Source organism: Centropristis striata, chromosome 1, assembly GCF_030273125.1.
Source record: "Centropristis striata isolate RG_2023a ecotype Rhode Island chromosome 1, C.striata_1.0, whole genome shotgun sequence".
Taxonomy (NCBI): domain Eukaryota; kingdom Metazoa; phylum Chordata; class Actinopteri; order Perciformes; family Serranidae; genus Centropristis; species Centropristis striata.
In genome coordinates, this window is record NC_081517.1 from 5776889 (window position 1) to 5921067 (window position 144179).

Sequence of the window (144179 nt, forward strand, 5' to 3'; positions counted from 1 at the left end):
CCTTTAAATTGGAACCTCAGAGCATGAAATTGGTGAGTGTGACATAATTCTGTTGTATTGATGGAATTAGTGATGTGTAAAAGTACATCCTCAAAAAAAGTAAGCCATACTGGGCCTTTATTAGAGACTTATTGTCCATGTTGGACATGCTGCCAGCAATTATCTATAATAAAAGACTTTATTATAGATGTGTACCTGGAATTACTCTCCGTCTAAAAACAGAGTAAGAGAAAGAAAAGAAGAAAAAGAAAAAAAGGCCCTGAAAACGGTCCAATTTGCTCCAATTGGTCAGTCTTACTGGGTCTTCTGCACCTGCGCTCTGCACCATCATTGCAGCTGGGGAATGACTTTAACAGCACTGTAGTAGCATTTTCTCCTTATAAATAGCTGTAACATCACAAGGACTTATACATATGATACTATGCAAAAAAAACCAGAAGGTAAAGCTACATGCCCAAGGCAAAAAAAAAAAATCAACTTTTGTGATTCTGTGAAGAAATATCAACATATTCTGTGTCTCGTACGAAAAGTTTCTAAGCACCATTTGTATGATATCTCACAAAATATGACACATGACAATTGCTAGTTTAATTCGCTTTGGAAAAAAATAACCATTTCAGGCTTCAAGAACACTACTTCCAGACATAACTTCCAGCACGGTCCATGGAGGACCTATGTGTCTTTTACCATTATTATATGTTGCTTTGCCAGTGGACAAAAAAAGTAAGCCATACTGGGCCTTTATTAGAGACTTATTTGTCCATGTTGAAAATGATAGAACTGGATGTAACCCGCTTATATGTTATATTTGCAACCTTTGTTCACATTTGCAACATTTAAAATTCTTTATTGAGCATGATAGTGTTTTGAAAGTAAAAAAAAAATAAGATTCAAAATCACATTTTATGTTGGACTAAAGGACTAAAAAAGACACAAAATGACCAAAAAAGACACAAAAAGACACAAAATGACAAAAAAAGACACAAAAGGACCAAAAAAAAAACCCACAGAAGAAGACAGAAAATTACTTAAAAAAGACACAGAATGACCAAAAAACCCACAGAAGAAGACACAAAATGACTAAAAAAGAAACAAAATTACCAAAAAAAAAGACACAAAATAACAAAAAAAGACACATCAAAAGACACTTGTTGAGGTTGTGCTGAAAAAAAAAATGGCATTTAAACATTTTTATTTTTTAAGTGGTGTATACAGGCAGGATGAAAATGATTTAAAAATGGACAAAACAGCCCAAGACTCCATAGAGTTAATGACAATGTGTTTAATGGCAGTCTTTCTGATCTTGTCTTTTCTCTCTAAGGTAAATACTTGATGTTCACCATGGTGCTGGTCACATTCTCCATTGTGACCACCGTTTGTGTTCTCAATGTGCACCACCGCTCCCCGTCCACCCACCACATGCCCGACTGGGTCAAACGCCTCTTCTTAATCCGCCTGCCTAACTTCCTCCTGATGAGGCGTCCAGGCTCCTCCCATGTCCGCGATAAACTCCGCAGGAAGTACCCCAACAGGAGTACTGTCGGGAAGAACACTTCCCAGTGCGGCACAGACAAGAGGCAGTACTCCAACATCAGACTCGGCGGGATCCGAACAGATGCCGACTCCTTCTACGTGAATGAGGACTTGGCACACAAGTTTTGCTGGAAGGTGGACGACGTCCCAGATGGAGGTGGAGGGTTTTCAGACTTCCGCAGGCCTTTGGCTGTTCAGTGGGATGCAGATGTGGAGGAGGCGGTGGATGGAGTGAGATATATCGCTGAACACATGAAGACAGAAGACGATGATGAAGGGGTGAGGAGATAAAGCCATGGCTGAAAGAATAAATGATGAACAGAAAGAGATAGGATCAAAGGCTGAAAGAAAGGGAAGACAGAATATGTTATTGGCAAGAATACAAAGAAAGAGAAAGATCAGATTATAGAGATGTGTGGTGACAAAGATGCAATATGGAGAAATAAGGAGATTTGTACAAGAAATGAAGAGGTTACCAGGGCCAGATAATACACGGAGCATTCTGTGTCTTAAATCCTTCAGTATCTGCTTTTGTCCTTCTGTCACATTATTACAACCATCAATTTTTTTCTGCAAATATCAGATAACCTCAAAAAACCTTGCACACACTCTCTTGCAAACACAAACTGACTGACTAACCCTAACCCCAAATTTGTGGCTTTGGGCTTCCAAACTTATACCAAACTCCCACACTTAATAAATATTACAAACAAGTTTTGCAGCTTTAAGTGCTCATGGCAATTTTTTCATCAAGCTGCCTCGCTTCCTCTCAGCTGCAGTGAAGTTAAAATTATACCCTGATATGCATTTAGTGTCCTTTGGTGCTTCATAGACACAGCAGCAGTTTATAAAACACTGCTTCTCATCATTATCGCAAAGTAAAAGCAATTACATTTTACTTGTTTTTTGGGTATTTGTACTTGAACATGTTGACATGCTTTAATGTTCAAAAACATGCTATTTTTTGCATATTAACTCAATGTACCTGGAATTACTCTCCGTCTAAAACAGTCAGTTTTATTGCCTGTCTCTTTAAGAAAAAGAAAGAAAAAAGGCCCTGAAAAACTTTTTTCACTTTTTTTCTTGTAAATCTGCGACTTTTTTCGTGCAGATTTTCCACTTCTGCGACTTTTTTTCTTGTAGATTTTCCACTTTAATCTAGTAAATTTGCAACTTTTTACTCGAAATTGAACTGTTTCTTGCAGAATTTTTTCCAAAATTTTTCTTTTTTACCTTGGAGGTCCAGGTCAGTAAAGTTAATATTATTATATTATTATCATACTGATTGGTCAGATGTCATGGTGTCACTGTCTGTGACGTAGCCTGATCTTTGCTGATTAGCTGGAAGAAAAATCCATGTGGTTCTACGACCAAACAGAGACATGGGGGACCCAGTTTTGATATCCACTGAAATTACCAAATATAGTTATTCGCCCAATAAAGGGTTAAGTACAGTACTTGAGTAAATGTACTTAGTTACATCCCACCACTGGTTAGAACATGGTGTTTCCCTGAAGGTCTGTTTCCACACACACGCTTTATAGCCATGGTTTGATCTGTACTAACTGGTTCTAGTCTAAACTTGTTGGTTTGGTTCCAGATCATAGAAGACTGGAAGTACGTTGCCATGGTGATAGACCGTCTGTTCCTGTGGATCTTCATCCTGGTGTGTGTGGTCGGGACTCTGGGGCTCTTCATGCAGCCGCTGTTCCAAAGCTACAACACACCCATCGCTGACGACACAGAGTGAGTCACACACACACACACACACACACACACATTACGATACATCGCAACACACCTGTTAACCCGGCCAAGACTGTCTTTTATACATCAATGTTAAATATGTAAGAATAGTTTTCTGTTTACTGCCCTACAAAGCCTAACTGCAGTAACTATATTTTTTTGGCCTAACTTGAGTTGTAACTAAAAATGAACTCCTTGGTGTCTGTTTTATGTTGTGACAAAGTTTTAGATTTCAATTTTGCTTTATTTCAGAGATATAATAATATAAAAACCACAAAATCCAATTAAAAACCAAGCAGTAATTGCACTTACCAGGGTCAGCTTTGGATATATATACTAATTTAAACATAAAAATAATAGAAATTATAAGTTTATTTGATAGGGAAATTATTATCTACATAGTGATTTACTTCATCACTATGTAGATAATAATAAGGGAGGTAAGTGACATGGCACTTATTTCTACATGTATTGATGATGTCATTTTGTTGCTAAAAAATCACGACTATTTATTTGACCTTTGACCCCAAAAACATAGTTAATGCATTGCTGTAAAAGGTTCTAATAGTGATGCACAGAGTGCAGTAACTACAGTGTTCAATCTTTCAGCTTTTATATTTGGTTTTCAGTGAATACAATTTTTTCAAATTGATTTTGTTATGAATGAAATGTCACATTTGGCTTTTTATTTGCTCTCACTTTGTGATAAAAATATTGGGATACATATCGTATTTAGATATTCAGCCTAAATATATCAGGATATGACTTTTGGTCCATATCGCCCTGCCCTACTGGTATATCAGGAACATAAAACATCATTCATGCACCAGCACTGCAAATTATTTGGTTCTTACCAAGATACAAAAAAAAAAACATAGATTTAGAAGTGTTAGATAATTTATCTTGTTTTAAGAGTTTATTTCTTATTTTAAGTGTTCCGCATGCTTATTTCTAGATTTAATCATCTTAATTCAAGAAATCTTGTAAAGTGAAATTATTTGTCCATGCAGCGAGATAATTTCCCTCAGATTTAGTGTTTTTATCTTGTTTTTAGACACACCTTTTTTGCAGTGAGGTGACTTTATGTCTTCATTTCTATTAACTATTTTTTTTTTTTTTTTTTTTTCATTGTATAGGTATGGAGATTTCTAGGATATATGGAGATGAACTATCACATCTATAACTGAGAAGCTGCACCAGGTCTGACTCTGATCTGTGTTTGCTGGTTGGATCTGATCCATAACCAGCATAATAAGTGAAACCACAACAGTGGTTGTCTTTGCAAGAGTGACCCTGGAACAAACACAATCATTCTGGGACACTTTTTTTATTATTAGTTTTTTTTTTTTTTTACTGCATGGCTTCTATTTCTGATGGACTATGCCACCCTCCAAGCAAAACAGTCATCGCAGGCAATCTTGATATACTTTTTATATCTCAAAAATTGTACAACTTCTAACAAGATGGTATTGTCACGGAGCCAAGAAGGTACTAACGCAGTTTTTGGTTGTTCTTAGTCTCCACAATGTAAAGAACAGCCACAAACCACAAATTTGGTGAAACATTCGGGTAAATTGTTGTCTTTGTTTCTGTGCTGCTGATGGAACAGTTGGAGCTCCTTACAGACACAATGTAAAATAGAGTTCAATTACACATAACAACCCCTATAAGACTATGAGGTCTGTTTTTCTCTGCAGCACTACTGATGTAAAAAAAAAAAAGACTTAATACCAATTGTTCATGTTGGCACAGTACAATGGACCGTAATATTCTCCTTTCTCAGAGCTTTATTGTAACAATGCAAGGACAATTCGTCCTATCCACCTTTTCCCTTCATAAAAGTATTAATGCATCAACTCTCTGGCGCTCTGTCCTCTCCATGTTCTGCTTCAGAGCGTTGTGCGTCATCTCCACCATCCACCTCCCGAGCGGTGTTGTAATCGTTAATGCATTGTCTTATTTTGAAGAATGTGCATCTCCCCTTCTTTTCTCTTCCTGTCTTTCACTAACTTGTTTGGTTGTTCTCTTATTTTCTCTCCCTTTGTGTTCCATGTCACATCTCACTTGTAGCAGCGCCAGGTTACAACGCTTATTCCAAAAAGTTGGGATGCTGTGTAAAAAAACAGAATGCATTGATGTGCAAATCCTTTTGGACTTACATTCCATTTAACCCTTTGATGCACAACATGGGTCTAAAGTGACCCGATATATATGAGTTTTTATGTTCTATATCTTTGCAATTAATTATTTATATCATTCAGTATTCCAGGTTTTCCCCTTTTTGATCATCATACATCCTAATTTTATGTTTTTTCTTGATTAATATTTTAATAAAATCCCTTTTTGTGTGACAACTCTTCTAATGCTTTAGCTAAGTAGCTTGCTATGCTAACTACTTAGCTAACTTCTTGGATAAGTATTTAGCTAAGTAACTTGCTAAGCTAACTACTTGGCTAAGTAGCTTGGCTAAGTAGTTAGCTAAGTAGGTTGCTAAGCTAACTACTTAGCTTGGCTTAGTAGTTAGCTTAGCACACTACTTAGCCAAGTAGTTAGCTATGTAATAATACAAAAAAAATGTTTCTTCATAAAGTATGCGAGGCAAAATGGAAATAATGATCTGTTGTTATCAGAAACAAGATATTTAAGAAAAGATAGAGCACAGAAACACACAGCAAGCATTACATAACATGGGAAAGGAATGCGGGGCATTTTTGACCCATGTTGTGCATTAGAGGGGTGTCAATAATAAATACAACTAGCCTATATTTTAATATTTTACATATAACTGCCCAAAATATACTAGAATTGCACTTGCAGTACACAGACAAGATATTTAATGTTTAAGATGATAAAATTTATTTTTTGTGAACATACACTGCATTCTGTTTTCATTCATGTTCTACACAGCGTCCCAACTTTTTTGGACTCAGTGTTGGGTTAACAATAAATATGACACTGACTGTATTCTATTACATGTTTAATAAAAAGCTCTGTATTTAATGAGTTTACCCAGTGCTATTACCTCACAAGTTCCCCAGTTTCTTCCTCACAGCTCTTAACTTAAAGGACCGTATCAGTGGTTTCGGACAGTAAGCCCAGTAAGTCCTTTACATTATTGACACCAATTCCCAACTGATGCAAGTGTAATTTTTAATGCAATTCAGAGAGACCTGCTTAACATACAGCTAATGTATCACAATGCAACCCGCATGGTTTTCAAGTAACTTAATTTAAGTTTTATTTGTGTTAAAGTTGCAGAATATCAAACAGAGAGCTTTGCCACAAGCATTGCATTCATGACCAATAATGTTCATAAACTTAACAGGGAACACAAATAATCAGACATGAAAATTGTAGAAGTAGTTGTATTGAAAGACCTACATAAACTGTTTAGATGTCTTCAGACTTTTTAGCGCCACAGTAGCACATAAACACACCACTTCTATGATGTGCATCACTGGATGACAGGTCAGAAGGGGTGTGACGAGATCTCGCGAGATTAAACTCAACGATATTTCTCGTCGCGCTAAAAATCAGTCTCGCGAGATTTGTGAGTAAGAAAAGGAGAGGAAGCAGCAAGCAGCCAGAATGACGTTGCAGGGGCCGGCGGCTCGTTAAGAAGAGTAAGAACCTTAGACTGTATAAAGGTAAGAACGAATTGTAGCGGCACAGTCCTGCTAATAGGCTAACAGTTAGCTCTGTGATCTCTGTTTGTTTACAACAAGCACTGGACACTCTGTACACAGTTAGCGATGCCGGTTAATTCAAGATCTCTATGTTTATGATAATTAGCCATGCTGCTTTGTTTATGATCAGCTGCTGATGTTGTGCAGTTAGGGACGGCAGCCACAGTTCCTGTGTGTAATCCCTAGTGTATGTGATCACGGTCGAAACTGTCGCTAAGCGATTAAGCAACGAAAATAAATTTTAGATTTTATTTTAGTTTTATTTTAAATTTGTGGTTTATTAAAAGCTCATGCCCCTTCCACCCACCCATGATGCGTTTGTGGTCTCAGTCCTGTTTAAAACATAAACAAACACTTGTATGGTCCTTTAAGTTGGTCTGAGTTAAGGTTTTAGTCCTTACTATAATAATAGCTGCACTATATTCAGGGTTTGTACGGGTGCTTGAAATCCTTGAAAATGCTTAAATTTTAATGTTGTATTTTCAAGGTTTGAAAAGTGCTTGGATTTTGGATAAAGTGCTTGAAAATGCTTGAAATTCTTACTGTATTTCTCGTGCAATCTGACTATAGATAATCACATGTTCAATGAAAAAAATAATAAATTGAATATTGAGATTAGCAAACTGTACTTTTGGTTGTTAAAAGTGTAAAACCATCGCTGTCGGTATGGTTGAGTGAAATTACCCCTTTTAGCATGTAAGTACTCATCCTAAACATGCAACTTATAACTGTTGTAAGGTCCTGGAAAAGCTTGAAAATGGATCTTTAAAGTGCTTGAATTTGACCACTGAAAAAGTATATGAACCTTGATATTACAGGAATGTTGATAAACCACTGTTAATGTTCTACTGACTGATTAAAGTTCCACACATGTTCCTTTATTACCATGAACAGGGAAACTGTAGTTTATTATGACTAACACCCACATACATTGTCCTGCTGCAATTAATATTTACTGGTGCAAGAAATTAATGGACATTTCATGCACCAGTGTTTCACAGCTGAAAATAGTCCCCAACAAATCCACTATGATTACTTTATGGGTAAATGGCTAAAACCTACAGTGGCTACCTGGTTCAGAATATTACTTGGCAGTTTAACCCTCTGGAGTCCATGAAAACACCTGCATATTACTTCTTCATGACGTGAAGACATAAAAATGAAGCAACATTGAGTCTTGCCATCAGTTTCCCTCTAAAGTTATGGCTTGAAACTCCGTTCCAGATTTTTTTTTAAATGATATTCAGCCAAGTAAAACTGGAGATAATGTCAAATATATTTAGTATAAAATATATAACTAGATATTATCCTCATTTTACCTGTTATATGCTATATTTGAAACCTGTGTTCATATTTGCAATATTTAAAATTCTGTGTTTTGAAACATAATTTTCAAGATCAGATTTTATGTTTTACTTTGTTTCTTTTGGGTTCAACATTTTGATCAAGTAAGTCAAAGTTAAAAATTTAATGATCAGGACATATAGGTGAGGTAACGCTGAAAAAACTGATACCAACATGGCATGGTGAAGATTTTTAACAGATTTTTTAACAGACATAATAGCCGAAGATTTCAGAGGGTTAACAAACCGGTCTACATGTGTTTTGTGGACTTAAAGAAGACATACAACCGTGTCCCTCTGGGAGTCCTGTGTTGGATACTGCATGACTATAGGTTACAAGCCACCCGGCTCTTGTGTAATCAAAGTGAGAGTTGTGTCTGTATATTTAGCGCAGTGTCAAACATGTTTTCAGTGGGTTTTGGCCTCTGCCAGGGCTGTCCTCTGTCACATTGTGTTTGTGGTTTTAATGGCAGGATCTCAAGGCACAGCCGGAGGGAAGAATGTTGTTTGGTTTGGTGACCTCAGAATTGCGACTTTGCTATTTTCAGATTATGTGGTTCTGTTGGCATCGGTGCATTGGAGCGGTTTTCAGCCGACTGTGAAGCGGTCAGGGAGGTCAGGATAAGAGTCAGCTGCTACAAGCATGAGGCCATGGTTCTCTGCTGGGAAAACAGTGGATCGCTCCCTCTGGGTTTGAAGTTGCTGCTGTAAGCGAAGGAGTTCAAGTGTCTTGTTCATAAGTTAGAGTAGAGTAGAGTAGAGCATGAGATGGACAGGTGGTTTGGTCTGTCGTCAGCAGTGTAGTGGCAAACGTAGATCTTAATTCTAAAACCACTTAATTTATTAGCAGTGGGCTGGTACAGCTGGCTCGACTCGTATCTTACTGTTTTGTGTTCCTTAATTACTCACAAACCACCGGAGTCAGGTCGTAGTTTCGTTGGTTTATTTCCTGTTGCTGAATCCAGGTATTTCCATTAATACACACAGCATTCCAAGCTTCTCTTGGTTTTCACAACGGTCCACAAACATCAGGAAGTAACTGTAACATCTGAAAAGAACGGTAACATCTCAAAGTGACGGTCAAAAAACCTTTTTTTCCCTTTGTACCTCTTAGCACTCTGCTAATCCACCTTTTTACCTTTTAGCAAGTCCTTCAGAATAATAATGCGCATGAGCAGCGCCTACTTCAGGTGCTGTGGTAAATTTCAACTATACAATAAAAGGCAATAATGTCATAACAACCAAAACCAATATAAAACGCGCTGTAATCTACAGTAAAAATCTCAACTGTCTTTAACATAATATTGGCTCCTACAAGCAGTGGTGCAGGCGTTGCACCGGACCGTCATGGTGATGAAGAAGCTGAGCCGGAAAGATCTGGAATATCTTCCTTATGCTACCTAAACATCAGAAGACTTTGAAAGGATTTGGAAAAGACCCAAAACTCTAGTCTCACACCTGATCACATCTAAAGACAAGCGTTTAGAGTTTTTAGTCTCAGACTGAGATTTTAGACAGACTGAATCTTGCAGGGTAACTATTTACAAGACTACAACTAGATTTTTTTAGCATTTTTTTCCTGCCATGCAATTTTTTTTATGTTTTTATTTGTATTATGTTATCTAGTTACTGTTTGTGCAGCACTTTGGAAACCTTGTGTTTGCTAAAATTGTGCTATATAAATAAAGTGGATTGGATTGGATTGGATTAGTATGCTGCCCATGCGACCCGGCCCTGGCTAAGATAAAGAAAATGGATGGATGGAAAAATAGAGAATAGAAAAAATAGAGAATATCATTAAGAATGGCTCCAAATAGACAGACTTTAAGGTCTGAGCATCATTTTACAAGCCTCAGAATCTTTTAGACCCTGTCCTTGTGATATACCCGAAAGCTGTCTGGCCAGACGTACTCTGAGCTCAACACTGACAGCAGGAGTTCTGCACTTGAGGGTAAATATAGTTAAACCGCTCTCTCAGTAAGAGATAGGAGGGGAGAAACTGTTAGTGGAGGAGAAATCAATTTATCGCTTTTGTGGATTGGATAACTGACATTGTTAAAAGACTCAGCTGAGTCCTGACAGTACAGGATAAAAGGAGGTGTTCAGCTCTCAGAAGGGGGCAGACAAGGTTGGAAGAAAGTCGTACAAGTATTTTTATACTTTTCAAAAGTTGGTATGATGACACTTATGTGTCATTTGGGACATGTGTTTTATCTGGATAACCTAAAATACATTGTGAACTTTTCTCAAAATTGTATTCATCGTGTGTTGATCAAACAGCCTCAGAAGACAAGCAGTTGTGTGTGTGTGTGTGTGTGTGTGTGAGGTCTTGTCAATGTATGAGTTTAGCTCTGAAATTCATATTCAGACTGCATGCATTTGTCCTGTTTAAAATTTTATGAATGTTAGTCTGTGTTACTGGTAAGATAAAATGAACCACAGTGACAATTTATGGAGATTTTTTTTTGTTATTGCGAGGGTGCACTCGCACACACACACTTGAAATAAAACCCCTTTTAAGCCTTCGTTGTGGTTAGTGGATCTATCCGAAAGTGGAAAAAGGTTGAATCCACATGCAGGGTCACATCCTCTTAATGGACATTCTGGTTATTGTGTGTCTTTGTGTGTACAAGGAAGCCTCCTTCCTCAGTCTGTCTGAGGAGGAAATGTGCTCAGCAGCACTTATGCGCTTGTTCCATTTGAGGCATGTGTGTTTCGGTGTGTGTGTGTGTGTGTGTGTGTGTGTGTGTGTGTGTGTTTAAGAGTGCCTGTGCCCAAATTTGCGCACTCCATCTGTCAACGAAAAAGGTAATATCAGGTGAAAAAAACCCCATCACCTTCCAACTGTCTGCAGCCTCTGAAGACAGAGCACACTGTTAGTTTTTATGTACTACTACTGAATGAACACGCACACACATAATAGACTATGATAAGATTTAACTGGTCCAAATCCTTTATCTCAGCAAAAGTGAAGCACTGATTCCTGAAGTCAGCACATCAGCAAAAACACTATGAGCCTCTGCTGCGGTGGACAGCTATCGACAAAACGCATATTTACTGTGCCCCTTCTGGTTTGTGTGTGTGTGTGCGTGCATGTGTGTATGTGATATTTACCAGGTGTCCCACCCTATCAATATGAGGTTGACTAGAGCATAAAGGTGACAGATGTGACAGTGGTGTGTCTGGGGGAAAGGCAGGAGGCAGGACACAGAGCAGGCCAGCTGTCATACTGTACTATTAGATTATGAAATATAATGTTGTGTGCAACTTAGCCAATCAGAGAAACATCACCAGGGGACTGTAAAAGGGCGGCCCTTTAATTTGCATGCTCATTTATCCATGAATAGTACATACAAAGGTAACAGAATATGTTTTATATTAAACTTTCAATATGCAATTAAATCTGTAAGTACGTGTTCCACAAACATGTTTAAACTAAAGTCATGGAAAAATTCATTAGACCATTGTTTTCTTCAGTTTCTTGTTCATTTTAATGATAACAAAAATAACTCAGAGTTTAATTTAAGAGCTGATATCTAGACATTTTCCATGGTTTTCTTGATGATGATTTTAGTTATTATCAAGAAAACCATGAAAAATGTCTAGATATCAGCTCTTAAATTAAACTCTTATGAGCTATTTTTGTTGTTTTCATTATATTTGTCCAAACAAATGTACCTTTAGTTGTACCATGCTTTAAAATGAACAAGAAATTGAAGAAAACAATGGTCTAATATTTTTTTTATGACTGTATATGTGTAATTCATATAAAAAGATTACTGTTGTCTGTAGCTGCTTGAAAGAAAGTCTGAATAAAAACCGAAAGACTTCCCTTTAAAACTTGCTCATAAAGAAACCAGGTGTGAAAAAAAATATTATTAGCTTATTATTATTTTTATTTATTTTTTATTTTTCTGTGGTTTGTCATGCGAGTGCTTTATGTGAATGAAAAAAAACAAAACAAAAAAACAGGTGTGCAAATGCAGCCCTTATACAGAACATAATTATTATTAACATTTATTAAATATGGTGTCACAGTGCAGTTGTTGAACACTGTCATTCCCCACCAGGTGAACTCCAGTTTACCTCTGCAGCTTCCATGGGTAAGTGGCATCAACTATTGAAATAGTTAAATCAGGTAAAAGTAAAGGATAAAGTGTTAAAATAGTTGGCTAGAAGTCATGAAACAACCAGCTAAAACTAATGAACAAACAGCAAATCAGATAAATAAAGTTGTATTGCCGAGTTAACAAGTAGGAACATGAGTCACTGCTGTAATTTCTCTTTCCACTATGACTGATTTCTGAATGGTGTCACCGTTTTTCACAGAGCAGCACTTTTCCAGGACACTGCTTTTTAACTGATCTCTTTCCATCTCCCCTTTTCGTGCAACGCTCTGCAGCTCGCCCATCGGAGCTCTGCTGCAAGTGAACGCAGCTTTAGATCAGCAGTTTTTATCAAACACGCACATGTGCACACTGAGCCTTTTGTCCATTTGTTAAGGTACAGTAGCTGTGGTGACCGAAGTGTGTCCGCCACTTTTTATTGAGTCTCCCCTTTACACACATTTTTGGTAATTTTGTGTCTTTTTTTAAATAATTTTGTGTCTTTTTTTTAAGTAATTTTTTGTGTTTTCAGTCATTTTGTGTCTTTTTTTTTTTTTTAGTAATTTTTGTCTTTTTGTGGTCATTTTGTGTCTTTTTGGGTAATTCTGTGTCCTTTTTTGGGGGTAATTTTTTTTTTTTTCAGTCATTTTGTGTCTTTTTTTGTTGTTGTAATTTTTGTCTTTTTTTGGTAATTCTGTGTCCTTTTTTGGGGGTAATTTAGTGTTTTTTCAGTCATTTTGTGTATTTTTTTTGGTCTTTTTGTGTCTTTTTTTTGTTGTAATTTTGTGTCTTTTTTGGTCATTTTGATACTGCCTCCCAGGTAATTTGAGTTTGAGACCCCTGACTTAAATCATAATGTTTCTGACTGCAGTAGCTGTGGTGACTGAAGTGTATCTGCCACTTTTTATTGACTGTCCCCTTTACAGACTTGCCCACTTTATGCTCATGTAAAGCAGTTTTGGCATAAACCATGCCTTTTCTCACGCATGTGTACATTTCTTCTAGTCTAAAAATCGTGTTTTTGAATATTTCTGTATGTTGGGGTCCTCAAAAAGTCTTGGAATTGCATGAATAAGGTATGAATGGAAAGCTGGAATGTGGAGTCCAATTGTATTCATGTGTTTGTAGGTAGAATATTGGGTATAAATAACACTTTACAATAACCAACTAAGTGATGTTTATAGATGGTTTATAAACCAATCATTAACAATTTACAAAGTGCTATACATATTTAATCTCTAAATGTTTTCAACCAATTTCTTAAAGGTGAATATGAATCATTTTAAAATCAATATGGTGTTAAAAATGTTATAATGAGTGCAACAAAAACTATTAATAAACTATACATTGTAGTTTGTTAATGATAAATTAACTATAAACTTACATTAATATATCATCTATTAGACATTTATAAATGATTTAGTTAGTTAAACATTAATAAATTGTGTATTTACCATTCTAAATGGCCTATATACGGTTTATAAATGATGATTAAACATTAATAAACTATCTGTTTACCATTTATAAATGATGGTTATTGTAAAGTGTTACCAAATTGTTTTTAATATGACAACATTGTATGCAAATAACCTGCTGTAACCTCTACAATAATGACTCATGAAATGGCAATATATATATATATATATATATATATAATAAAAGTAATTACAATAAATCATAACCAACTAGAGACCTATGGCATTTATAGGATTTATGGATTTCCTTTGCCTTTTCCAGAACAGAAGTGCAAGTCATCCTATTGCTGAAAAATGCAATTGTTGCAGAAATCTCCAAGATGTCAAACAAATTTGATACTAAATCAAAGCATGGAATTTAAATGGTTTTCCTCAATGTCTTGGTGTCTTAATGTAGTATTCTGCAGGGATTTTTACTTTTATTTTTTTTAATTTGACCATTTTCATTCATTTTTGAGTGATCGAAATGGTTACATTTTGCACCCATTCTGTGTCACAATGTTCTCAAAAATGATCGAGCATGGGAATGGTCATCATATACTTAAATCATGGGTCTCAAACTCGCGGCCCGTGGGCCAATTGCGGCCCTCGTGACGATATTTTGTGGCCCCCACCTTGATATGAGGTTTAATGTGAGTTTAATATGAATGGCACTTTACCGTGAAGGTCCCTTTAATTACTTTTTTGGTAATTTTGTGTCTTTTTTGGTAATTTTGTGTCCTTTTTTTTGATAATTGGTGTCTTTTTAAGTCATTTTGTGTCTTTTTTGGTAATTCTTTGTCTTTCTTTTGGGTAATTTAGTGTTTTTTCAGTCATTTTGTGTCATCATGTGTCTTTTTGTTTCTTTTTTGGTCATTTTGTGTCTTTTTTTGTAATTTTGTGTCTTTTTAAAAGTAATTTTGTGTCCTATTTTGGTAATTCTGTGTCTTTTTGGGTAATTTAGTGTTTTTTCAGTCAGTTTGTGTCTTTTTTTGGTCTTTTTGTGTCTTTTTTTGGTCATTTTGTGTGTTTTTTTTGAGTAATTTAGGTTTTTTGCTGCCATTTTGTGTCTTTTTTGGTCATTTTGTGTCTTTTTTTAGTAATTTTGTGTCTTTTTTTTTGGTTATTTTGATCCTGCCTCCAGCGGCCCCCAGGTAATTTGAGTTTGATGTTTCTGACTATAGAAAAACCTGACACAGTGCTGAGCTGCATCTCTAATGAATTTGAATTGATTTGTCAAATATTGTCAAATAATACTTCTGTTTTCCTTTTATCAGCCAGACCATCACTTAATGCAATCTCTGCCCAATCCCAAGCACTCTCTTTTCACTCATCAATATGATGTGATGCCTCAAACAATCAGATGTAGGTTTTCTGACGCCGTCTGATGTGTTAACAGAGTTCTGCCTCTCTGGATGCTCCAGCTCCCTGCGTTGCTAGAGTTTGCTAAGGATGCTTTCCTAAATAAGCAGAGTTTGTCAGACAGCCCTGCAGTCATCCAGAGGGCTCGTTCTGCTCCGTCTCCCCGCACTGGAGCCTCAGGGCCGAAACACTACTGCTCCTTCAAACACACTCCACCAAACCTGGACACGTGCCAGGCTCCATCCTTCTTTCTCTTCCCTTTATTAACTCTACGGAGTCTGGGACTATTTTGTCCATTTTTTAATCCTTTTCATGTCTTCTTTGTGTCTATTTTTGTGTTGTTTTTTTTTGTCATTTTGTGTCTGTTGTTGTGTCTTTTTTAAGTTATTTTCTGTCTTTTTTTGTCATTTTGTGTCTGTTGTGTCTTTTTTTGGTCATTTTGTGTCTGTTGTTTCTTCTTTTAGTTATTTTCTGTCTTTTTTTGTCATTTTGTGTCTATTTTTGTGTCTTTTTTTAGTTATTTTTGTGTCTTTTTTGTCATTTTGTGTCTGTTGTGGGTTTTTTTTGGTAATTTTGTCTCTTTTTGGTCATTTTGTCTCTTTTCTAGTCATTTTGTGTCTTTTTTTTTGTTATTTTCTGTCTTTTTTTGTCATTTTGTGTCTGTTGTCTTTTTTTGGTAATTTTTTTTTTTTTTTTTGTCATTTTGTGTCTTCTGTGTCTTTTTGGTCATTTTGTGTCTTTTTTCTAGTCATTTTGTGTCTTTTTGTGTCTTTTTTTCACGTCATGAAGAAGTCGTGCTCCGGCGCTTTCGTGGACTCCAGAGGGTTAACCCTCCATTCCTCTTCTTCTTCGTCTTCTTATCCTCCTCCTCTCTCTATTTCTGCTCTTCTACTCCCTTATTCCCCCCGCCCCTTTTCAGTCTGTTGTAAATTGCGTGTGGAGAAATGAGAACTAAAAATACGCCAGTGATAAACCCAATTATCTGTCCTTTTTCACGCTACACGCCCAAATAGCTTAGAACATGGGACAGGCTGTGCGCCAGATACCAGCCTTCAGTGTGGATCCCTGTGTGTTTGTGTGCTTCCACCTGAGTGTTGTGCTTTATTCGGTTAAGTCGGTTCAACTGTGTGTAACTACAAATCAGCTGACTGCAGAAATTTAAGTACAAGTACATCTAAAAAAAAAAAAGAATATCAGGAAAAAGTTCAATATTTTTTCTCAATCATTTCAGATAGTGAAACTCATACATTATATAGATTCATTACATGTAGAGTGAAATATTTCAACCCTGTTTTTCTTATTTTAAACGATTCTGGCTTAGAGATAATGAAAACACAAAACCCAGTGTCTCAGAAAATTAGAATATTACATAAGATCAGTTTAAAAAAAGGATATTTTAAACACAAATGTCAGGCTTCTGAAAAGTCTGTTCATTTCTATACATCAATACTTGGTTGGGCTCCTTTTGAATCATGAATTACTGCATTAATACTTGGTGGCATGGAGGAGATCAGCCTACAGCACCATGTTGCTTTTATAGCAGCCTTCAGCTCATCTGGTGTCTCTCACCTTCCTCTTGACAACAGCCCATAGACTCCTATGGGGTTCAGTCCAGCCCAGTAACACCATGGTCATTGAAGCAGCTTTTGGTACCTTTGCCAGTGTGGGCAGGTGCCAAGTCCTGCTGGAAAATGAAAGCAGCATCTCCAAAGAGCTTGTGGAAGCATGAAGACTCTAAAATGTCCTGCTAGATGGCTGCTATGTTGACTGTGGACTTCAGAAAACACAGTGGACCAACAGCAGCAGAGGACATGGCCCCAAACCACCACTGACCCAGGACCAGCAGATTGAACTTTTTTTTAATATAATATTCTAATTTTCTGGACATTGAATTTTGGGTTTTCATTATCTCTACGCCAGAATAGAAAAACAGGGTTTAAATATTTCACTCTATGTGTAATTAATCTATATAATGTATGAGTTTCACTTTCTGAAATGATTGACAAAAAATATTGAACTTTTTTCATGATATTCTAATTTTTTGAGATGCACCTATAGATTTTTAACCCTCTGGAGTCCGTGAAAGCGCTGGAGCACGACTTCTTCATGACGTCAATAAAAGACACAAAAATGACCAAAAAAGACACAAAAAGACACAGAAGACACAAAATGACAAAAAAAAAAAGACACAACAGACACAAAATTACAAAAAAAAGAAACAAAATGACCAAGAAAAGACACAACAACAGACACAAAATGACAAAAAAAGACACAAAATAACTAGAAAAACGCACAAAATTACTAGAAAAAAGACACAAAATGACCACAAAAGACACAACAGACACAAAATAACTAAAAAAAGATACAACAACATACGCAAAATGACAAAATAAGACACAAAATAACAAAAAAAAAAGACACAAAGACACCAAAAGGCACAAAATGACTAGAAAAAAGACACAAAATGACAAAAAAAGACACAGAAGACACAAAATGACAAAAGAGACAAAATGACAAAAAAAGAATAAAAAAATGACCAAAAAACACAAAGAAGACACGAAAATACATGAAAAGGATTAAAAAATGGACAAAATAGTCCAAGACTCCATAGAGTTAATACATTAATTGGGGCTAGACTTCAGTTGGTAGTAGAGGGAGAGAAGAGCCAACATAAAGTTGTACCATGGCCCCCCTGATGACCCTGCACTATTCTACTTCCTGAGTGTTCACTGTGTCTTTGTGGCTCCTCTAGATATCGCCTGCTAAGCATGATGGCTTAAGTCAGCTTGTCCCACAGGATAACCCACTTTCAGCTGCACACAATATTTGATCGCTGTGTGCGTCAGCTGGTGTGTGTGTGTGTGTGTGTGTGTGTATGTGTGTGTTCTGTCTGAGGATGACCAGAAAGGACACCAGCGCCGAAACACTGCACCGAGAAATAAATTCAAAAACGAATGCCTGACTTTTTTTTTTTTTTTGTCCTATGAACAACTTTAAATATTTAAAAGACTTATCGTCTCGGATATTTCACAGTCTGCGCAGCGCTGATGCACTGTGCTTGGCAGCTGAGTTTTTAAATGTGGCTTTCCGGTTCATTTTGGATATCCAAACCTTGTAAAAACATCCCCAGTGTTGACAGTACATTTGGTCTCTAATTATACTCCCCTTCCCCTTCTGCCACCACAGCGATGAATAAAAGATACGCAGCTCTACAGACAGTAATGAGTGCGATGCTCTTAGACAGCACTTATGATGTACTAACAGGGGTTTTGAGCTTGTTTAAGTATTCCTCTTGCCTTTGGCTCGACTACGTACCAGTGTCAGATACTCCTTCCCTCACTATCACAAGCTGTAACAGTCAAAGTATTGCCAGACTGGTGAGCTGCCGCTTTTATTTCACATTTATACCCATCAGTTTACAATCCCTGACTCTCAATCTCCTCACTCTGAGACCTGTGGAGCTCAGTGATTTGCATGTTGCATGGTTTGTGCATGTGAAGACTATCATAAGCCACATATGGGGGCTTTAAACGTGCAACCTGGGGGGTTTTATACATCATTTGGGACACTACTTGGTGTCCCCAATTTGAATCATTGCAGCTATAGTCAGCAAAAGCTAACCCATTTTTGGACTACATGCCCCGGACCATATGACATTTGCTGTCCCAGAGGAAATTAGTTTTGCAAGAGAAGCATGTGTGTGTTTTTCTGTGTGTGTGTGTTCACTTTTGGCTCCAGTGTAAATATGGTACCTGCTGCTGACGTAAATCATCCCTATGTAGGTTCACTGCACACCCTGCTGTGTTTAACTCTATGGAGTCTTGGACCATTTGGTTCATTTTTGAATCCTTTTCATGTATTTTTGTGTCTATTTTTGTGTCTTTTTTTGGTCATTTTGTGTCTGTTGTTGTGTCTTTTTTTTATTTTGTGTCTTTTTTTGTCATTTTGTGTCTTTTTTTGGTCATTTTGTTTCTTTTTTTGGTCATTTTGTTTCTTTTTTTGTTATTTTTTGTCTTTTTTCTTGTCATTTTGTGTCTTTTGTGTCTTTTTGGTCATTTTGTGTCTTTTTTTCTAGTCATTTTGTGTCTTTTTATGTCTTTTTTGGTCATTTTAGTGTCTTTTTTTGGTCTTTTTTTGTCATTTTGTGTCTTTTTTTGGTCATTTTGTTTCTTTTTTTGTTAATTTGTGTCTTTTTTCTATTCATTTTGTGTCTTCTGTGTCTTTCTTTTTTGTCATTTTGTGTCTTCTGTGTCTTTTTGGTCATTTTGTGTCTTTTTATGTCTTTTTTGGTCATTTTTGTATCTTCATCATGAAGAAGTTGTGCTCCGGCGCTTTCGTGGACTCCAGAGGGTTAACAGCACACTCATACTGTGGGGCTATAGATCCACGTGGGCAGAGTCAGTGGAATTATTGCTTTCTATAATCAGACAGTTGAACAGATGTGTTTGTGTAGGTGTGTGTATGTGCTCTTCTACCTGCATTTATCTGTATATGTGTGCATTAAGCTGATAATCCTTCACTCAATAACAACATTGCTTCTGTTGGCAGACCTCAGATTGTTTGATGTAAACACAACCAGATGTGTTGTTATTTACATAAAGTCTTTACTGAGGTCACCTTCTCTGAGCTAACTTGCTAACTTAACTTTACCATTATATGAGTTGACTACCCATACAGTTTGTGTAGCTATGTTATATGGGGACTCTATCTATAAAGCAAGAAGAGCGTGTGTGTGTGTGTGTGTGTGTGTGTGTGTCTAGTTCATATCTCTCCGTTAGTCAGACCGACCTCAGATTTCGTATCTGTGGCTTGCTCATGGCCCGAAGATGTGCATCCCCAATTTTGAAGATTTTTGGATTCATTTTTCAAAATATCATTATTTACGTAGGACGTTTTGCAGCATTGCACTGTTTCCGATCGGACTCCTTTTAGGGGAGCTCCGCCCCCTTTTAGTGGAGCCCCGCCCCATTGTGTGATAGGCCTACACCTGGTCAGTAACACAATTCACTCTGGATTTCCACCCTGACTCATCTCATCTGTAAGTCTATTCAGCCTACCTATCTTTAGGAGTTTTAAAGTACGCGACAAGGTGCGATTTTCCAATAATATTCTGATAGTTTCCAGCGAATATCAATGATCAATGTGTATGTGTGGATGGTGTGGTACCTTATGAAAAGTAAGTGTTTTATGGAGTTGCAGACGTTGTTGCAGCACGATTAGCATGCTAAGCGGAGATTTAAGCCCTTTATTCCGCATCAGTTTGATCCATTGAAAACAGTAAAAACAAGCATAATACGGACGGAAAGATATCGTTTCTGTGTTATTTAAGGTTACACTAGCAAGAGGCATTAGCATTACCTACAAAACACAATCTCGCACTATATGAATACATACTTCCTACAGGCACTGCATTGGTTCATTATAAAGGAAAGCTTATCGCTGTTATCTGTGGTAAAAACAATCTATATACATGCTAAAAATAACTTAATGAGCATGTTGAACATTGTTGTAACATAATAATTCATTAGCTTGGTGGCTGGCACGAGCACATTGTATTGAGTCATTGAAATATCATGAAACAGGTCTACTGTGTTGCAAAATAAAGTGTGTGGCAGAATTTTTTTTTTTTGCATTACTGTAACCCAATATAAGTCTGTGACATTGTTTTTTTTTAAGGAATAAGAAAAAAAACCCTCTTGTATTAAATAAACATCTTAATGTAAAAATGATATTTAAATCAATTTAAATATTTAATCACCCTCAGCAACCATATTCAGGAGATGGCCAATTACACATAGAGTTTTATCTCTTGTCATTGATTCTGGTGGAGCATTTTTCATCTACAACAATTTTAACACTTTAAACAAACTTCTTCAACACTCAACAGTGCGAGTGCAACAGTGCAACCTGAGGGGTTAAAGTTTCTATGATGCATTTGACAGGCGACCAAATCAAACACAAGTCTACATTGATTGAAATTAAATTTCTCTGAGTTTGAACATGATTGGAAACATTGATTTTTTAAAGACATTTTAATACAGAAATGTTGCATAACATACCGTTAAGTATTGATTGCTTCTATTGTTTTCTTAATTGCTTGAGAAAAAGCAGGTAGAGCTGAGGTAAAGACTTTAGACTCAATATCTGCAATTAAGCCTACATTGAAGCAATAATAACAATTTGTAACATTAATATAATGTTGAGTCTCCATACACAAGCATTGGAGGCATTTTGGGGTTCATTGTCTGGCTCAAAGACAGTTCAGCATGTAGACAGGTGGAGCGAGGGGTCTGTTTAACATTTGAGCCACAGCCACACCAGTCCACTGTGACTGATCGAAACACTCAATTTGCACATCTTTTGTTATTTACACTTAATCTGTGAGAAAGATCAAGGGAAAATGTTTAACCTCTGCAGCTCCACCCTTCCTTATTCATGTCTTTTTGGGGAAGGATACACAGCAAAATCGGGAGTGTTAATTCAACTCACAGAGTGTTAAATGTAACACTTTTTCTGAGTTTATATAGTTCTCACGGAGATAAAAATTACACTTTGAAAAGTGTTAATATTTTACCTCTTTAACCCATTGACGCCTAAAACGCCTGTAAAACCTCTGGGCGATTTTAAAATAAGCCCCTAAAACCTGAAGTTTTTCTGGAAATTCAACAGAATTCTACTGAATAATAGATTTTTCAGCCTCTGTAGCAGATAGAAATGAAATTCAAAAAGTATTTGAGAGCTTATACAAATACTACAAAACGACGTATCCGCATTCCAGGCTTCAATGGGTTAATAGAGTTAAATATTTCACACCCTTGGTGTTGTTTTATGACACCACATAAGTGCACATTTAACTCAAAATTGTGTTATTCCCTTTCACTTTGAGTGTTACATTTTTAACATACATTGTGTTACTTTGACACATTAAAGTGTATTTTTAACCCTAAAATCATGTTATTCCCTTTCACTCATGTGATAATTAACATTCATTGCTTTGTTTTACGATACATTAAAAGTGCATTCTGTCTTTAGCCGAACATACAAGTCACTAAATCTGAAAATCAACTCCAACTGAAGTGAATCTAACTCAGGTGTTAACATGTAACAACGCTGGCAGAGCTTTTTGATCACTACAAGTGTTAAAACAACTCCAAAATCAACACTCACCAACTCAAAATGATCAACACTGAAAAAACAACACTACAGATTTTGCTGTGTAGCAGGTCAACAGTAGGTGGATGTGCATCATCTAAAAGCTGGGAACCTCACGATTCTTTTGAGATGCAGCTCAGCACTGTTTGTCAAAATTTCTGTCATTAATCTGTAATAAATATTGTGTTTTGGTAAGGTGCCTATGTAAATGTTAAAATACTTTTTTGGTCATTTTGTGTATGTGGATGTGTCTTTTGTAGTTGTTTTGTGTCTTTTTTGGTCTTTTTTTGGTCATTTTATGTCTGTTGTTGTGTCTTTTTTAGCTATTTTGTTTCTTTTTTTTCTTTTTTTGGTCATTTTGTGTCTTTTTTGGTCATTTTGTGTCTTTTTTGGTAATTTGTGTCTTTTTGTGTCTGTTGTTGTGTCTTTTGTAGTTGTTTTGTTTCTTTTTTTGGTCATTTTGTGTCATATTTGTGACTTTTTTTGATCTGCTTTGTTTTTAATGTTCATTCCCATGCTCAATAATGTCTCATGAGTTAATGCAGCAACGTGTGGATACCAGATTAAGTGCAAAATAGAACCATCTTTAAACCCTGGAGAACTGATATAAATGGTCAAAAATCCCTCCAAAATACTTACCATGCTGTAATTTGGTATCAAAATCTTTTGACATTTCGGTTCTGCAAGACTTACACTTTTCTACTATTGGCTGGTGAGCACTTCTGTTCTACAAACTGCTGAGAAACCTTTTATTGGCAATATCCATTGGACAGCCATACATCCTCTGAATGCTGTAGGTGTCTAGTTTGTAGTTTATGGTTATAGAGTTTCATGAGGCTGGGATTATCCTAGAGGTCACAGCAGCTCATTTTATACACTGAGGTCCAGTTTGGAAAAAAAAATTGCTGTCACTAGAAGTAAATGCTACTAAGGGACTTACATAATCACACATGAATTCAATTGGGCTCCTTCAATCCACAATAAGCTCAGTTTTCCAGTCATACCCAATTTATGCAATTTCAAGATTGTTTAGGGACCCCAGTATTCAGAAAAATACACAAATAAATCATTTTTTGTGAGAAAATGATATATCTTTTGCCCTAAACTGCATGGGGTCAGTACAAAGTGGACATATCATGTGGGAGACCCTTAAAACCCATTTTCAATCAGTTATCCTGAGGTCAGAGGTCAAGGGACCCCTTTGAAAATGGCCATGTGATTTTTTTTCTCTTGCCAAATTTAACCGTATTTTAGACCTTTGGAGTTGAGGAAGTTAAAATAGTTTTTTTTTAAGGAATAAGAAAAAAACCCTCTTGCATTAAATAAACATCTTAATGATCTTTGGCATTTATTTGCCATAACCTTTATCTAACACCCTCAGCAATCATATTCAGGAGATGGCCAATTACACAGAGTTTTATCTCTTGTCATTGATTCTGGTGGAGCATTTTTCATCTACAACAATTTGAACACTTTAAACAAACTTCTTCAACTCTCACCAGTGCGAGTTCAGCAGAGTGCAGAAAAAATACTTCAAATGAACTGCAGGCCCAGCAATAAGAGCAACTATTTATTGTAAGGATGGAATCATATTTTAACCTCTTCAACTCCTTATGGGTGCCGGCAGCCTTGGATGACTTTCCGTCCAACAGAAGCTGTAGCAGGCTAATGTTTAACGCCATTTTTGGAGGAATACATTGGTACTAACCTTGTCAAGAAGTGGGGAAAATGTTCAAATTTTACCTAAAGTGCTTGCCATCCAATTGTTTCTGTATTGTTTTGTTTTTTAAACAAATCACAGCATGGATTTTTCTGTGGTGTTCCTCAAGTTCTTGATGTCTTAATAATAATAATAATAATAATAATAATAAAATATATTCATTTAATTTATATAGCGCTTTTCTAGACACTCAAAGATGCTTAATAGGCAATAGGGGTGGACAGGAGAGGAGAGCCTGGTCTCACAGGAATCCGTGAAATAGCCACGGATTTGCTTAACTCAAAATCCGTGAAATAGCCACGGAATCACTCAAATTTCCGTGAAACTGACACGGATTTCGTTACAATGCAAGTTAATATTTTTTCCTATTGGTTTGTTCCAAGTCACGTGACTTTTAAGGTTCCGACGGTCAGAACAAAAAACATGGCGGACAGTTGACTTAGTTTCTGCATAAAAATGGATTTTGATCACATTTCTAGCAAGAAATATATGTTTTATTTTCTAAATATTCACTCAGTGAATGTACATAATCACTTTGTATGTTGGAATAGCCACGGGATATGACTGTCATTAACTTGCATTGTAGCGAAATCCGTGTCAGTTTCACGGAAATTTGAGTGATTCCGTGGCTATTCCACGGATTTTGAATTAAGCAAATCCGTGGCTATTTCACGGATTCCTGTGAGACCATGTTGGGACAGGAAGACAGGGATGGAAGAATTAGCCTTCAACCCGTCCGTACATATAAATAAACATACACCCAATAAACTTCGGATGGAGAAGCGGCAGAACAAACAGCTCCAGCATCCTCTCACATCTGAGAAAGAGATACAGCATAACATGAGGAGAGGGGAGGAGCAACATAAGCACATACTCAATACACTTTACAACAGGAAAACTCATGACTTGCAACAGGGGAGTGGGGTGGGGGAGTCACTGGGGGTACAAAGCGGCGATGCGGTAATGTGGTATTTCGACAAGGTTATCAGTTCTTGAGTGCTCAAAAATTGTCAAATTTAGCACCAAATCTTGACAAACAGTGCTGAGCTGCATCTCAAAATAATCGGTAACGCTTTATGTTAAGGTCCTTGTAATAACCATTAATTAACAAGTAATAAGGCCCTTGTAAGTCCTTACAAGATGCTTATTAACATTATTGTGTGTTTATAAGCTTATATAAGTGTTAATAATGGCATAACAAACACCCATGACCCACCCATTATGTCTTTGCCATGCCTTTATTAATCTCATTTTGTTTGCTTATTGATATTAAAATATACTTTATTGCTCATCTATTATAAGTTAACTATAAGTTAACTATGCTTTTTGCAACTACCGGATCTAAAGCGAGAACAATGCCTTATTACTTGTTAATTAATGGTTATTAAGGACCTTATTATAAAGCGTTACCAAATAATCCACGTTCCCAGCTTTCACCATGTCTATGTGGTAATTACAATTGACCTGCTATCTCCCCCTGAAGTCAGCCTGTTACCCCAATAAAAAGACAGTAAAAAGGGAGATGTGTTCACAGAGGTTAAAGCTCTAAGTTTTATGGCATCACAATGACGTGATGCATGCAACACCCCTGACCTACTTTCTGAAAAAGTTTTGTGGTTGCAGCTTTTAGCACTAAAAGTAGAAAATTAAATCAGTTGGTTGAATATGGTTATAAACAAAAAATGCAACACCTTTTTGACTAAGTGCATGTATTGTATTTCCATGGTATATGCATTGCATCGGGGTGCAGCCATTTGTGCAGCAGACTATTGTTTGGTGAGTCTGACTGGTTTCCTGGATGCAGCAGCTCTATAAACCTCTTCTGCTCCGTCCATACTGTATTGCCACCCTGACCTCTTTACCACCACTCTTATTTCTTTTCTCACCATATAAGGAAGACATGATATCCACCTCCCTGCCTCCTGGAAGCTTCCAGAAGCCTCTGATCACCTCCGCTCCATTAAACCCCACCTCGGTGAGACGATCATGCCAGGGAGAATAAAAAAGGCCATCCAGATTTCATTACTGGGGGTTGAAAATAAAAGCACTTCTCTCGGGGTCAGGAGATGTGGTGCAGATATGTGCGTGTGAATAATTCAGGATGGTCTAAAAGTTCTAGCGAGAGAGATAGATATTTTTATATGTTGTGTTTCACTTGAGGCAGAAAGATGGCACCAGTGTACGTTGTATGAATGGAAGCAGGTGCAGGGGGAAAAGCATGTTGGAGGTATGTGAGGTGAGAGCAGAAGGCAGGGAAAGAAGGAGATTTATTGCTGAAAAAAGGAGGACAGAGATTGACAAAGAAAGTTGGTGTATTGTTGGGATGAAGATGAAGGAGAGAAAGTGCAAATGGATGACGCCGAGGAGAGAAAAGAGGATGACACTAATGGCTTTTGGGCTCGGTGCATTCAGCTTTTACGAAAAACATGAATTAAACATTGCCCAAGGCAGAGCAGCAGCACAGGCCACGGTGCGTCACACTAAACAACCCTGGCAGAAACATTGATTCTCACCTAGTTCCTCCTCTAAACTGCTTCTCTAATAAGGCTGGCGAAGACAAGCGTGTCATGACGCCACACTGTGAGCTCAGCACTTGTCAGATGGCGACACCAGCAACAGCAAAAACACATTATCCCCACCGTGCTTATTCTGTTTTTTCTTCATCTGTCCTTTTTATGCAGCGCTTGTCTGTCGGGATTAGGCTCGGTAAACTCCTTCCAATGGCTAAATAAGGAAGAGAAGGAGGAATGCACAGTGTTTTGATGCTTTTTCTCGTGTTGAAACGAGTGGATTCTGACTGTTGTGACAACACTCAGACATTGTTGTGAAGGTTGATTGTGTTTGTCCTGGTGATATGGCCCGGGGGGCAAAGGGGAGGTCCTGACGTAAAGTGTGTGTGTGCACATATGTGTATATATACACACACCTATACTGCATTGGATATTTATATCTCACGTCACATCTGGTAGAGTTTCACCTGAGGCGAAACACCCCCCTGCTCCACCGAAATATCAGCTGGTTATTGTTTGATCCAGTTTCATATTGCAGTATTTTCATTGTCTTGGTAACTCATTTAAAAGATAATATTAATTTGGACTAATTTAATATAATTTTAACGGGCTCATTTGGTGAATGATACTGTGACTCAGTGGTTTGTTGATGGATATTTAATATACAACAACAACAAAAAACACTTTTTTAATGATAACAAGCTGTTTTTTTTTCAAAATCTATAAACTAGTAAGCGCAGATGAATACTTAAAGGGACAGTTCACCCCAAATCAAAAATACACATTTTCCTTCTTATCTCTAATGCTGATTGTCAGTCTATATATAGGCCATGATGATCCATAAATTAGCAGTTTTATGTATGAATTATTCTAAAAAGAAAATAGTTCCTACATGAAACTGCTCACACCAAGGTCTATGGGTTATTCGAAGGGTCCGGGCTGTCATTTCTGGAAAGAGACATTACTGTTGAGTTTATTAAATGTATTTTTTTGAAACCATAAGAAAAGTACCATTATATTCAAGGGAAGGCAAACATCTCTACAGCAGAAATATCCAACACTCAGCAACACACACCAAACCACAATAAAATTGCGGGAAAACTGTGCATTTCTGATTTGTGAGGTGAACTGTCCCTTTAAGTATTACACAGAGCAGTTCAACATACTGAAACATCCACAGTGCATTTTCAATATCTAATAATAAAAATAAACATGAAGTCAATGGGTCAGATATTAAAATGCTCTTGTTCTCTTTGGAATGTCGCAGTCAGAAAATCTTGTATCTGTAGCTGTGTGTGCGTGTGTGTGTGTGTGTATGTGTGTGTGTGTCTGATCATCTGCCCCTGCTGGTAAGAGCAATTAAAAGAAAATTGAGCAATGAAATAATCCATTAAGTTAAGCAGAACTTGTTCAACAGGGGGCTGTGATGCCGAGCGATCACCCCATGAAGCCAAACTACGATTCCAATTCATCAAAGGAAGCTGATTTATATGTGTGTGTGTGTGTGTGTGTGTGTGTGTGTGTGTGTGTGTGTGTGACGGATAGATAGATAGATAGATAGATAGATAGATAACAGCCACTTACAGACACATAACCACTGAGAGGTAAATCCACTCTGTCTCTCTCTATCAATCACTCAAAACTTTATTGCAGACTCCAACGTCCAAATAGACATACAGTCACATACAGTACATAAAACAAACATACAGTGTAAAAGGCGTTATATCACTTAATATTTAAAAAAAAAGTGCTTATTCAATTTTTTTTAAAAAGCATCTCAGAATAATAGCACTAAAAAGTGGCAAGTGCTTATAAACTTCCTATAAAAGACACAAATACCAGTGTTTCCACATACAGGACTGGTATCTATCAGAAGTACACCTTGGATTGGTCAACTGTATAAAAAGGATTCCAGGACACAACCTCCAGTTTGTGTCCCGTTCACTCTCTACTCTGAAGCTTGACTGTGTGGGCTCGGTTCAGCTCAGCTTAGCTAAGCATTACTGCCTTAATTACTCCGTTTGATGACGTCAAACCAAGCGTGGAAAATTGCGGGCTAAAATTAAACATAATCAGCGCGATCCTCCGGAGCTACCTAGGGAGCATATAATACGAGCAGCGCCTCTCAATGAGACAGAAACGATGTTTTGGAGCTGCTAAACTTTTTTTTTTTTTCTTTCCTCAGCGCAGCGCAGTGCTGCTGTTTAGTGGCTGGGAACAGACACAGCATGCAGAACGCCCTATGTCTACTATTGGGTTCAGCGTAAACAGTCTGAAGTGATGCACAGACCGTGTGTTGACTCATCAGGATGCACTGATTCAACAGCTAAGTCTCTCATGCGACAAAACACGGTGCAAAATGTTAGAAAAATATGAAATATCCTTCTAAATAGGCTAAAGTAAGTGCGCAAGTAAGCAGCTGACTTCAGCACCCTGGACAGCGCCTCTGAGTTTCAGTTGGAGCTGAAATCACCTTCATCTTGCATTTACCATCATATAAAAACTTTCTGCACGTCTATATAAGCTGAAGATGTGGACAAAAAGTGGAGGAACTGCCGATTAATGACAAAATCTCAATTTTTTATTTTTTTATTATGATTTCTGACCTCTCTGGCTCTGCCACAAACACATTAAATGGGATAAAAATGTTCCCAGTGTGAGTTTTTCTGGTATGTTACACTCTGTTTAAGCTTAACTACGGTGAGTGCAACACTTGCGTTTAGTTGCAAGACACCAGCGGCAAACATTCCTCCTGAATTCAAGCTCAACTTTACACTGATGTGCTCATTTTCTCTTCCTGCCATCCACGGAATCAAATGACGCCTATTCTCCTTCAGAGCAAGAAGTGTTGGGGCGGCTCTTTCCCTCCCTGTGTGGAGTCCGTATGGATGCGCCAGAGGGGAGCTTTGCGCTCATAGGGGAGGGACGAACCAAGTCAAGTTCGGATCGTATCAGGAAGGAGCGCACCGGCAGAGCGAGACAGGCGGCACCAGGGGAGAGACGCATGTTTTCACGCCATTTCACATTATTTCTTCCGCTCATTTATTGATCCGACAGAGTTCCTTCAGGAGAAAAAAAAGTGAAGAGGATCCTTAAACGACACGGGGGAGAGATGCAGCCGGCGGAGAGATGGACTTTGCTGCTTCTTCTTGTTGGTTTCATGGCGCAAGGTGAGTAGGATTTATCCCAGGTAGGCTTATAGAGCCTATAATGTGGAGTTCATGCCTCCAGATAAGCATTTTTATTTGGTTTGAGTTAAAAAGCTTGGCGATGATACGGTGTGTGAGATTTGCGCGTCAGTGACTGGACAGTTAACTTGGAGATTGTGTGATGGTTTTATACGCTTTTCAGTAAGTTTGTCTTAATCTTTCAGCTGCAGGAACGGAGCGGAGTTTCTGTCCGGTGCGTAAAAGCCAAAATAAGTTCCCGAGCCACTGCGTTAATCGATAATCACTCTCATAACTTTTTCAGCTATTAAATAAATGTATATATACATTTGAAAACGGAGAAGTAATGCGTAAAATGTCGAAAAATGTTCATGCCAAAGGTCTCTCTCTCTCTCTCTCTCTCTCTCTCTCTCTCTCTCTCTCTCTCTCTCGACATGATCGCGTCATAAAGCTCATCCATGACTTGGTTAACTAGGCCAACAAAATGAAATGCAGAAGAATCCGGAAAATGAATTTTGATGAATGCAAATTTTGTTTTGAGGCGTGAGGCGTGATTTTTTAGGAAAGCAAAACAGATTAGAGTTTGTTTACAGGATCTGTTTCCCTGTTTACGGCTGGTGAGAGAGTGTGCAGAGTTCCACAGGGCCTGTGCCAACATTGTATTCCTCAGACAGAGGGCAGATAGGCGGGTTTCAGGCAGGCAGATCGGCCGTCTGCAGGCTTTTGATAAAACCCTTTCTCACTGCCACGTGCGTCTTTGGATACGTCTGATAACCTTGTTTTGTTTGACCCCAATTATGGTGTGATTAAAAAGTTGTATTGCCTTTTTATTTTGCTTCTGTGCTCTTCTGTGTGAAAAGATATAAACACATTTTTAGAGCTTCAAAGTGAGGATATTTTTGAAGTAGGGCCGTTTGAAGGTTAGTTTGATGCATTCTCACCTTTAAAAAGGGCATATTTTAGGGTTACAAGTTATCTTTGGCTAGGCTAAGTTTAGTACAGAGAATCAGTTTAGGTCAGGTGGGAGTTAGCATCATGCATGTATTGATGGCTGAGATCAGGAGGGAATATATATACTTTTCAAGCAGAGCAGCTTTGTAGACACTGAGCTGAAACTGATTGATAAGGATAAAGGAAGGAAAGGAGGAAGGGAGAGACAGAAGGAGAAAGGAGTGATGGGAGGAAGGGAGAGCGAAAAGATTAATGGAAGGAAGGTGGAAAGGCAGGGGGAGGGAGGAAGTAAGGAAAGGAAAGGAAAGGGAATAGAGGAAAGCAGGGATTTGGTATTACTGAAATGTACCCAGACTTAATCACTGACCGCAGCTGAGGCACAGAGCCTGGATGTGACCTGCAGCCACTCTGTGGAATAGATGCAGAGACGGTAATTATGCTGTGGCATTTCAAAGCAGGAACGTAAACATTCGCTCCAAGGGCATAAATAACAGCTATCTGATTTATGCAAGGTGGCAGATAGGCTCTTTTATGGTTTATCAGGCTCCACACACATACTTGATTCCATGCATGACCCTCTTGGCTGGAAGGTGTGGGTGTGTTTATGTGTGTGTGTGTGTGTGTGTGTGTGTGTGTGTGTGTGTGTGTGTGTGTGTGTGTGTTTCCCTTACTCTCTTGTTGTTTGTATTTTAAGCCATTTCTTTGTACCCAAACATTTGTAAATGTTTGTGGAAAGTCATGAACCCAAACCTGTGGCCTAGATGTAAATCTTTTCTCAGACACACAGCTAAAGACAAAGGGACTTCTGGGAGGTTTTTGCACATCAGACAAGCCTCCTCACTGTCCATTTTTAAAACTCATCTTAAAACCTATTTTTATTCCTTGGCTTTTAACCACGCATGAGACTCTGCTCTTGTTTTTAGTGTTTTATGGTTTGCTTTTATTTATTGTTTTTTAAATTGTTTTTTTTTAAAAAGCAATGAATATTTATTTTAGTGTTTATTCCTGTTTTATTTATTTTATTGTCTCTTGTTCTGTTTGTTTATGTACAGCACTTTGTTGCGGCTGTGGTTGTTTTAAAGTGGTTTACAAATAAAGTTGAGTTGGGTTGAGGTTTGTTGCGCCATCTTCAGTACTCCTGAACTACTATTTAGTAGCTAGCTCCGGTAGCTAATCTTAGCCAGCTAGCAGGCTGATATATAAAAGTTTATTTATGTCAGTAATTCAATTCAAAAAGTGGAAATAACACATTATACAGATCCATTACACACAGAATGAAACATTTCATGTCTTAATCTATTAAATTTCTCCTAATTATAATGATTATGGCTTACATTTAATGAAGACCTAGAAGTCCATTTATATGCACTCAATGGGGCTGTTTGACTTTAACTACTGGAAATGGACTTTTCCATCATATTCTAATTTATTGAGAAGCACCTGTTTACTCTAATGCTGAGGACTTTTTTTCTGTGATGAAGTTTAGAGTGGTATATTTAATTTAGATTTAAAAATCTGGGGACATTTTTACAAATTTGAATGAAATGTATTGTTTACTTCATTATAAATTACTATCACAAATTTGATTATTGTACAGATTCACAAGTCTGAGAACACTTACAAGTTTGACTACACATACAGTGTATATAATGCAAATACAAAAAATGGTTAGACCACCCTTTTTCTTCAATTTCTTGTTCATTTTAATGCCTGGTACAACTACAGGTACATTTGTTTTGACAAATATAATGATAACAACAAAAAAACCTTAGAGTTTAATTATAGCTGCTTCACAATAAAAGCCTGGCTGGCGACTGGAAAGCTTTCATTGTGAAGCAGTAAGTGAACATCTTATCTTTCTAAACACATTAGAGTTGAATCATATTATATCTATTATGATAGATAATTAAGACTTGTCTTGGCAGAATATTGCTTTGACCAACTACAACTGTACAGGCATGGAAAAATTATTAAACCACCCCTTTTCTTCAAATTGGTAGCCATTTTCCATGGTTTTATTGATAATAACCAACATCATTATCCAGAAAACCATGGAAAATGTCTAGATATCAGCTCTTAAATTAAGCTCTTATGAGCTAGATTCGTTGTTATCATTATATTTGTCCAAACAAATGTAACTTTAGTTGTACCAGGCATTGAAATGAATAAGAAATTAAAGAAAACAAGGGTGGTCTAATTATTTTTCCCAGACTGTATACAGATGTTTTACATAATCACAAATCAGATGGCACATTTACATATAATTTCACATGTTCAGAAATTTAAGACAATGTACACAATTTAGAAAACTTACTTTTAAAGAAGTTTTTAAACAATCACAAAACAAGCCAACCCAAATGTGCATGAATACATGTTTTTTGTAACAAATTAATTGCTTATTCAGCATAACATCAACATAATAAGGAAGCATTTGCAGATCACTGAATGCTGCCAACTGTCTTAACTCATTGTATTGTCTATCTACATGTGGCAAGTAAAATAGGATTCACATTTTTTTTGTTCAGGCAACCCAGTAAAGGGGTCAAAGGTTAAAGACTCATCAAAGTCTTCTTTCAATGTTGAAAAAAATCAACGCTGATTAAAGTTTTTAGTGACTTAATCCTAAAATACTGCACATTAACATTAGTCTGTGATGTAAAAATCCTGTTTTTTGCACACAGCCACGGATTCGCTTAACTCAAAATCCGTGGAATAGCCACGGAATAACTCAAATTTCCGTGAAACTGACACGGATTTCTCTACAATGCAGGTTAATGACAGTCATATCCCGTGGCTATTCCATGGATATTTTTTCCTATTGGTTTGTTCCAAGTCACGTGACTTGTAAGGTCCCGGCGGTCAGAACAAAAAACATGGCGGACAGTTCCCTCATTTTTAGTGAAAAAAATCAATATTTTGACTTAGTTTCTGCATAAAAATGGATTTTGATCACATTTCTAGTGAGAAATATATGTTTTATTTTCTAAATATTCACTCAGTGAATGTACATAATCACTTTGTATGTTGGAATAGCCACGGGATATGACTGTCATTAACTTGTGTTGTAGCATAATCCGTGTCAGTTTCACGGAAATTTGAGTGATTCTGTGGCTATTCCACGGATTTAGAGTTAAGCAAATCCGTGGCTATTTCACAGATTCCTTTGAGACCATGTTGATTGAGTGCATCATTATATACCAGACTGGAGCATTGCTCTTTATCTATCTTTATTTATCTATTACCCACAGCCTCATACAAATGTATACGAACTAATATGCACACAGAGGTCCCCAGTGCTTCAAAATACATGAACACACAAAAAGTAAATAGCATGGACACATATATACAGTGTGTGTGTTGCTTCTGGCGGTTTGTAATGTGCTACTACTAATGTGTTACCTCAGCCTGTAGGTATGTTCATGATGCTGTCCTTTGTTTTCAAATAGAAGCTGCTCTCTTAATGTATTTCAATGCATGACTGATGATCCGGTCACTGAACTGTGCTGATGAGGTGTGTGTGTGTGTGTGTGTGTGTGTGTGTGTGTGTGTGTGTGTGTGTGTGTGTGTGTGTGTGTGGTAACAAGGCTTATATCACAGTAACATTTATAGCGCAGCACACAGAGCAGAGGGGGCGTGGCTAAAGACAAACTGAGTCACAGATAGATGTGTTGAGAACACATCACACTGCAGAGCTCGCTTCACTAATCATCTGCCTGCTCTTATGAACATGCAACCTATCAATCAATATCTCTGTTTATCAGAACACACAAAGTTTGGAGCTTTTTATTCATTTCCACCAATCACATATCCAGTGTCAGAGCAAATCTTTTTTAGAATCATTTTATTCAAGCACGTTTTACTTCTTCACTTTTCCTAACAGCATATTTAGTATCAAAGAATACACACTGTTAACCCCTAATTTTCTCACTCTGGCTTCTCTCAAGGTTGAAATGACATTTCCTGAACCCCAGAGACAAGAATATGACCACTTCAGGGTCCAATTTACACCTAATCACCTACAAAATGTACATTTTAAAATGAGAAACCCACCGTTGAGAGATTGAACTACAAAGGTCGGATGACTTTTTTTTTTTACATGAAACATATTCAAATTCATGTAACCCACTTTTTTGGGAACGCGCCTTGAGGGAAAGATGTGCAATTCTTATTTGATCTGCTCGTTTTAAACGTGGAAAAAAAAGTTCATTTTCTTTCTGCATGGTAATGTGAGAGCGCACAGATACGTGTGCGGTCTTCTGTGAATGTCATACGGTTTTTAATAGCATCCTATTAGACGTATATTAGTGCTTGTGTCGGCTGAAAATGGACAGAAAGAAAAGAGTGAAAGAAAAGAAGATTTAAAGTGAGTTGTTTGCAGGGTTTTGACACAGTGTAGCTGCGATGTGAAAGAGCATTCTGCTGTCACAGGCATCACATCTTTTCCTTTTCCATTTGCTGGACACACACACACACACACACACACGCACACACACAGTCCAATCCCTGCTCCACTACTCTATCTTCCCTGGCTCTTTGCACCTGTCTCCACACTTTCTCACTCACAAATCTCTCAGGTTCTGTTGCTGTCATCAGCTTTCTACTTCATCTTACTCACTTGTATCTCTGTCTTTTCCTCTGTCTCTTTCCCTCCTTCTCTACTTTTCTCCCCCCGTTTAATCTCTGTCAGTTGACTTCAGCTCATTTCAAGTCAGCTTTAAAAGCACAAAAGGAAAACAAACAGTACGAGTGGAGCATTTTAGCTCGTCGCCAAGCAATTACTCCTTCCTACAGTGTTTACCATACAAGCATTGTGCATGATGAAGATGTAAAAAGTAAAAACACACTTTCCCTTTCAACCCAGTCTCTCTCTCTCTCTCTCTCTCTCTCTGTCTCTCTTTCCTGTCTGCCTTTCTCGCTCGATCTCCTTTAAAAGCATTTGCATGCTCAGGGGAGATTGAAGGCTAAATGGCTCTCTAACAGTATCCTCTCAAACAGCCCATAAAATGGTCTCTTCTTCTCCATCACTCATTATCCGTCCTTCACCGTCCCCCTCTTTCCCCCCTCGTCCATCTCCTCACTCTCACTCTTCATCATCGTCTTCAGTGACATCTCCTGACTATTTATTTTACAGTATGCAAGTTGACCTCTGACTTTCATGTCTTGGGTGTATTAAATATCTCAGGCTCTATATCTTAACTCACTTTCTTTTTCAGTGTGTTTTGGACAGATTCTGCCAAACTAGTTGAATTATTGCAACCTGGTCTCACAGGAATCTGTGAAATAGCCACGGATTTGCTTAACTGAAAAATCCGTTGAATAGCCACGGAATCACTCAAATTTCTGTGAAACTGACACGGATTTCACTACAATGCAAGTTAATGACAGTCATATCCCGTGGCTGTTCCATGGATATTTTTTCCTATTGGTTTGTTCCAAGTCACGTGACTTTCAAGGTCCCGGCGGTCAGAACAAAAAATATGGCGGACTGTTCTCTCATTTTTAGTAAAAAAAAAAAATCAATATTTTGACTTAGTTTCTGCATAAAAATGGATTTTGATCACATTTCTAGCGAGAAATATATTTTATTTTCAAAATATTCACTCAGTGAATGTACATAATCACTTTGTATGTTGGAATAGCCACGGGATATGACTGTCATTAACTTGCATTGTAGCGAAATCCGTGTCAGTTTCACAGAAATTTGAGTGATTCCGTGGCTATTCCACGGACTTTGAGTTAAGAAGAGGAGTACAGTAAACTCAGCAACACGTACACTTAATGTACTGAAATGTACAGTATCAATAATTCAACTAGTTTGGCAGAATCTGTCAAAAACACACTGAAAAAGAAAGTTAGTTAAGATATAGAGCCTGTGCAACATGGTCTCACAGGATCTATATCTTAACTAACTTTCTTTTTCTTTCTTTCTTTCTTTTCTTCTTTTTCAGTGTGTTTTTGACAGATTCTGACAAACTAGTTGAATTATTGATACTGTACATTTCAGTACATTAAGTGTACGTGTTGCTGAGTTTACTGTACTCCTCTTCTACCCCTCTTCTCTTCTTTTCTCTTTCAAAAGCTGCAGCTTATTTTTCTCAATTTTGTTTGAAAAGAAGAGTCTGATTAAAAAGATAAGCTAAGCCTATAAGCTACAGAGCGACAGAGCTCTGGACTTCATATGACTCATTTTGTTTACTCCGCCATTTTGGCAGGAAAAGTGTGAGCAGAAAGAATGATGCCAGCCTTAACCGTAAGCCATCAGAGTTCACTGCGCACTTTAGGAAATTGAACAGGAAACACTATAATGCAATATGTGTTGGTGTACACATTTCAGACTGATGGCAAAACAAAACTACTGAATATGTGTATGTGTACAACACTACCTCACCCCACTGTTCCTGTGCAATATTCAACTATTATTATCTCTCCCCCCCACCCAACTCCAGAACCAGTGTATTTATTAATATATATTTATTACTCTGAGTCGGCACATACTGAACTTTCTGTACAGTGCATCCATATTTTAGATATTTATATTGTTCTTATTATTAGACCATAATATTGTATATGTAATAATGTCCATATTTTGAGCTGGCAAAAATTACTTCACCACAGGTACATGTGTTTTTCCGTGAACACTAGCTAGTTAAGGACAAGCAGCGTAGCTTACTACTCCTGTATCTAAGCTAGTTTGCTGGACATGCTAATGACAGATTACATTAGAGCAAAAAAAAAACAAAAAACAGTTTAATCAGTTATAGATACCACTCTTGGACAATTTTAATGTGGTGGAGGGGTTCAGCAGACACAAACTGTCGATTTTGAAAATTCTTTCGCCTTTTTAGTTGGTTTAATCAGAAATGGATAGGAAGCTGCATTTGTGATTCATTTGCAACTTTCACATTTGTACATGTTGATATTATTCATACGTCATTAAACCCATTTTTTTATTTGTAGTGAGACTTGTATGTCTCATATTAAGATAAAGATAAGATAAGATATACTTTATTCATCCCAGCAGAGAAATTTAGGTGTTCCAGCAGCCAACATACACACAACACAACACAACACAACACAACACAACACAACACAACACAACACAACACAACACAACACAACACAACACAACACAACACAACACAACACAACACAACACAACACAACACAACACAACACATGTATACATTCATATTCCACCTATACAAAATGAGCCCACAATACATAGCCTAGGATAGAGAAAGTTGAATGGATGGTCCATGTGCATTAGTTGCTGTTACTCCTAGATAACAGTTACAGCAAGTGTGCAAATATACATGTGTGTAAATAAACAGGTGTGCAAATATACATGTGCAAAAATACAGTTTGATGTATACATACAGTATGAGCAGCTTAAGCTAAAGTTTAAATAAATATTCTTCTGTCTTTACTAAAAGGGGAGTCATTATAAAGTGCAATTGCAGTAGGTAAAAAAGTATTCTTAAATCTGTCCTTTTTGCGTAGCCTTCAACTAAAAACAATCTTTTGTTTACACACAATATGTCGTTCATATACACCTATTCTTGACTCTTTACCTTTTTGCCATGTGGCGTGTTAATCCTAACTTGATGAACCGGCGAGTGAGATTGGTAGGCTAATAATTAGAATCATAGAGAGAGAGAGAGAGAGAGATAGAGAGAGGAAATGAGACACATCCAGATGAAAGTGCTTAAAACCTGTGGCTCATTTTCTGTCATAATTGGTTCTTTTATGATTCTCAACGTGAAATGCATGTGACCATGTTAATTGTGTGTATGTGCGTGTGGACATGTGTGTAACATCCTGTTTTGATCAAAGAGCCGGTTTAGTCGGTGGACGTGTGGCAGAGAGCAGCGCTGCCTTTGTAATTATACCAACAAGTAGGCGAAGCACCATGACAGTCCATTTTAGTCCAACTAATTCCTCTCTTTCTTCTTTTGTGGTTTAATTAAAATTACCTTTCTTCAATCCTTACTTCTCTTCTCTTCTCTTCTCTTCTCTTCTCTTCTCTTCTCTTCTCTTCTCTTCTCTTCTCTTGATCAAAAATACTGCTATGACATTGTGCATAGGAATATTTCCCTTTTTTTCTAAACATGGATCAGATGCAAAGTGTTATGAAGTCTGGATTCTCATAATCTTCTGAGTGACATTTTAAGAAGGCTTTGGCTTTCAGTCTCTCTCCTCCTCTCCTCTCCTCTCCTCTCCTTTTCTCTCCTCTCCTCTCCTCTCCTTTTCTCTCCTCTCCTCTCCTCTCCTCGTCTTATTGTTTTGTTTTTTTTAATTTCTCTTGTCAGTCTCTCCAAGGGGCTGTCAGCAGAAGTTCAGCACCAGCTAGGTTTCTGGTGCCACTGCTGTCTCCATGAACAGGGTTATCTCCTGCCTTTGAGGAAGGATCTTGATGTAATAGGGTCAGCACTGTTTCATCATCAGGATTTCAAGGCCTTCTGCAAAGAAGTCCATTTTAATTAAGACATTTGGTAACACTTTACAATAACCAACTAAGTAATGTTTATAGATGGTTTACAAACCAATTATCAACCATTTACAAAGTGCTATACATATTTAATCTTTAAATGTTTTCAACCAATTTCTTAAAGGTAGATGAATCATTTCAAAATCATTAACATACGTAATATGGTATTAAAAATGTTATAATGAGTGCAACTGAAACTATTAATAAACTATTAGTTATAATTGAATTGTTTGTTAATGGTAAAGTTACTATAAACTTACATTAATATACCATCTATCCGCGACCCGGCCCCGGATAAGCGGAAGAAAATGGATGGATGGGTGGATATTTGCCATTTTTAAACATATATAGTTGAACATTAATAAATTATATATTTACCATTCTAAATGGCCTATATACGGTTTATAAATGATGATTAATCCTTAGAAGTCTAAGCATTCACATTACTTAACCTTTTGGAGTTTGGGGCCATTTTGTTGGTTTTTGACTCCTTTTCATTCTGTCTGTATAAACCACTTAAAAATCTTTACCATAACGTGTTGATATCATTGTTTTCAGCACAACCTCACCTATAAGCCCTGATTATTTTTTCATTTTGACCTACTGGATCAACATTTTGAACACACAAAAAAACCCACACAAAAATTAAAAAAAAAAAAACACACGTAAAACACATAAAAATGCTAATGCACAAAGCTAAATTAGGAAAATCTCTGCAAAAAGTTAAAATCATGTTGAGGTGATTTTTTAACCTTGGACATGGAAACTTGTGGAAAAGCCAAAACTTTAGAGTTCAGCTGCCAGCAGGGCTCCATGCTGCACAGTTTTTATGTTGTGACGTCATGAAGAAGTCGTGCTCCGGCGCTTTCGTGGACTCCAGAGGGTTAAACATTAATAAACTGTTCACCATTTATAAATGATGGTTATTGTAAAGTGTAACCAGACATTTTCCTCTCATCTATGTCAAACTCAGTTTTTCTGGTTGTAGTCAAATTATTGTTATTTTTAAAAGAGTTTAGTGGAAAAAAACAGCAGACCCTCAAGGCAAAGTCGAAAACATAAGTTCCTGCAAAGTTCTCAATGGTAGACGTCTTCCTCCTCTTACTGCTCCCAGTATTTCTATGTGTCTTTGTATTTTCGTTACTTTGTTTTCTTTTTTTCTTTTTATCCATTTTGTGCCTTCCCTCTCAAATACAGCTCATCCAACAACCTTGAGAGCTGCCCAGCAGAGAAGAATGCGGTATTGATCTAGATATTTATAGAGGGTGATGGGAAGCAAGCGGGGTTTCTGTGTGAGACCTCTATAGGAGCACTGGGGGTCTTGAAGGAGAAAGAGTGGGTGATCACCTTTACAAACAGCGGGAGTGATAATCGCCGTGACTCAGTCGGCCTCAAGGCAGCAAACTGTGTGGGGAACTTTGAACTCGTGGCTTTGAAATGGTTCACTTTGAAAACTTTTGTGGCTTATACAACCAACAGAACTGTGCAGATTCACTGTTATTTAACACCATAACTAGATTTTTAGTTATAATTCTAGCAACTTCAGTTGTGGTTTACTTGGTAACAGCAACCCTAAACCCTATGCTGAATTCTCAGTGCCTTAAACCCACCTATCGGATCATTCACTGTCCACAAAACTGTGAACACACATCCAGTTATCTAATAATGGGATTAAATCATTCGATACAATATAAGCCAGTTCAGAGTGAAGTTGAATGTTAATACTAACTATGGATGGGAGTCTGAGATGTAGCTGAGGAAAAACATTTGTAAGAGATCAAAATTACAATCAAAATCAAAATTACTTTATTTATCCCCGAGAGGAAATTCAGTTAGCCTGTTAGCTCTGTTAGAATGAGACATCCTGATGGAGCGAAGGATCTTTTGAATCTCTCCGTCCTGCAACAGAGAGAGAGGAGCCGTCCACTGCTGTTTTTTTGGTCCATAAAGGTTTTGTGTAGCGGATGATCCAGGTATTTCAAAATGAACTCAAACATCTTATTCACTGGCTGAAGAGGGGGCTTGAACCTGCGGAAATCTATGAAATCTAGTCTTTGAGGTGTTCAGTAGGAGATAGTTCTTGTGACTCCAGTCACTGAAGCCATTCCTGATACACGCCACAATAGCAGTGTTGTCTGAGTACTTCTGAATGTGTCAGAACTCAGAGTTGTGTATGAGGTCCACTGTGTACAGTGTGAACAAGAATGGAGCCAGAACAGTGCCTTGTGGAGCTCCTGTGTTGCTCATTAATGTCCCAGAAACACAGTTCTCCAACCTGACATACTGTGGTCTTCCTGTCCGAGATATTGGACAAGGAAGAAAAAAAGAGGATTAGAAAGAGTAAGAACAACTTTTCCTATCATATAATATTTTATTAAAGTAAAGTCCATTACTGTATGTATACCCGGGACAATCTCCTACAGGTAATGCCCCTCCTGTGGCAGGTGTGGAGTTTTGTGGCTTGTGAGTTTTTCATGGCTGGATCCAGCACAAGAGAAGGTTTTCCCCATTGTATGTGACAAAATCGTGGGGCCTGACCCACCACAAAGACACAATGCGGAGGCAGAATCAATCCCTTGTTTGTATCATTTTACAGTTTTACTTGAAGTATACAGAACACCAATTGTGTTGTAAATTGTAAAAATGTTTTGGTATATTCAGATTCCTGCCCAATCCTGATACATGCCACAATAGCAGTGTCGTCCGAGTACTTCTGGATGCGGCAGGACTAAGAGTTGTATTTGAAGTCTGTTGTGTACAGTGTGAACAGGAGTGGAGCCAGAACAGTGCCCTGTGGAGCTCCTGTGCTGCTCATTAATGTCCCAGAAACACAGTTCCCCAACCTGACATACTGTGGTCTTCCTGTCCGAGATAGTGGACAAGGAAGAAAAAAAGGAGGATGAGAAAAAGTAAGAACCTTTCCTACCATATAATATTTTATTAAAGCAAAGTCCATTATTGTATGTATAACAGGGATAATCTCCTACAGGTAATGCCCTCTGGTGGCAGCACAACAGAAGGTTTTCCACATTGTGTGTGACAAAATCTTGGGGCCTGACCCACCACAAAGACACGATGCGGAGGCAGAATGAATCCCTTGTTTGTATCATTTTACAGTATTACTTGAAGTATACAGGATACAAATTGTGCTGTAAGTTGTAAAATGTTTTTGTTTGCATTTGCGATGCACAAAAAGAATGTTTTCTGTGGCTATGTCCTGAATACTGTGTTTTCCATGTTTTTCACGTAGTGTGACTGCTGAGTAGTGTTTATATGATGACTTGGTGTGATCCAAAAGCATTACTGTATTTGGAGCACAGATCAAATGCTTTTGAGGTGATTGTTTGATTTTGCCAGAAGAGTCGGAGGCTTTGTGAATGTAGTTTGAAGATTTGGTTTTGTGTTTACAGTTTTGAGAAAAAAGGTAGAAGGTTTCAAGAAATGAGTCATAGCAATTGTGAAAATCTGTAATACGAATAGAATAAGTATTCTTATTTGTCAAAGAGAAGTCTCCATCAAAATAACCAAGACATAATTGAGATCAAGGGCATATACAACTATGAGATCTCCTCAGTTTATCCCACTTCTCTATAGCTCAAATGGTTTTCTCAACTCAACATCCTTTATCTCAGTGATATCTTGTCTCTTTTTAGCTTATCTCTTGCTCCTAAGGAACCTTTAACCCTCTGGAGTCCACGGAAGTGCCGGAGCACGATTTCTTCATGACGTCATGACATAAATATGAAGCAGCATGGAGTCCTGCTGTCAGCTTCCCTCTAAAGTTTTGGATTTTCCAGAAGTTTCCATGTCCAATTTAGTGTGTCAACTCTTTTTCAGCAAAGGTTAAAATCACCACGACCAAGTATAACATGATTTTCCTTTTTTTTTACTGAGATTTTTCAAATTTTGTGTGTGTTTCGACATTTTATGTGTGTGGTCTGTGTGTTTTTATGTGTTTGTTTTTTAAATAATTTTTTGTGTGTTTTTGTGTGTTTTTGTGTGTTTTTTGTATTTTTGTGTTTTTATCTGTTTTTTGTTTTTTTTCAGTTCACGTGTTTTTTGTGTTTTTTATGTGTGTGGTCTGTGTGTTTTTAAGATAATTTTTTGATGGTTTTTGTGTGGTTTTTATTTGTGTTGTTTGTATTTTTTGTGTTTCAAAATGTTGATCCAATAAGTTAAAATAACATAATTATAATAATAATCAGGTGACGTTGTGCTGAAAAAGATGATGCCAGCATGGCGTGGTAATCATTATTTAAGTTGCATATACAGGCAGAATGAAAAAGAGTCAAAAACCAACAAAACAGCCCCAAACTCCAAAGTGTTAAGAGAAGTAATTCAGAAACAAATGATCACAGAATGATACGAATATGAGAAGCTCAAACTGATCTCAAGAGACGAGATTGGTCAATACATGAGCAGCTCATTTTTTCTATGGGGTCTTTCCTTAACCTAACCACAATGTTTTGGCACCTAAACCTAACCACATTGTTTTGGCACCTAAACCTAACCTCATTGTTTTGGCACCTAAACTTAAAAAAACTGTGACCATTTCATAATGTTGGATACGCACCATCTGGCCTACTGGTGGGTGCAGTTTGCCCTGTCCGAAGCATCATAATGGTCGTAATAACAACTGATAATGCTGCGTTTTAATGGTCTGATAACATTCAAAAGGTTTTCATGTGCAGCTACTTTGTCAGAAATACTTTTTTCTATCATGCCATGAGCAACCGCAGGCTAATTTTACACCGCAGATGGCACAATAGTTCTCCACACAACATCAGAGCACAGTGAGTTGGTGGCAGCTGTGGCTCTTCTTTTTGTTTTATTACTGTTTCATATTATAATTAAATCTGATCTGCTGCCAAAAAATGCAGAAAATGACAATGAATACTTTGCATTTCCTGTGGTTGTTTCACAATAAAAGCCGCCCCTTGCTAAATGCTTTAGTGTAAAGCATTGGCAACTAAACAGGGAATGTTTAGTTAACATTAGCCGTTACGTTTGTTGAGTGAATATACTGAATGGCTATTGCTGACAAAAAAACATTAAAAGTATTAAAACATAGAATATGATCATTTTTAGGGATTATGACTTGCATTGATTTAATTTTTTAATTTAAGAGCTGATATCTAGACATTTCCCATGGTTTTCTTGATGATGATTTTGGTTATTATCATGTTATTATCATTATAGTTGTCCAAACAAATGCACCTTTAGTTGTACCACACTGCAAAAAATGGGTGTCTAAAAACAAGATAAAAACACTAAATATGAGGGAAATTATCTTGATGCATGGACAAATAATTCCACTTGACAAGATTTCTTAAATTAAGATTATTAAATCTATGAATAAGCATGTTGTACGCTTAAAATAAGAAATAAACTCTTAAAACACGATAAATTAAAGCTGTAAGCAGCAATGAACTGGTTTCTTACAAAGATAAAAAAAAACCTTTAGATTTAGAAGTGTTAGATAATTTATCTTGTGTGTAAGAGTTAATTTCTTATTTTAAGCGTTCAACCTGTTTATTTCTAGATTTAACATAATCTTAATTCAAGAAATCTTATCAAGTGAAATTATCTGTCCATGCAGAAAGATCATTTCCCTCAGATTTAGTGTTTTTATCTTGTTTTTAGACATCCTTTTTTTGCAGTGCAGGCATTAAAATGAACAAGAAATTTAAGAAAAACAAGGGTGGTCTAATATTCTTCCATTCTTCCATGACTGTATATACAGAGTGCAGTGTTTATACCTCAACTACTCTGAGGATGTTGTTTATAGGAAAATAAATTGGAATACAGAATAGTGAAAAACACTAACAGAACCAGCAGCTTTCCTGCAACTCGATTCCTCACCTGCACCGAAAAAACTTTAAGCACTTCATCTCGTCTCCTCAGGCTACAGCCTTCAACTCCTCTACACTAAGTTAAAACAGCTTGCCATGCATTTTCCACTAAGTAGACATGCTGATATTGTGCCTCAGGCCTTCTCGGCTTCTTCCTGGATAATTAGTAAATAAGTCACTTCATATTTTGGTCATGCATACTGCACTTAAACTGCAGTCCAAGCAAACACATACCTTTATTTAGGTAAATTATAAAGAATTGCATACTCATACAACAAGAACTCCCTGAGCTGCCAACACATACCTAGAAAAGAGGACATGCTTGTCACTGTGATTTATCTCCATTTATATATATATTTTTATTAGAGCTTACATAAAATTCTATTCTTGGATGTCTTGGATATGGTAATATACCACCTGCCCGTAACACTTCCTAAATAAGCAGACAGTAATACCCTTGGGGCTTTTTAACTCTATGGAGTCTTGGGCTATTTTGTCCATTTTTGAATCCTTTTCATGTATTTTTTGTGTCTTTGTAAGTCATTTTGTGACTTTTTTGGCCTTTTTTCTGTCTGTTGTTGTGTCTTTTTTGTTATTTTGTGTCTTTTTTTTGGTAATTTTGTGTCTTTTTTTTGGTAATTTTGTGTCTTTTTTTGGTAATTTTGTGTCTTTTTCTTGTCATTTTGTGTCCTCTGTGTTTTTATTTACTCATTCTGTCTTCTCATTTTGTGTCTTTTTGGTCATTTTGTGGGGTTTTTTCAGTCATTTTGTGTCTTTTTTTTAGTTATTTTGTGTCCTCTGTGGGTTTTTTTTGGGTCATTCTGTCTTCTCATTTTGTGTCTTTTTGGCCATTTTGTGTCTTTTTTGGTAATTTTGTCTTTTTTTGGTCCTTTAGTCCAACATAAAATGTGATTTTGAATCTATTTTTTTTACCTTCAAAACACTATATGTTGCAAATGTGAACAAAGGTTGCAAACCTAACATATAAGAGGGTTACATCCAGTTCTATCATTTTATACTAAAGCTATTTGAGCTTGTCTCCAGTTTTACTTGGTATATCATCATCAAACTGAAACTGGCCTCATGGAGTTTACAGCCAGAACTTTAGAGGTAAATTTACAGTAGGGCTCCACGCTGCTTTGTTTTCTAGTCTGGATGTCATGAAGAAGTCATGATTTAGTGATTTTAGAGACTCCAGAGGGTTAAAGAGATACTAGTGGTGGTCAATTCAGGTGAGTTCCAACAGTTTTCAGTCTTGATATAAGTATATATTCAAAGAGGACATGGCTGCTTTGTGCTTCCTCACTGAACAGTTTTCAATGATGTGAAAAAAAGCAGCCTGATCGCACAAAGAGACACCCCAAAAGTTAACTCATGTCAGAGACTTGTTCAAAGTAACTTTTAACTCTGATCATCTAAGCAGAGGAGCTCTAATCCTAAGAGACTTCTTCATAGACGATTCATCAAATATCATGAAACATTAATCCAGCCAAAGACTTTCTGATGTGATGTTACATCCAAACTGAGAAGAGGCTGATGACTATTTTTCTCACAGTTCTTTAATTGATTAGCTCTGCCAGTATTAGTCTCTGACTTCTTAGAGACAATTCGATTTCGACTGAATTTGTTGCTTTTTTCCTCCTCTTCTTTTTCCTTTTAGTCTCTTTTAATTCACATTTACTCATCCAGCCACTGATCCCTTTTTTCTTTCTCTCTCTGCACTCTTTCTGTCTGTCCAGGCTGCTCATCATCCAAGGCAGAGGACCGGCTCTTCAGGAAACTGTTCAGAAGATATAACCAGTTCATCAGACCGGTGGAGAATGTCTCCGACCCTGTTACCGTGGAGTTCGAGGTCTCCATCTCGCAGCTGGTCAAAGTTGTAAGTACGGGTGGGCGATATGGCCTTAAAACAGGGGTCTCAAACTCAAATTACCTGGGAGCCGCTGGAGGCAGTATCAAAATGACCAAAAAAAGACACAAAATTACAAAAAAAAAAAAAAAAAATTACTTTAAAAAGACACAAAATGACCAAAAAATACACAGAATTAACAAAAAAGACACAAAATTAATTAAAAGACACAAAATGACCCAAAAAAGACACAAGATGACAGAAAAAAACTAAATTAGGCTACTTTAAAAAGAAACAAAATGACCAAAAAAAGACACAAAATTATAACAACAAAAAAAAAGACACAGAATTACCAAAAAGGACACAAAATTATTTCAAAAAGACACAAAATCAGGCCACGAGTTTGAGACCCATGCTTTAAAAGATTATTACTATATTTCCGGGTATTTTTGTGATAAGGATATTCTTGACCATGTTACAAAAAAATGAAAAATACATAATAAAAATAAAAATATAAGGAGGTCTTTCGCTTCGGCATTTTCAGACTTTCAGTCGTTGAGAGCTTGATTGACGAAATCAAATGATGGCTTATTTGAATATTCAAATGAGCCATGTGTTGATAGGTCACACATGAAAACGTAACCAATGAAATTACTTATTTTGACACAGCTTTTTTGACGCACATTTTTAGCCAATAATTATTAAAATAACAAGGTAAGGTGTCAAAAGGTGGACCTTTTTCTCAAAAGGAGGATAAATGAGTGTTTGGATTAAGGTTGTGCCTGCAGCCAGACAGGGCATTTAAAAGCCGGACTGTTCGGCCGAAAGCCGGACGAATGGCCCCCCTAGAGGTGGGTCGGGGTTTGACTGGTGACCAGGCGGCAATCTCCGTGTCTGTGGATGGAGGCCAACCAGGAAGTGCCTTAAGCTGCAATCCACAGAAAATTCCAGAAGGGGTGCTAAGTTTGGCTGCAAAAAAAATATGCCCATTCATTTCAGTGCAAACTTCTGACTTGATTTATTACCTCAGAAATTTTTTCAGGACAACAATATGGTCTCAATCACTAGTTAAAAATCATCTTCAAGACAATTTGATGTCAATAGTTCTAATAATGGCCCCATTTAGAAGAAAATAGAAGATAAAGAACAGTCCAATTATGGTCTGCTCCGCGTATCGGAAACAAGATGGTGACGAGTGTAACGCTGAACTCGAGGCTATATATTATGAATAGTGTAGATATACTTTCAGTAGCTTGAAATGTGACGTTAGCGCAGCACACTCTTCCTGATTAATAAGAAACGATTACACCAATACGTCAAGAAGTAGGGATGTTGCCAATATCATGATATGCAATTTTTTTTTTTACTCCTACAAAAAAATATACCGGTTTAATCGTGAACGATACGATATGGCACACCCCTTGTTGTAAGCTCTACATCCAAACACACACACACACACACACAGGAGCACACTCTAATCATTTCCTCTCTGTCTTGTTTTATAAGTGTGTATGAGCAAAGGGAATGTTGTGTCACTAATAGCTTCCTCTCAACACTACATGAGACTCTGTGTGAACTGAGACACGTCTTCCACTAAGCATTTTTATCATATTTCCTACCTTTGGTGTATAAAAGGCAGAAGATAAGCTGCGGAACGAGAGAAGTGAAAGCAGAAAGTGAATACAGTCTTTATTTAGTCTGTTCAATTTCACGGATTCCGAAAATGTCACACAGTGTTGTTGTACACTGCTGTTTGGCTTTTGCAGTGCGAAGTTTAATGCGGTAAGGTGGGGGGATGGGTGGGGGGGTTGCTGCACACATTCCCTGGTGAAAAGAGGTTTTCAGCTCAGAATGGAAATCCTCAGATTAAGAGAAAATTGCCTGCAGGAGCCTTTTTCAGACCGGACTGATACGTAGCTATATCTGCTTGCTCGTCAAGGTGAGCTTAATCTAAAGGTGACTGTGTGCATGTGCACGTGAGGCCGTGGGTGCACTGAATGAATTTGTCACAATGTAATGTGTCTTATTTTTCATGTATCTGTATGTATACATTGTGTGTGGCTGATGTGTTTCTGTAGGAGGTTTATGTGGATTTCTGGAACTCACAGGACTGCAAATCAAAGTGAATAAGTAGAGCTGGAGAGGAGGTGACATGTGTAACCTCTCCATTTATTATTAACTTACTTACAGTCGACCTTTTCAGCCTATCAACTCCAGCTCTATAGAGGACAAAGACGTGGACGAATTCCATTTCTCTTCAAAAATGCTGTAAATTTCTGGCTGTATTTTTATTCTTTGTCTGTTTTCAAAACTCCACATGGCGTGTACTTTACTTGTAGTTATGTTGAAATTGATATATAGGAATTATACAATGTAGTCTAGCATTTCTGGATATATTGCACAAGACGTTGGTATAATTAATGTTGTAAAATGGTTAAGTTTATAACCGAAAACAGAGCATTTCATTTTTTTAAGACATCGTTTTTACTATCTTTGTGAGGACACTCATTGACATAATGCTTTTCCTACCCCTTACTCTAAGCTTAACCATCTAACTATCACAACTACAGTCTTATTATAAGACCTTTGTTTTCTTCAATGTTCAAAAAATTGTTCATTTTAATGCCTGGTACAGCTAAAGGTACATTTCTTTGGACAAATATAATAATAACTACAAAAATAAATCATACGAGTTTAATTTAAGAGCTGATATCTAGACATTTTCCATGGTTTTCTTGATAATAACCAAAATAATTATCAAGAAAACCATGGAAAATGTCTAGATATCAGCTCTTAAATTAAACTCGTATGATATATTTTTGTAGTTATTATTATATTTGTCCAAAGAAATGTACCTTTAGTTGTACCAGGCATTAAAATTAACAAGATATTAGAGAAACTAAGGGTGGTCTAATAATTTTTTCCATGAATGTAAATGTCTAACCCCAAGCCTTACCTTAACCTAAACCTAATTGTAACCTTAACCTTTCTGGACCCTCAAACAGGTCTTTAAAGAAGAAAGGACTGGTCAAAATGTCCTTACTCTGTTGGTTAAAGACTTGGTCCTCACTATGTAGGAAGAACAGAACACATACATACACACACACACACACACACACACACATAGACACACTCATACATCTGTTGGCTAACAAGCTCTTTTTTCTCTCCTTGTCTCCTCAGGATGAGGTGAATCAGATAATGGAAACAAATTTATGGCTCAGACATGTAAGTAAACACACTCACACAGACCACACACACACACACACACACACACACACACACACACACACACACAGACACACACACACACACAATCACTCGCACAATATCTATTCACTATTTCATTGACTGAACCATCTGGGGTCTGAGAGACAGAGGTAAGTGAAGCCTGAGGAGGGGTCATGTATGTTAGCACATACCTATACATACTAAACACACATCAATATGGGATGCCACACTCTGGCTCTCAGTCTCCCTGAGTGAGCTCACACATGTGTATGTGTGTGTGTGTGTGTGACATACATAATGTTAACCCTCTGGAGTCTCCAAAAGCACCAAAGCATGACTTCTTGATGACATCCAGACTAGAAAACAAAGCAGCGTGGAGCCCTACTGTAAATTTACCTCTAAAGTTCTGGCTGTAAACTCCATGAGGCCAGTTTCAGTTTGATGATGATATACCAAGTAAAACTGGAGACAAGCTCAAATAGATTTAGTATAAAATGATAGAACTGGATGGAACCCTCTTATGTTAGATTTGCAACCTTTGTTCACATTTGCAACATTTAAAATTTTTTATTGAGCATGATAGTGTTTTGAAAGTAAAAGAAAAGATTCAAAATCACATTTTATGTTGGACTAAAGGACTAAAAAAAGACACAAAATGACACAAAATGACAAAAAAAAGACACAAAATGACAAAAAAGACACAAAATGACTAAAAAAAGACAAAATGACCAAAATGACTTAAAAAAAGACACAAAAAGACACAAAATAACTAAAAAAAGACACAACAACGGACACAAAATGACCAAAGAAAACACAAAAAGACACAAAATGACCAAAAAAGACACAAAATGACTAAAAAAAGACACAAAATGACTAAAAAAGACACAAAAGACACAAAATGACAAAAAAAAAGACAAAATTACCAAAATGACTAAAAAAAGACACAAAAAGACACAAAATGACTTTTAAAAAAAAGACACAACAGACATGAAAAGGATTCAAAATGGACCAAATAGCCCAAGACTCCATAGAGTCAAACAGAGTGAAAATAAAGAAGGGAACTAGAAAACAAGGAGATCTCGTATAGATACTTGAATGCAATGAGCTGGTGATGAATGTTAGCATTATGGTCAGTCACGCTCAGTCTCCCAGCAGATCTATGACCCTGAACTCCTCACCTCCCACGGCCAGCTATTCTTCCAAATAACAATTTTGTCACTGTCCCCCAAACTGCTACTTTCCTGTTACCTTTTTTTTTTTATCCCTTTCTTCCTCTTAGTGGCTTATAATAAACACTGTAGCTCTTTTAAATCAGAGACTAATTGTGGCCAAACAGCTGCTGGATGCTGATGCGATTCAACGGTTGATAAGATGATGCTGTGATCTCTGAGCTCTCAAATTAAAAAGCATTGAAAGGTCTGTATAGGCTGATGTTATTTGTTGTTTGTAATGGCTGAGCTGTTTATTTATAACAAGGCTTCACTAATGAGAAGCTGTGTCAACACCACAGACACTGATAGGGACTTTGAATCGCAGCCAGTTGGTTTATAGCCGATTTAGAAAGCCCCCCCTTGATGAATGTATTGCATCTGTTGTGCAGTAACACTGCAGGGGATTCCTTCTGTATCAGCATACAGTCTCTCTAAATATGTTCACTTTATACTCTTTAAAACCAGGCCCATCTCACTACTTTTATCAAAGAGATAAGAGAACGTCATTTTTAACACTACAACTGATCTGTGCACTTACAACAAAGAAAAGGCAGAAATAAGAAGTAATGTTTGTGCTTTCTTGCTAAAGTTATAGAATTGAATAGAATTGAGGCAAAATATCAGGGATTGAAGATGAGGTACTCCAATTTAATATAATTTGATTTAACAGCAATGATAACACATTTAATGCATTAGAAGAGAAAATATCAATTTCGTTACTGTTTGATTATGACAGGAAAAAAATTAAATAAAACACCCACTCCTGCTCAGCTATATCAGAGAACCTGGTCTCACAGGAATCCGTGAAATAGCCACGGATTCGCTTAACTCAAAATCCGTGGAATAGCCACGGAATCACTCAAATTTCCGTGAAACTGACACGGATTTCGCTACAATGCAAGTTAATGACGTCATATCCCGTGGCTATTCCATGGATATTTTTTCCTATTGGTTTGTTCCAAGTCACGTGACTTTCAAGGTCCCGACGGTCAGAACAAAAAACATGGCGGACAGTTCTCTCATTTTTAGTGAAAAAAAATCTATATTTTGACTTAGTTTCTGCATAAAAATGGATTTTGATCACATTTCTAGTGAGAAATATATGTTTTATTTTCTAAATATTCACTCAGTGAATGTACATAATCACTTTGTATATTGGAATAGCCACGGGATATGACTGTCATTAACTTGCATTGTAGCGAAATCCGTGTCAGTTTCACGGAAATTTGAGTGATTCCGTGGCTATTCCACGGATTTTGATTTAAGCGAATCCGTGGCTATTTCACAGATTCCTGTGAGACCATGTTGGAATAAGACTATCCTTCCCTGAGCCAAAATAAATAAATAAAAGTATAATAACTCCCCTCCCCCAATAATATGTATACAGTCCCTAACTGTGTCTGTACCAGAAATCTATCTAAGCTAATTTATTTGTGAAAACTCTGTCACTTTGTCATTTGTTGCTACGTCCCAATTAACAGAAGTAGACATCCAATATACCAGCATGTTTTTACTGACTCACTGTTTGTTTTTCTTATTGCTGTCATGTTCACTGAAAGTAAATATAAACCACAAGCCATACACTTGAGCGTATCAGGAATTCCATCTCCAGCCAATCATATTATAATCCAGATAAATGAGAAATGCAGTGTAGCATGAAGTGGTTAATTAAACAGCTCCCAGGTCATAACTGGATATTAATCCGCCTCGCTAATGAATGAATTCATCTTAAGTGACATGCAAATAGCCAAGACTAATGTATCCACGGCTCATGAAATGTTCCCCTCAGGTATGTTGACAGAATAGCAAGAGAGCTGTTTACTCATAAAGCCCCTTCTCTCTGAACTGCTCTTCATTCAGACGCATTGTACACGTCTTATCATTTGCTTACTGAAGCTTTGTGGCTCTATTACCAGAAGGAACTGCATCAAAAAAATAAGTTTGCTTGATGTTCTGTGAAAAAAAAGCAATGAAAGCACTCAGAAGCTCCATGAAACTCGTGTTACCGTCTATAAACATTAGATTTCTTGCTCTATTATCCTCATTTGGCTCCACGGTAAAACATCAAAGGAAGTTCTGCCTGCAGTATAAATATGTATTTCAAAAATATTCCCATGAAGGAGGAATGTCTCCAGTGACTAATACTGTCTGCAGTGTACAATGCAGGAATAAAAAAAACAGATGGTTGACTCCCCCAATATGTTCTCAGAGTTTTTCTCTTGTTCTCTCCCAGATTTGGAACGACTACAAGCTGCGATGGATGCCTGCTGAGTTCGACGGGATCGAGTTCATTAGAGTTCCATCAAACAAGATCTGGAGACCCGACATCGTGCTCTACAACAAGTGAGGATGTCACCATCATTATCATTACCATGATAATCTTGTTCACTCTTATTTCTGTCAGTTTTAGGGATTAGTTACCTAAATTGTTTGTCCAGAAACCTGAAGTGGCAAATGACCTCGTACTGCCTTGGTTTGTTAGAGAGCTGCAGTTCCCCTGAAGGAGAAGTCAGGGAGAGCAGGTCTGTGTTCAAAGTGCCTGAGTCCAGACACCAGAGACCTGGGGCCTCATGTATTAACCCTCTGGAGTCTCCAAAAGCACCAAAGCAGACCAAAAAAAGACACAAAATGACACAAAATGACTAAAAGAAAAGACACAAAAGGACCGAAAAAAAACACAAAATGACCGAAAAAAGACACAAAATGACCAAAAATGACACAAAATGACCCAAAAAAAGAAACAAAACAACTACAAAAGACACAGCAACAGACACAAAATTACCAAAAAGACACAAAAAAGACACAAATGACCAAAAAAGACACAAAATTACCAAAAAAAGACACAAAATTACCAAAAAAGACACAAAATGACCAAAAAAAGACACAAAATGACCAAAAAAGACTCAAAATAACCCCAAAAAGACACAAAATGTCCAAAAAAGACACAAAATGACCACAAAAAAAAGAAACAAATTTACCAAAAAAGACACAAAAGGACACAGAAAAGACACAAAAAAAGACACAAAAAGACACAAATGACCAAAAAAGACACAAAATGACCAAATTCATTACCGTAATGCATCCAGATAAAAAATGTCATGGTTTCCCCACACTTACAATAAATTTTATAAAAATAAATAAACATTTGTTTAAAAATGTGTAATTTAACAGAATATAATCAAATATAATGGTTTTTAACAATAAATCTGAATGAAAATTGATGAGAAAAAAGGTTAAATGTTACGGTAATGATAGAATAGTTTGCATTAAAATATGTGCATATTTTAATAAAATAATGTTGGTGCTACCAGCTACCCTTGAGCAAATTTAAGTGATTGCCAAAGAAAAAAAAAGAAAAAAAACCTTTTGTTGTTTTTTTATTTCTATTTAAGAATGTGTTACGGTCTCAAACTCAAATTACCTGGGGGCTGCTGGAGGCAGTATCAAAAAAGACACAAAATTACTAAAAAAAGACACAAAATGACCAAAAAAAGACACAAAATGACTGAAAAAACACTAAATTACTTGAAAAAAAGACACAAAATGACAAAAAATACACAGAATTACCAAAAAAGAAACAGAATTAGCAAAAAAGACACATAATTATTAAAAATTGACACAATTATTAAAAAAGAAACAAAATTACCAAAAAAAGACACAAAATTACCAAAAAAAGTAATTAAAGGGACCTTCCACACACAACACAGTAAAGTGCCATTCATATAAAACTCACATTAAACTTTCATATCAAGGTGAGGGCCACAAAATATAATCACGAGGGCCGCAATTGGAGCAACCTGCTCTATGAGGTTGTGGTTACAGCTTGTTCAGTGCCCCCTAGTGGCCAAAAAACGATCAATTAATGTTTTTGTTTTTTTTTACCTTGTAGTTTTATTTGTCCAAACTTAACTGGAGCTTATCCATAGAGATTTACCAGAAATGGCACGTGTGAATTGTTATGTAATGGTCATAGGGGAACATTTGGAAGGCTCTAACAAGAAGAAAAAATGATTATATTATATGTAATTTTGGCACGAGGGCTTATGTTATTAACGTCAGCCAAATATTACATTAATGTTCCAATTTCTTGAAGCAAAAATGTCTTTTATGCCGTCAGCTACTGCACCGTGGAACAGTCTGTACTGCAATTACACTGAAATATGCCAATGTGATAGTCTTTTGTTCAGGATCAGTTTGTATTGTGCCCTCGTCTTTCATATTCAATTCACTTAATTGTGCTCTCCTTTCTTCTTTTGACTTACAATAGAGACTCATAATGTTAATCACAGGCAATTTTGTATTTCCCAATAATTCGTAACGCAGCTTCATTGTCCTCTGTCTTTTAATCCTAATCCTTTCTTTTTTTACTTCCATAACCTCACCTTTTATCTTCTCCCCTCTCTTGTGTTCCTCACTTTCATTTCTCCTCGCCTTTCCTCTCATTGTTTGACACATCTGCCTCCCTCTAACCTTTGTGTCCTATTCATAACCCACATATGCTTGTATCATATCTCCTCATATCTTCTCCGCCGTGGGACTGCTTCTGCTTGATTAAACACATGTACACACACACACACATGATACACACAGCGCTGTAGGGGATTTCCTGGTGGAGGATAAGACCAAGGCTCTGCTGAAGTTTGATGGTACCATCACCTGGGTTCCTCCAGCCATTTTCAAATCCTCCTGCCCAATGGACATCACCTACTTCCCCTTCGACTATCAGAACTGCTCCATGAAGTTTGGCTCTTGGACTTATGACAAAGCCAAGATTGACCTGGTACTTATCGGGTCTAAGGTCAGTGTTTGTGACTGTGTCCAAGTCTGGTGTAACTATCAACTATAGTAACACTTTACAATAACCATCATATATAAATGGTAAACAGATCAACATGGTCTCACAGTAATCCGTGAAATAGCCACGGATTTGCTTAACTCAAAATCCGTGGAATAGCCACGGAATCACTCAAATTTCCGTGAAACTGACACGGATTTCGCTACAATGCAAGTTAATGACAGTCATATCCCGTGGCTATTCCAACATACAAAGTGATTATGTACATTCACTGAGTGAATATTTAGAAAATAAAACATATATTTCTCGCTAGAAATGTGATCAAAATCCATTTTTATGCAGAAACTAAGTCAAAATATTGATTTTTCACTAAAAATGAGGGAACTGTCCTCCATGTTTTTTGTTCTGAAAACCTTGAAAGTCACGTGACTTGGAACAAACCAATAGCCACGGGATATGACTGTCATTAACTTGCATTGTAGCGAAATCCGTGTCAGTTTCACGGAAATTTGAGTTAAGTGAATCCGTGGCTATTTCACGGATTCCTGTGAGACCAGGTTCAAACAAATAGTTTAGTCATGTTTAATCATCATTTATAAACCGTATATAAACCATTTAGAATGACAAATACATAATTTATTAATTTCTAACTAACCAAATCATTTATAAATGGCAAATAGATGGTATATTAATGTAAAAGTTTATAGTTACTTTACCATTAACAAACAATTCAATTATAATTAATAGTTTTAGTTGCACTTATTTTAACATTTTCAACACCATATTAAGTATGTTAATGATTTTGAAATTATTCATATACCTTTAAGAAATTGGTTGAAAACATTTAAAGATTAAATATCTATAGCACTTTGTAAATGGTTAATAATTGGTTTATAAACCATCTATAGACATCACTTAGTTGGTTATTGTAAAGTGTTACCTCAACTATTTATCTATTTCATTCATTAGTTTTGTTTTTCATTAAACGGATACGACACCTATTTTATCCACTAAGTATAAGTATATATATATATATATATATATATATATATATATATATATATATATATATATATATATATATATATATATAGTTGAGAGAATTACCCTTAAATCACAGTTACGCCTTAGAAAAGCCTCACAGAGCTGCTAGTGTGGAAGTCTTTATTGTAATACATACTATATTTTTTTTATTATATATTGTTGTGTGTCTAAAAACAAGATAAAAACACTAAATCTGAGGGAAATGATCTTGCTGCATGGACAGATAATTTCACTTGACAAGATTTCTAAAATTAAGATTGTTAAATCTAGAAATTAGCATGTTGAACACTGAAAATAAGAAATTAACTCTTACAAGTTAGTAAAAGTTTTGAAACACAACCATTCTGTAGTTGAACTCTTTGTTTTTTTTTCTCTCATTTCCTATTATTTCAAGATTTTGTATAAACTTTGCAATATGGCCTTTTTCACTGTAAACTACACTGATCAGCGTCTTCTTGAAGCAACTTCCAGTGCATGTGGACATAAACACCCAGGGGAAAATCAGTTTTAATTTGTTTTTGTTCTGAGGAAGAAAACAAAAAATTAAAACCCAAACCATGAGCCCTTTATGTATTGAACTGGCTGACTCTTTTAAGAATGGTAAGTTGACCCTAAATGTTGTTGTGATCCTAATAGGAAAAATCAAAAATACATATTTTCCCTCTTATAACATTGCACCACCATTCGAGAGAAGGCAGACATATCTAAAGACAATATCAGCAACACTCACCAAAAATCTATAGATTGATAAATAAAACTACACTGTAAAACCCAATGTTGCTTGTCTGTCATCATAACTAGTTTGTCCTTTTCAATACAACAAGGATTTGTGCAAAACGTCTTTTTAACCCTAAAATATTGAGTCAAATAGCGAGATTCATTTGAGTTAAGTCCGTTGTCTTTGTTGTGTTGACATAAAATTATTTCGCAGCATTTCGACACTCAAATATTTAACCCATAAGAACCCAGACCCAGTTGCCCTTAAAGGACATGTTCTATAAGTGGACCACATAGAACACATTTCTGATGTTTTAAAAAAAAAAAAATTCTACCCCTAAATGTCAAAGATCTGTGATGTGACATATATATGTTACAATGGGCTTTTATGGCATTTATGTTTATAATATTTATTTTAAAATAAAATAAAATAAAAACTACACACATTTTCTGCTTACGGAGACACAAATTTGCCTTTTTCTTTTGCATCTCCACAACATTTATCAAAATTGTGACTTTAATTTGTTTAGGAAATATGGTCAGAACAAGTTAATGAGTTAAGATGAAGCATAAAGCTGAATATGGGAGATTCTAGAAGACTTAAAATGTTTGTTACACCCGTGTCACCGTGGGTTCTTATGGGTTAAGTAGAAACAACAAGTTGGGTTTTACAGTGTACAGGCAAGAGAGAATGTATGTATTTTTTATTTGGTGAACTATCCCTTTAAATCTCTGCTTTATGAAGATGATTTTAAGGTCTTTATCCATCCTCTAGGTGAACCTGAAAGACTTCTGGGAGAGCGGCGAGTGGGAAATCATCGACGCTCCGGGCTACAAGCATGATATTAAGTATAACTGCTGTGAGGAGATCTACCCAGACATCACCTACTCCTTCTACATCCGGCGCCTGCCGCTCTTCTACACCATCAACCTCATCATCCCCTGCCTCCTCATCTCTTTCCTCACAGTGCTGGTTTTCTATCTCCCGTCTGACTGTGGAGAGAAGGTCACGCTCTGTATCTCCGTCCTGCTCTCCCTCACTGTGTTCCTGCTCGTTATCACCGAGACCATCCCCTCCACGTCGCTGGTCATCCCGCTCATTGGAGAGTATCTGCTCTTCACCATGATCTTCGTCACGCTGAGCATCGTCATCACCGTCTTCGTTCTGAACGTACACTACCGCACGCCAATGACCCACACTATGCCGGACTGGGTGCGATCGGTGTTTCTCAAAGTGCTGCCGAGGGTTATGCTGATGCGGAGACCGATTGACGAAGACAGCAAAGCTGGGGGGTTGGACAGCAGTGGGGAGGCAGGAGGAGCTGGAGGGGGAGGAGGAGGCGGAGGAGGGAAAGGAGGGAAGAAAAGAAAGAATAGCTTGATGCAGGTAAGGCGTCCGTATCCTCAATCATCTTGTCCACTTGATGGACAATGTCATGTCTGGACCTGTTTTGTCAACCACAGATATTTTGGGTTATGTCCCTTAATGACCACAACACTTGGTCAACTAGAGGTCGGGCTAGTGGCACAACCACACTGAGGCCAAAGGTACGGTGGCCCTGAGAGCTCACAGCAACTGCAACTTAAGAAAACAGATGAAAATACACAAAAGACAAGCAAATTGAGAAAACATCTTCATCAATTTGACAACACAAGCGCAGCATTTTAGAAAAGTCCACAACACAACTCAATAAGAAAAAGCACTGCAAATAGACCACAACACAACAGAAGTGTTTCCAGAGGAAACTTAAAAGTGATGCACACACTGAAAAAAGAACCAACTTAATTGAATTGTTTCATTTGGTAAAACCCTAAATGAATTAAGTTCTTTCAAATTAATTTAAAATCAGTTGTGTTAATCTGAATTAATTTAAAAAAAAATAATTTTAAAGAACTTAATTCATTGAGGTGTTACCAAATGAAACAATTCAATTAAGTTAGTTCTTTTTTCAGTGCACGTCTAGCATGCTAACAATAGCCAGCGATCGTTAGCGTGCTAGCGTCAGCGGGCTAGCAAGGCCAAGACCAACTCGGTGCCGTTGAGAGAGACCAACTAAAACATGTATCGTTCACTTGTATGATTTGTTTAACTGCAATGTTATTGATATGGGCTAGCGGGCTAACGCTAGCGGGCTAAAGCTAGCGGGCTAACGCTACATACCACGTTAAAACATGAAAATATCATGATCATGAAATAATTTGATAATTTCACGTCATAACGTTATAATGTGAAATATAATTATCTTGAAATAACGTGAAAATATCACATGCGTGTCCAGACTTGTGCATCACTTTTAAGAGTCCTCTGGAAACACTTGTGCTTGTTTTGTCAAATTAATGAAGATGTTTTCTCAATTTGCTTGTGTTTTGTGTATTTGCATGTGTTTTCTTAAGTTGCAGTGCTGTGAGCTCTCTTGACACCAAATGTAAAGCAAATTTTACTTCCCGTTACTTGATTTACATATTCCCATATTGGGATCATTTGTGTTTATTTGTGTTCCTTGTGTGAGACGTGCTGGCATAGATACCAATAAGGCTTCTGTCCACCATTTTTTCCATCATCCAGCAAAAACCTCTATTACTGCTTTGTACCTGCTGTGGAAGTCTCAGATATTATGGAAACCAAAACACTGTTGTGTCTTCGTTCTTAACATCATCCGACAGCCCACACAATTTGGCGCATTTCTTATTATGACCTTCTCCAAGAACTGTGTCTGCATGACTTCTGATGAGGTATGAACCAGAAATAAACTGATTTGTTTGCCGCGTTTAAATTGCAATAAACAGATAAAAAATACGTAAGTTAGTAGATTATGATTTTTAAGATGCTTGTCTTCTGAATGGAGTTTGGATTGATCAGTGCTTCTCTATGCAAGAGAAGCTCAACATTGTTGGGTGTCTTGACACAACATTGTAGGGTGACGTGCAATGCATGGTTGGGAAGATGTATGCTAACTTATGGGTTTTAGTGTGTGTGTGTGTGTGTGTGTGTGGTCGAACTTACACTTTGCATGTTGTTCTCTGTTTTAATTGTATTTTAATTGTGTAAATCTTTTTGTTTGTCTTGTTTACTGTGCTGTAACACAAATTGCCCCTTTGTGTGCATTAAAGTTTTCACGCAGTCACGCAAATTTCTCAATTGAGTTTAAAGATTTAAACTTGCACAAATGCTGGTATGCTTTATTCATGCAATGCACGATTCTAATGTCTATTTGCGTCATTGCATGACTTTGTACATCATTGCACCACATGAAAAATTTGCTTCGCATTTGGTGTGAATATACCAGCAACCCTGGCTCCTTTTCTCACAGCCTTAAAGCTGACCAATCACAGCATGACATATCCATATAGTCATTTATTCATCTACACTGCAAAAAAAGGTGTGTCTAAAAACAAGATAAAAACACTAAATCTGAGGGAAATGATCTTGCTGCATGGACAGATAATTTCACTTGACAAGATTAATAAATTAAGATTGTTAAATCTAGAAATAAGCATGTTGAACACTTAAAATAAGAAATGAACTCTTAAAACAAGATAAATTATCTCACACTTCTAAATATAAAGGTTTTTTTTATCTTGGTAAGAAACAAATAATTGTCAGTGCACTCTGCTCGGGCCAGTTCATCGCTGCTTGCAGCTTTAATTTATCTTGTTTTAAGGGTTAATTTCTTATTTTAACCCTCTGGGGTCTGTGATCGTGCCGTCCTGATCAGATCATGTGACGTTTAACAAAAAAACTAGGTAACATGGAGCGCTGCTATTAACTTCACTCCAAAGTACAGACTTGAAACTTTCTCCCAATTTTTGTTTGACATCCCTAGGTCATGTAAAACCAAAGATATGATAGTTGTAATTTGATAGTACAGAAATATTTGCGCGTTAGCTCTCTATGTAAATTTGCACATAGTTTGTTTTGAAGAGTTGCAGCTAACAAGGGGAAAAGAGCCTAAAAATACATGTTTTTATGTGACTTTTTTGTATATAGTTTTGTTATATTAAAATTGTTTACCTTTTTATATGTTCATATTTGCATCCTATGTTTACATTTTCAAGTTCCAAAAGAGTTCATTGAGCATATTTGTGTATTTTTAGTAAATAGTATAATTTTTCAACTCGGATTTCATGATTTTTGTGTATTTTTGGGCTCAATATGTTGATAAAGTAGGTTAAAGTGAGAAGATAACTGTCAGATTATATAGGTGAAGAAAAAATGGATACCAAATATGGGTATAGTAAACATTTTTTATGTGGTACATGAAGGGCAAAATCAAAAGTATTCAAAAACGGCCAAAATAGGCTCAGAGCCCAGAGGGTTAAGATACAATATGCTTATTTCTAGATTTAATAATCTTAATTTAAGAAATCTTGTCAAGTGAAATTATCTGTCCATGCAGCAAGACAATTTCCCTCAGATTTAGTGTTTTTGTCTTGTTTTTAGACACACCTTTTTTTGCAGTGTACATTTCTGAATGCTGTCCAGTTCTTGTGTGCTTCTATCAGTGATAAAGAAGAGGCAGGTGGGCTTTGACTACTTCACTTTAACTCTGCCTTAATCCTGCAGTTGCAGCCTTGAAAGACAACTCAATATACTATCTAAAATTCAGTCAAGTGTGTTTCAGCTGTGGGACAGGGAACCATCTTAGTGGGCATTGATTTTGCTAGATCTCAGGCAGTTACAGCAGCTTGGGGAGGCAACTGAACCGTTTCCTACAGTAATACTCAAAAATTATTTCTGTATAAAATGTTTTCCTCCCTCTGGGAAGAAAACCTTGGATTTCCCCCACCAACAGACTGAGTGTTTCTAACCATTTTATAGTTTACTTGTTGGACCATACAATAGTCTTCTATCCTCTAAAACATTTGGGATCTAGCTGCTTACTCCCTGCACATACTGCTGACTAAATCCCCTGAAAACTTTTCTCTACTGGTTTAACAAGGTAATATGAAGGAGAGACCTGCTTCTTTATAGTGTTTTGGAGAATACAACATGTAATTATTATCTTCTGAGCTCTCAGAGTTGATCACACATAACTTATTGGATCATATTCTAGATGTGCTATGTGTGAAAACTTTGTTAATGTAATGGAGTCTTGGACTATTTTGTCAATTTTTTAATCCTTTTCATGTCTTTTCTTGGTCATTTTCTGTCTTTTTTGGTCATTTTGTGTCTTTTTTGGTCATTTGTGTCTTTTTGTGTCTTTTTTTTTGTCTTTTTTGGTAAATTTGTGTCTGTTGTGTCTTTTTTAGTTATTTTGTTTCTTTTTTTGAGTCATTTTGTGTCTTTTTTGGTCATTTTGTGTCTTTTTTCGGTCATTTTTTGTCTTTTTGTGTCTTTTTGGTCATTTGTGTCTTTTTTGTGTCTTTTTTGGTCATTTTGTGTGTGTTGTCTTTTTTTTTTAGTTATTTTGTGTCTTTTTTGGTCATTTGGTGTCTGTTGTTGTATCTTTTTTGGTCATTTTGTTTCTTTTTTGTCATTTTGTGTCTTCTGTGTCTTTTATGGTCATTTTGTGTCTATTTTTCTAGTCATTTTGTGTCTTTTTGTGTCTTTTTTGGTCTTTTTTGGGTCTTTTTTTGACATCATGAAGAAGTCGTGCTCCGGCGCGTTCGTGGACTCCAGAGGGTTAAACCTCTGAAGTCCAGGAGATTTTGGTTCAAATTTGTAAACTTCCTATGCATTCGTTTCTGTCTCTGTTTAGCATCTTTCAGTCTGTCCTTACATCACATGCATGGCTCCTTTTTCTCCACACAAACTTGGCTATCAGTCAGATTTGTCATTTTATTTTAATTAACAAAGTATAAAGCTGCCAGGAACCCAAAATACAAACAAAAGATACAGATGTCTATGGAAATGTACCATTTTTTACCATTTATACACAAAAAAACAGCAGAAAAAAGAATAAATAATAAAACTACAAAACAGTCTATTTCCATGTAAATTAAAAATAGTAATAGTTTTCATTGTAGAAAAAAAATTCACATTTTAAAAATGGTCTTGAAACATAAATGTCACACTGTGAAAGCTCCTATGATGCACTTTCAACTGGCTTTCTCAGCTTGTCTACATATCATATATAAATAAAGTTATTACTGTAAATAAAACGTGTATTTTCAATAAATAGATGGACTCCAGAGGGTTATAGAAGCACTGCTAAGATCTTACAGATGTATCCCAGATTTGTTTCATATGAAGTTATAACCTGAAACTTAATTTTAACTCTGGTTTTGATGCTCAGCAGGTCAGAGGAGGCTCCCTCAACTGTCTGGAGTTCGGGGACAGTAAACTCTCGTCAGTGGAGGGCTGCACGGGGAAGAAATGCCCTTGCCCCTGCCAGCATGGGAAGGAGACCCCAGACACTCCAGACCTGGGGAAGATATCTCGTCAGCTGAGTCCTCAGAGCATCAACACGGTGGTGGCCTTTTCTGTGGTGTCCCCTGAGATCAAACAGGCCATCGAGAGCGTCAAGTACATCGCTGAGAACATGAGGAGTCGCAACAAGGCCAAAGAAGTGAGAGTCTTACTTTCTCTGAAATTATTCACTCTGAATGTCCATGTATAATGAATTAAATAAACCAAATGCATTGCAGACTTTTTTTTCGAGAGTTGCTGCTGCTCCACTAACAAACAGAGCTGTTTGGAGAAGTTAAACTGTTTCTACCAGAAAACCCTTCTTGGTTTAATTTGGAGGGGAAAAAAATAGTTTGGGTTAAAATAGCAAAAATCTGCCCCTGAAGGCTAATTTCTCCCATGTGCACAAATACATGCAAAGATACACCCTAGAGATTTAATGTTTTGGGGGGTTTTTTTGCTTATATTTACTGTCACATTTATACTGTGCAAAGAAAGTAAAACCATATAATTAAATATAAAAGAACCAAGGGAAATAATATTGTTTCTACTGAAAAATTGAAGTAAATACAGTAAAATAGTGGATAATTGTTTAAACAATGATATATGTAGTCCATAATAATGGACATTTCAATCTATAATTGAAATGGAAATGGTTTTAAATTTCAGATTCAGTTGAAACAGGGGAAAAAAAAGAAGATAGAAAAAGAAAAAAAAAAAACTAAATGTCAGTGAAATGCACCAAATGGCAGTTTTAGTCACAGGGATTGTTAGAATGAGGATGATTATCAGACAGGTGGCACGATGTGATATTTGATGTGATATTTGAAAAATATAACAGCAGAAGGTGCTGAGAAGGAGTTACTAGACTGGGGCAGCACTGAACACACTGCTGTTTCCTTCTTGCTGTAGAGTTTAAATGCGCTATGAGTCCGCACTGTGTGTCGAATATGAAACAGAAACCAACTGCTTCCAGTTCATGTGATGCTTCTCAATATCCACCCAACCACAACCTGCACCATCTTTAAGGATTATCCTGGTTTATTACAACATGGGTCTTATTTTACTGTTTTGGCCAAAATTCTTATCAGGAATATAGACAGTAGACCCAGCAGGTGATTGGTTTAGATCTAGGAGCATCACTTTGGATAATTTACATTTTTCATATCATAGCGACAGAAAAAGCACATATGAAATTAACAGGAAAAATAACAGGATTAATGACTGTTCCAATGAGTGTCCCAGTGAGCCACAGTGCACATTTGGCCTTTTTCACACTCAATTTGTCTCGGGTGTTACTAATACTGTTAACAATGGCTGTGTTTTGTTCAAGTGTCCCAGTAAGTCATGGCAGAGTGACAGACAGCGAGCCAGCGTGCAGAAAGGAATCCGGCCATTGCTAATTTTATTATTTATTATTTACACTTGTCCTTTTCCTGCGATGACATGTCAAAACATCTGCTGTGAAAAAAGGCCTGTCAGAGTGATTAAACAAGCCGTGAGGTCAGCCAAATATTTTTTTGAAAGACACTGTAATAGCTGCTGTCCTGTGTAATGTAATTATTATTAACGTCAGTGGTTTGGATAATCTGGCCAATAAAGTATTGTTTTAGTTACATTATGTTTTATTGCTTATATATCTTACCCCATACGTATATATATATATATATATATATATATATATATATATATGTATATGTATATATATGTATATGTATATGTATATATATGTATATATGTATATATATGTATATGTATATGTATATGTATATATATGTATATATATATGTATATGTATATATATATGTATATGTATATATGTATATATATACATATATATGTATATGTATATATATATGTATATGTATATATATATATATGTATATATGTATATGTATATATATGTATATATGTGTATATATATATATATATATGTATATATATATGTATGTATATATATATTGGCAAAAATTATTTTCTACAAAACTATTGCACATAAAAATACAACCTCTCTTAAGAACAATCACAACCTTCTTACTGTTCACCTAACTATGTGCAAACTAGTTCAAAGTCTTAACTCATTATAAAGTTAAGAAAGCAATCTGTCAGAAGAAGAGAAATTATCATTACAATTAGCATGATCATATCTATCAAAGTTATTAAAGATAGATACAGTCTATAAGTCTCATTGAGATTTAAAAAAATCTCCATGCCAAGAAAGCAGAATAAAAAGAGACAAGTTACAACATTTAAACACAGTTATCACAAACAATTAAGTACAAATACAGCATCACAACAACTCTGAATGAGCCTCAGTAGAGACTTATAAGGAGCCGTCACACAAGGGAAGAGATTTCTTTGTCCTTTTAATTCCAGTTTTAATTCCTTTTGCAAATTATTCCATGATAAAGGGGCATCGTAACTAAAAGCTTTCTTACCTAACTCAGTTCTCATTCTTGGCACCAGCATCTGTACAATAGTTTTATTTCGATACATTTATGCACACAGGGATGAGGGAAGCAGCCCAAGAATAGATTTATAGATAAAAACTAACCAAGGAGAACCCATCTGACATTATAAATAATACAATGTCCTAGTAAATGATTTGAAAAATAATGGCAGAACTACAGAAATATAACCTAAGTTTTAATTAATCAGATTTTTTTTTTTTTAAGCCACAACCTCTGGCATGGCCATGACACAAGACAGCCGACATTGTGTCATCCCATAAAGACAAAGGCTAAATCTCTAATGGCATTTTGACACATATTTTTTTCCATCCTTGCTTGTATTCAAATTCTGTTCTTAGAAATAATCTCCGTCCATACTAAGGGGCCTGAAACACATATGACAGAGCATTCATGCACATGTGGGGGTTAACATGCTGCAGGGCTGATAACGCTGCTGGACACGGGAACTGTCACAAATCTCTTAACTCTCTATGGTACGCATTATGATGCCAGTTAGGAAAAATATGTTTGGAGTGTTTGTTTTTGTCTTAAAATAGACTAAATAAACATAATCTCAAGAAAATTATATATATATATATATATATATATTATTTTTTTTTGGTAACACTTTACAATAACCATCTAAGTAATGTTTATAGATGGTTTATAAACTAATTATTAACCATTCACAAAGTGCTTTACATATTTCATCTTTAAATGTTTTCAACCAATTTCTTAAAGGGATATGAATCATTTCAAAATCATTAACATACTAAATATGGTGTTAAAATGTTATAATGGTTGCAACTAAAACTATTAATACACTATTAATTATAATTTAATTGTTTGTTAATGGTAAAGTAACTAAAAACTTACGTTAATATACCATCTATTTGTCATTTATAAATGATTTAGTTAGTTAAACATCAATAAATTATGTATTTACCATTCTAAAAGGCCTATATACGGTTTATATATACGGGGATTTAACATTAATAAACTATCTGTTTACCATTTATAAATGATGGTTATTGTAAAGTGTTACCTTTTTTTTTTTGGAACGGTGCACAAGTGAAAAAGAGAGTTTTAAAATCAATTTTAACATAATTTATTTTATAAACATGTGCAAAGGATTCAGTAGCTAAGTAAATGGAACTTTTTTTCACTGGTTTCTTGTCTGAATGTTGCCTGTAGGAAACATTGTACCATTGAACCAACGACCCATTGAAATGAATGTCTTGAACAGTCTAAATGTATGAAACTATCAAAACTGAAGTTTTTTTTTTCCCCTTTTAGTAGGAATATTTTTTTTCCAGATGGAAAAGGTCCAGGAAATTACGTTTTGAGTGATTTTTTGTGGCGCAAAATGGCAAAGCTGTTTCCTTTGACAAAGTCTGCAAAATATGGTTTCAATATGGCCTCCTGGAGGTCATGTGACAAATTAAAGCATTGCTAGTGGTTCCCTATACTTCCCTCTTTTTTAAAGTATAGTATCTCTCAAAAACATGCATTGTAGAAATTTGACAGGCCAAAAATGGGGGACCACCGTACCATAGAGCAGCTCAACCTTGGGGTGGGGACCCCAATTGGCGTCGCGAGATGATTTCTGGGGGTCGCCAAATCATTTTGGAAGTCAGCTCTGTCTCCAGTGTGTTAAAGTGTTCATGTGTTTTAGTCTTTTTGGTCATGTAATGTCTTTTTTTGGTCATTTTGTGGGTTTTTTTTTTGTCATTTTGTGACTTTTTTGGTCATTTTGTGTCTTTTTAGGCCATTTTGTGTCTTTTTTTGATCATTTTGTAGTGATTTTGTGTCTTTTTTTTGTCATTTTGTGTCTTTTTTGGTAATTTTGTTTCTTTTTTGGGTCATTTTGTATCTTTTTTGGGGGTCATTTTGTGTCTTTTTTGGTCATTTTGTGGTCAATTTGTGTCTTTTTTGGTCATTTTGTTTCCTTTTTTGGTCATTTTGTTTCTTTTTTGGGTGATCTGAACTGTGCGTGTGAGATTCTGTTCAGAGATCGGGGGTCGCGGACAACATGCATATTAAATTGGGGGTCGGGTCTCAAAAAGGTTGAGAACTACTGCCATAGAGGGTTAAACAATAGCTTCCCTTCTGTTTATGTAGGCAGTAGTAACTTAAGGGAATGCAGGATTTAGCTACACAACAGCATAGCCTATGTTATTAGTGTGGATGTAGCCAAAGCCCTAGTTACTGTATGTGTTGAATTTAATATTAATATTGTGCTCATTGTGAAGTCTAACTGTAAATCTGATTTGAGTATTTTGAGCCTTACTATTTTCAGATATACAGTTGTTGACAAAACTTTTGTATAAAGTCACATAGGAAATATAATATTCCACTGTTTATAAACTTTATATAAACCTACAGCCACACACAGCAGGCGTGTTGATGCATAATGTATTTATGCAGAAACACTCGGGGAACCGTACTGTGATTCTGAGCAGCGTTGTTGCAGATCCTAACCTGCTCCGTAAGTTAACAATAGTGTAAGTTAGAGCCAAATCATTTTAGATCTGAGTGGAGAGAGCTGCCTCCTCTCTCTATCTGTTAAAAACACAGTGGGTGAAATCTCCCATTGGGGAGAAGCAGCCTTTGATATGCAAAACTCACGGCTCAATCAGCTTTGTCAAGACGCCTGTCGTTTCTTTCGATGCTGCGGTTTGCATGTGATTATCATAGAAATGTCCCCCTGTGTAAATTATGTATCAGTTTTCTGTTGGCTTACAAGAAATGTTCAACTCTTTTTTTTTCTTCTTTCGTCCTCCTTCCCATCCTCGCTGTGTAATCCTCACTTCACCCCGTCGACTCCCACAAACCTCCCACCCTGTGAGACTGTGAATCACTGAGCATTTCTCCTCACCTGCTTTTACAACAGGGATGGGCAACTTAAATGCTGGAGGGGCCCACAATTTTTCATGGACACTACCACAGGGCCACATAGAGCAGTGATTTCCAACAGGGGGGGCCCGACCCCCCCAGGGGTGCCCCAAAGATCCATGGGGGGTCGTGAAGCCCTCTTGATTTTAAGGGATGTAATAAATTGAATGTGTTAAATATAGATGAGTCAGCATTTAATTCATTAGTGGGACAAAAACAACTAAATAAGAGCTACATTAAACGTTTATTAATTTATTTAAATAGAAAAATCACTATAGAAAAGTTTGAAAATAAAGGCTATATCGTGAGAATATAGACATGTGTTACATCCCTCCTTTAGTATACACAGGTAACCTCACCTAGCGGTAACCTCACCTAGCGGCAACCTCACCTAGCGGTAACCTCACCTAGAGGTAACCTCACCTAGCGGTAACCTCCCCTAGCGGTAACCTCACCTAGCGGTAACCTCGCGTAACATCAGAAACAGAGCTAATGGAAAAATGGCGAATCGTCAGGGAGACGAAAATGCTGAATATCTCAAAAAGAAAAAGAGACATGAAAAGTTACATTGAAAGTTACATTGAGTTCGGCTTCATAGAAGAAGAATGGACAAGAAAAAGGTTGGGAACCACTGACATAGAGGACCGTACACTTAACCAGATATGATGAAACTGCAATTTTAAATATGTTTACAGTGCAGTAACTTAACATATTTCATGCTCAAATTCATGTAGAACAGTATAAATAGGAATACAAAAGGTTTGAAGCAAATAAAAAATAACCACTTACTGTGATTTCTTTTTTTTTTCAGTGCAAGAACAGCAGACCAACATTAATTGCAAGAAGTCATTTTGTGCATTTTTACACTGCACTTTTAAGATTTCATGCTCAAATGCATGTAGTTGTACTGAGGGCCACTTCAAGTGAGGGTGCAGGCCATATGCGGCCCCCGGGCCTCCAGTTGCCCATCCCTGTTTTACAACAACGTCTCCTCACTTTTCATTCTCCTTTGATCACCACTGACACTTTGTCTTCTCACTTGTTGTTTTGTCCCCTCCCTTGCTCACAGGTGGAGGATGACTGGAAGTATGTTGCCATGGTGATCGATAGAATCTTCCTTTGGGTGTTTGTGACTGTGTGCGTCCTGGGAACCGTGGGCCTCTTCCTCCAGCCGCTTTGTGGCTTCGTCTCATAACTGCTAACCGATCGGGGTTCACTATCGCCCTGCGTCGACCAATCCTGAACAAGTGACTAACTCTCAGTTCTCAGTTGACCAATCAGAAGACAGAGTTTCGAGTCCTAAAGCACTATTTGGTGTGCTGGTTTTGCTTCTTGCCGTTTGCAGAGAGAGCAGTGATATTAGAAACAGTGAAGCTGAGAAAACAGGTTTAAAGTTTAAAGAGTGGCTGGTAAACTGCGTAACAGATGCTAATGTTAAAATGCCTTAATTTAATGCTTTTAAAGGCTGCTCATTTATCTAAAACTCATTGCCATAGAACATATATGATGAACTATAAAGACTACACTCTGGATTTGGATAAACTTCACACAAACAAGTCGATAAAGTTTCTGCTTTCTAGACCACTGGAGTTCACAAGTTCAAAAATAAAATAAACGTAATTATTTCTACAACGTAGTTAGTAGTTCATAGGACTTAAAGGTATCTCTGTTGTGCTAAGTCAGTATGTCTCCTAAAATTGGCTTTCCCATACAACAAAACTGCATTCTCAACTTTGTTTTTGAGCTAAACCTATTTTCTCCTCACAGTTTTAAATACATGGGTAAAATTGTGAAACACATCTACTTGGTTAGGTTTAGGAAAATATCGTGGTTTGGGGCCAGATAAGTACATTTGTTACGTAACTTATTACATTTTAGAAATATGCTATGTGAGTAAACTTATGTATGCAAGGTAAAGTTAGTCAACATTGACTTTTTCTTTCAAATGGAACGTGAATGGTGGTTTTCAGGATAAAAGTCTGGATGGTTGCTTGACCCGTCCATTCACCCCAACTTCCTTCCTTTGTGGAGTTTCAGGATTGCAGAATTAAAAGAAATTACTGGGCCAATCTTCATGAAACTTGATGTAAAGGCGTAGCAATGGCCAAGGAAGACTCCATTAAATACTGGAGTCAAATCCAATCACAGGGCAGATTAACACAAATTAATTTACACTTCTGTAAACATTGCAAGATAGGGTATTCGTGCTGCATTCATGTAGCATCAAAATAATCCGAAAAATATGTTTGACGATCTTATTTGGCTCACTTGATCCAGTTCCTTTGCTCTTCATTGTCACAGAAATACTGAAAACAGCTCTCAATGAGTTCTTTAGACCTTCTGACTGATAAGTTACAAAATACATTATGTTCTTTGTAGCGTCTATCATTGAGCTCATTTGGGAGGTTATGGAAGTAAAACTGTGTCATTGAATTTTTTGCCGTGGAATTTTTAACGTTAAGCATTCAGATACATAATTTCAATGCATAAATATTCAGTGCTAGAAATTCAACGTCTTTTTTATTTCAAACTCCGATGACACAGATTTACTTCCATAGGAGGTCCTACTTCTAGAATCGAGAAAGAGTAACAAGTACTAGAACAACGAAATTAGCCATCAACCTGTCCAAACGTATACTTAAACACACATACAATATGACAGAGGTGGACAGGACAGGGAGACAGAGATGAAAGAAAAGAAATACAATACAAGGAATACTACTACTGCTCCCAGTAGTTCTACAGTAGTTAAGAAAGCAGTTTGGTTGTATGTGAATGTCATTTTTAGGAGACAGTTTGTGGTCAGAACAGTGTGCAGTTGATGTCGCCTGGTAAGCAATACAAAACAGTTACCATGTTTCTTTTTATCTCAGATTTATTGCAAACTTTGCATGCTGTCTTCACTGAAATTACCAATATGGCATGTAGAACCTGATAATGTAATAAATTCCCCATAATGTAATAACCCCGATCTGAAATCTGAATCTGAGTCCATTGAAAATGTAATAAAACCTGATAATGTAATAACTTCCTGATAATGTAATAAAGTGCATTCCCCAATAATGTAATACACTTTTCACCAATATTATAATAAAGTATAACACCAAGCACCTTTAGATTTCAAGAAGCTGTTGAATGCATTCGTGTGTCGTCATGGATACCTCGTTTGTGAAAAACGGATGAACGGGTCAAAAGTTAATAAACATTAAAATTTGACCTGTTGGTGGCGCTAGAGCTCTTGAGCTAGAGTTGCCTACACAGTAACACCACTTGAACCCAAGTAATGGGTGGTCTGTTGTTAAATTACTACAATATTGGGTAATTATTACATTATCAGGACTTGCGAAATGAAGGCTAACCTGATAATGTAATAACCTCCCATTAATGTTTTACTTTATTACATTATTGGTAAAAAAAAAGGTGTATTACATTATTGGGAAATGCACTTTATTACATTATCGGGAAGTTATTACATTATCAGGTTTTATTACATTTTCAATGGACTCAAGTGCAGATTTTTATTACATTATCGGGGTTATTGCATTATCGGGAATTTATTACATTATCGGGGTTATTACATTATCGGGAATTTATTACATTATCAGGTTCTACATGGCATAATAGAAAGGTTGTAGCTTGTTTTTTATATTTATTTACTGCATTTTAGCCTTGTATGTTGATACCTGCATGGTTCTGAAGAGGCATATCAATCAGTTTGGCTGGTATCAAAACTCGGCACATCCAGTAGTCCTTCAGGACTGGAACCTGAGCGTTAACACCCAACAGTGAACTGGGAACTCTTCACATCCAGGAGACATGACATGAACTCTCGACCACTGAACTCAAACCTGCAGCAGCCAGTAAACTCTCCACACGTCGAGCTGACTGATGACTGTCTGATCCATCAAGCTGCTCACCGTCAGAGCCAATCACACTCACTGCTTTTTGTGTCATTTACAATTAGAGTTCAGAGTTCTGGCACACTTGGCAGCGCTTTTAACAAATAAGGGCAGGCTGTTCATGATTTTTGTAATTAGAAACCATGTGTTTATAAATGTTCTCTCTGATTAATGTTCCACAAGGTAATTGGTTGGCCTGGTAAATATTGGATTAAATGCTACTTGATTAGTTGCTCCTGAAATAGCATTACAATTATTAATGCGTGAGGGGATTCTATCATCCAATTCCATGGCTAGTAATTTAATCTTTTTTTCTTTCCCTTGTCACTTTTGATTAAGTTCCCTATTACGAGCAAACAAGCAACACAAGAAACATGCATGACAGAAATTTTGATTGCTTTGACCACAAATATATTGTTGCTGGATTACAGCACTATAAAAGTACTGCTTAATTTATTCAGTTTAATTTATTCCCGTTCTTTTTGGTTATATGATAAAGAAATGCACAACTCATGCTGAAGTGAGCAGACATGTTTGTACTAATGATATTTGCCTTTCTTTTGTCTTTGAACTTAATAAATGCAATATTTGTTCAAATAAAATGACAAGCATTTACTGGTACAAGATTTAAAATATGCCACTGGTAAAAAAAATCAATGTATTCCTTGTGAAGGACATTACACACACACATTTTACATGCACACAAACAGACACACACAGTGACACAGGAGGATTGCTGTGATATTTTTGTTGCCATTATGCACAAAAACAGCCACCAGAGGTTTAATTAAGCCTCCAGTCGCAACGTCTAATTAAAATCTGGACATGTTGGTGCTATTCAGACATACTTTGTGTTATTATTAACTATTATTATGTATGACATAGCCACAAATCCACATTTATTTAGAGGGTTGATCTTCCTGCTGCACAGTGCATGTGCAAAAACAGATTGCAGTGGCAGAGTTAATTGTTGCAGGTCACTAATGTAACTAAAGACTTCATTTTTTTTTGCAGTAAGCACTTGTGGCTTTTGTTTAGAATATTTATATTTGGACTACATGTGTATAAGTCCCCCCTCCCCTTTTCTAGACATTAAGATCACACAGTATAGTACACAGCAAATTGAGAGGAGTTGAATTCTTGGTGTTAAACTAGACATACACGAGTAGAGTTAATTACACTCTGGATAGAGTTAATCCATTATAATTAACTCTCGGACGATAAATAGTTGTTGTCAAAACCGAGTGTAGAAAGGACGCGTCACTAAATCAAACCTGTAAGTGTAAATGTTTAAATATTAACTCCGAACTTCTGACTCTTAACTCTGATCCTGTATTTCACCCTTCAAGTGATAACTCAAGTGTTCTTTTCAGAGTTAAAATTTAACGCCAAAAAGAATCAAATTTACACTAACTTACTCGAAAAGTGTTAAATTAACAATTTGAGGTGTGGACCCATATAGACATTTAAAAACTTTACAGTAAAAGAAAATACACATCGGTGAAGACATCCTTATATTATTGTGTACTTTTGGTACTTGGCTGAGCCCAGAAGGTTTTTCTGTAGGGCCCTTAGTTTCAAATAAGGTCAATATAATCTCTTAAAGCCTCCCACACTCTGCCCCGGTTATTTTGTTCTTTTGTATATATATATATATATATATACAGTATAGGCCAAAAGTTTGGACACACCTTCTCATTCAATGCGTTTCCTTTATTTTCATGACTATTGACATTGTAGATTTATCAAAACTATTAATGAACACATGTGGAATTATGTTCTTAACAAAAAAGTGTGAAATAACTGAAAACATGTCTTATATTCTAGTAAGCAAAGGGTGGTTTCTTTGAGGAATCTAAAATACAAGACATGTTTTCAGTTATTTCACACTTTTTTGTTGAATTTGTTTTGTTGAATTAAGTACATAATTCCATATGTGTTCATTCATAGTTTTGATGCCTTCAGTGAGAATCTACAATGTAAATAGTCATGAAAATAAAGAAAAACGCATTGAATGAGAAGGTGTGTGTCCAAACTTTTGGCCTGTACTGTGTATATATATATATATATATATATATATATATATATATATATATATATAGTATATCAAACTATTTAGATCTGAGAATTTCTATTTCTTCCGCAAAGAAAATAAATGGACAAACAAATAACAACAACAAAATAAAGGCAGACTCAAGGCAATTACAAGAACGTCCTCATCCAGTTTGTAACCTATACTTATTTAGCACATAATTTTTCATAATCCTTTTTAACTTAACAATTGTTGTGCATGATTTCATTTCATCGCTGCAGTTGTTCCATAGTCTCACTCCTTTACTTGTAATGCAATAATACTTAGAATTTGTCTCATCATAGGTGTTTTCAGCAGAGTATTTAACAGATAAACCAACAATAAATGTTTAAAGTCACTTCATACAGAAGCCTGAAGTCAGGACCTGGTAGTCCTGTTCATTAAGCTATCAGTGATGCTGACAAGTCAACTACCTAACTACTATCACCTTCGGTATCACTTTACAATAATCATCATTTATAAAGGGTAAACAGATAGTTTATTAATGTTTAATCCTCATTTATAAACCATATATAAGCCATTTATAATGGTAAATACGTGATTTATTAATGTTTAATTAACTATATCAATTATAAATGGCAAAACAGATGTTATATTAATATATAAACATGTATATTAATGTAAGTTTATAGTTACTTTACCATTAACAAACAATTAAATTATAATTATTAGTTTATTAATAGTTTTAATTGCACTCATAACATTTTTAACACCATATTAAGTATGTTAATGATTTTGAAATGATTCATATACCTTTAAGAAATTGGTTGAAAACATTTAAAGATGAAATATTAGATTAGATTAGATTAGGTTAGATTAGATTAGATTAGATTAGATTAGATTAGATTAGATTCAACTTTATTGTCATTGCACATGTCACAAGTACAAAGCAATGAAATGCAGATAGCATCTAACCAGAAGTGCATTCGGCAGTAATTATGAATCATATTGCAATATATACAGGAATGAATTGTATAAAAATGCAGTATATATATATCCATATGTGTTCATAGTTTTGATGCCTTCAGTGAGAATCTACAATGTAAATAGTCATGAAAATAAAGAAAACGCATTGAATGAGAAGGTGTGTGTCCAAACTTTTGGCCTGTACTGTACATATATATATATATAGGTATCGATTATAAATAAAATAAATAATAAATGCAGATCTAACTGTACATTAGTGCAAATATGTATAGCACTTTGTAAATGGTTAATAATTGGTCTATAAACCACCTATAACCATCACTTAGTTGGTTATTGTAAAGTGTTACCTCACCTTATAATTTGACATGCAATTTAGGTTTTATGAGATTTTCTCCTCCTGGATTATTTCAACTCTAACTTTCTTAGATTGTGTTTAAACACTCAAAGTTAAAAGCTAAATCATTCCAGTCCACCACCTGCACCATTTATGAAGGTCTCATTAAATTCCTGCATTGACACATCCTAAACCTCTAACGCAGAATAGTACATGAGCATAATTCATAGGAGACACGGCTGCACACTCACACAAACACACAGACCTGGAAGAGATCAGTGAGCAGTTTGACTCACTGGATAATCTCTTCCATGGTACGTTATGGTGCCATCAGAGCATGAAACACACGGCTGTAGCCCAGAGGCTGCACAGGCCTCAGTGCTGCAGTAACAGTGCCAGAGAGCAGGGACAGCTAACAGGGACATGGAGGCTGGTCCAAAAGGAACACACTGTACATGTTGAGTGCAACTAAATGCTACATTACACAACTAATTTTTGCCCAGTGGATATAGACCTCATAAAGCATCTAAATCAAATATAGTTTCCAGACAGTGTTCGTCTAGAAATAATTGAGATTTGTGTTTATTACTGGCTGAATAGCCTTTAAAAAGTTTTAGCAATAAGGTCTCGATTATATAACTGTGTACAGCAGTAGTTCTCAACCTTTTTGAGTCACGACCCCCAATTTAACCTGCATGTTGTCCGCGACCCCCGCTCACTGAACACAATCTCACAGTTCAGATCATACAAACTCAGTTGATACGGCGAATTTTGGACAAATAATGAAGCAGAGAACAACTGAAACATCTCTCTGTCTGTTCATTGATATATATTTTTTATATTTTAGTGTTACTTTTAATCAAAATCGTAATCTAATCTAAATACCTTGCTACTTTGGGATTTGTCAGAAAAGACACAAAATGACCCCAAAAAAAAAAAATCAAATTGACCACAAAATGACCAAAGAAGACACAAACTGACCACAAATGATCAAAAAAAGACACAAAATGACCAAAAAAAGAAACAAAATGACCAAAAAACCCCACAAAATGACTAAAAAAAGGCACAAAATGAGTAAAAAAAAACACAAAATGACAAAAAAACCCACAAAATGACCAAAAAAAGACATTAAATGACCAAAAAGACTAAAACACATTAACACATGAACACTTTAACACAGTGGAGACAGAGCTGACTTCCAAAATGATTTGGTGACCCCCAGAAATCACCTCGCGACCCCAGTTGGGGTCTGGAACCCAAGGTTGAGAATGGCTGGTGTACAAGGCTTTTAAAGCAGTATTTTCAGAACATGGTGTGGTCCTACTATACTGTTTGTAATAATTTGTAAGTGAGGGAGTACATTTGTTCCTCTGTGTGTACAGTGTACACCATGAATATGAATGATGGATTATGAACTGTCAAAGGGTCTTTATGAAGCAATTCAGAGTCCATACAAACAATTTAACACACATTGTGCTCATTCAACCAACCGACCAAACGTTACAGAGAGAAATAAGAGGTGTGCTCTTGAATTAAATGTATTGTATACCACAATAGTCTGCATCAGACAAGAGCAGACGTACTATTTTAAATATGCATAATAAACAAATATTCAGTATGCAAAATGTGTCTCATGACTCATAGAAGCACAAGGGAGATGAATGGCTTCATTTGAGGTGATAAAGGCACAAACATCATATCTACCCCCCGAGGCTTGTAATCATGCAAACAGTGTGTGCGTTCTTGTACTTCCGACTTAGTGAGGACCATAGCAGGTTTAAAACTAACAGAGTGAGGACATTTTGGGAAGTGGGGACATTCGGTCAAGTCCTCAATACTTCAAAGGCTTATTTGAGGGTTAAGACTTTGTTTTAAGGTTAAGGTTACAATAGGGTTAACCCTTGTGTACTTCTCCCGTCGACTATATACCCATCCTCCTAAGGGAGCCAAAAAGGACCCCATGACAAACTGTTTTTAGGACATGTAGAAAAAAATATTACCAGCTTTTTTTTTTTTTTACCTTTTAAGGCAACCCATGACCAAAAAATGTATACATCATTTCCATATTTTTTTTTATTATTATTGGTCAATTTTAGTCAAATATACAAAATCAGGGCTCATTTCAAGAGAAAAAAAAGTAATAAAAGCCGAATATTTTTTTCAATAGTTAAAGTAAAAACAATAATTTCTTGATGGGAATGCACAGAGTAGGTTATGTCAACTTTTAGTGAAACTTATGTTTTGAAAGCATTGTTCATTTTTGGATGTCAGCAAAAATAACAAAAGAATCACACCCATCCTCCTCACCGGTCAAAAAGGACCCCATGACATTAGACCGGTTTTAGGACATGAAGAAAAATAATATTTGGGGTCAAAAAGACCCCAAGAGCACAGGAGGGTTAAGTTAGGGTTAGGGTTAGGATTGGTGTTGGGCATTTAGTTCTAATGGCTAACCCTCTGGGGTCTCAGCCTATTTTGACCGTTTTTGAATACTTTGAATATTTCTAAATACATTTGGTGTCCATTTTTTCTTCACCTATATGACCTGACAGTTATTTCCTCACTTTAACCTACTTGATCAACATATTGAGCCCAAAATCATGAAATCCCAGTTGAAAAATGATACTATTTACTACAATAAAAACCACAAATATGCTCAATGAACTGTTTTGGAACTTGAAAATGTAAACATAGGGTACAAATATGAACGTATAAAAAGGTAAACATTGAAATAAAATAAAATTATATACAAAAATTAATAAAAACACAAAAAACAACAACATAAAAACATGTATATTTATAGGCATTTTTTTTCGTTGTTAGCTTCAACTCTTCAAAACAAACTACGTGTGAAATTACACAGAGAGCTACACCAAATTTAAACGATCATATCTTTGGTTTTACATGAGCTAGGAATGTCAAACAAAAACTGGGAGAAAGTTTCAAGTCTGTACTTTGGAGTGAAGTTGATAGCAGCGCTCCATGTGACCTAGTTTTTCTGTAAAACGACACGATCATAGACCCCAGAGGGTTAAGGTTAGGGTAATGGAATAGGAAATGCATTATGTCAATGAATGTCCTCACAAAGATAGAAGTCCAAGGGTGTGTGGATGTGTGTGCATCAGAGAGGGAGAGAAAAAGTTAATATAACCTTTAGAGGAGGATAATTTTTTTTCATTGGAATGTATGTAGTGCAGCAATGATGGCAACATGAGCAGGACTTTTTTTTTTTTTTTAATCAAAGTCTAAATATGTCTAATATGTCTAAATGCACACTCGGTTTGGAGCATCCTGTTTATCATTTATGTTGAATTAGCTTCAGAAACCTGGATAAACCCTTATTCTGTAAAAACATAAGTCTCCCTCCGGGCATGTTTTGAAAATACTCTGCTATGATTAATATTTTTGTAACAGAAAACCTAAAAATAACCTGAAGCACATCTTCCTCTGTCAGAGAAACGTGATTTCTCAGTTAGAGGAATCATTGGAGAGACTTAACCAAACAAGTTTGAGCCTTCAGACTCAGATGAGAAGTCTGTAGTCAACTAGCAGACATATCTGAATGGTAAGTGTAGTTAGCATATTTTAGCTTGAGAACTTTTTTTTTTTCACATTTAATCAACCGGTTACAGAGGATATACACAGAACTTCAACCCCCACAACTCATATTCCCTCACATAGGGTAAATCAAAATAACTCTAATAAGATGCCCAGAAACACAAACTTGCCAAAGTTAAAAAGTTATTAGAGAAAGCGAGACACCTTCCAATCCTAAGCGGGGGGCTAAGCAGTCACTTTTACAGAACATAAATAAGGAACAAATAAAACAGATGAGAAAAAAAACGGATGACAAAAAAAACAGACAAACAAACAAAAAAAACTCCCCAAAAAACACCAAAAAAACCCACAACAACACAAACTATTACGCTCAGGTCTTGAGAACTTCTAACTGACAACTGACTGTGGCTGACAACGATTGTGATATTGAAACATACGAGAAACATTTCTCTCTCTGTAGGTTCTAATCTGGAGGTCTCTAGTTTCTTTCACAGTTTTTGATTGTTTTTTTTCGGAGTGGTGATGTATCTAGTCTACTTTTACCCTCTGGGGTCTATGATCGTGCCGTCCTGATCAGATCATGTGAAGTTTAACAAAAAAAAACATTCAACATTGACATTCCCAGGTCATGTAAAACCAAAGATAAGATAATAATGATAATATGTAATTTTGCACGTAGTTTGTTTTGAAGAGTTGCAGCTAACAAGGAAAAACATGCCTATAAATATACATGTTTTTGTGGGACTTTTTTGTATATAGTTTTATTATATTTAAATTTGACCTTTTTATATGTTCATATTTTCATCCTATGTTTACATTTTCAAATTCCAAAACAGTTCATTGAGCATATTTGTGGTTTTTATTGTAGTAAATAGTATCATTTTTCAACTCGGGTTTCATGATTTTGTGTATTTTTGGGCTCAATATGTTGATAAAGTAGGTCAAATCGAAAAAATAATGGTCAGATCATATAGGTGAAGAAAAAATGGATACCAAATATCGAAATAGTAAACATTTTTCATGTGGTACATGAAGGGCAAAATCAAAAGTATTCAAAAACGGCCAAAATAGGCTCAGACCCCAGAGGGTTAACACCTCGTAACAAACTATGCACCAAAACAAGTCAGTATAGTCAATACCAGACATTAAGGGGACATAAACACAATTTTGAGTTAAGGGGGACTGACAATGTGGCAGGCTCACTCTGAAGAATGTGAATAAGCTTATTTTCTTTTAGTTAAAAAATAATGCTCAGAAGAACAATATTCCAACCTACATGTTGAAGTGCAACATGGTCTCACAGAAATCCGTGGAATAGCCACGGAATCGCTCAAATTTCCGTGAAACTGACACGGATTTCGCTACAATGCAAGTTAATGACAGTCATATCCCGTGGCTATTTCAACATACAAAGTGATTATGTACATTCACTGAGTGAATATTTAGAAAATAAAACATATATTTCTCGCTACAAATGTGATCAAAATCCATTTTTATGCAGAAACAAAGTCAAAATATTATTTTTTTCACTAAAAATGAGAGAACTGTCCGCCATGTTTTTTGTTCTGACCGCTGGGACCTTGAAAGTCACGTGACTTGGAACAAACCAATAGGAAAAAATATCCATGGAATAGCCACGGGATATGACTGTCATTAACTTGCATTGTAGTGAAATCCATGTCAGTTTCACGGAAATTTGAGCGATTCCGTGGCTATTCCACGGATTTCTGTGAGACCAGGTTCTGAAGTGAAAGTACAGGGATAACACTGAGAAGAGCCAGTTGCTCTCATCTTCCATTTCTGAGAATTAATCCAGCACAAACCACAGTTCATCTCTAACTGCTGAGAGACCTCAGCGGGTAATGACAGAGACGTGTGGGGATGTTGCCAAGTTGATGATACTTTTCAGTTCAGACAGCTGTTGGATGTTAAATCATATATACTGTGATATGAATAACTAATTTACTCTGTTTTTCATGGAAACATCACACCCTGAATATGAAACGGGAAAGAACATGTGTACACACACACAAACCCTTGCAAGGTTATAATAATTTTGAATTTTTAAATTAGTTTTAGATTTTATTAATTTTAGTGTTAGTTTTAGTGTTTTTGTAATGGGGTATTTGTTGGGTGGGAGATTAAAAGAGGTCACAGTAAATTTTGCCTTCATTTCCTTTGCCTTATCCATCTTCATTATGTATGAAAAAAGTTGACAAAGATGAAAACAAAGGACATTTTCATTGTAATTTTAGTTAGTTTTCTAATCACACAATAAAGTTTCAGTTAATTATCATCATCATGTAACCTTTAACCCTTAAAACAAAGTCGGAACTCTCAAAAAAGAATAAATAATTGTATTGCCTTTACGGTCAATTTACACTGGGTTTTTATGTGTTATTGTCTAACTTTAATACATTGCTGAAGTTATTTGTCTCTTCTAACAGAGATATATGTTAACAAATTTAACACATTGCTGAAGTTATTTGTCTCTTCTAACAGAGATATATATAATTTTTAAAGGAGTGAGGACCAGCCGAAATGTCCTCACTATGCAAAAATGTCCTCACTCTGTTGGTTAAAAACGTGTTCCGGTCCTCACTATGTAGGAAGTACAAGAACACACACACACACACACACACACACACACACACATACACATTTGTGCTATCTGTGTGTTACTTAGGAGTACATTGCATTGAATGTATTCAGCCTGGGCTAACCTTAACCATGACCCTAAGTACATCCTTCATACGGATGTAGACAACAAACACATACAAGTTTGTCTCACTTAAAAGGATTCTCAAAGCAGACTGGTTGCGTGGGAGTCTGTAGCCACAAAGTTAAAAACATTCACGGTTCGTTTACTTTGAAATCTGTGTGCTGCATCCAAGCAGCGACCCCGGGGACTGAAAAGTGAAGTCATTGTAGAAGTGTTAAACCTTAAACCTGCATTATTTCTAATGACCAGCAGGGGGAGACTCCACTGGTTTCATAAAATGATTCATTCAGTAAATGATGGTCACATTTAGAGTAAAATAGACAATAAAGCAGCGTATGCTGTATGGCAGGGCTACCTTGTGATTTACAGGTTACACAGTACACTGTGTTGTCTTCTTAGAACTTTGACCCTTTCACGCTGCACTGCAAAAAAAGAAAAGTTGGGTGAACTCAAAATTTCAAGGCAACAAACTTCAATAAAATTTTAAGTTGGACAATTAAACTAAATATTTTAAGTTTTGTTTTTGAGTTTGCTCAACTCTGAATTCAGATTTTTGTCAACTCAGCTGTAAATTGTACTAACTTAGAATTTTACATTGTAATAACTTTTAATCCTTACTTCTGCTAAATTCTGCAATGTGCTGAATTGGCACGATTGTAACGCCACTATGAAATGTCAGCTAATGTTGCAACAACAATTTTGACTTAGCCGCTAGCTTTCACTAATGACCGAATTTCACCGCTTTCCCGCATTTCACAACAAAGAAATAAGAGTTAGCAGAACTATTGTCCCTTGTTGTGAACCCCAACTTAAAGATATAAGTAACAACAACTCACCAACTTGTTTTTGAGCAGACAACTGGCTTCCTTTGTTGTGCTAACTTACATTATTGCCCTAAATGTCAATAATTTATATTTCCAAGTTTTACCAACTTAAATCACTGTTTTAGGCCAAAAAATACAAGTTGGCTTTTTTGCAGTGTGTGTTTTTAGTTCATCAACACTAATTATAAAATTTTATTCACTTTGTCATGTCTTTTTCAGAATAAGGTTGGACTTAGAGGACACTCTAAGGAGTTGGCTGTTTTGAATTACAGATACTCCTTGCAAACCAAGCTATCTAGCGCTAGCATAAGCTGATAACATAGTGTCCTACATAGCCCTGGGGTGGCCATTTCCTTCACATCAAAAAGAGGACACTTTGCATACACGGGACAAGCAAGCAGATAATTGTTTGGTATGATCTGGTTTTAAGCAGAGTTGTACTCCGATTAGCTCGATGCTAGTCAGTGCTAGCATGTCTCTGATAGCTGCTTTGCCTTTGCTGCTCACATCTACATCGCTTTGACATAATGTACAAAAAAAATACTTATTTTTTGTAACAAACCCGGGTTCTCTTGCCCATCCCGGGTTAAAGGAGGTCTTTCGCTTTGGCATTTTCAGACTTTCAGTCGTTGAGAGCTTGATGGACAGCCTGGTGGTAGCTGGCTTAAGCGCTTGTTTGGCTCATTTGAATATTCAAATTATGGAGTTAGTATGGAATAGTTATGGATACATGTTGCCCATATTACCTCCTTTTAACCCTCTAGAGTCCATAAAAACACCTGCATATTACTTCTTCATGACGTGAAGACATAAAAATAAAGCAACATTGAGTCTTGCCATCAGCTTCCCTCTAAAGTTCTGGCTTGAAACTATGCCAGATTTTTTTTTAATGATATTCGGCCAAGTAAAACCGGAGATAATGTCAAATATATTTAGTTTTATATTTTACCTCTTACGGTGCGTTCAGACCGGACGCGTAGCGAATATTTCGCGCGACAAGATTACATACAAAGTCAATGCAAACACGCGAATAGACGCAAATTTTGCCGGCGGCGCGAATCGCGGGTTTCGCGCGACGCGATTGCCGCGATTGCCGCGAATGTCGCGGCGCGAATGAAACAACGCGAATTCGCGTGAGTTCAATAAATTCAACTTTGGCGAAATATTCGCGTGACGCTGTGTCGGGACAGCCTATCAGCGTTGAGATTCTGGACGACAGTGTCCGAGATACATACATGAGAGAGAGGAGAAAAGAGGCAGGAAGGAGGAGTGGGTCGGCAGGAGGGACAGGAAAAAGGTGGAAGTACTCTGCGGTCCTCTCTCCGTGCTGAGTGCGCCTCCGGATGATGTCACTCACCCAGACACGACGGCGTGTTTTCCGACGTATCTCGGACTTCCAGAGCAGGTACAGGGACACTATGCTTGTCATGGTTGATGACAGAATGAAATGGAGGGAATTATTTGGCGCTAAATAGTCTCTTGGGCGAAAATTTGCGAGTTATTTACTCGCGCGAGTGACGCGAGTTAAATTCAATTCTCGCGCGAATCAACTCGCGCGAGTAACGCGACGCGAAAATTCGCTACGCGTCCGGTCTGAACACACGGTTATATGTTATATTTGCAACCTGTATTCATATTTGCAATATTTAAAATTCTGTGTTTTGAAACATAATTTTCAAGATCAGATTTTATGTTTCCTTATGCTGGGCTTACACCAAACGATTTTCCCAGTCCCAGACTAAAAACTAAAAGTCTTTAGTAAATCTAGGAGTCTTACTGGAGTCACAGCGCGCTCCCGTCATCCCGATCGTTAAGTGTAAGATAGTAATCTGCGCTGTTTCTTATCAGTCTTTTCCTAGTCTTTGGTTTGCGATCAAATCAAACGTGTTTGATATTATCGCAAGTCGCAGTGACGTAACACAATCAACAACCAATAGATGAGCGGTTCCAGACCGGCAGTAAAACCACTTATCATCACAGTATCATCACAATAATGTTAGTAAGCTCAGTCCTAAATACAAATATAGAGATGTAATATATTTACGGCCACAAGCGGGATTTTGGGGGCGCTGTTTCTTAGTAAAGAGAACAGTAAGCAGATCCAGTTAAAATGTATAAATAAATGTATACATAAATAAGTAATAAATAATTGATGATGAATGTGTGATTAACTAAATGAAAGTTGATAGAGCTGATAAGTATAATTATTCAATTAAACAAATTATAATTAAATAAGACATAAATGTATATCATTCATTCTTTTCTACAGTTTCCTTTCCTTTATTCTTCCTTATATCTATTTTTACTGTAAAATAGTCAAATTTTCAGAAAAACAGAAATCCTTTTTCAGCTTTGTGAGGGCGTCTTCTCTTCTTTTTTTTTTCTTTTTTTCAACACAAACCACTGCGCACACAAAAATTGCATGGTAGGTAAAAAATGCTAAAGGAAATCTAGTTGTAGTCTTGTAAATAGTGACCCTGCAAGATTCACAGTCTTTGTAGAATCTCAGTCTGAGACTAGGCTGGGACTAAAAACTCTTAACACTTGTCTTTAGATGTGAGCAGGTGTGAGCTGATAGTCTTGCAGGAGTCTTTCCAAATCTTTTCAAAGTCTTCTGGTGTATAGGTAGCATTAGTTTCTTTTGGGTTCAACATTTTGATCAAGTAAGTCAAAGTTAAAAAGGAATGATCAGGACATATAGGTGAGGTAACGCTGATAAAACTGATACCAACATGGCATGGTGAAGATTTTTAACAGATTTTTTAACAGACATACTAGCCGAAGATTTCAGAGAGAAGGAGGACGAAATATTTGAAGATAGGATGTGAGGGCATGATTATTAGGGCCCGAGCAGGCAACGACCTGCGAGGTCCCTATTGTATTTCGAATTATTTTTTTTTTCTTCTTCCCAAATGATCGCATTTTTCACTGCCTGAACATACCCCAAAACTCATGAAACTTTAAATATAAGTCACACCTGGCGAAATATTTTATAAAACTCATGAAACTTTAAATATAAGTCACACCTGGCGAAATATTTTAAAACTCATGAAACTTTAAATATAAGTCACACCTGGCGAAATATTTTATAATCTATTGTCATCCTGAACTTCCACCACTAGGTGGCGCTATAATAAAGGAAAGTGCGTTTTGGCTAATAACTCCCACATACTTTATCGCACATTCAAAAACCTTATATCCACACGTTCACTGAGTTGTGCTGAATCTCGTGATATAGGCCACGCCCATTTTCGCCTCGAGTTTTTTTCCCCGCAAATTCGTGAAATGTCGTAAACCTACTTTATCGAACTCCTCCTAGGCAATTTCATCATTTTGCACCAAACTTTGCACACAGCATCTATGGACCTTCACAACAAAAACTTATTAAAAGAATTTTGATAACCCAAAGAATACTCAAGTTATTAAATAACAACTTCCAGGTGGCGCTATTTTCAACACAAAACACAAAGTGTTTTATATCTCCATATTGGTGTGTCTGAATGACATGGAACTCAAGATCCTACTTCCCCATGAGCCCCTTGGGCTCTGTTTACAAAATTTTGGCCGATGACCTCTAGGTGGCGCTCTTTAAATTTAAGTATTTTATATCTCCAAATCGGTTGGTCGGATTAACACCAAACTTGGTATACATATTGTCAATGCCCTCCTGAGGATAACCCTTGAAGGTTTTATTGATCGGCCCCTAGGTGGCGCTCTGGCGACAATTTAATTTAATATTTGGCACTGTGCCCAGACCATAAGAATGAAGGCAATGAAATTCATTATCATTATCATGTTTTTTATCTTTTTATCTATGTTATTTACTTTATTTGTACCCAGAGGTAGATTTTGTTTGCAGTATAGAATCCTCATACACACACACAAATATCACACACATATCACACATCATTCAACTTAAGACAGTGGGAGTTAAGAAATGGCAAGTTAAATAAAAAAAAATAAAAATTAAATTAAAAATTATTAAAAGTTCTCACAGGTCCAGACTATACTTAGATATTGATGTGAACTAAAATACGAATAGCAAAAAAAAAAAGAAGACAGAAAAATAAACAAAATAAAACAGCAAAATAAAATAAAACTTGTATAGGCTGTAAAAACGTAGATAAAGGTTAAAATGTATATATAGAAATAGTAAATACATACATAAAAGCAACAATAAATAAACACCTGTGCAAAGCATAGCAGGGACAAAACTGTTTTTGTGTCTTTTTGTTCTACACCTAGGGATTGTAAACCTATGCCCAGAGGGGAGTAGCTGAAACTCTGTGTGTAATGGATGGGAACTGTCATTTAAAATTAAACCAGTAATGCACTGTAATTGGGCGGGGCAGAGGGCGGATGCGCTTGGTCTCAGTGACGTTTATGATGCAGGTGATTTTGCACCGAGTCACCTGTGAGGAATCAGTAGCCGCTTTGCCATTACTGAGATAAAGATGATCGGTGACTCGGCACAGGCCTGACAGACCTGCAAGACCCAATTGATGCATACACGACCTGGAATTCACCGCTGCCACAGTGTCCTTTTCTTTCCAAAATATTGTTGTTAGTAAGCTCTCTCAGCCCCGGTAGGGCGGGAACGATATTTCATTTCCTTGGATGGCGATGACCCGCCTCACGCTGCCTCTGATTGGCTCACCCAGAAATTGTTACTTCCATATTAACCAATCTCACGCCCTGTGTCCAAACCTAACCAATCAAATCAACGAAGGCAGTTGTAATAGCCAATCAGAGGTAGAGAGAGGCGGGTCATGACTTCATCAGGAAGACCAAATTAATGTGAGCCCACACGCTGTCGCCCCCTGCTGGATGGAGGTATTAATGAGTTAGCCAAAATAAAGACAGGTTAACGTGTAGGTCTAAATTGCTTTTCTAGATGTTCAGTATGACTTGTTCTATTGATATTCTCTTCTAATTTATTCCTATATTTTTGCCTCATGTTCTATGTGAATAGAACTTTGCAAAGCAAATTTGGTTTGTAAATAAAAGTTTGTCATGTTTAATTATATACATATTTTGTAAATGAGCAAAAAAAGTGAAAACAAAAGTTTAAAAAAGTGAACTTATTAAGATAAAAAAAAAGTGCAGGAGCGAAGGTGTGCTCAATAGGGACATGCTGACACATGCAGGCAATAATAAGTAGTAGGAAGACAACATTTACTTGCTCATAATAACATAAAACAGCTTAATTTGTAATTGGTAGGTCATATGAGGGTAATACATAAAACCATACATTGAATTAGCTTATATCAATATAAGAATATATCCATGGCATAGCTTGTGTCAGTTGTTGCATTCATGAAATATGTCCAGAAAACCAAATAAATACATAATTAGATGATTTATTAAAATGCATGAAATAATAAATGTACATATTTACATAGGCATTAAAGGCTTCACATACAAAAACTCCATTTGATGCTTGAAGTTTAGCATGTCTTCTTTCTAAAAAGGATTCTTATTGCCCTGCCAAAGAATTTCCGGATCGTCTTCAGCCGGCTCTTTTTCGCTTTCAGAGATGGAGCTTCGTCAGGTGACCAATCAGTGGAGATCGTCTCCTCTGCTGGACTGGCTGCACCGTGGCTCACAGCTGGTTCCTCAGCTTGACTAGCTGCAACATGGTCCTCAGCTAGTTCCTCCTCAGCTTGACTGGCTGCATTATGGCTCATAGCTGGTTCCTCATTAGCTGGACTGGCTTCACTGTGGTTAACAGCTGGTTCCTCAGCTTGACTGGCTGCACTGTGGTTAACAGCTGGTTCCTCAGCTTGACTGGCTGCATTATGGCTCATAGCTGGTTCCTCATTGGCTAGACTGGTTGCACTGTGGTTAACAGCTGGTTCCTCAGCTTGACTGGCTGCATTATGGCTCATAGCTGGTTCCTCATCAGCTTGACTGGCTGCACTGTGGTTAACAGCTGGTTCCTCAGCTTGACTGGCTGCACTGTGGTTAACAGCTGGTTCCTCAGCTTGACTAGCTGCAACATGGTCCTCAGCTAGTTCCTCCTCAGCTTGACTGGCTGCATTATGGCTCATAGCTGGTTCCTCATTAGCTGGACTGGCTGCACTGTGGTTAACAGCTGGTTCCTCAGCTTGACTGGCTGCACTGTGGTTAACAGCTGGTTCCTCAGCTTGACTGGCTGCATTATTGCTCATAGCTGGTTCCTCAGCTTGACTGGCTGCACTGTGGTTAACAGCTGGTTCCTCAGCTTGACTGGCTGCATTATGGCTCATAGCTGGTTCCTCATTAGCTGGACTGGCTGCACTGTGGTTAACAGCTGGTTCCTCAGCTGGACTGGCTGCACTGTGGTTAACAGCTGGTTCCTCAGCTGGACTGGCTGCACTGTGGTTAACAGCTGGTTCCTCAGCTTGACTGGCTGCATTATGGCTCATAGCTGGTTCCTCATCAGCTGGACTGGCTGCACTGTGGTTAACAGCTGGTTCCTCAGCTGGACTGGCTGCACTGTGGTTAACAGCTGGTTCCTCAGCTGGACTGGCTGCACTGTGGTTAACAGCTGGTTCCTCCTCAGCTGGACTGTCTGCACTGTGTCTCTCAGCTGGTTCCTCCTCAGCTGCGCCGGTATGTTCTACAACTGCTGCTCCATCATTTGGGCAAGGCATATTTGTAACGCCATCATCGGCGCAAGGAGTGACTTCACAATGTGTTTGCGTTCTGTCTGAAGGTCCATCATCTTCAGGTCTTTCATCAGCCTGGTCATCAGAAGGAAGTTCCTCTTCTGAGTCATCCAGTGGACAGACATACATTGCGTCAAAGGAGTCTTCCACACTGAATAAAACAAGACAATCAATGAGTAAACCAGTCAGTCAGAATAGAAACCTGACCATTCATCCAATCATGAATCTGTCCAACTGTACTGATACCAGAAACATAGCGACTTACTACAAGCTGGAGTTTATGCCATGCTCCAGATGGGACATTGTGATAAACGGGTGTTTGAGAGCTTTCTCAGGCGTGATCCTCTCCTTAGCGTCCGTATGGAGGAGGCATTTCAGGAGGCTCACAAATTCTCTTTGGTCCTCCAGCTCAATGGATTCCTGCATTTCTGTGTCAAGCTGAATTTGAAATAAAGTGTTGTGTTTATTTTCTTCCTGTCTCTTAGCAACACATGAAATTGTTATGAATGCAATATTTACTCATGGAATGGACCACTTACTGTTATCAGGCCATCCAGGCTATCAAAAGACCGCTCCCATCCTTTCGGCTTCATGCCAGTGTCGAGCTGGTACTCCTCTGGAATCTACAAGAACAAAATATAGAAGTCAGATGCTTTTTCCTCAGTTCTGTTACCATTTCAAAGAGATGTTTTGTCATTGGGATGCAAAATCAAAACTGGTTAACATACCTTCAGCGACCATTTTGGGTTTTCCAAGTGCTGACTTGCCTTGAAGTACTTTTTGGTGTAGTAACCAGCACTGAGGAGGTGGTCAGCGGGCTGGCCCAGGATCTCAACAATGGCTTTCAGCTGGAGAGAGAATATTAAGAACCATGTCAGCCAACACAAGTCCCCCTTTTGGGTTTGTGGCATTATGTAACAGCCTGTGCATTTAAATGAAGATTTGTTTGGATTCTTACACCCTGGTACTCGCACTGGATCGAAAAGGCGTGGTTGCCGATGTACAACAAAACAAGCACACAGCCTAGACCCCACATGTCGATGGCCTCGCAGACAGGGAGACCAAGGGTGACTTCAGGTGCCCTGTGTGTAACATACAAGAATCACACAAGATGTTAAGTACTGTCTCAAATTTAAAACGTGCGCTTGAGATGAGACTGTTGGGTTATTTACTTCTTAAACACGGCCGCAAACAAGTTCAAAGATGAGCTTTGCAGATTGAACCTACCTGTAGCCCAGAGGCTGGATTGAACAGCCACGTAGCTTCTCCGAGGTGTAGAAGGACACACCAAAATCTATTAATTTCACTCTGAAGGGCTCAGCCGAGTGGTTTACCAGCATTATGTTGTCTGCCTTCAGGTCTGAGTGAACCACACCGATGCGCTTTAGAGCAGCAAAGGCCGTCAGCAACTGCAGAGACAAAGGGTAAGATGTGGACGATTAAAGACCAGAATCTTCAGTTCAGTTTTCAGTTTTAATTTATGTGTTTTACATAACAAACCATCTTCCCTATCTGATTGAGTATATTGTCTAGTTTGTTAACACCTAGTTCAAAGTCACACAGCGCTTACCTGCTGTGCTATTGGCCGTATCTCAATGAGAGACAGTGGCTTGCAGTCTCTGTCATTGAGCAGGTCGTGAAGACTCCTGTCCAGCAGTTCAAAAGCCAGACAGGTCTGACCATTGTGTTCAAACTTTTCAAAGAACTGGGCCACATTCTTCTTGTCTGAATCAAGAACGCTTACTGCTTCGAGCATTTTCATCTGTGGAGAAGAGAGGAAAAAAATACCAAGGTTAAGTGACACAGCACGGATCAGCAGTTAATTCAGTTCAATCTAAGTAAGAACATTTGGAAGAAAAGATAATTATCTAAAAGAATGAAGTTATCTACCTCTCTTGTGGTGGCTACACGGTCCTCAGCTTTTAGGATCTTGAGGGCTACTTCCTGTGATGTGTTTAGATTCACACATTTGGCAACTTTGCCAAAGCTCCCAATAGCAATGAAGTTCTTCACTAGGTAGCGACCTGTATCCCCGCACAGTACGTCGCTTTTTTTCACCTCAAAGACCTCCGATTTCTTCTGCTCATCTGCAACAGCTGACAGAGAAGCAGTACAGAGTTAGTGGGGGTCATTCAGTCAACACAAAATAGACAGATATATAGGTGAAACACTTTCTATGCTCATGTAAATAAATGTGGTTATCATTTTACGACCACACAAAAAGACTAATGTATCACATACTGATTATGAGCATTTCATTGAGTGTAGAATAATTAGAGCAAATACACTTAATGAGAAGAAATATGCACTAAACTGCATTGATTGTCAGTATTTACTTCCTTTACTTTAGTCAAAGAAGCAATACAACAGTGTTAAAGTACTCAATTACAAGTCTTGCATTGAAAATTTAAAGTATCAACAAAGTTTCAAAAGTAAAATGTACTAATTACACAGAATATAACTTAATTATCAATTCAGTTATCACAGTAAGTAGCACCATTCAGATACTCATAATACAAGTAAGTACAGTACTTAAATAAATGTACTTAGTAAGTAAGTTTCTTCCCATGAGTGTGTGTGTTTTAGCAGCTTTTCTTACCATTTTTATCTGCTGACAAACAGATGGCTGAACGTGAACTTGATGGCATTATGCAAAAAAAAAGTTTTTTCCAAAAGCGCTTCATTGTAACTTCTTCAACTAACTGTTAACCAACTTGGCTTGTAGGTAGAGAACGGTTTGCAACTGAAGGTAAACTGACCAGAGGTCCAGATATATAGGAGATATTTAAAATAATTCTTAATTACATCACAAGGCACCAGTTCCATTCTAAAGGCAGTTCCATTCTAGAGAAGGACTGAAGATTCTATGGGTTTTTTGGTTTGGGACAAGCTAATTAGGGCCCGAGCAGGCAACGACCTGCGAGGTCCCTATTGTATTTCGAATTATTTTTTTTTTTCTTCTTCCCAAATGATCGCATTTTTCACTGCCTGAACATACCTCAAAACTCATGAAACTTTAAATATAAGTCACACCTGGCGAAATATTTTATAAAACTCATGAAACTTTAAATATAAGTCACACCTGGCGAAATATTTTAAAACTCATGAAACTTTAAATATAAGTCACACCTGGCGAAATATTTTATAATCTATTGTCATCCTGAACTTCCACCACTAGGTGGCGCTATAATAAAGGAAAGTGCGTTTTGGCTAATAACTCCCACATACTTTATCGCACATTCAAAAACCTTATATCCACACGTTCATTGAGTTGTGCTGAATCTCGTGATATAGGCCATGCCCATTTTCGCCTCGAGTTTTTTCCCCCGCAAATTCGTGAAATGTCGTAAACCTACTTTATCGAACTCCTCCTAGGCAATTTCATCATTTTGCACCAAACTTTGCACACAGCATCTATGGACCTTCACAACAAAAAGTTATTAAAAGAATTTTGATAACCCAAAGAATACTCAAGTTATTAAATAACAACTTCCTGCAGGTGGCGCTATTTTCAACACAAAACACAAAGTGTTTTATATCTCCATATTGGTGTGTCTGAATGACATGGAACTCAAGATCCTACTTCCCCATGAGCCCCTTGGGCTCTGTTTACAAAATTTTGGCCGATGACCTCTAGGTGGCGCTCTTTAAATTTAAGTATTTTATATCTCCAAATCGGTTGGTCGGATTAACACCAAACTTGGTATACATATTGTCAATGCCCTCCTGAGGATAACCCTTGAAGGTTTTATTGATCGACCCCTAGGTGGCGCTCTGGCGACAATTTAATTTAATATTTGGCACTGTGCCCAGACCATGAGAATTAAGGCAATGAAATTCATTATCATTATCATGTTTTTTTATCTTTTTATCTATGTTATTTACTTTATTTGTACCCAGAGGTAGATTTTGTTTGCAGCATAGAGTCCTCATACACACACACAAAAGAGGCACATATCACACATCATTCAACTTAAGACAGTGGGAGTTAAGAAATGGCAAGTTAAATAAAAAAAATTAAAAATTAAATTCATTATCATTATCATGTTTTTTTTAAAATCTTTTTATCTATGTTATTTACTTTATTTGTACCCAGAGGTAGATTTTGTTTGCAGCATAGAGTCCTCATACACACACACAAAAGAGGCACATATCACACATCATTCAACTTAAGACAGTGGGAGTTAAGAAATGACAAGTTAAATAAAATTTAAAAAAAATTAAAATAAAAAATTATTAAAAGTTCTTACAGGTCCAGACTATACTTAGATATTGATGTGAACTAAAATACGAATAGCAAAAAAAAAAAGAAGACAGAAAAATAAACAAAATAAAACAGCACAATAAAATGAAACTTGTTTAGGCTATAAAAACATAGATAAAGGTTAAAATGTATATATAGAAATAGTAAATACATACATAAAAGCAACAATAAATAAACACCTGTGCAAAGCACAGCAGGGACAAAACTGTTATTGTGTCTGTTTGTTTTAAACCTAGGGATTGTAAACCTACGCCCAGAGGGGAGTAGCTGAAACTCTGTGTGTAATGGATGGGAACTGTCATTTAAAATTGAACCAGTAATGCGCTGTAATTGTTTTGTGTACAAGGTCTCCACATTGAGCTGTGGCTCACCAATCAGTCTGCTAGACCACTTTACTATTTGGTTGACTGAGTTTTTACTTTTCAATGAGAGGTTGCCGTCGGGGTGTGTGCGTTACAGGGGCCAGTCTACACCACCCCTATGAATTTCATTGCCTTAAGTGTTATAGTGTGGTCACGGTACCAAATATGAAATTAGACTGCCACCACAGAGCCACCTCGGCCCGATCAATAAAACCTTAAAGGGTTATCCTCAGGAGGGCATTGACAATAATTGTACCAAGTGTTAGAAAAATTGCATGAGGAAACCCTGAAAATTGAATAATCTGATTCCAACAACAAAAAATCCTCACCAATTATTTCTGCGCAGTCGTTGATGGGGACTGATGAGCAGGAGACGTCCAAGTTCTCAGTTTAACAAAAGTTTATTACAATACGTCAAGAAATGTGAAGTTACAGAGCTCTGGGTTCACTTTTTAACTGTCCCTGATACACACAGACTGGTTATAGGTCATGAAGTCTGAACCAGGTCTCTTCCCCTGGAAAAAAAAACCCCAGTTCCAAAACTAACAATGTTTATTATATAATGAAGGTAGATTTCTTCCAGGAAGTGCCGCCTTCTTCATCCGCTGATTTCGCCAGTCTTAATCAATACAGGGACACGTCAGGAACAAGGCCGTGCCCTGACCTGCTAACAAACTTGTTATGACAAACATTCTGCCTTGTTATGTTCTACAGAGATATAACAGGAGCCAAACGATTCTTCAATGTCTACTTGTTATTTTAAAGTCTAAAAAATATAAAACAGACGATAATATTATTTGTGATTATAGAATCTTAATCAGTTTAAGCAAATGGAATATATGTAATTAAAGTAATCACAGTTTCTAAATCAACATTAACATTAACACACAAACATAATCATTGTATCAAAATCATATCGCCTGATTAATATAAATGCATAGAGATAGATATTGTCAAGGTTTAGTGAATTACGCATGCATAGTGACCTTTAATGATCGTGGAGACAAATAACAAATACAAAAAGAGAGACACAGTAATCATTTCATTTTAAACAACGTAGAATATTCAAATTATTCTAACACAAGTTTTGTATAATAATGCACAAACTATCCCTTTAATCCTCATACAGTGTCTGAAGGAGGACTCTTAACTGATATGTATAAGTTAGAAGTGGCAGGTAGCAATGGTGGAAAGTAACTATGTACATTTACTCAAGTACTGGACTTAAAGTACAATTTTGAGGTACTTTTATGTACATTTTATGTAACTTTATACCTCTACTCCACTACATTTTGAGGCAAATATTGTACTTTTTACTCATCTACATTTAGCTGACAGCTTTAATTACTTTTCAGGTCAAGATTTAAAATGAAAAACATGATGCATTTAAAATTATTACCCATTTTTATAAATTAAACCACTTAAAAGTTTATTAGGTAGTTAAAATGAGCAGAGTGGAGTCATTTCACAGTGTGGTATTAGTACTTTTTACTGAAGTAAATGATCTGAATACTTCTTCCACCACTGTCCTTTTTACTTCTTTACTTTTTTATTTTTTAAATTTTTTTTCATTTTTTAATTTTTTTTATTTTTAATATTTTTTTTTTTAATTTTTAATAATTTTTTTAAATTTTAATTATTATTATTTTATTTTATTTTTATTCTTTTTTTTCCTGCGCTACTGCGCATGTGCGGCCCCGGTGCGCTACTGCGCATGTGCGGCCCCGGTGCGCTACTGCGCATGTGCAGCCTCGCTGCGCTACTGCGTGGCTTTCGCACATGCGCAGAAGCGCACCAAGGCCGCGCATGCGCAGAAGTGCACTGGGGCCGCGTATGCGCAGAAGCGAAGAAAAAAATAAAAATAAAAAAATAATAATAAAAAATACAAAATTTAAAATTTAAAATTCTTTTTAAAGAAATAATAAAAAACAATAAAAAAACAAAAATTTAATTCATTATCATTATCATATGCGTGGCTTTCGCACATGCCCGGCCTCGGTGCACTACTACTACGTGTTTTCAGCACATGCGCAGAAGCGCGTTTGGGCCGCGCATGCGCATTGCGCAGAAAAAAATAAAATACAAAATAATTAATAAAAAATAAAACACATAAAATAATTTAAGTGAAAAAAAAGTCAAAAAAGTAACAAAAAAATGGCAAAAGAAGTAAAAAAAAAAAGAGTAAAAAAAAGAAGTAAAAAGGACAGTGGTGGAAGAAGTATTCAGATCCTTTACTTCAGTAAAATTACTAATACCACACTGTGAAATGACTCCACTCCGCTCATTTTAACTACCTAATAAACTTTTAAGTGGTTTAATTTATAAAAATGGGTAATCATTTTAAATGTATCATGTTTTTCATTTTAAATATTGACCTGAAAAGTAACTAAAGCTGTCAGCTAAATGTAGAGGAGTAAAAAGTACAATATATGTCTCAAAATGTAGTGGAGTAGAAGTATAAAGTTACATAAAATGTACATAAAAATACCTCAAAATTTGACTTTCAGTCCAATACTTGAGTAAATGTACAGTTACTTTCCACCACCTGTCTCTTTTAACTTATCAGTTAAGAGTCCTCCTTCAGATACTGTATGAGGATTAAAGGGATAATTTGTGCATTATTATACAAAACTTGGTACAATTATTGTCAATGCCCTCCTGAGGATAACCCTTTAAGGTTTATTGATCGGCCCCTCTGTGACACTGTGGTGGCAGTCTAATTTCATATTTGGTACCGTGGCCACACTATAACACTTAAGGCAATGAAATTCATAGGGGTGATATAGACTGGCCCCTGTAACGCACACACCCCAACGGCAGCATGCCCCGACACGATTGTACTGCGAGGGCCCGTTCAGTACTGCTTGCAGTCCTAGTTATATGTTAGAACTGAAACTGTAATAGCATCTCCTTATGTGTGTTCTTAATGTATGTGTTGTGTGTATGTTTTCATCTTATGAAATAAAGAAGTGAGTTATAAAAAAAAAAGACAAACAAACAAAACACAACATCCTGACAGTGACACACACAGAAACAGGGGCGCAGATAGGATTTTGAAACTGGGGGGGACGAAGCTGGCCCAGCTCTCTTCCTTCTGCCTCTTCCAGCTGTAGGCCTAATGCACTACTACTGCTGCTTCCCTCCAGTGGATCGCTTTCAGTTTCATCTCTCTTACTGCTATCTTCAGGGACTACCTGCAGGCCAGGACCATGATAGCATTTTAATATACTATAAACATTATAACTGGTTTAAAGCATTAGCACCATTAACAGTAACTTAACGTGGACATACAAGCTACCACAGAGGCTACCAGTCCCAGACGGGATATCTCTACAAGAGATTGTAAGATTCTATAGAGATATGCCAACATGTTGTGTTGCTATGGGGGCCAAACTTCCTGTCTGTATAAATGAGTGTGTCAACCACTATCATAGTAGAAACATTTTATTTTCAAAAGCTTCAAAATAATAAAATATATGTAATTTTGTGTAGTCATTTTTGTCTACATGGATAGTAATGCCTACAAAGATCGATTCTGGACTCAAAATAATTTACTGTGTCTGGCAAGATAACAAGCCAACAGGCTCACTCATTCAAATTCAATGGATGTTCAATATAGGCTATACTAAACGCCAACACTGATTTACCTTAAATTGAATACATTGCGCCAGTCTAAATGATTTTATATTAACCACGTCTGACTGAGTGTTAGTAATTAAAATTACTGTTCATAGTAAATTGATCACATAGCGCCACTGCAGTGGCATTTGTCTAGCTCTAAAGTTCGTTTTTCTCATGATTCAACCTGTAACAACTTACATGCACCATTAGGCTTGGCATTGGTATAATCACAGATTCAAATAGGCCTACTGTTAGGGTTGCCACCTTTCAGAAATGAAAATAAGGGACGCCCACCACGGCTCCTCGGGACCATGACCAAACATCCAAACATCCAAATTTATGTAATGATCACTGAACACTGTATTCCTCACAAATATAAACATTTTGACAAAGAATACACAGAAAGCTCTACAAACATTTTTAATTTTTTATGTATATATAGATAAACGTTTTCTCTTAACAAATGTATTTATTTATTTATTTATTAACTGTTAATCCATTAGTATGATTTGTTCTTTAAATGGCCATATATAATATTGTAGCGGACCATGTACTGTGGCTGTTTGGGTTGCGTTCAGTTAAGTTGTGCTGAAGTGTATGGGTGATGTCTGAGGAGTGGCGTTATCAGAGGCTGTGAAGCCTGTCAGTCATGGAAGTTGCCATGGCAATGCTGGGCGCGAAGTAGCCAGCTGGGATTGGCGGAGGGCCTGTGGGGGTGTGTCCTGGGGAGTTGTATGTGTGTCTAATGTTGATGCTATATGCCGGTTTGATTGTGTGTTTTATTGTTTTGCCGTTGGTTACGGCCCACAGTAGCCTGCGTTCAAGCTGAAGAATAAAGTTGCAATTGCCGATTTAATTGATAATAAATAAATGCATGAAGGTAGATTCCCCCTTCCCCAATTGGCACCTCTCTTCACGCTATTCTCACTGACCGTCTCTACTCTTTTTTTCTTCCACGGCGACATTACTCTGAACAGACAGCCAAAAAGATGCAAAGTGATATGATACTGTAATGCACAGTTTACTTACAGTTGATGCTTTTTGAAAAAAGGATGCAATTGTTTTCTGCTTTTTTGGTTTGGATGGCCTCATCATGCGTGTGTCGTTGGTTGTGGGATCCTGAACTAGGGGCTGTCCCACTGACGCCTGTCATACACGCTCTGGGTAACCATGGAAACCAGGCTCGAGACGTAAACGCCAGAGAGACCGGGTAACTTTTAGATTAGAATCTCTGACGACGCAGGCAGCCTGCCCAGCTCAACAAAATGATTGTCCGTCTTTGATCTGACTGTTTTATGTGAGTTGTTGCAAAGCAGTAAATTAGAACTAGTCTTTTGAATAAAAGTGAGGGGGACGGATTGAGGGTCATTCGAATCTGTGTACGTCAGAACCCCCCTGACGTACACACTATCTGCGCCCTTGCACAGAAACACTTAAATAGAAATATTAATTTGACCTTGGGGGACTTAATTGACTTTTTTTTTAAGTTGAGAAACACAGTTGATCTTAATGGAGCCATTAATTGATTTTCTTGTGAGGAGTCATGTGTACGTTGACTCAAGCAAAACCAGTGTGCTTTTTATCCTCTGTGATGTAAATATTGAGTCATCTGGCCAGAAAGTATCAATAATCCATGCTTTGCAACTGACAGCGAGCGGTTTTAAGTGCTCTGTTTGCTCCAATTTGTATACAAGTGTGCAATTTGATTTTAATTTAACGCAGAACCAGTTTCGCTCTATGCTTAAAGGCAGAAGAAACATGGAGAAATGAAAAACATTAATGAAGCAGCATAACCCGCTACTCTGGATCTCTTTCTACAATAGGAGGCTCTTAGTAACGGAGGTCAAATGAAATTGAGGTGTCAAACAGAATTGGAATTGAATTGTATGGTGTGATTCATGTTCTATTTTCCGTGGGATTTGCAGAAAAGGAACGAAGCTCAATCCTAATAGGAAACATTATCATATGTATTACAAATTCACATCTGAGTCCCTTTAGAAAATTGCCGTTCTCTGCTGCACTGGCATATTCAATCACGTCATATGACTTTATGAAAAGCCAAGTTATGAAAATGGATGAGGCAAAGCAACATTGTGCTTGGTTCAGTTTGTAATATTTATATATGTAATTAGTTTTTTTATGGTGCAAAGGATTTATGATGAGAATTAGATTTGATGAAGAGTTTGCAGAGGGCGAATAAGAAAAGCACATTTGACTAAATGAATGAGAGGGATGATGACAGTGTTGAAAATTGTGTTAAATGTGCTAATTTTAGCATTGCAATAAAACAAGTATACAAATCTATGACCCCAAATCGTGTTATCTAAAGCTCTGTTGCTCTCTGAGAGATTGCTCACACGGATATAGCGGCTGACAGAGAGTGTAAAACAGCTGAGCACTGGTTTTAAATTAATTCTGATTGGTTGGGTTCATTTTGTAAACACTGGATTGAAGTGATATCAAGAGTCATGGCTGGGCCAGTACTTATTAAATCAAACACACTTTATCAATTGCTCTGAAATTGTGCAGTTGATCGTATCACACACATCCCTCACTTTATCCTTTCTTTTTTTGTTATTTAAGTTTTTATTCAATTTCTTATCGGTCAAACATCATACAAAAGACATCAAACTTCCACACAAACAAATCAACCATATTAACCCTCTGGAGTCCATCTATTTGTTGAAAATACACGTTTTATTTACAGTAATAACTTTATTTATATATGATATGTAGACAAGCTGAGTAAGCCAGTTGAAAGTGCAATCATAGGAGCTTTCACAGTGTGACATTTATGTTTCTAGACCATTTTTAAAATGTACATTTTCTCTCTATAATGAAAACTATTGCTGTTTTTAATTTACATGCAAATAGACTGTTTTGTATTTTTATTATTAATTTTTTTTCTGCTGTTTTTGTGTGTATAAATGGTAGAAGAAGAAAAAAAGGTACATTTCCATAGACACCTGTGTCTTTTGTTTGTATTTTGGGTTCCTGGCAGCTTTATACTTTGTTAATTAAAATAAAATGAAAAATCTGACTGATAGCCAAGTTTGTGTGGAGAAAAAGGAGCCATGCATGTGATGTAAGGACAGACTGAAAGATAAACAGAGACAGAAATGAATGCATAGGAAGTTGACAAATTTGAACCAAAATCTCCTGGACTTCAGAGGTTTAAACAAAAATACATAAAATATAAACAAAAAATGCCTACACATGTAAATACACATACATGCACAAATCCCAGCCCATAAACAGTGTTATACAACATATACAGTGTATATGATTCAGAAAATGACCCCAGACCTGGTTAAATTTCCCTTTGTTATCATTCAACCTTGCCTTCATCAATTCATAGGAGGCATTGTCTGTCATCAGCTTAATCCAGTCAGCAAATTCTGGTCGAGTCTGACTCTTCCAGTGGCGAAGAATAATCCTAGCTGCAGTGATAAAGCCTGTCAGTGCTAAACCGAATCCTGCTTTTGATATTCCTGGTGGTGACCCTGACCTGTCTCCCAGTAGGCAGAGCTGGGGGGATTCTGGTAGAGCTTTTCCACCCAGTTTTCCTATAACCTTTTTTCCAGAAAGGAAAAACCAAAGAGCACTCCCACAGTGAGTGTAAGAAGGTCCCTGCCTGAGCATTATACTTCCAACACACACTGAAAAAAGTATAACCTTGCTCAAACAAAAAAAAATGATGTCCAGATATCACATCTAAAATATTTTACTTCATAGAATCTAAATTGAGTAACTTCTTATGACCTGATTATTTTATGTTGATGTAAACAATAATACTACACTTGACTCAACCTTAATTATCTGCCTTAATTATTATTATATAACATTTTAGTTATTGAACCAAACTGATGAAATTAAATTGAACCAACCTAATATATTCACTTTTAACTGAATTAATGTTTGCATTGAAACCAGTTAATTTATTTACATATACCTAAACTATATTTTTCATTTGACTTAATTAATTTTTGTTTCCCACCTTATAAACTCTATACTTGGCCAACTGATTACATTAGATTTATTTATTAATCTTTAACTAAAAATATTACCTGCAGGTCATGAATAAGAAGAAAAAGAACTTGAGAGAAATCAAAAACTTTGTTTTGGATCCTTAGGACGTATATTTACTTCAGTATAAATCAAACTTGATGTCTCTAAATTAGGGTGACCATATTTTGATTTCCAAAAAAGAGGACAATCGGCACGGCCTCGAGATACAAATTCAGACAGGCTTCTCGGAGGTTGATGAACATGCTTTATTATGCTTCAATGGTGCAAAATTAACTTCTGTAATAAAATAAAATGAAATCTGTAAAAACTTGTAACAAAATAATAGCTCTCGTAGACTCTTTTCAAATAAATGAATAAATAATATGAAATAATGTTCTAAATATGAACTCTTCTGTTAGAAAATCTAGCTTCAACAATATATCTCTTAATAACTGCAATAAGATAAATAATAGAAGAGTCTCACAAAGATACTAACTTAACAAACAAAAAGGATCTATACTTTTCATCTTTAGTTGTCTTTGAGCTTTGAGATCTCCAGCATCTTTATTAGACACTGAGACATATGTGCCAGCATTGCACACGGTGCACTCCGCCTCCCACCTGTCCCGACCGGGACGGTACGTCGGACATTTTTTTTGCAGTTCATCTGTGAAGCTGCACTTACGCTTCGGCATTTCCCGTGCAATGCTGCTCCGCTGTTCGATCTGCCCTCTGTCTGCTCTGCTCTCTGTCTCTCTCTGTGTGTGTGTGCGCGGCGCTGACCCGCCCACAAGGCAGCCTCTTGGTAATTACGTCTCACAAAATTGTGTGCAAAGCGCCGGTCAATTTACGTGCACGTGTACTGGTCCTATGAAAAACAGTGAACACCGGACATTTTCGTGAATTTATAAAACACGGCCGGACGCCCCGGACAGGACGTAAAAAGTGGACATGTCCGGGCAAAAGAGGACGCTTGGTCACCCTACTCTTTTAAATGGCAGTTATTAGTTTGAATGAACAACTGCATGTTACACTTTTTTCAGTGCAGGTTGTTCTGTATCAAGCCCATTTTATGGAGCCTTACTGGCATATAATAATACCGGTTTATAATTTTGTAATGACTTTATCCTTTCTTAACCTTGTGTTGCTGTTTGAAGACACGTGTATCCGACATGTGCTCCGACATTTTGATACTGCGAACATATAAAAGCTGTTTTTATGTGTAGAAATCCTTTGCTTCCTTTTTTCAGCTGTACTTATGAGGGCGTTTCTGACTTTCCCTTTTTGAGACACGCGTTTGCATGTGGGATACTGGAGGAGGACGAGGTAGAGGAAGAGAAGAAAGACAGAGATGCGGTCCACAGCAGCAGAGAGGAGTTTCTTTGATGGCAGGCGGAGGCAGGAAATCACAAGATTTAATGTTCGATGTTAAACTGAGCAACTCTCACAGGCACACTTCAGACAGAACAGTGGGAGGGAGATGTGCTACCACACTGCATAATGGCAATGCTACTGTGATTTCACTGCGAAAATATATTATACAGGTGCTGTTTTTTATTCCCACGTACAAACAAGTACATTTATAATGCAAAAACAATGCAACAGTTTCAGGGATAAAATCATTTCCATGACAAAAACACAGATATCTGACACTTTAGAGCTAAGTAGTCAACAAAGTGTTTATTTCTGAGTGCTTGAGTGAATATTTCAAACTTGTGTGAAGCTGAACTAATTAATATTTTATACTCACAATGGCTCAAATGGGATTGTAATTTCTATTAACAGATACTTGCACATTGTACATTGTCACCAGCACTTATTGATGCACTAATAGCTCTTATTACACTATACCTTGATTGTTTGTTTTTATTCTTCCTGTAAGTCGCTTTGGATAAAAGCTTCTGCAAAATGACTAAATGTACATGTAAATGTACATAATTGCACAAACTGTAGGCAACATTTTTGCACTTCTGTTTCCCTTCTATTAAAGTAAATATGTTTAAAAAAAACAGCTGCTTTGTTTTCCAGTCTGGATGTCATGAAGAAGTCATGATTTTGGTGCTTTTGGAGACTCCAGAGGGTTAAAGCCTGTTGAAATTAACCCATGTCTTTCCAACTTTCATAACCTGGATAGCTTAAATACTATTATACTTTAAAAATAACACATTTGCAGTGACATTTTCCCAATTTTGAAGACTGCTGGTTCCATCAGCAGTGAGGAGAAAGTAACATAATGTCACCCAGCTTTGAACTGCAGAGAAAGAAGCTGCAATGTAATGTATAATTCAGACATCTGAGCCCTTTTTGCCTGTAAGGATCCCTATTCAACAACTCATTTTAACCATCACTGAGCCCATCGCTCTTCTTTTCTGAACACAAAAGGAAACATTGACATCGTAATGTCAGTTTTTGATACGTTTGTCATGTCTTGTTTCAAGATACTGATATCTAAGTCTAGAAAGAAAATCTTAAAAAAGGTGTACTGTGGTTGTCAAAGATTGAAAGTTAGACGGAATCAGTTGTTAACTCTTTGGAGTTTGGGGCTATTTTGTTGTTTTTTGACTCTTTTTCATTCTGCCTGTATATGCAACTTAAATAATAATCACCATGCTATGCTGGTATCATCTTTTTCAGCTCAACCTCACCTGATTATTATTTTGTCATTTTGAATTACTGGATTAACATTTTGAAGCACAAAAAACCCCATAAACACACACACAAAATACAAAAAAACACACATAAAAAACAAAAACATACACAAAATTACAAAAAACAAAAATAAACACTCAAACACACACACGTCACAAAGTCGTGCTCCGGTGCTTTCGTGGACTCCAGAGGGTTAACCCTTAATAGGGCACTCATTGAATTACCTGCAAATTCCAAATTTCAACCCAAAATTGCCCAAATGTGCACAAAACCATACAGACCTGGGGGAGGGGTGTCATATTTTGAGAAAAAAGTTTACGAGATTAAAGTGGTGAATCTGCAAGAAAAAAGTTGCCTTTTTTCACTTTTTTTCTCGTAAATCTGTGACTTTTTTCGCGCAGATCTGGAATTTTTTTTCTTGTAGATTTGCCACTTTACCTAGTAAATTTGCTACTTTTTTCTCGAAATATTATACTGATTTTTGCTGATTAGCTGGGAGAAATTCATGTGGTTCTACGACCTCACACAGAGACATAGGGACCCCATTTTGGACATCCACTGAAGTTATCAAGTTATGTTTTGCGTGTGTGCTTTTCTAAAGTAACTGTAACTGTCTATCTGCCTGTCAGCCTGTCTGCCTCTATCATCTGCTCTCTTCATGGTTTTAACATGTTTTCTTGAGTCATCAAATATTCAGAACCCCTGATTTGAACCCTTCTGGCATGTGAGTGCTTGTCTTGGGACCAAAAACAAGTTTGTGCTTGTGTCCAATGGTCCTGGGGGCAGACACACACACCAACCCTTCAATCCAGGTCACTTGTTGTCTCCGTCTACCTCCGTGACTTTCATCATCTCTTTCTGTTTTACCAACAGCATGGAAGGATGGTGGGACTTATGCATTGGGTTAAGAGCCTGGTTGATGGGAAATGTTGATGCTGTGAGAATGTATTCCCACAGTGATACACAGTGGCAGGATGTTTGTATCATATGTGCATTTGTGTGCAGTACTTTAGTGCAGTTCAGCATTATAGCCAGAAAAGAACTAACAAGGAAGAAGATGCATGTCTCTCAATAATTCATGAAAGGTTTGAGACCCCACGGTACCAAGCTAACCAAGTTCTTCTCACACAATTCATCCTGTTACTGACTAGATTCAAACTGAGGACTAAGTACATTTTATAACAGGGGTCTCAAACTCAAATAACCTGGGGGCTGCTGGAGGCAGTATTACAAGATTAGACACAAATTTACAAAAAAAAAAAAGACACAAAATGACAGAAAAAAGACACAAAATTACAAAAAAAGACACAAAATGACCAAAAAAAGACACAAAATTACCCAAAGAAGACACAAATTTACTAAAAAAGACTAAAAAAGACACAAAATGACTAAAAAAAAACACAAAAAAATACACAGAATTACAAAAAAGGCACAAAATATTTTTTAAAAAGACACAAAATTACCCAAAAAATACACCAAATTACCAAAAAAGACACAAAATTACCCAAAAAAGGCACAAAATTACCAAAAAAAGGCACAAAAATACCAAAAAAAATAGGCAAAATGATTTTTAAAATGACACAAAAATACCAAAATAGACACATAATTATTCAAAAAAAGACACACAATTATTTTTTTTTTAAAAAGAAACAAAATTGTTTAAAAAAGACACAAAATTACCAAAAAAAAAAGACACAAAATTACCACAAAAAAAAAGACACACACAACACGGTAAAGTGCCATTCATATAAAACTCACATTACACTTTCATATCAAGGTGGGGGCCACAAAATATCGTCACGAGGGCCGCAATTGGCCCGCGGGCCGCGAGTTTGAGACCCATGTTTTATAATGACACCAAAGCCATAGGATGACCTCTGCTGAACACTGGTTAAAGGTTTTTCCCCACAAGACGTGTGTGGCTGTGTATATTACTGCAGGTACCCTCCTATCTGTCTTTATTTTCTATTTTCTTGTATTTTGCTGCTATTGTGTATTCTCCAGTCAGTGTGAAGGGTATGAGGGCTCAAAATGTAGTGACAAGGTACACGATCATACACATGCATCCAAGAGGCAGCTGCAAAATGGCAATAACAGCACTGAAAAACATAGATATAGCGCAGATATTGATGATGATGATGATGATGTTGTTGATGTTGATGTTGGGGACCTATGTTGTTGACACTTCACCTGGAATTGCCTTCTGTTGCACTATTGTTTTTGTTTTATTTATATATATATGTATGAGGCTGTGATTTGTTGTATGTATGTGTGTTGGAATGTATTGCTTTTTATGTATTTTATACACCTAGACTGCAACCAAATTGCCCAAGTTGGGACAAATAAACTATACTTGACTTGACTTGACTTGACTTGACTTGACTGACTATATCATCTAACTACTCATAGTACTCAAAGTACTCATAAAAACATGCAACTTACAACCATTGTAAGGTCCTGGAAAAACTTGAAAATGGACCTTGAAAGTGCTTGAAAAGTGCTTGAATTTGACCACTGCTAAAGTGTATGAACCTTGAGGTTCTCCTGCCTCCCCTGACAGCATGTTACTGATATAGCGAGACAAAATGCCAAGCGGGCAAAGCTCGTTCCAGAAGGATTCTGAGACTCGCTTTCACCCGCTGGTGAGCACTGACAGACAGGAAGGGAATAAAGAACGATGCAGCCTGTTTTCAGTTGGACAGGTATGTTCCAGTGGTTAGCTCAGTTAGCTCGTAAAAGTAGGTTGCATGAACCAGGAAGGAGGGGCCAACTCTGAATGATGTGTTGACAAACCACAATGGACAGATCCTACTCATTCTGCCTTATAGTAAATTACCTTAGCTGCTGCAGCCCACAAGCCAATCAAGTGCAATTGTATATGATGGATGGGGTAAGGGGCCTCAAATTATATTTGCTTGGATATATTCATATTTACACCCATGAAATTAAGATGAGTCATGAAAAATATTGTAACATACCATAAGAGAGGGGTATTGTTCTAACCACACACCAAAAATATGTCTTTACATTCATTGGCATGTAACAAAAATAACCAATGGAAACAGGATGAGAAATTGGAAAATGTATTTCCAGTTCCACCACAGGGACAGACTGAGATTACATTTAATTGAAAAGAAGTCCATACGCTTTTCCTTCTGAACAAAAGCATCAATAACTTGTTTGTAGAAGTTTAAAACTAATTAAATAAAAAGATGGCTGCACTTAATTAAATTGAATTAGAAAATTTGATGAAAAAGAATGAAAAATGGCCCAGGACTGGACAAAAGTAATTGACTTGGAGAGAGACAGACTAGCCATAAATATACATATCAAAATACATAAAGGTGCTGGCCTTTTTGTATTTTGATATGTGTATTTTGCGTTGAATCGTCCCATTTGTCTTCCCCTATAAAACACACAGTAGTCTGACCAGTCTAACTGTTTATTTAAGACACAAAATAAATCTAAATGTTTGACAAGAAACCCAGTAATTGAATTTCCCAAAATGATGAACATTCCTTTAAAATGTTGGAATTAGCAAAACACCAGCATATGAAAATACACCACAGAAAGTGAGATTCAACTTTATTGTCATTGAACAGAGTAACTAGTACTAGGACAACAAAATGACCATCAACCCGTCCAAACATATACATAAACATACATACAATATGACAAAGGTGTGGACGGGACAGGAAGACAGGGATGGAAGAAATACAGCATAACATGAGGATAGGGGAGCAACATAAGCACATACTCAATACACTTTACAACATGAAAAACTGTCTTAAATCATGAAAATATTGGTCAAATGAACAGACCACAACTTTGTGGAAAATGTATATGTTGCAGTGCTCAAGAAACCTAACTGGGACCCTCATTATGGTGATTGATTATATGGCTATTCCATGGATATTTTTTCCTATTGGTTTGTGTCCAAGTCACATGACTTTCAAGGTCCTGGCGGTCAGAACAAAAAACTGGGCGGACAGTTCTCTCATTTTTAGTGAAAAAAATCAATATTTTGACTTAGTTTCTGCATAAAAATGGATTTTGATCACATTTCTAGTGAGAAATATATGTTTTATTTTCTAAATATTCACTCAGTGAATGTACATAATCACTTTGTATGTTGGAATAGCCACGGGATATGACTGTCATTAACTTGCATTTTAGCGAAATCCGTGTCAGTTTCACGGAAATTTGAGTTATTCCCTGGCTATTCCACGGATTTTGAGTTAAGCAATTCCGTGGCTATTTCACGGATTCCTGTGAGACCATGTTGTTGTGCATCAAACCTATTTTTATGAAAGTGTGGTGATGTTACTCTCCCTAGACTACTGCTGACCTGCTATCTCCCCCTAAAAACCCACCGTCCCTCACCCCCAATACTCTATAAAAGGGTTCAGAATGGTAAGGGGTTAAACATAAACATACAGGGACTATGTGTAACCATCATCATCATCACCCACCCTGCTCATTCATTAATGTGCTCTCTCAGGAGGCTCCATATCACTGATACCAAAAGGTCACTTCAGGGAAGTCACGCAATCTACATCCTGATTTGACACACTAAGACAGCTGGAAGGACATATTAATGCTCCCTGTTGTCCTCGGCAGTGACTCAGTGTGGCGGCACAAACTGATGGAACTGTGACATCATAATGGATCTTTAATGACCCGCTCATTAGAAATCTTATTAAAGACCCCTCCCCAAGGGCTCTCCAGAGAACAGGAGTGGGTGGCAGGAGATACGTTTCAGAATAACTCACTGAGTATCAACTCTTCCTGTTTCATACATTAGTGTCGCACTCTACAAGCTATTAAGTAAAAAGCAGCGCTCTCTAGCGCCTTCACTCAACAGTTTTAGCTTCAAACATCTCCTCCGCTGAGATTTAAAGTTAAACAGAGCAAAGTCTGATTTCCCAAAAGCCTTCATCACAACCAGTCTGTTGGCTTATCAGAACAAAGTCTGTTACTGCTACATATTTAATTCCCAGTGTGGCAGACAGCGTTAGAGTTGCTAAACTGTTATGATATAAACCCATTTGTAAATATTTGAAAATCCAGTGACAGAAATTTATAATAAATCACACGTAAGACTTTGAAGAACCTTTGCAAATCACACCACTAGTTTCTATTTTCAGTGTGCATACAGTAATACGACACGTACAATGTGTGTGTGTGTGTGTGTGTGTGTGTGTAAGCATATTAGGGAAAATATTCCACATTAAGGCAGGCTGGGTGAATCATTATTCTTTGATAGCTGCCACAGCTATACCCCCAGGATACTGCAGAGGCTTCAGATACTGGTCTGTTCCAGGGTGGTATTATACATTAGATCACAGGGTTTGTTTGTTTGTGTGTGTGTGTGTGTGTGTGTGTGTGTGTGTGTGTGTGTGTGTGTGTGTGTGTGTGTGTGTGTATGTATGTATGTATGCTTGTCTTGATATAGTTGTGAGGACCAACCCTTGGCAGAACACCAACAGTGTGAGGACATTTGTAGTTGTGAGGACATTTTTCCCGGTGCTCACAAAGAAAATGCTAGGATAGCCTCTAAAGGCCTTAATTAAACATCTGTATGAATTTCAGGGAAGGTCCTAACAGAGACTGTAAACCCTGAAATGTGTGTGTTGGGCTAGTGGAAGCGGTGGTCCTTACAACTATATAAAGACATGTATGTGTGTGTGTGTGTGTGTGTGTGTGTGTGTGTGTGTGTGTGTGTGTGTGTGTGTGTGTGTGTGTGTTTGTCTTGATATAGTTGTGAGGGCCAACCCTTGGCAGAACACCAACAGTGTGAGGACATTTGTAGTTGTGAGGACATTTTTCCTGGTGCTCACAAAGAAAATGCTAGGATAGCCTCTAAAGGCCTTAATTAAACATCTGTATGAATTTCAGGGAAGGTCCTAATAGAGATGGTGTGTTGGGCTAGGTTAAATGGTGGTCCCAACAACTACATAAAGACGTGTGTGTGTGTGTGTGTGTGTGTGTGTGTGTGTGTGTGTGTGTGTGTGTGTGTGTGTGTGTACGTGTATGTGTGTGTGTGTACATGTGTGTGTGACAAAGAGAGAGCGAGAGAGACACTGCAAGAGGTTGTATGGTGACAGAGAAACACTACAGTCTCAGTGAGTCAGATCTGAAAGTCTCTGCATCTTTGTGAAGATTTTGCGTATATTGAAGTGTGTGTGGGTGGGTGTGTGTGGATTGGATGAGCATGCATCCACTAAGACATGCAGTATGTGTGTGTAAGGGAGTAAAATAAGGAAGAAAGAAAGAGTCCAATTGAGTCATACCTTTAACTCTCAGTCCAGAACATTTTTGTGACAACTTGAATGGTAAAGTAGCAGAAGGAGTGTGTGTGTGTGTGTGTGTGTGTGTGTGTGCAGATGGTGCATGAGTGCATGTATCAAGGTATGCAGGATCCACGGGTGCAGGCTGTGAGTCGCACTGAGTCAGATCTCTGTCTCTCTATCAGAATATTTTTGTGACAGCTTCAGTAGAAAAGAGGCTGAGAGGTAGAGTGGAAATGACAGTCTTGGTTTTACTTAATGCCAACTCCACTTCAAGTGTGTGTGTGTGCAAATGTGTATTTGCTTGTGTATTGTCTTTGTTTTTTCTCTGAAAGGTTCTTCAGTTGTCAACAAACAAAATGTTCGACAAGCAAAATGTCAGCTCAGCTCTGCATGTTTCTGCACATAACAGAGCTGATGTTACATGATTCACAATATAGTGATGACTTTTATTACATAATATATATATATCAGGGATGGGCAACTGGAGGCCCGGGGGCCGCATATGGCCCGCACCCTCACCTGAAGTGGCCCTCAGTACAGCTACATGCATTTGAACATGAAATCTTAAAAGTGCTGTGTAAAAATGCACAAAATTACTTCTTGCAATTAATGTTGGTCTGCTGTTCTTGCACTGAAAAAAAAAGAAGTCACAGTAAGTGGTTATTTTTTATTTGCTTCAAACCTTTTGTATTCCTATTTATACTGTTATACATGCATATGAGCATGAAATATGTTAAGGTACTGCTCTGTAAACATATTTAAAATTTCAGTTTCATCATATCTGGTTAAGTGTACGGTCCTATATGTGGCCCTGTGGTAGTGTCCATGAAAAATTGTGGCCCCCTCCAGCATTTAAGTTGCCCATCCCTGTTATATATCATAACTTCACTAGACCGACACTGTGTGCATGTGTGTATGTATCAGGTGTAGATACAGTCATGGAAAAAATTATTAGATCACCCTTTTCCTTCAATTTCTTGTTCATTTTAATGCCTGGTACAACTAAAGGTACATTTGTTTGGACAAATATAATGACAACAACAAAAATAGCTCATGAGAGTTTAATTTAAGAGCTGATATCTAGACATTTTCCATGGTTTTCTTGATAATAACCAAAATCATTACCAAGAAAAAAAACTAGATACCAGCTCTTAAATTAAACTCTTATACACTATTTCTGTTGTTATCATTATATTTTTTCCAAACAAATGTGCCTTTAGTTGTACCGGGCATTAAAATGAACAAGAAACAATTGAAGAAAAAGGGTGGTCTAACATTTTTTTCCATGACTGTATGAATCTGTTAACACACATTGAGTGGCCTCACTTCCCATTTGATAAAACAAAGCTGGTCCCTGCACAGTAAATCCATTTCAGGATAATAATTGTTTATTGATTAGGGTTAAGGTTAGGTTGAATATTGGTTGATCTTTCACAGAGGTGGGAAGGTTAACCAGACATACATTTGCCAAGCCAACCAAGGGGTCAAACAAACACGTATGTAAATCAACTTAATGTTGTGTTTTATGTCACCTATGTAACTAGTTTTTTTAAATTCATTTTATTTATTTATTTATTTTATTTATTGGTGAAATGACGTAACAAACAAGGTGACATGAGAGACAAATACACTACACCATGTGGACCACAAGTAGAGACAGCAGACATACAGCGCAAACAACAACAAAGAAAAACATAAATGATAAACGATTTGCACAGAGGCATCACAGGTGTATGTGCGTGTGTGTGTATGTGGATGAGGGGCAGATGCTAAGACATATATATATAAATATATATAACATGGCTCACTTATATGTATAACACAATAAAAAATAAATAGGTGAACAAAGCAAGAAGCGCTAACGCGAGAAGAGAGGGAGGAGGGAAGAAAGAGAGAAAACAAATAAACAAGAATAAATAAAATAACTAATTAAATAAATACAATTAAAAATAATAAAAAAAAGATAATATTTAAAAAAAAGTAATAATAATTATATTTGTGTATATAATTATATATGTGTATATAAATATATACACACACACATATATATATATATATATATATACATATATACATATATATATATATATATATATATATATATATATATATACATATATACATATATATATATATATATATATATATATATATATATATATATATATACATGTATATACCCACATACATACTACAAAATAAATATAAACAATATATTATATAATATATTATATAATAACATAGGGGGATGAGAGACATCACCACACAATATAGTTTGATGTGATACAGAAGTAACTAGTTTTTGATGCCAAATGATCTTTTCCTAAGCCTAACCAAGTAGTTATTGTTCCTAAACCTAACCAAACTGCAGCCATTTGACAACATTAACCACATGTTTAAAATGATGACTGTTATGTTTCGTCATGAAAACATATTATTGATCTCTAATGTAGGAAATAACAGGGAAAAACAGCCTCATATGTTCGTTTGTACTGCTTGTATGTTTTTGTATCATATTTTGTGTTGAGTGGCTTTAAATGTACTTTCAGAATGTTGCCATTACTGCACCCTGTAATCATTGGGTGAAAATAAAAAGGCCCACTACAACAGCAGGTCACACCAACCACTGTAGGGGGTAGAGTGGTTGGAGACAGTGATAAGCCCACTCTTTGCATCAATGCATCAGAATGAGAAAAATAAAACATTTTTGAAAATTCACTTAGACAAACTACACAAGTGAGTTTCATCCCTCATCTGAAGAGTTCCTAATACACAGTTTAGTTTGTATTTAGTTTGCAACCAGTCAATTTGCTCTATGTGCAGATATGGATATGCAAAATGCATATTTGAAATTTGGAAGATCTTATCTTTGCACGCCTTTCCACTGCCTGTTAATGTGTATGTTTGCAGTGGAAAAATTGCAGCTTTATGTTTGGAAAAATACACTTTGGATGAACTTACCCACCTCTGAAAAAACTGCTTGCCTGAGATTTTTAACAGGAAACACCTGGGATTGTTCAAATAAATGTTTCTCTGACCTGGTGCTGAAAACCGATCTACACTGAAAAAAAAGTCTAACATCCAGTTTCCATTCAAACTAATAACTGCCATTTAAAAGAGGATAAAATTATTGATTTGATTGTAAAACGCATTCTTTTTGCATTTAAAGACATCAAGTTTGATTTATACTGAACTAAATATACATCTAAGGACCCAAAACATAGTTTTTGATTTCTCTCAAGTTTTTTTCATCTTCTTCATGACCTGCAGGTAATATTTTTAGTTTGAGTCGAAAGCACCGTGTATGTAATATGTTGCATATGGCTCATATGTTAAAGATGTATAAATACATTTAATGTAATCTGTTGGCCAAGTGTCTTTTTTTATAGAGTTTATAAGGTGGGAAACAAAAATTAGTTCAGTCAAATAAAATGTGAAAAATATAGTTTAGGTATATGTAAATAAATTAACTGGTGTCAATGCAAACATTAATTCAGTTAAAAGTGAATATATTAGGTTGGTTCAATTTAAATGTATTAGTTTGGTTCAATAACTAAAATGTTAATAAAATAATTTGGATCAAGGCAAATAATTAAGGTTGAGTCAAGTGTAGTGTTATTGTTTACATCAACATAAAATAATCAGGTCATAAGAAGTTACTCAATTTAGATTCTATGAAGTAAAATATTTTAGATGTGATTTCTGGACATCTTTTTTTTTTTTGAGCAAGGTTATACTTTTTTTCAGTGCACTGCAAAAAAGCCAACTTGTATTTTTTGCCCTAAAACAGTGATTTAATTTGGTAAAACTTGGAAATATAAATTATTGACATTTAGGGCAATAATGTCATAAAGTCAAATATTTTAGATGTGATATCTGGACATCATTTTTTTTTTGTTTGAGCAAGCTTATACTTTTTTCAGTGTAATATAGTTAAATCCAAATACATTATCAATATGCAGTATTTTTGTAACCCTACACGACCAGCTTTGTAATCATTCAACCACCTCAAGTTGTCAGATGATATGAAACAATATTTGCCATCTCATATGAGGTGATGTGGCATTACACATATGGTTAATGTTAGTAAGTCTCCAGGCATGTAATCAGATCTGATTACCTCCCTAATGGACAAAAAGACCCTCTGTGTGTGCATGTGTGATTGTCCCTCATGCCTTCCAGCATCAACTGGTGAAATAATGAAGCCAACAACATGTCCTCTCTCTCTCTCTCTCTCTCTCTCTCTCTCTCTCTCTCTCTCTCACCATTCCTCCCCCTTCCTGCAGCCCCTGCATGTGCTGGGCAGCAGGCCCGGCAGGATCTTCCTTGCTTTTCCGTATCATTGATAATCGACCGGCTTGGGGAATGGAGGAGTGGAACGGCAGAGCGAATGCTACCCTGCCACTGCAGCTGCTCCTGGCTGCCACGGCAACTGGGGCAGAAAATCAGACTTATCGCTTTGTCATAATCAGGAACGGATCTCGGTTCCTGATCTCCCCGACCCTCTGTGCCTCCCTGCCCGCTTTCTTTTATGTCTGCTGCTTTGTCTTTCTTTAGGTTTTCATTGGGTGATTTTCTTTTTCTGAGGTGACTGGTTTTCCCCTTTTTCTCTTTTTCCTGGACCCATGCTGTCTGTCTGTCTGTCTGTCTGTGTGTATGCATGTGCAAACAGACGTGCAGCAGCTCTTAGAGGCAGACCTTCACCCTGAACATTTCATCAGCACCACAGAATATCGTGAGCGTTTCCCGAGAGAGTCCAATGAGCATGTTTGATACTCCTTCACATACCTGTTGTACATTCACTACAAGTCCCTAGTCCCTAGTCCCTAGACCATGGGTCTCAAACTTGTGGCTCTCGTGCTGATATTTTGTGGCCCTCACCTTGATTAGAAAGTTTAACTTGAGTTTTATATGAATGGCACTTTACCGTGTTGTGTGTGGAAGGTCCCTTTAAGTACTTTTTTTGGTAATTTTGTGTCTTTTTTTTTAATGATTTTGTGTCTTTTTTAAATAATTTTGTGTCTTTTTTTCAAATTTTGTCTTTTTTGGTCATTTTGTGTCTTTTTTAAATAATTTAGTTTTTTTCTGTCATTTTGTGTATTTTTTTGGTCATTCAGTCACAGAACAGAGAACTTTTTAACCAGCACGGAAACACACAACCTCCACACAAGCACACAGATTAAGATGAGATTTGTTTTGGATCTAAACAATTCTCTTTGAAACCCTCAACTCATTCTTAATCAGGCTCCCTTTGTTGTCCATCTCCCACCCTCTCTCTCTCTCTCTCTCTCTCTCTCTCTCTCTCTCTCTCTCTCTCTCTCTCTCTCTCTCTCTCTCTCTCTCTCTCTCCATCTCTCTCTCTCTCCCTCTCTCTCTCTCTCTCTCTCTGTCTCTATCTCTCTCTCTCTCTCTCTGTCTTTGTTTCTGTCTGAGAAGAGGCTCTGGCTTTATTCTCCTGGGTTCGGCTCCCTGCTGGAGTCGCTGGTCACTCAGCCATACTGGATCAGTGCTGGTGGCTGAGGCTTTGCACCTGCCTTTCATTATCACCCTCAGTTCAACTGAATGATTGGATGCTTACAGGTACATCTCAAAAAATCAGAATATCATGAAAAAGTTCAATATTTTTGGTCAATCATTTCAGAAAGTGAAACTCATACATTATATAGATTCGTTATGCGTAGAGTGAAATATTTCAAGCCTGTTTTTTTTTTGTAATTTTGATGATTCTGGCTTAGAGATAATGAAAACCCAAAACTCAGTCTTTCAGAAAATTAGAATATTGATCAGAAGTTGAATATGATGGTCCTGGGTCAGTGGTGGTTTGGGGCCATGTCCTCTGCTGCTGTTGGTCCACTGTGTTTTCTGAAGTCCACAGTCAACATAGCAGCCATCTAGCAGGACATTTTAGAGTCTTCATGCTTCCACAAGCTCTTTGGAGATGCTGCTTTCAGTTTCCAGCAGGACTTGGCACCTGCCCACACTGGCAAAGGTACCAAAAGCTGCTTCAATGACCATGGTGTTACTGGGCTGACCTCAACCCCATAGGAGTCTATGGGCTGTTGTCAAGAGGAAGGTGAGAGACACCAGATGAGCTGAAGGCTGCTATAAAAGCAACATGGTGCTGTAGGCTGATCTCCTCCATGCCACCAAGTATTAATGCAGTAATTCATGATTCAAAAGGAGCCCAACCAAATATTGATGTAAAGAAATGAACAGACTTTTCAGAAGCATGACATTTTTGTTTAAAATAATCAATTTTTTTTTTAAATCTTATGTAATATTCTAATTTTCTGAGACACTGAGTTTTGGGTTTTCATTATCTGTAAACCAGAATCATCAAAATGACAAGAAAAACAGGCTTGAAATATTTCACTCTATGTGGAATGAATCTATATAATATAAGAGTTTCACTTTCTGAAATAATTGACAAAAAATATTGAACTTTTTCATGATATTCTAATTTTTCTTTAGATGTACCTGTATGATGTTGTGGAAACACAGGACTCTGAAGGTGAAGCAAAATAAGAAATCTCCCAATTGTTTTTACAAGATATAAATAAAAATGATTGGCATAAAAAGGAGAGACAGTGGGAGGGAGGTAGGGAAGGATAATAATGTGGAATAACATTGGCATGACAAATGACAATCAGCTGGAGTCACAGGTATTAGCTCCTGCAGTCTGAGTCATGTCAGCCTTCTTTTAATCTTCTTATATGCTTGTATACCGCAATGCAAAGATCCAATCTTTTATGAGGCTAATGCACCATAACAAGTCTCACCAGTATGTCTATATTTCACCGGGCTTGACACTTAAACACACACGCACGCGCGTCTTTCTATTTTATGTTAATGTGAACTTTTTGTATTTATTGAAGTTTTGTTATTTAAATGAACAACAACAATACAAAAAGGCACATTACATAAAATAAGAAGGCACTAAGGATCAAAGTAAAGTCTGTAGCCTCCAAAGACATAAATCTGAACACTCACACTTATTACGTACAGCAGTAATTTATTAATTTATCACATAACCGTACATCACAAACAACACCATCAACAAGGGTATATGTCTTACTTTAAAAATAAATAAATAAATAAAATAATAATTAAATTAAATGAAATTAAATGAAATTAAATGAAATTAAATGAAATTAAATGAAATTAAATGAAATTAAATGAAATTAAATAAATAAAACAAAAAATGCATTGAAAAATGTATTTCAACTAGTTATCAATACAACCATTCACATCCTAATGTTATTTTCAAGGAAATTGTAGTAATGTAATCTTCCATATTTTCCGAAACTCGTCAAGCCTATTTGTTGCTATGTAACTTATCTTTTCCTTCATGTGAAATTTTTAATGATGACATTCATTTTTTTTTATTTCATAACCTCAACCATGAAGGGGTTTGTCTAGCTATCCAGTATGTCATTAAAAAAAAAAAATCTCTGAACACCTTGGTAGTTAAATAGATGCAGCCATGTTAGTCCCCAGACCTTGGTTGTATGTCTCCTGTCCACATTTACACTTTTCCTTTCCACTCTCATAGGTCCAATCAAGCAAAAAAAAAAAAAAAAAAAAGGTTAAAATCAAGATCTTCAGAAATAAAGCAATCTCAGCAGAGTCTGACATACGGTGTATTTTTCCCCTGAGTTAAACTCCAGAGGGCTTGGATCCTAACATTTCCCACAATGCACCTCTACAGCATCTTTTATTAGGCCCTCCTGGACACCTCCAGATTGTAACACAGGCTTTGTGATGTGAAGTCTCTAAGCTAAGACTGAGATAACTCTGATGACATCACCAAGGTCTTTTTTCTTTTCTTTTTTTAGAGTTAGTTCTTTTCACACACTGTAAAAATATGCCTGTAGATTTTACTGTGAAAAACGGCTAAATCATGACAGTAAAAGACCGTAAAATGATAAATAGGTTAATTCAGTTTCAGTAACAATGAAACACTGTGACTGTATATCTGCCATTTACATTTTTGGGGGGAAAAATACATTACTCCACTGTAAAATACAAACAAACAAAAAATATACTGTAACATATATACAAGCATCACTGTAATTTTAACATTTATTTTTTGTAAAAATACTTTTTCTCACTGTTAAATGTACCAAACACCACATCTCTAACAAAAAATATACTGCAATATTTAATGGTAAAATCTCTAATTTATGCAGAATTTATAAAGTATTTTCTTGTCAGTTATATGGCAGAACAGTGTTTCTTTTGACGATAAAATACAATCTTAAAAAAAAATAATCTTAAATGTGAAATCAAAAGTGCTAATATCATTTTACCGTAATATTAGAAAAAGTTGCACCGTATTTTTTACGGTAAAGTTCTGGTAACCACAGCTGCAGGTTTTTTACCGTAAAAACAACAGGTTTTTTTTTTTTTTTTTTACAGTGCATGCTAGGATGTACTTTTTCATGATTGAACCTTTAATCGACAGTAATCCTAGCTGTAAAGTCAGAAAGTCTCTTTTTGCTCTGGGGAGTTTAAACTGAAGTTGGCTCTCATAAAGATAGATACTCAGGAACACACACGTGTGTACACAGCCACGGGCAAATGCTCCTGTTTCAGTCGTATTTTACTGTTGTGTTTGGATTGAGAAGGTCACTGAACACACACTGGAGCATGACTGTTAAATGGTACAACAGCAGTTTGATGAAGAGCACACACACATTTGTTTTCCTCTGTGTGTTTGTGTGTACGTGCCTTTATGTTGTTGCATTAACCCTCTGGAGTCCACGAAAGTGCCGGAGCGCGATTTCTTCAAGAAGTTTCCATTTAGTCCAATTTAGTGCGTCAACTCTTTTTCAGCAATGGTTAAAATCATCACGACCAACTGTAACATGATTTTCCTTTTTTGAGATTTTTCAAATTTTGCAGTGTGTGTTTCAACCTTTTTAATGCAATCTTTTGTGTTTACTGTTTTTGTGTGATTTTTGTTTTTTTTGTAATTTTTTTGTGTTCATCTGTTTTTTATTTTTTCAGTTCATGTGTTTTCTGTAATTTTTTGTGTTTTTTGTAATTTTTTCTGTGCTTTTATGTGTGTGGTCTGTGTGTTTTTAAGTGTTTTTTTTTTTTATATTTTTTTGTGTGGTTTTTATGTGTTTTTGTGTGTTTTTTTGTGTTTCAAAATGTTGATCGTGTAAATCAAAATGACATAATAATAATAATCAGGTGAGGTTGTGCTGAAAAAGATGATACCAGCATGGCGTGGTAATCATTATTTAAGTGGCATATACAGGCAGAATGAAAAAGAGTCAAAAACCAACAAAACAGCCCCAAAGAGAGCCGAAAAGGGAAATGCAATTATTTTTAAGCTTATTTTTTCTGATTATTTGACACGACGTGGGGGTTGACAACACGCAGCAATGTGCAGTTTTCAATTGAATATATGTCAAAAAGGATTAGCAAAGAATTGCGTTCTGTTGTCCCATCTTTCTGGAATCAGGGTTGACTAGTGATTTAGTAAACTGACATTGTTGCATTAGGTTCCCATACATCCACATTATTAGACAAAAACATGTCACTTTTTCCATATAATGCAACCAGGGACGAATACAGACATCACACAGATGTGAAAAGCTGATCCCATGGTGCTCCATGTTACACTCAATTACTCTTTTTTTCCTCAAAAGGAAAGAAAATGAAAAAAAAATGTAGATAAAATTGAGGGTAAACACATTAGAAAGCTATTATGAAGATGGAGAAAGACAGAAAAAGTGAGAGAGAAAGACAGACTTGTGTCTTCGGCTCCAAAATACTCAAGAGTTTTAAATTATTCTGTCAAAAAAAAAACCGAGGCTTTCCACATTTCTTTTATAATTAAAGCCCAGATTGCTCCTCCGACCTCCCCTCGGCTCTGATGACCTTAATGTGAACTCGTTTTTCTTAATTAACATGGATTTAAAGTGGAATGAGTCTAATTACTGAAGTAGTCTGCACTTTAAAAAACATCTGAATCTACATTTACCTCCAGCGTTGGAGAACAAGACTCCAGCGCTCGCTGCAGGTCGGTCTGTGTGCACTGACACGGAAGTTTGTTTGGGTGTTAGATAAGCAGGGAGGCAGTGTCTACTTGATACATGTGTGTGTGTGTGTGTGAGCGTTTGTTCCCGTGTGTGTGTGTGTGTGTGTGTGTGTGTGTGTGAGACAGATAGGCTGGGTTTCCCCTGTGGGCAAGTCTTGGCAATAGCAGAGCAGCGATCAGGTGCCTGAGTTAGACAGCAGTTAATGAGATACACAGAGCCAACAACAGTGTCATGTGACCTGCATGTGTGCAGCAAAGAATGTGTTTCCATGTTGACGATGAATGAATGAACCGTCAAATCCTACATTTGTTTGTTTGTTTGTGCAGAATGATTCCCCTTGCAGTTCTTCTTCCAGCTGCTGTTAGCTCAAAATTAATTACGAGCCAGAGAGTGAGAGAGTTAGTGTGTGTGTGTGTGTGTGTGTGTGTGTGTGTTCTTGAACTTCCTACACTGTGAGGACCAGAACACGTTTTTAACCAACAGAGTGAGGACATTTTTGCAATTTCAGCTGATCCTAACTTCTTTAAAGGTTTTTTTGTAGATATCAGACTTTGTTTTAAGGGTTAAAGGTTACATGATAATGTTAACTAACTGAAACTGTATTGTGTGGTTACAAAACTAACTAAAATTATAGTGAAAATGTCCTTCATTTTCGTGTTTGTCAACTTTTCTCATACAAAATGAAGATGGATAAGGCAAAGGAAATAAAGGCTAAATTAACTGTGGCCTCTTTTAATCTCCCACCCAACAAATACCCCATTACAAAAACACTAAAACTAATAAAGACTAAACTAAAACTAAAGCATTTAAAAAACGTAAATACTGAACTAAAACTAGCAAACTCACTCTAAAAAACTAATTAAAACTAACTGGATTTGAAAACAAAAAATCACAATGAAATTAAAATTAAAACTAATGAAAAATCCAAAACAATTATAACCTTGCAAGGGAATTCACTATTATAATGAGGGTCCTCACAAAGATAGAAGTACAAGAATGTGTGTGTGTGTGTGTGTGTGTGTGTGTGTGTGTGAGAGAGAGAGAGAGAGAGAAAGAGAGAGAGAGAGAGAGAGTCTATCTCCTTCACTAGTTTTTTTACGAGTCGACTAACTGCTTATTTGATTGCCTGAATAAATGACACAAAGCAAATGAATAGGAGCTCTCTGCTCTCTGTCAGATGCTCTGGCTGTCGGACCTTTGCACCTCCATAAATCCTCTCCCATTCATCACACTCTATCAGTCCTCTGTCTTTTACGCAGGAAAATAAAACCTCTAAGCCTATTGTGGAGCCTGATTATATCCATGTTAGCCTTATTTTCTCTGGGCAGTTCAATTCACCACCGTTAACTCATAATAGAGGTGAAGTGAACCATGAGGAGATGCATATTTCTCAATTTCCCAACAATGTAGATCAGGGGTCTCAAACTCAAAATACCTGGGGGCCGTTGGAGACAGTATCAAAATGACCAAACAATACACAGAATTACCAAAAAAAAGTCACAAAATTATTTTTAAAAAGACACAAAATGACACAAAAAAGACACATAATTATTTTAAAAAGACACAAAATGACACAAAAAAGACACAAAATAACCAAAAAAGACACATAATTATTTAAAAAAGACACAAAATAACCAAAAAAGACACATAATTATTTAAAAAAGACACAAAATAACCAAAAAAGACACATAATTATTTTAAAAAGACACAAAATGACACAAAAAAGACACAAAACGACACAAAAAAGACACAAAATTACCAAAAAAGACACATAATTACTTTAAAAAGACACAAAATGTCCAAAAAGACACAAAATTATAAAAAAAATAGACACCATTCATATAAAACTCACATTAAACTTTCATATCAAGGTGGGGGCCACAAAATATCGTCACGAGGGCTGCAATTTGCCCGAGGGCCGCGAGTTGAGACCCATGCTGTATAGAAACTCTCTGCAAGATCAATAACTATCACCTCAGCCTCTCAGCAGGTAATTAGATGGATTGGGGTACAGTAAGTGCTCATCCTTGCAGCTTTACCTTTTATCAGTGAAAGGTGATAGCTTTGGAATAACAACATGTGTGAAATAAAAGCACAGCCACCTTCAGTCTTGTGGGTAAACTTGTACAGGAACCAGGCTCTAATCTGGGTCCATGATGCCCACATACTGTACATTAAGGGCTCTAATCAGATTAGGTGTCAGGATGTGATGTGGCAGAGTGTATTGGTCCAGTGGATCTGTTTTCACTCCGGTGCACAGTGTTCTTATATCATTAGTATAGATTCAGATTAGCTTGAAGCATCCTCTGTGCTTATGGCCTCACCCATAGTGAGATGATGGCATGCTATGTATGACTTTGCATGGCATGATAAGTGCGCAGCAGAATGAATGATGCATCAAATTGCACTCTGGTGATTTAGGATAATGTGCAGACTCGCTGCCTATAAAACAGTGTGATGGGTTTCTGAGAGGAAACTTACAGGTCACTGCTTCCTGAAAGATGATCTGAAGCCGTTTACCATAAACTAAAGTGCTGCACGACATATGAGTGTTACTCTTAATTCTGTGCAGTCTTGGGCTATTTTTTCCATTTTTGAATCCTTTTCATCCTGCCTGTGTACACCACTTAAAGAATGTTTAAATGCCACGTTGGTATTTTTTTTTCACCTATATGACCTAATAATAATTGATTTTTTATTCTGAATTACTGGATCAACATTTTGAACTCAAAAGAAACAAAAAACAAAACATAAATGTGATCTTGTGATTGTGTGTGAGGTGTCATTTTCGTGTATATTTTAGTCACTTTGTGTCTTTGTGAGTCATTTTGTGTATTTTTTGGTAATTTTGTGTCTTTTTTTACTAATTTTGTGTTGTTTTTTTTTGGTAATTTTGTCTTTTTTTTAGTCCTTTAGTCCAACATAAAATGTGATTTTGAATCTTTTTTTTATCTTTAAAACCACTATCATGCTAAATAAAGAATTTGAAATGTTACAAATGTATATATATTTGAGCTTGTCTCCAGTTTTACTTGGTATATCATCATCAAACTGAAACTGGCCTCATGGAGTTTACAGCCAGAACTTTAGAGGTAAATTTACAGTAGGGCTCCACGCTGCTTTGTTTTCTAGTCTGGATATGATGAAGAAGTCATGATTTTCTGCTTTTGGAGACTCCAGAGGGTTAAAGGAAAGTGGTAATAAACCCTTTAGTTCACCACAACTTTGCTCCAGAACTTCTGTGCAGAGGTGGACGCTTGAGGAGTCATGTTACAGTGTGAAGTTTTGAGCAACACTTTTCTTTTGTGGCTTAACCCATTTGTGCCCAAAGACTATATTTAATATGATAGAAGAAAGTGCCATAACATGTGTTCTGATTGGTCTCAAGTCTTAAAAATTTGGTACAAACATACTTTGGGCAAGCAGCTAATTTACAGATCACATGAAAAATCTAACTTTTGTCAGTGGTCACAGTAAGGATATTTTTTAATTCCTTTTTTAATGAGCAAAACGCTTACTAAATATCATCTATATATTTTTTATTTTACACAGCATAAGTGTGTGCACATCTTTGATATTCGACTTGTTTTGGGTTCATAGATAACAAATACCTATTTGTGTTCCCTGGAGTTTCAAATGGGACTAAGTCTATTTTAATTAATTAATTAATTAATTAATAATTAATTGATAATTTAATTGCAAAACAGCAGTCCCATGTGCCCAAAGACTAACATAGTATGAAAAGCCAAACTCACTTTAGTATTATGGGGCCTTTTATTTTATTTTTGTTTGTTTGTTTTTACACTGAAATGGAAATTTACCAAATTTATATTTACGGTTAAAAGTGGGGTTACTGAACGACAATTATTATTATTATTATGATTGTTATCATTAACCAAAAAAATCAATAGCTTAGCCAAATGTCATGTACATGCATCTATCTATCCATCTATCTTATCTATATTTTTTTTTCCTTTGCTGTGGGTTTCCCTGCACCGCAGGTTCTCTGAATAAGACAGGTCTTAGACCTACAATTGGAAACTTGATTTGTACAGTGGTGTGCTTTTATGACATTTTGAATGGGTGATGTGTGAAGTACAGTTATTGCTGTAGGCTATTTTATATTATTTCTATCCTTGAAATGTTTTTTCTTTATTGTTTTACTATGTATTCTGTTGTTTTGAGACATGTCTATGGTGAAACCAAAGAGGAATTTCTATCTATCTATCTATCTATCTATCTATCTATCTATCTATCTATCTATCTATCTATCTATCTATCTATCTATCTATCTATTTATCTGTCCAGCTGGAATTATTTATTTATTTCCCTTTGGATGGGGATCATTACATTTTCAATGGACTCAAGTGCAGATTTTTATTACATTATCGGGGTTATTTCATTATGGGGAATTTATTACATTATCAGGTTCTACAGGCCTTATTATTATTATTGTTATTATATATATACTGTACTATTATTATATACTGTCTAGTCACAATAACATTATTACCATCATATCATCAGTGCAATTACCATCATCTTGCCACTGTCGCTTACAACCTAACTTCTTATCTATCTATCTATCTATCTATCTATCTATCTATCTATCCGGCTGGAATTATTTATTTATTTCCTTTGGATGGGGACCAGATCTGTCGTCCCTCCATCCTCTGACGGGCCAGCCCTCCTCCGTCCCGCCCTCAGCCCGGCTCTCCGCTCTGCTCCGGCATCAGATCCGTCTCTGCACCGGGACACACACAAACACACACACACACACACACACACACACACACACTCGGAAAAGAGGCTGCTGGGAAGCTCAGCAGGCGACATAACAGGAGGAAGGTGGAAAAATCACACAAGCTGCTTCATCTGCTGCTGCTGCCCCACATTGTGAATGCTCTCAGTGTGTTTCTCCAAAGCCTCCAACAAGCGGCTGTCCTTCATTATTTAAAGTGGACGGCGCGGCGGAGACGCTCCGGAGGTCCCACTCGGCGCCCTGCAGACCGCACGGCCGCTACAATGATTTGATCGTCGCCACGGATCCATCCAGTCGGTGTTGTAGATGACAAGAGGGAGCATGAAGTTTGCGGTGGCGGTGTTGTGGTTCTCCCTGGCTCTCGGGAAGGCTACTATGCAAGGTAAGAATGCTATTTAAACTGTTGGAGACGCGCTACTATCCAAACAAAGGCGTAATTGACCCAGGACGCAGAAATAATTCAACTCTGGCGAGGATTTAGTGTCGTGTGCGTGATGAAAACACAGCATCCCACCACGGTACAGTCCCATTACTATTACCAACAGAGTCATTGACTAGTGTGATCCGTCCTGCCCTATATGCTCCTTAACGGGGAAAAGAGTTTTATAAAGAGGTGATGTTGTATAATTCATTGCGCGATTGCACCTCTGATAGTGTGGGAGGCAGCGGGACAAAATGATGGGGTCAGGTGAGAGGAGCAAATTCATGATTTATTAAAGAACAGGAGCGCAGCGCCCCCTGGGGATGCATGGCCGAGCATGGCTGCATGTCACGCTGCAAGACAACTATATGGGACAATAAATACACATTGGAATGAATGGGGGAAGAATTCCCTTACATAATAAAGCTGTGACTCTGGTATTGCTTTGTTATGAAAAGTAAAGAATGAAATATAGTGGCTCTGTTATGAGCTACAGGAAAGCATTGTTCTCTCTGGTGTGTGTGTGTGTGTGTGTGTGTGTGTGTGTGTGTGTTGCGGTTAGCTTACTGTAAAGCATTTACACCACTCTAATCTTGAGATGGAGAGGTTCTTGGCAGCACACGCTGTAAGTCTCTCGCTGTATATTTATGCATTCATATGTGTGTGTGTGTGTGTGTGTGTGTGTGTGTGTGTGTGTGTTCCTGTACATCCTACATAGAGAGGACCAGATCATGTTTTTAGCCAACAGAGTGAGGACATTTTTGCAAAGTGAGGACATTTTGGCCGGCCCTCACTTCTTTAAAGGCTTTTTTGAGATTTCAGACTTTGTTTTATGGGTTAAAGGTTACATGATAATGATAATTAACTGTAACTGTATTGTGTGGTTACAAAACTAACTAAAATTATAGTGAAAATGTCCTTCATTTTCGTCTTTCAAATACCCCATTACAAAAAACCTAAAACTAATAAAAACTGAAGTCAAACTAAAGCATTTCAAAAAATAAATACTAAACTAAAACTAGCAAACTCACTCTAAAATCTCATTAAAACTAACTGAATTTGAAAACAAAAATTCACAACAAAATTAAAACTAATACTGATGAAAAATCCAAAACTATAATAACCTTGCAAGGGAATTCACTGTTCCAATGAGGGTCATCACAAAGATAGAAGTACAAGAATGTGTGTGTGTGTGTGTGTGTGTGTGTGTGTGTGTTTGTGTGTGTGCTAGTGGGAGACAGCAGGAGAGAGAAGTGATGTTAAGTTGATAGAAATGATTAATCCACCTTCAGCGACTGATTTTCTGTCCCTGGTTCATGAAGAATCGCTTTTTAAACTGACACTGAGCTTCATGCAAAGGAATTATGTCAGCAGCTGGAGGCAGGTTGCCATGCCCTGTCATGGTTGGATTTAAAGGTTCAGTTCACTCAAATTACAACGAAAAAATACATACACACATTTTTTCACTTCCCCTTAAACATCATGCAGATACAGTCATGGAAACAATTATTAGACCACGCTTTTTCTTCAATTTCTTGTTCGTTTTAATGCCTGGTACAACTAAAGGTTTGGACAAATATAATGATAACAACAAAAATAGCTGATAAGAGTTTCATTTAAGAGCTGATATCTAGACATTTTCCATGGTTTTCTTGATAATAACCAAAATCATTAACAAGAAAACCATATACAGTAGCTAGATATCAGCTCTTAAATTCAAGGTTCAAGGTTTTTATTTGCCATTTGTGAACAGGCCATAGTCCAAACACATAGGAATTTTTGTGCAGGGCTGTCTCATGGTCAACAAAGAAACTTAAATAAGAAGAATAAATATAAAAATATACAAGGGTATCAGCTCAAAATATGGACATTATATACAGCATTATGGAATAAGTCAGTTCAATAAGAAAAATATAAATATATAAAATATGGATGCACTGTACAGACGTTGTGATATGTGTAGACTTAGAGTAATAAATATATATTAATAAATACACTGGTTCTTAAACTCTTATAAGCTATTTTTATTGTTATCATTATATTTATCCAAACAAATGTACCTTTAGTTGTACCAGGCATTAAAATGAACAAGAAATTGAAGAAAACAAGGGTGGTCTAATATTTTTTTCCATGACTGTATGCCTGGTTTTACCTGATCAGATCTTCAGATATTCATCTCATGAAGAAGGCCCATAAAAAGATGGCTTCCTCTATAAAGATGAACAGAACTTCCTATTATGGAAGAATATTGCAAGAAAAATGGATTAAAATCACAGCACATGCACATGAAAAGTTTACTGTCATAACAAGATCTTTTTCAAGTTTGATACAACAAACACACTTATATATATAACATTTATTTTGTTACAACAACACAAATGTTTTATATTATAATATGATATTTTGACTCCAGATGTAGACTGTTGCCATAAGTAGGCCTGTCACTGTAACACATTTTTTAGGACGATATATTTTCCCAGAAACTATCACGATAAACGATAGTGTCGTTGTATAGATGTCGTTTTAGTTTAATAACAATATTAGAGCATAATAAGTTCATCCTTTTCCACAGAAATGGATTTTTAAATCTCGAGAATATTTAACATTGGAATTGAAATGTGGTAAAAGAAATATTAAAATATCCTAGATAAACTACAACCAGAACAAATAAAATAGACTTACAGGGTCTGTTAACAAAACATTGCAATGAGATAATCATTATGTATTATTTTATTTTATTATTAAAATAACAAAAACAGCTGGAATGACTGGAATGATTTTGAGTTGGATTTTGTAGTTACTCCAATTTCAATATCATTTTTTCATTGCCGTATAAGGCAAAACTGAAATCTAAAACTTTGTCACAAGGTTAAACAGACATCAAGGAGTTCATTTTTAGTTATAACTCAATTTCAACCAAAAATATAGTTACTGCAGTTAGACTTTGTAGGGCAGAATAATCACTTTAATCACTTTAATCACTTTAGAATGTGAAAATTTTATATTATGACAATAATAAAAAAACATATTATTATGATATGATGAGTTTGTATGTCATAATAATTTGACAATAAGCTGTTATAACAATAAACCTCCTTCTGTTTTTTCTTTTTCTGGTATGACAGCAACACTCTGCTGTTTATTGTTTACAGCTTTTGAAATTCAACAACAATGGATCTTTCCAAGAATAGTGTCCCAGTAATTCCTGCATAATCCATATCCAACACTTTCCATACACTGCAAAAAAAAGAAAAGTTGGGTGAATTCAAAATTTCAAGGCAACAAACTTCGATAAAATTTTAAGTTGGACAATTAAACTAAACATTTTAAGTTTTGTTTTTGAGTTTGCTCAACTCTGAATTCAGATTTTTGTCAACTCAACTGTAAATTGTACTAATTTATAATTTTACATTGTAATAACTTTTAATCCTTACTTCTGCTAACTTCTGCAATGTGCTGAATTGGCACGATTGTAACGCCGCTATGAAATGTCAGCTAATGTTGCGACCACAATTTTGAGTTAGCATTGATATGCTAATGGCTACTCTTGTAGCTGTAACAAGCAGCGCTGCTAGCATCAGTTAGCTGCTAGCATCAGTTAGCCGCTAGCATCAGTTAGCCGCTAGCATCAGTTAGCCGCTAGCATCAGTTAGCCGCTGGTTTTTGCTAATGACTGAATTTCACAACAAAGAAATAAGAGTTAGCAGAACTATTGTCCCTTGTTTTGAACCCCAACTTAAAGATATAAGTAACAATAACTCACCAACTTGTTTTTGAGCAGACAACTGGCTTCCTTTGTTGTGCTAACTTACATTATTGCCCTAAATGTCAATAATTTATTTTTCCAAGTTTTACCAACTTAAATCACTGTTTTAGGCCAAAAAATACAAGTTGGCTTTTTTGCAGTGTAGGAACTATTTCTTTGGTGGAAAGTAGTTCCAATAAACGTCTTTCAGTCTTTCCTGTACACGTGTAGGCTGTGTACAGTTTTATTTCACACATGCAGTCACCTCTGGTCATGTGATGCTCAGTGTCTCTGACATAGAATGACTAAATGTGACCTAACAGGCGCTGGCTTGTATGTTCACATACAGAACGCCTCGAGGGCATTGTGACTGATGGGGTTAACCATTGTGGAAGTCTTGGCTCCCCGAGAGATACCCATTCTGTTGCATTGTGGGTAAATGAGAGCAGAGCTGCTTCCCTCCCTCTTTCAAAAAATCACATTAGAAATACAGCAACAACAACTAAAAAAAGACAGAAACCCAAGGTTAAACTGTCGTTCAGTTGCACTGTCCTGAAGAATAGAACGGCTCTCCATCTGTTCTGTTGTCCCTCTCAGTGGTTCGACCCGCTGAGTGTCACAGTGAACAGATGTTGAAGGGACGAGGTGATCACACCACTGTGTTGGAGACTGAGGAGGAGGAGGAGGAGGAGGAGGAGGAGGAGGAGGAGGAGGGTTGTTGGCCGCTGGGTCACCATGTTTCTCTATCAATCAACGGCAACTTGTAATTCCTCTCTTACACACACACACACACACACACACACACACAGACGCTTCTTGCTTTTATAGCTGTAAAGATATTTAAATACACAAGATATAATAGTATAAATATAGTCTATAAATTATAATAATATCAGTCATAGTATAATATAATAAGCAGAGGAGAAGGGGTAGGAATTTATAAGTGTACACTTCTTCCTACTCCCTTTTGAACATGTATGTACACACAGGGAAATGTCTTGTTATTAATATATATCAATAGTTATTATTAGTTATATATATATATATATATATATATATATATACACATACATATACATATATGCACACACACACAGCAATGTATATATGGCACACACAAACAAACACACACATGCAGTAATCATCATGTATATATATATATATATATATATATATATATATATATATATACCATATATATGGTATATAAATATATACACACACACACTAATTTACCCACAGTGAATCAGCCCCATCCCCCCAAACCATCAGACTACACCTTCCAATCAATACTATCTCCTTCACCTCTGCTCAATCAACCACACACACACACACACACACACACACACACACACAAAGTCAATCAGTCTCTATCAGAGGGAGGGGGCGGGCTCTTGTTGAGGAGTCCCTTCCTGTGGTGTTTGCCTACTTGGGCTCCTGTGTTTTTGTTGATGAGGATCTTGAGACAGTGTCGTTTCCTGTAGAGATGCTAGATAAGATTCAGCTGACTGAGTGTACTGACAGCTTCAAGCCTTTACAAACTGAGTGGATCTGATGCAACGGGAGGTAATCTGTCTGAGTCTGAACAGGCCGTGTGCTTTAACTTCAGATTCCAACACACCCAGCAGGAAACAGGAGGAGACTGAAGAGGAAATGTAAGAGTACATTTGTGCCCATGCACACACACCCAGAGGCTGTTGATGGTGCACACAGAGTGCTTGACACTCTCTGAATTTTCTCTTTTCCTCACATGCATAGGAAAGCACACACATGTTTGTCTTACCATAAAGTATATGACAAATTATAATAATGAGTCATTGAAACACATCAGAGAACCACAATGTTCCACTGGGTGACACAATCCTTCACTACCATGAATGTTGTGGAGAAGCTGATATATAATTCAGATTTGTAGTTCATAGTTCATAGTTCTTTATTGAGGTTGTAAGAATGCCTATTGGTTCGTAGGAATTGCACTCTTCTTATTGGCTGAGATGTGTGTAACGTCATAATTGCATACTTTGCTTTAATTAGGATTATGGAGACAAGGAGAGCACACTAGTTTTTGACCGTGCTCATAACTGTTATTTTTTGGATTGCTGCAGTTTATTGTTTGTAATGCTCAAACGAAAGGTTTTCAATAAACCATAAGAAAGAGACTGGGATTTCTTCGGCTTAAGACACGCGTCAACTACATCCTCACGCTCCATAATTGAAGTGTGCGTTACAAGTAAAACTAGACGGAGCCACACTACCATGAATATGGCCACTGTGCTGTAGTTTATACTGTAGTTTGTTCTCAGTGAATCCCAAATACACCGTCCATGCTGGTGTAAATATTAACTAATAGTGTCCCAAATGTGTATTCATCCGCTGTCGCAAATAGTTTCCAACAAATCTACAATTTACCCCTGCTTGAATAATGCTTGCTTAAAACTGCAGGGACCATGTAAATATTCCATTTAAATGTGAAACTATGTATTTGGGCAATATATTGTGTGAAACATGGAACATCAAAGACAAAAAACTGCTGGCTATACTATTGGCAGCCAGTAAAAAAGCTGTCACGAAGAAATAGTTAAAAGTAGAACCTCCCACCATTAATGAGTGGATTGAAGTTTATGTTTATGTTATGGAGAAGATATCATTTTCCCTCAAAGTTGAAAAAGATTAAATTTAGATAAATTGTATAAGATCTGGACCAAATGGACTGAGTATGTCAAACCAATCAGATCTGTTTTTTTTTTCTTTCCTTTTTTGTTCCCAACTGAAAATTAATGGTCTGTAAAAGAATCCCCCAGAAGGGCAGTTTGGATAAATCACTTAAACTTTCCACACCAACCCTTTCCTATGTCCTTGAATGACTACGGCTGTAATTGATGTATGTGATGGAAACTTGCCTTTCTAAATAAAGAGAATTATACTTTTTTTTTAAAACGGCAGGGACAAGTCCAATTTTTTTAAAGGCTAGAGAGACAGACTAAACAACAGAATATAATAGAAAAATAACAAATGTATTTAAGCAACTTTTCTTTTTCTTAAATGGACCCAAACAGTCAGTTTTCCTGTCGGCAAATAATCCAATTCACAGCAGTGGTAATATTCAGGAATGGAGTCAATGAAATCCATGAAGAAAAATATTTGTTGGCAGTCTTATTCAGTTTTAGTTATGTACATGACGCAGTACGTGACATGTTGATGTATAGTTATATACACTACCAGTCAAAAGTTTGGACACAGCTTCTCATTCAATGTTTTTTCTTTATTATTATTATTATTATTAAATCTTCTACATGATAGATTACTTTCAAATACATCAAATCACTTTGAAAAACAAACATGGAATTATGTGGTAAAAAAGTATTAAATAAACCAGAATTTGTTTTATATTTTAGCTTATTCGAAGTAGCCACTTTACAGCGAACAAATCTATTTAACTTTTTTTTTTTAAATGGATCCAAACATGTCAGTTTTCTATCGGCAAAAATTCCAATTCACAGCAGTGGTAATATTCAGTGACTGAGTCAATTAAGTCTATGAAGAAAAATATTTGTTGACAGTCTTATTGCTTCTGCACACTGCTTTTGTGATTAGTAAAACAGAATATTCTGCCACGCAAAATATCTGGCGTTCAGAAGTTAATTTTAGCAGTTGCACTACTGTTCTATGAATTATATGAACTATATCTCTGTCAGTAATGTTATCTGACATTCTTGGTTCTTAGAAGAAACAGATTTATGGAATAAATTCATCTTCATCTCAGCTGAGAACTAGACATGAAGCAGCTACAAGGCAGCTGGGAAAAACTACAAAAACCCACAGTCAGCATGCCAACATTTAGTTTAAAAAAGTAAGCTTTTACATAGCAAGTGGTGAAGATGTTTCAGACAGCTGTCTCTAACGCTGCTATCAAAGAAATGAGGAAAGTCCAGCATTTATGTCAACAGATTATCTAATTCTTCCTCTAGCTCAGGGATGGGCAACTGGAGGCCCGGGGGCCGCATACGGCCCGCACCCTCACTTGAAGTGGCCCTCAGTACAACTACATGCATTTGAGCATGAAATCTTAAAAGTGCAGTGTAAAAATGCACAAAATTACTTCTTGCATTAATGTTGGTCTGCTGTTCTTACACTGAAAAAAAAGAAATCACAGTAAGTGGTTATTTTTTATTTGCTTCAAACCTTTTGTATTCCTATTTATACTGTTATTCATGCATTTGAGCATGAAATATGTTAAGTTACTGCACTGTTAACATATTTAAAATTGCAGTTTCATCATATCTGGTGAAGTGCACGGTCCTATATGTGGCCCTGTGGTAGTGTCCATGAAAAATTGCTGCCCCCTGCAGCATTTGAGTTGCCCATCCCTGGTATAGATGTTTGCTAAAAAATGATAACCATGCAAGCCAACTTCTGAATAATTTGTTCCTCTGCAGTGGCAACATGGCTTCATAACATAACAGTATAGATTGATTGGCAAAATTACATACACTGCAAAAAAGCCAACTTGTATTTTTTGGCCTAAAACAGTGATTTAAGTTGGTAAAACTTGGAAATATAAATTATTGACATTTAGGGCAATAATGTAAGTTAGCACAACAAAGGAAGCCAGTTGTCTGCTCAAAAACAAGTTGGTGAGTTGTTGTTACTTATATCTTTAAGTTGGGGTTCAAAACAAGGGACAATAGTTCTGCTAACTCTTATTTCTGAAATTCGGTCATTAGCAAAAGCTAGCGGCTAAGTGATGCTAGCGGCTAACTGATGCTAGTGGCGCTGCTTGTTACAGCTACAAGAGTAGCCATTAGCGTATCAATGCTAACTCAAAATTGTGGTTGCAACATTAGCTGACATTTCATAGTAGTGTTACAATCGTGCCAGAGAAATTCAGAGTTGAGCAAACTCAAAAACAAAACTTAAAATATTTAGTTTAATTGTCCAACTTAAAATTGTATCGAAGTTTGTTGCCTTGAAATTGTGAGTTCACCCAACTTTTCTTTTTTTGCAGTGTATATGACAAGTCTATATAATGTTGTTCAACAGAAGTACTTAGTTTGGTTTAGGCTCCAAACTGACTTAGTTAGGTGAAGGAACGGATCATGGTTTACATGAGCAGTACTAGGGCTGGGCGATATGGACCAAAGTCATATGCCGATATATTTAGGCTGAATATCAATACACGATATATATCCCGATGTTTTTATCGCAAATGAGAGCAAATATTTAGTCAAAGTCAAAGCCAAATATGACATGTCAGAAGTAGTTTTATCAACACCATTTATATAAGTGAATATAAATACTGTATAACAACAGCAGTACCTTTAAAATTAAAATAAAAAAAGCTCCATAAAGTGCACATTTACATAAAAAAAATAGCTTAAAAAATAGCCTATGAAATGAAATAGGCCAATCTTTTTCCCAAATATTCACGGTGACTACGTCCATTATTTATACAGTCTATGGTAAAGAACAGATAGCTGCAGTAATGCTAATGCTAAGTGACAGTGTTTGGAAATGATAATTGATTTTTACTGAGCAATAAGTCTGTATTACTATTACTATATATTACTATTACTATTACTACAAGACAGTAACATAGACACTGTGCCTTTTCCACTGACCTTGTGATAGACAACAACTGTAAACAACAAAGATGGCGGCAGCTGCTGCCTCAAAATGCTTAAAGACATGTTATAGATATTATGTCACATCACGCTATAAATTGGATGCATGACATGTGAATTAATATTACAGCTGCTCTGTATGAGTCTCTACTTGAGGCTCCTTTACTGTTGTTGTGATGGCTGTATTTGCATTTAATTATACTTAATTGTTTATGTTAACTATGTTTAAATGTTGTAACTTGTCACTTTTTATGCTGCTTTCTTGGCCAGGTATCTCTTGGAAAAGAGATTTTTGTAATCTCAACGAGACTTTTACCTGGTTAAATAAAGGATATATATATATATATATATATATATATCACTAACTCTAAACTGAAGATACAGTGATTTAACTTTGACTAATCCAATACACATTTAAATTAAAATCAGTGCCAAATTTAACACTGTTTCCTATTCCTGTTATAAAACATACAGCCACCAAGAGTATAATACAATTTCTTGAGGTTTTTTAGGATGTCCTTTATGACTGTTTAGCATTTCCCACAATATTAATTTGAACAGCAAATCTGTGCCTTGAAATAGCACTATAGAAAATACAAACATACACACAGAGATAATGATAAAACAGCAGCTATTGCCTTCTTTCTTTCCTTCCCCATCCTTAAGAGCAAGCTGAAATGGGAATTTTCTTTGTCCCTGCTATCTGTTTTGCTGTCTGTTCTCATTCCCCTTGCCCCAGTTAACTTCTCCTTCTGTACCAACCTCTACCCTGCCCCCTCGTTCTGTCTCTCTCAGACACTGAAGGGAATTGCTCTGGGTCATTCTGTCTCACTCCTTCCCTTATCAGCTTCCTCCATTCCTCTGCTCCGTTCCCCTTGTTTGAGTGGCTGTTGATTCAAACTTCTCTTTTCTGTCTATCGGCCTCTGTTGTAACTCTATCCACTGGGTAAAACGCCAAATATCGTCCTCTTTTTTTGCAGCCGAACGCTCACAGCTCAGAGTTGATAGAGTTACTGTGGGTACAAATACCACATGATGCTCTGAGCGTCCAGCGAATGTTGCTGTCATCTGCATCTCTCAGTGTGAGTTACAATCAGTAACAGGGAAGAAGTTCAGCGTCTTGCTCGAGGACGATTCGACAGGACATAAAGCTCTTGATGAGCACGCTGGCTGTCATTGGAATCAAGTATGCAAGCTTTAAGACGCTGACTGTGTATTTTTAACTGACTCAAATCAAATTAAATTACACATCATGCATTTTTTTGCTCTCGCAAAAACATCGCCGTGTGTTTTCTTTAATTGTCTGATGTGTCCCAGCTGTCTGCACCTGTACGGGTGGCTGATGAAGTGAAAGCACTGTTCCTTCATCGCTCTGTCTCCTGCTCAGCGGGAGCATCCCTCCTTAACTGACTATTATGTCTTGTGCCTGGCTGCACAAAGCGCTCTGAGCTCGGCTCGTCTCTCCTGGCAATTGTTCTGTCTGAGGTGATCATGTCAGCGTGATCATTTTGTCAGCCTTGGGAGCTTAGATGCATTTGCTCGGCCATGACCAGCTGTCAGTCCGGGGTTGGCGGTCTGTGTGTGTGTCTGACTCTCAGGCCCTGCTTTAATTTTTCCCTCCACTTGCTTTTGAGACTCTAGGGAGGTGGTTCACTTTGTTCATGCACGACTGTGTCTTTGTATGTTCTCAAACATGTGAGGATGACATTTATGTGTATGTCTGTCTGTGCACACGAACGTTCAGGTTGTTGGCTTTCACTGTTCGTACTTATATCTAAGGAAAGCTAGGCTAGCAAGTCTTATTGGACTGAACAGGCACCATCCTGAAATGGCACCTCAAAGTAAGTTTACTCCAAGAGGGTGGCTGGGCTCAGCCTTCAGCCAGGAACCCACCGGCCCGACTGTCGGGCGCCGGGGACAGTGGGACGACGTCGGGTACGCGTCTGTTTGGTTTGTTCATCTGCGTCGGGGGAGCGCAGAAGCTGTTGGGCCTCGTCGGGCCCGATTCAAAATGCTCAATCGGGGAGCGTCGGCTGTCGGGAGAGTACACTCGTCGGCTCCTCTGATTGGCTGTGTGCTAGCTATGGGCAGATCTGATTGCCGGTGCTCTAGCGCAGTGGTTCCCAACCTTTTTCTTGAGGGACCCCAATTTTTACCATTGTAAACTTTGGCGACCCCCCCATTGTCCATTGCTTCTATGAAGCCAAACTCAGTGTAGCTTTCATGGTACCCTCTCTTTTTCTTTTTGAGATATTCAGCATTTCCATCTCCCTGTCGCTTCTGCATTTTTCCATTAGCTCTGTGTTTCTGTTGTTAGGTGAGGTTACCGATAGGTGAGGTTGCCGCTAGGTGAGGTTACCGATAGGTGAGGTTACCGCTAGGCGAGGTTACAGCTAGGTGAGGTTGCCGCTAGGTGAGGTTACCACTAGGTGAGGTTACAGCTAGGTGAGGTTACCGATAGGTGCGGTTACCGCTAGGTGAGGTTACAGCTAGGTGAGGTTACCGATAGGTGAGGTTACCGCTAGGTGAGGTTACAGCTAGGTGAGGTTACCGCTAGGTGAGATTGCCGCTAGGTGAGGTTACCGCTAGGTGAGGTTTATGCATTAGGTGCATTAGTCACAGTGTGACACAAACCCTGTGTAGCAGAAGCAGCAGCAGCAGCTTCAGATAAATCTACTACTTGTCATGTAACAGTTGGTAGAAATTGAAGAACTTTTATTTTGAAGAGGTGACTTTTATTTTGGTGACTGTCCAGTCTCCTTACGGTTGGAGAAGTCCTGTTTTGTTATCCGCTAGAGCAACAATCCTCATCCTTCTTTATTCTTGTGGCATTGCCAGTGAGTATGTTTATTTGTATTTGTATATTTGTTAAGGAGGATTTAACATGTTTTAAGGTATATTTGACTCATGCAAATGGTTAATATTGTCTGTATTATTTGTTTATTTTCAGTTTTACCTTTTCTTCATTAAAATCCTGCCAAGTACTTCAAACAGCCTGATCATTGGAGGAGATTTTTGGAGAAATGAGTTCAGCTTACTGTTTCATAACTCTGATGAGAACAGTACACTATTGTTGTTTCAATGCTACTTATACTTTAACCCATAGCTATAATCTCATAACCACTATACCATATTCTCTTCTTGTTTGCTTCCTCTCATCCCTACTTTCTTCTCTGTCTCTTTCCAGCTCAGGAAGACTTTGTGTCTCTGGCCGAGATGGAGGATTCCTTGTTGAGGAACCTTTTCAGGGGTTACCAGAAGTGGGTTCGGCCTGTCCAGCACGCAAACGACACCATCACTGTTTGCTTTGGACTCAAGATCTCACAGCTGGTTGACGTGGTAAGGAAACAACACCTGGATGCAAACACACAGGAGGTGTTATTTCAAGCTTTGTTTATAGAGAATGGGTCGTCTGGGCTGTGTCTAGAACAGCAAACTCAAATTACCAGGGGGCCGCTGGAGGCAGTATCAAAATGACCAAAAAAAGACACAAAATGACAAAAAAAAAGACAAAATGACAAAAAAAACTAAATTACTTAAAAAAGACAAAAAATGACCAAAAAAAGATACAAAATGACAGAAAAAAACTAAATTACTTTAAAAATACACAAAATGATAGAAAAATACACTAATTGACTTAAAAAATACACAAAATTACTAAAAAAAAGACACAAAATTATTGGAAAAGGAAACAAATTACCCAAAGGCACAAAAGAATAAAAAAAAACTCACAAAAGACGGAAAACACACTCAATTACCCAAAAAAACACACAAAAGGAGACAAAATGTATCAAAAAATATGTAAAATGGCCAAAAAAAGACACAAAATTATCAGAAAACACACAAAAGGAGAAAAAAAATCTCAAAAAAGATGTAAAATTCTCAAAAAGACACAAAATTATTTTAAAAAAAACACACAAAATGACTAAAAAACACACACAAAAGGACAAAAAAAAAATCTCAAAAAAGATGTAAAATGACCAAAAAAAGACACAAAATTCTCAAAAAAGGCAAACAAAATCTAAAAAAACCATGTAAAATGACCCAAAAAAGACAAAATTACCAAAAAAAATACACAAAAGGACAAAAAAATCTCCAAAAAGATGCAAAATGCTCACTTCATATGAAATGAAAAATGATTTGGCCATTTTTGTTATGAATTCCAAGCAGTTGTTTTTATTCATGTGGAATATTCAACAGATTTTGACTGGAGCGTCTGCGTCTTATTGGTGTGCAGCCTGTGAGCTTATTTTGCATTTTAGTTCTATTGACAGAACGGAAGAGGGAAAATCAATAAATCCAGGCTGACCTTTGAAAAGCCAATCACAAACTTGCTAATGCCCACAAATAAGATGGAGTAGTGGGGACATGACCCCAGTGTCCTAAATGGCAGTTCTGGCTCTGTCTATGTCATACATTATGTATTGTATTAATATTAGATAGATGAAGGTATTTTAAACTGTCTCTGCAGCGATCACATCCTGAGCGCCCTTGAGCAAAGTGGAAGCAGACAGAGAGGCTCTAATGCTTCCAGCAGAACAACAGTCTTAAGCTACCTGTTAAGGAAGCTCTCTACAGAAATTAAAATTGCCCTCTGTAACACGGTTAATAAATCCTGTTATAGTCTTCTGTGGGTTGGAGGATTATTTTTTTGGATCGAGAGAGGAAAGGAAGGAAAGGGGGAAAGGAAGGGAGGAAGAAAAACTCATAAGGATAAAGAACACAGGGTGGTTATTTTAGATCAGGAGTCTCAAACTAAAATTACCTGGGGGCCGCTGCAGGCAGTATCGAAATGACCAAAAAAAGACACAAAATTGCTAAAAAAAAAAAAGACATAAAATGACTGAAAAACACAAAATGACAAAAAGACACAAAATGGAAAAAAAATGGAAAAAAACAAAATTATTTAAAAAAACAACAAAATGTCCAAAAAAAGACAGAATTACCAAAAAGACACAAAATTATTAAAAAAGACACAAAATGACCCAAAACAGACACAAAAGTATCAAAAAAGACACAAAATTACCAAAAAGACACAAAATTACCAATAAAAGACACAGAATTACCAAAAAAGACACAGAATTATTAAAAAAGACATAAAATTATTAAAAAACACACAAAATTATTTTTAAAAAAGACACAAAATTACCACAAAAAAGACACAAAATTACCACAAAAAGTAATTAAAAGGGACTTTCCACACACAACACGGTAAAGTGCCATTCATATAAAACTCACATTAAACTTTCATATCAAGGTGAGGGCCACAAAATGTCGTCACGAGGGCCGCAATTGGCCCACGGGCCGCGAGTTTGAGACCCATGATTTAGATGAAGAAAGAGGCAATAGAAATAATAATAAAAATTACATTGGATTTGTCTGAATACTAAAATCTAGAAAAAATCTAGAAAGAAGTCTATTAGCATAGAAGTCTATGAGTATTTGCAGCTAAGAGAAAATCCACACTGCAACATATTGCACACATTACACATTTTGATCATTTCTGTTAGGAATTTGATTTTTTTGGCATTTGGGTAGCAATAATTTCTATTCTGGAAACTTCTGAGAAACACCCTTAGTGTCTATATACAGTCAGGGAAATAAGTATTTGATCCCCTGCAGATTTTGTGATTTTAACTATATTTTCCCACTGACAAATAAATGACCGGCCCATCATTTTAATGGTAGGTTTATTTAAACAGTGAGAGATAGAATATCAAACAAATATCCATAAAATCACATTATATACAAGTTATAATTTCCTATTCTTTCCTAGCACGATAATTCTACTCCTTAAAGAATTGTCACTAGCACTTATTGATGCACTAAAAGCTCTTACTGCACTACACCTTGATTGTTTGACTTTTTCTTCCTGTAAGTCTCTTTGGATAAAAGCGTCTGCTAAATGACTAAATGTAAATGTATAAATTCATTTGCATTTGACTGAGGGAAATAAGTATTTGATCCCCGACCAACCAGCAATAATTCTGTCTCCCACAGACCGGTTTGAGCCCACGAGGCCCACAAATCAATCCTCTCACTTTAATAAAGTGCTCCTAATCTCAATGTGTTACCTGTATGAAAAGACAGCCGTCCACAGAATCATTCACTCAGATTCCAACCTCTCCACCATGGGCGAAACCAAAGAGCTGTCTAAGGACGTCAGGGACGAGATCATCAACCTGCACAAGGCTGAAAAGGGGCCACAAGACCATCAGCAAGCAGCTTGGAGAGGAGACTCAACTGTTGGTGCAGTTGTTGGAAATGGAAGAAACACAAAATAAGCAGCCATGCAAGATCTCGCCTTGTTGGGTATCAAAGGAAAATTATAGGCCGGTCATTTATTTTTCAGTGGGAAAATTTTGCAAAAATCACAAAATCTGCAGGTGATCAAATACTTATTTACCTCACTGTACCTAAAAAAGCCATACATCCTCTGAATTTCCTGAGTAATTCCTAGTTTGTGGTTGTAAAGTTTCATGAGGCTGTATGAGGTAACAGTAGGTCGTTTTATACAGAGAGATCAAGTCTCACTACAATAAAACAGCTGCTATGGGGACTAACATCGTCACACATGAATACAGTTGGCCTCATTAACCCTTTGGAGTTTTTTGTCAGTTTTTGACTTCTTTTTCATTCATACTTTGTCTGTATACACCATTTAAAAATGTTAACCATGCCATGTTGGAATTGTTTTTTCAGCACAACCTCACCTTTATGACCTGGTTACTGTTTTTTTTGTCATTTTGACATACTGGATCAACATTTTGGACAAAAACAACACATAAAAAGACAAAAGAACAAAAGAAAAAAAATCACAAAAAACACAAAAGAACAAAAAAATACAAAAAACACAAAAAACATGGATAAAAACACAAAAATAAACACAAAACACAGACAAAAAATACAAAAACACACATAAAAACACACAAAAAATACAAAAAACATACATTAAAAAAAACAAAATCCACACAAACAATACAAAAAAACACACAAAAACACAAAAACAAACAAAAAATTACAATAAACACACAAACAAGCCAGAACTTTAAAGAGAAGCTGACAGCAGAGCTCCATGCTGCTTCGTTTCTACGTCGTGATGTCATGAAGAAGTCGTGCTCCGGTGGACTCAGAGGGTTAAATCCAAGAGTCTCAACTTTCCAGTGATATCCAATTTATGCAATTCTAAGACTGTTTATAGGGGCCCCCCTATGCGGAAAAAATTAAAACAGAAAAATGACACATTTATATTGCAAAACTGCATGCTTTTTGCCCCAAGTTACATGGTATTTGCATAAAGTGGACATGTCAGAAGCAGTGTTGCCACAGTTACTTTGAAAAAGAAATCTAATTAGATTGTCAAGGGACCCCTTCAAAAAGTTTTTTACCTTGCTAAAATGAAGCTTAAACTGGAGCATTACTTGATCCCCTTCCCGACAAGATATCATGACATTGTTAATATCAAACGGGTTCCTCAGGTTGTCTAGTTTCATATGATATCATTATCTCCACAAGCTTTTAAACGGCCTATTAAAGACAGCAGTGTTGGCCAGGATCAGTGGTGCGGAAGGCACATAAAAAGACAGAGGAAGGCGATTAGGAGTGTACTGTACGGAGTGGTTACTAAAGGAGGTCCACAGAGGAACTATAGTACAGAAGCTACACCGAGGACAGAAGTGAGAGGGCAAACGAGGAGCAGAGTAAGGAGCTGAGGGATTTAAAGGGGCAAAGGCAGGAAGAGAGGATAAAAAGAAGAGAGAGGAA

The 144179-nt window shown here is 36.8% G+C and overlaps 4 protein-coding genes across 4 annotated transcripts in view; 3 read left to right on the forward strand and 1 right to left on the reverse strand.

Moving 5' to 3' along the window:
• The window catches only part of chrnb5a (cholinergic receptor, nicotinic, beta 5a), a 23984-nt gene extending 18338 nt beyond the window's left edge, over nt 1-5646 (forward strand). Inside the window, exons 6-8 of the mRNA XM_059342042.1 lie at nt 1322-1812; nt 3134-3279; nt 4416-5646. Coding sequence (XP_059198025.1) covers nt 1322-1812; nt 3134-3279; nt 4416-4431 — 653 coding nt within the window. The 3' untranslated portion in view covers nt 4432-5646. The remainder of the gene's footprint in view (nt 1-1321; nt 1813-3133; nt 3280-4415) is intronic.
• Nucleotides 5647-29645: 23999 nt separating this feature from the next.
• chrna6 (cholinergic receptor, nicotinic, alpha 6) lies at nt 29646-72044 on the forward strand. The gene is made up of 8 exons (XM_059359935.1): nt 29646-29782; nt 46810-46949; nt 50103-50147; nt 53595-53704; nt 55952-56159; nt 58693-59304; nt 64154-64426; nt 70681-72044. Exons 1-8 carry the CDS (start codon nt 29725-29727, stop codon nt 70804-70806), a joined length of 1572 nt encoding a protein of 523 aa, XP_059215918.1. The 5' UTR covers nt 29646-29724; the 3' UTR covers nt 70807-72044.
• Nucleotides 72045-89414: 17370 nt separating this feature from the next.
• On the reverse strand, nt 89415-93267 carry LOC131968265 (homeodomain-interacting protein kinase 2-like). The gene is made up of 9 exons (XM_059329067.1): nt 93217-93267; nt 92508-92713; nt 92188-92379; nt 91845-92026; nt 91576-91699; nt 91346-91465; nt 91157-91240; nt 90883-91055; nt 89415-90768 (listed from the first exon to the last, which is right to left on the reverse strand). Exons 1-9 carry the CDS (start codon nt 93263-93265, stop codon nt 89415-89417), a joined length of 2484 nt encoding a protein of 827 aa, XP_059185050.1. The 5' UTR covers nt 93266-93267.
• Nucleotides 93268-126687: 33420 nt separating this feature from the next.
• Nucleotides 126688-144179, forward strand: part of chrnb3a (cholinergic receptor nicotinic beta 3 subunit a) — a 25275-nt gene continuing 7783 nt past the window's right edge. Inside the window, exons 1-2 of the mRNA XM_059323963.1 lie at nt 126688-127010; nt 139603-139754. Coding sequence (XP_059179946.1) covers nt 126935-127010; nt 139603-139754 — 228 coding nt within the window. The 5' untranslated portion in view covers nt 126688-126934. The remainder of the gene's footprint in view (nt 127011-139602; nt 139755-144179) is intronic.

Bases quoted from the DNA above. Each gene is read 5' to 3' on its own strand.
- chrna6 (XM_059359935.1), top strand. From the start codon at position 29,725: ATGCAGCCGGCGGAGAGATGGACTTTGCTGCTTCTTCTTGTTGGTTTC. The intron at 46,950-50,102 runs GTAAGTACGGGT...TTGTCTCCTCAG, and splicing joins TCTCGCAGCTGGTCAAAGTT to GATGAGGTGAATCAGATAAT. The intron at 50,148-53,594 runs GTAAGTAAACAC...GTTCTCTCCCAG, and splicing joins CAAATTTATGGCTCAGACAT to ATTTGGAACGACTACAAGCT.
- LOC131968265 (XM_059329067.1), bottom strand. From the start codon at position 93,265: ATGCCATCAAGTTCACGTTCAGCCATCTGTTTGTCAGCAGATAAAAAT. The intron at 91,466-91,575 runs GTAAGAATCCAA...TTCTCTCTCCAG, and splicing joins TCCAGTGCGAGTACCAGGGT to CTGAAAGCCATTGTTGAGAT. The intron at 91,241-91,345 runs GTATGTTAACCA...TTGTTCTTGTAG, and splicing joins ACCCAAAATGGTCGCTGAAG to ATTCCAGAGGAGTACCAGCT.